At 41.0% G+C, this 144,179-nt stretch overlaps 3 protein-coding genes, 1 long non-coding RNA gene and 2 pseudogenes across 26 annotated transcripts; 3 read left to right on the top strand and 3 right to left on the bottom strand.

The window, feature by feature from the left end:
* Window positions 1-1,154: 1,154 nt before the first annotated feature.
* ZNF883 (zinc finger protein 883) lies at window positions 1,155-46,109 on the bottom strand. 5 transcript variants are annotated; one of them, XR_014265651.1, is made up of 4 exons: window positions 43,114-46,109; window positions 41,987-42,072; window positions 1,919-2,055; window positions 1,155-1,506 (listed from the first exon to the last, which is right to left on the bottom strand). XR_014265651.1 is itself a non-coding variant. In XM_082469190.1 (3 exons), the coding sequence occupies exon 3, from the start codon at window positions 29,357-29,359 to the stop codon at window positions 27,830-27,832; it is 1,530 nt and encodes a 509-aa protein (XP_082325316.1). In that variant the 5' UTR covers window positions 29,360-29,834; window positions 41,987-42,072; window positions 43,114-46,109; the 3' UTR covers window positions 22,940-27,829. The 5 variants fall into 5 exon arrangements, 3 of the variants coding, with proteins under 3 accessions (XP_082325316.1, XP_082325318.1, XP_082325317.1); XM_082469190.1 differs by lacking the exons at window positions 1,155-1,506; window positions 1,919-2,055 and adding an exon at window positions 22,940-29,834; XM_082469192.1 differs by lacking the exons at window positions 1,155-1,506; window positions 1,919-2,055; window positions 43,114-46,109 and adding exons at window positions 22,940-29,834; window positions 42,994-43,057.
* Window positions 20,228-21,158, top strand: LOC309664181 (ferritin light chain pseudogene; annotated as a pseudogene). The gene has a single exon. The product of its transcript is annotated as a ferritin light chain pseudogene (transcript).
* Window positions 46,110-59,288: 13,179 nt separating the features above from the next.
* Window positions 59,289-87,881, bottom strand: LOC309664158 (uncharacterized protein). 7 transcript variants are annotated; one of them, XM_082469197.1, is made up of 5 exons: window positions 73,960-75,012; window positions 72,872-72,933; window positions 72,050-72,108; window positions 66,536-66,662; window positions 59,289-62,110 (listed from the first exon to the last, which is right to left on the bottom strand). In XM_082469197.1, the coding sequence occupies exons 3-5, from the start codon at window positions 72,062-72,064 to the stop codon at window positions 60,870-60,872; spliced, it is 1,383 nt and encodes a 460-aa protein (XP_082325323.1). In that variant the 5' UTR covers window positions 72,065-72,108; window positions 72,872-72,933; window positions 73,960-75,012; the 3' UTR covers window positions 59,289-60,869. The 7 variants fall into 7 exon arrangements, with proteins under 7 accessions (XP_082325323.1, XP_082325322.1, XP_082325321.1 ...); XM_082469196.1 differs by having other exon boundaries at window positions 73,866-73,965; XM_082469195.1 differs by lacking the exons at window positions 72,872-72,933; window positions 73,960-75,012 and adding an exon at window positions 87,749-87,881.
* Window positions 75,023-130,715, bottom strand: ZFP37 (ZFP37 zinc finger protein). Of its 11 annotated transcripts, none has more exons than XM_082469173.1 (6): window positions 128,222-130,715; window positions 127,203-127,399; window positions 121,517-121,583; window positions 94,638-94,764; window positions 94,196-94,333; window positions 75,023-87,885 (listed from the first exon to the last, which is right to left on the bottom strand). In XM_082469173.1, the coding sequence occupies exons 3-6, from the start codon at window positions 121,541-121,543 to the stop codon at window positions 86,375-86,377; spliced, it is 1,803 nt and encodes a 600-aa protein (XP_082325299.1). In that variant the 5' UTR covers window positions 121,544-121,583; window positions 127,203-127,399; window positions 128,222-130,715; the 3' UTR covers window positions 75,023-86,374. The 11 variants fall into 11 exon arrangements, with proteins under 11 accessions (XP_082325299.1, XP_082325295.1, XP_082325296.1 ...); XM_082469169.1 differs by lacking the exon at window positions 121,517-121,583 and having other exon boundaries at window positions 128,222-128,393; window positions 129,998-130,715; XM_082469170.1 differs by lacking the exon at window positions 121,517-121,583 and having other exon boundaries at window positions 128,222-128,393; window positions 130,002-130,715.
* On the top strand, window positions 100,629-112,340 carry LOC309664198. Its single transcript, XR_014265671.1, has 2 exons — window positions 100,629-110,770; window positions 111,082-112,340. It is a non-coding gene; the product is annotated as an uncharacterized lncRNA (long non-coding RNA).
* Window positions 130,716-141,257: 10,542 nt separating the features above from the next.
* Window positions 141,258-142,532, top strand: LOC309664193 (heterogeneous nuclear ribonucleoprotein A1-like; annotated as a pseudogene). Its single transcript has 2 exons — window positions 141,258-141,703; window positions 142,039-142,532. The product of its transcript is annotated as a heterogeneous nuclear ribonucleoprotein A1-like (transcript).
* Window positions 142,533-144,179: the final 1,647 nt, after the last annotated feature.

Here is a 144,179-nt window from a genome sequence, read left to right as displayed (position 1 = left end):
GTACTGATTGGGTGCTTAGGCAGAAGTCTTGGGGATGAAAAAATAACCTGTCTTGAATTTGACATCTTTAGGATATCTTTCTGGCATGATGAGAGATTCATTATCTTCCCAACACTGAGCCTGAGAGATTTTACCAAAGGTGAGCATCTATCTTCAGAGGAGGAGAGATGTCCCAGGATAAGACTGGGAAGACCACTCTGTTTCCAGGCTTCCTTCCTTCCCCAGTCTCCCCACCCCACGATGAGTGTCAGCATGAAAATACTCTACCGTAGAGCTCCAGCAGTTGGAATGATTCATTGTTGTTGACATTCATAAGATAAAAAATAATATATTCAGTACAGTTCGTTTGAAGTGTGCGAAATTTATTGTCTTCATCATCTGCGGAGGAAACAGAACACAGCTCAGAACTCCTTTGGTCCTTGGGAAGGAAGTGAAACCCTTTCACTTCCTATTCTCTCCCACAAAACAAATTCAAGTGCATATCCTGGAAGAAATAGAGAGTGATATCTACTGCCTTCCATTTGCATCTCTCTGGGATTCATGAGGCAACTTCTAAGGAACACTGGTAGACTGACCACTAGGGGTAGAAAAATTCAGCCACAGCAGCAGCTTTCCCTCTATTATGCTCTCTGAAACTCACCTACCCTCCCTCAGCCATCTCTGCCAACTGTGTGTCTCTGTCTTCTCTATAAGCCCCATTGCATTATATACCCAGGGCTGTATCCTGAATAATGTGCTGTGGCAATGGCCATCAGACATAATCAGAAAGTGGGCAAGGAATGAGAAGCTGTCCTGCCAATTTACTTTTTTTTTTTTTTTGCCAATTTTCTTTTGTTGCAGGAGGTACATGTGACCAAACTGCCTTCTATACCTGATGGTACTGTGTGCCAGGTATTGGCTTTTACACACACATTTCTCCCAAATTCAGGATATTGGCTATTAGATGGCCCCATTGTATTACCTAAACAAGCATATCAGGAACTGATCAAGATCCTGAAGATACTGGGGTTTAGCAAATTCCTTGCAGTTGGAAGAAGAATTTAGAAAGACCTTTTCTTTTTTTGCATACTTACAGATAACACTATATACACCATCCTCTCCTGCTTTGTCAGAAAGCAAAGACATTTCAGTACTTGCTCCACTTACCCTGTGAAACAGAATGAGCTGATGCCCAAGAGACACTGATGGGGCTGGCTCCTTCACACTCTACCTGTAACTTGAGTTTACGATTCCACTGATTAACTGTTGAACATTTTTGGGTATAGTTTCCAAAGAACTTGTATTTACATTATTCACTTTATTTGCTGCTTTGAGAATGAGTCAACTACTTCTATCACTATTACTCTACCACTACTTCCCACTATTACTATTACGATAGCTACTTGTCTAGAGAATTAGCTGGGTTCTTACCATGTGCCAGCCTCTCAGATATGTGCCTTACGAACATAACCTCACTTGGTCCTCACAAAAAACCATGAGAGACAATTATTATCATCTTCTTTGACTCTAGGGAAAATTGGGGAAGAAACAGATGAATTTTCTTGGTCACACATATAGATTCAAGAATGAGATAGGCTGTTGATTCTGAATCCTACGCTCTTAACCTATGCTGTCTTGCCACACTACTTATGATTCTGATACCCCTCTACCCCTTACCTCCTCTACTCCCGTTTAAATTCATGCTTGTCACCAATTCTTATCTCTGAATCTAGAAAAGCCACAGGTTCACCAAACCCCAAATCAGTGCCAGATGATGGACCCTGATTTTAGGTACAGGCCCAGGATGTATTTATACGTGTGTGTGTTTGTGTATGTGTGTGTGTGTGTATGTGTGTGTGTGTGTGTGTGTGTGTGTGTAGAGGTCCAAGACCATATTCAGGCTTCTGTTTTTTCTTTCCCAAGCAAAAAACCCACTTACTTTGTATGAAATTTAAAGAACAAAGAAAAATTTTCCAAGGCATGGATGTGCTCCACAAAAACTCTCATGCTACCATTTTCTTCTATCTTTTCTTTGGTGTCTGAGGCCAAGAGAATGGAATATCACTCCCCTGAAATCTGCAATAAATCAATAAAATGATTGGGTGAGAAAAGAGGAAAGAGATACAACATGAACACTTGTCTCCTTGAACTCTGGCCTGTGGGCCAGGACTCATCATGGTGATGTGAAGATGAAATTAGAACTCAGGTCAATTGGCACCACACCTAGGACTCTTTCCACTGTCCCTCCAGTGAGAATGGAGGTCCCCAAGTGTTGTCGTCTTTTAACATGGCACAACTGCCCTTAGTCTAAGGTCTGAAATCACCCCTTTTGCCTAATATGTCAAGGAACTGCTGCCCTCCAGGAGGGTCACCTTGTTTCACAATCCTCCAAACCACCCCCAAAATCCAAAGTCACTATTCTCCACTGCCCCTACCTTTGAAATATCGAAGTTGCTTCTCACAACATCAGGGTTTCCTTCCTTGTGGGCACAGACTAGAGTCAGCCCCAGACACAGCAACAGCAGCTTCATCTTGGCAGGGGGCAGTGCTGTCTTCTCTGTAGTCACTGGGAGTGAGTGTTTCCCTGATGGTGGCTCCTCTCCCCAGGGCCTCTGTTTTTATATCTGTTCTGGGTCCAGTTTTTTGTCCACAAGGCACCACCTTTCCTCCAGGAAGTGGGAGAACCCAAGACTATCTGATCCCAGAGACCCTATAATTATTGACTCCACGACACAGGTTGAGGCTTGATGTCTTTGGCATGAAGGACAGATGGAAGAGGAATAAGTAATGCTTTAGACCCTCAGGTGTGTCTGGCTGGTAGTTACTACTGAAGAAGCTGCATGTAGGTTTCCCTAAAATGTGACGCTAGGGATGTAGCTGTGAGTCTGATCAAGGGAAGGGCAAGTAGCAACTCTCTCTTGGTCAAAAAATATTTGACGGATGAATGGATAATTTGAGGAGTATTGCTCTTCTAATAAGGAATTAGGAGATGCTTCCATACCAAAAAAGCAAAAACTATGCCCTCCTATTTGTGGCCTCAAGTTAAGTAGCTGGTCACCAACCACATTAAGACTTCCTTGCCCCAAACCAAAATACTGCATAGAGCATTTTATAAGTGACCCACGGGAAGGGTGACAGTCTGCCAGGAGGCTGAGAAACAACTAGCCTAAGTCATGATTCAGCATGGGTAAAGGGCTTATGGAGTCCATATATGACCAGATAACAATCCATTTATAACAGGTAACTTGATTGAAACTAACGGCTGACTGAAAACGGACTTAGTGACCTTGTCTTTAGTCACACTCTTAATTAATTGAACAAATCACTCATTGAGAAAGCCAGTAGGAACATTCAAGCCATCTTATATAATAGCAAGACATAGTCAGTGCCAAGAAGAATACCAAGAAATAAAGCTTATTTGATTCATGCGCCACAGTGGAAGTACTCCCTGGTCCCTAGCACCTGGGGTGATTATATTCTGCTGGTATCAGCTCAAATCCAGTTCTAAAATATCCATTCTCTTCACTGATGAAAGGTTGCTTGGGAGCTAACAGCATCCCATCATGTCATCTGTGTCCTTCGGAAAACAGATCCTGAGACAGATTTAGGAATATAAAAGCCTTACTGGGAGTAACACTTGTGAAAGGAAAAAGGAGGAAATGGGATTAGGGAAGGGGAGTTGCCAGACCATGACATAGATCTGACAAAGTCTTTGTCAGCCCAGCAGGGATCTCTGAGCATGTGAGAAGAGTCCTGTGTTAGGCAGAAATGGATGGGACCTTGTACCACAGTCTTGCACAGTCATTGGATGGGGCCACCCCAAGAAGACCACTACCTCAGCTCAGGAGTTGAGGCAATCTGAACCAGTTAACAGTGGAGGCTGTGAGCCAACCACACTCCTCAAGGCTGCGCAATGAGCCCGTTCGTGAAGAGGGAATCTGAGCAATACATGTCTATGTCTGGCACACCATCCTAATATCCAGAAGGAGGCAGTCCCGTCAAAAGGGATCCAGAGTTCTCTTCCCACATGGGGTAGGGGTGGAAGCAGAAACCCTTTCCTTCTTTTCTAGTTTGAAATTTCTACCACAACCTGAGGGTTCCCTGTAGGTAAGAAACCCAAGGATAACAGTGATTGTCACCTCCAGATTCACTCATCAAAATTCAGCAAGCACTTACATACACATGGGCCCAGGTTACCCAGAGGTCCATCTGGGACTCTCCTGGTAGCACATCAGTTGCTGGTCAGTAGTAGGACCAGTTTATTCCAATGGTACTGACACCACCGGGCTTGGGGAGGCAGGAACAGAGTTTGGGCAGTGGGAAGAATAATCATAAGTCTTGGATTCTGTGCCCTTCGGGAAAGGGTCAAGGAGCCCCAAAGATAAAAATCATTCGTGTAACCATTTTGCCATAGGCTGGACCTAATTTGAAAAATAAGAAAATCTGTTTCATATCATCAATGTAAGGGTCTGATGGAATTATTTATGTAAAGTGCTTGGCATATGGACGGCTACATGTAAAAGAATGAAATTAGAACACTCTCTAACACCGTACACAAAACTAAACTCAAAATGGATTAAAGACCTAAATGTAAGACCAGACGCTATAAAACTCTTAGAGGAAGACATAGGCAAAATACTCTCTGACATAAACCACAGCAAGATATTTTTGGATCCACCTCCTAGAGTAATGAAAATAAAAACAAAAATAAACAAATGGGACCAAATTAAACTTAAAAGCTTTTGCACAGCAAAGGAAACCATAAACAAGACGAAAAGACAACTTACAGAATGGGAGAAAATATTTGCAAACTATGCAACCAACAAGGGATTAATCTCCAAAATATACAAACAGCTCATGCAGCTCAATATCAAAAAAAACAAACAACCCAATCAAAAAATGGGCAGAAGATCTAAATAGATATTTCTCCAAAGAAGACATACAGATGGCCCAAAAGCACATGAAAAGATGTTCAACATCACTAATTATTAGAGAAATGCAAAGCAAAACAGCAATAAGGTATCACCTCACACCGGTCAGAATGGCCATCATCAAAAAGTCTACAAATAACAAATGAAGGAGAGGGTGTGGAGGAAATGGAACCCTCCTACACTGTTGGTGGGAATGTAAATTGGTACAGTCACTATGGAGAACAGTATGGAGGTTCCTTAAAAAACTACATATAGAACTACCATATGATGCAGCAATCCCACTCCTGGGCATATATCTGAAGAAAACCATAATTCAAAAAGATACACGCACCCCAATGTTCACTGCAGCACTATTTGCAATAGCCAGGACATGGAAGCAAGCTAAATGTCCATCGACAGATAAATGGATAAAGAAGATGTGGTATATTTATACAATGGAATATTACTCAGCCATAAAAAAGAATGGAATAATGCCATTTGCAGCAACATGGATGTACCTAGAGATTATCATACTAAGTGAAGTAGGTCAGACGGGGAAAGACAAATACCATATGATATCACTTATATATGGAATCTAAAAAAATGATACAAATGAACTTATTTACAAAACAGAAGCAGACTCACAGACATTGAAAACAAACTTACGGTTACCAGAGGGAAAAGGTGGGGCAGGGGAGGGATAAATTAGGAGGTTGGGATTAACATAGACACACTACTATATATAAAATAGATAATCAACAAGGACCTACTCTATAGCACAGGGAACTCTACTTAATATTCTGTAATAACCTATATGGAAAAAGAATCTGAAAAAGAATAGATACATGTGTATGTATAACTGAATCACTTTGCTGTACACCTGAAACTAACACAACATTGTAAATCGACTCTACTCCAATATAAAATAAAAATTTTTTCAAAAGAGCTTAGCATAGTGTCTGGCACATAGTAAGTGGTCAGTTAATGGAAGCTAATCATATTCTTTTCTTTTGATCACCTTAGTCATTCAACAAGCAGTCATCGTTGGCTTACTATGTCCAAGCTCTCAGAATATACTGTTGACAAAAATAGCTCAAATTCCTGCCCTTACTGAGCTTCTACGGTGGTCCATTTTCTTTTTAATCTTCACATTCTGGGTCCTATAAGGCCAGGAGCATGATCTGAGGAAAAAGACCAAACTAGGTGCCTCTCCTTTAATTGTAGCGTCTACAAAAACCCCTGACTTCTTTCTTCTTTTCCTCATGCTGCAACCCCTTCTGGAAAGCCTCCCTTCTCTTCCTGTTCAAATTTTACCCTTCCTTCAAGGCCCCGCTCAAGAATTCCTTTGATTCCCCAGGGCTCACTCTTCTCATCCTTTGTATGTCCCCATAGCACCTAGAGTTTCACGCTTACATTATAGCAGTCCGTCACTTATTGGATTGTGCTACTGTCAAAACATAATTCTCAAAGAGTTAAAGAACATAACTCTCATACAACTATATAGCAAGCCTGTGTCAAAGATTTAATGTTAAATCATTTTTGACGGATCCAAAAGAATGACAGCTGATTCAAAGGAGGATATGAGAAGCTGATGTATGTGTAAGTCAGTGAAAGAAAAAACTGCTGGGATAAAATTGCTAAGTTAGACACACGTGGTTAATGTCCTACAGGGCAATAAATCCACAACCTTTGCGGTTATTGTCTCCACTGGACAGAAAGCATTTACATATTTACCAGACAAAAATAATTTGCACCTTCTCAGTTTTTTATCAATTAATCTCTAACTTCACAGAGCCTGGCCCCTAAACAACAGTAAACAGTAAGTTAAACACAGTCACATTTGCCAAGAGTGTGGTGTGCTCCAAGGACAAAGAACAAGATAAACTCAAAGGGCCAACGTCACCGGAACAGAGGGTTACCAGACCCTTGTCACTCTGTCACGCAGCAACCACCCAACATCTCTGAGCTTTCCCAAGCAGCATGCCTTGCCCCTTTCCCACCCCATATACAGAAAGGTATTCATCCCATTGGAAACATGCAGACCCTACCCAATCAGCAGGTGACTCAGAAGTCCCTTTGTTCCCTGGCTATAAAAAGAGACAAGCAACCCGTGCTCATGGTTGACTTTCCCTGGCTACCGGGAAGTCGGCCCGCTGTCCTTGCAGCGAAAACTCTGTCTTCCTCACGTTCTGCCTTGTGTCTGGAAATTCTTTTCCAACCGGCGCTCGGACCACGACAAAGAGAACCAGGTGACCCTAGGACGGCTTATTAGGTAGCGCTCTTGTATGACTCTGAAAGGAGACATGGTTATCTTTTACCTTTTCTCCATTTTGGGATAACTTTATAAAACACTGGTTTCTGTGTTTACACACACACTGGAAAGGTGATTGTGAAAAGACAGGCTCTGGAGTCAGAAAAGCCTGAGTTCAAATTCTGCTTCCACACTTAATCTCTGTGCGACTCAAGTTTCCTCAGCGTCGTTGCAAAGATAACGTGAAAAGGTTTAGAAAGGGCTAGAATGCCATAGGTCCCCAATAAATATGAGTTCTTTCACGCTCTTCCCCTCCTCTTTGAGAACAGAGGTCACGTTTTGTATTTACTGTGCCCCCTCCACCTGTAAGTCTCCCTGCGTAATAGACTTTCAATAAATCTTCTCCGGCTGTTTGCTATGTGTCTTGTCTGTGACTTAGGCAAGTTCCTTCCCTTCTCTGGGCCTCAACTGATAAAATGAGAAGATTCAGTGGTTCTTAACTACGGCCAACACTAGTCCAGGGAGAGATTTTGGAAAGGGGGGTGGTGGATGTGGCATTTTTGGTTTTTACAGTAACTGGAGAGTATTACCGACATTTGGTGCCCAGGATCCAGGGATGAGAACCTTCGGCAGTGCTTAGCCAGCCCCCTACGAAGTGGAACTGTTTCATCCAACACATCAATAGCATCCCCACTGGGAAATACTGAACCGTATCTACAGGGCTTTGCAAATGTACACCTTCTGACAACAAATTAATGCTTCTCTGGTGTGTGTGTGTGTGTGTGTGTCTGTTTTCAAAGGATGGAGGATGCGTACACTACAAAGTCCTGTTTTGCTAAACAAAAAAGTATGCTTTATTTCCATACATTTTAGCAATTCCCCAGATTATTCCGTGCCTGAAACACAGCCTCATTTTGTTGACTGGATCTTGTCTGAAGACTAGGTCTTTGCTTTTTGCGGCTGCCAGCCACACTGAGCTCATCTATTTTCTGGAGAAAGAGATTGTTCCAGGGCACGCTTATTGGGAACCAACTAGTCTTTGCTGAGTGTCCAGGCCCAGTGCAAATAATAGTAGGGAAGTTGAAGACAAGGTTCTACCATCAGGAGGGAAAAAAACAAGCTTATAACATAGGCAACCCCAGTGTTCCAGGAGAAAGCTTGGGGCATCCTAGCTGCATTCTGAGTGAATCCCTTTCAAAAACACTGCTCTTCTTTTCATTCTTTTGCTTATGGCCTTGCATCAGGCAACTGTCTTGATCTCTTCCCCACCAGATACTGACTTGAGCTCCAAAGGGAAATAACTGGTCCCCGTTCTTCTGTTTCCTCCTGGGCTTAGTACACAACAGGCACTAAATTTATACTTTTTACACCAAATCTAGTTTGCCTACCAATTCTCCTTTTTGCCTGGCATCTTGAAAAGAAGCAAGTCCTTTAAGCCAAGGAACCAAATACTTTTCTTTTGGAAAAACAAAGTCTTCATAAGACCATTGAGAGTCTTTTATTAAAAACTGGCAAAGCAGGAAAATGAAGTGGCCACAAGGTGGCAGAAGAGGAGAGATTTTATTTTCCTCCAGGAGAAAGAACTAATGAGAAAGTGTCTTAGCTGTTTTCACTTAGAAAGTTGCTTGTTTGTGATGTATTGATAAGAATCATGATAGCACAGGTGAACAGTTAAAATGTGCTTATCAGTTTAAACGACTTTTTTTAAAGGAAATAATTTTTCAATTTTAATTAATTCAGTGTGAAGTGGGACAATTTTGTTTGTTGTTAGTTTCTCCAGCTTTCTGCAGCTTACTCAGAAAACTATACCAAATTCATTGGCTCATATTCAGGGGACAACTGCAGAAAACATGACATGTATTGAGTTGAACCATACAAAATTTTCATTTTATAGGTGAAAAGACAGTTGATAATTGGCAGTCTCTTATGGTTCAACTGAATAGTAGTGATGCTACTGTTGACATTAATGATTTTCTTTTCCTGACGTGTAATTATTGTTCTTAAATTATAGGATTTTATCAGAAAGATACATGCACCCCTATGTTCATAGCTGCACTATTTACAATAGCCAAGACATGGAAACAACCTAAATGTTCATCCACAGATGAATGGATAAAGAAGATGCAGTACGTATATACAATGGAATACTATGCAGTCATAAAAAAGAATGAAATAATGCCATTTGCAGCAACATGGATGGACCTAGAGATCATCATACTTAAGTGAAGTAAGTCAGAAAGAGAAAGACAAATACCATATGATATCACTTACATGTGTAATCTAAAATATGACACAAATGAACTTATCTACAAAACAGAAACAGACTCACAGACATAGGGAACAGACTTGTGGTTGCCAAGGGGGAGGCGGTTGAGGGAGGGATGGACTGGGAGTTTGGGATTAGCAGATACAAACTATTATATATAGAATGGATAAACAACAAGGTCCTACTGTATAACACAGGGAACTATATTCAATATCCTGTGGTAAACCATAATGGAAAAGAATATGAAAAAGAATGTATATATGTGTATACCTGAATCACTTTGCTATACAGTAGAAATTAACACAACATTGTAAATCAACTATACTTCAATATAAAACATAGAATTTTAAAATGTATTTTTGTCATTAATGTCAGAAACTTTTTTAAATGCCTAAAGAAATCCTTAAAACTGGACTATTAAGTGTGCCAAGATGAATTTGGAAATGACTGGCATTTCCTGATTTTTGCCTTACTTAATTCACTTAATAGACATTAATTCAGAACTTGCAGTCTGAGCTTGAGAGTCAATTTTCTGGGATGATCATAGTTTTGATGTTGGCATTTAGGTTTTATTAGAATGTAAAACAATGAAAAAGTTTTTGAATAGTATATATGGAACAGATTTTTTTAAATATATGCTTTAAAAATCTACCAGTTTCTTCAAATACATTATTTACAAGTCTAGTAACATACACTTTGTTTATTATAAAGCAAGTATATAAACAGCTTTGTACAGTGAGAACTGCCAAATTTTAAAAAAATTTTTATTGGGGTATAATTGATTTACAGTGATGTGTTAGCTTCAGGTGTACAGCAAAGTGAATCTGTTATACAAATGCATATATCCATTCTCTTTTAGATTCTGTAGAAGTGCCGATTTGTGTGATTTTCCATGTTAAACAACTGTAGTGTCCAGTCTAACCGCATGTGATGTAGTCCATCCAGTCATGTGTTTTGGAGAGGGTTCTTTATTCAATAGAGTTTTAATTTAGTATATAGAAAAATGAAGGAGGGAAGGGGCAGGTCAAATGCTGATGAAAAGCCAAGTAAAATGAGGACTGAAAAAAGGTCTGTGCAATTTAGTATTCTGAAGATAACAGGTGGCCTTAGAAAGACCTGTTACTATAAAGCTACAGGGACAGCAGCCTCTCCAAGATCTCTGTAACTGTTCATGCTTGGATCTGTCCCAGATCATCCAGAGATGAAGGGGAAAGAATTCATAACCACATTTTCCATCAGCAGCTTGGGACACAGCTGAAGCTGGTTGAAGTCAGAAGAGGAAGACGCGCAGAGCGGAGCAGAGGCGGAAAGTGCAGCAAGGTGCAGGATCGCCCCCTAGTGGCCAGCCGGAGGGATGACCTGCTCCCCACAGCCACACTGGCTGCTCCTGGCCCCGCAGGCGCAGCCTCTTCCTGCTTCCTCTCCCCCTCTGTGCATTGTGAGAAGATTTCTGAGGTCAGGAGTACTGAATGCTTATTTTTGTCATATACACACATGTAAATATAATTTGCAACTATTAGCTGAAGAGTCTCAGCAGAGAACAGAAGTGTTACCCATTATGGCGACCTTTAAAAACTGGAAAGTCTGGGGGCTTCCCTGGTGATGCAGTGGTTGAGAGTCCGCCTGCCAATGCAGGGGACACGGGTTCGAGCCCTGGTCTGGAAAGATCCCACATGCCGCGGAGAAACTAAGCCCGTGCGCCACAACTACTGAGCCTGAGCTCTAGAGCCCGCGAGCCGCAGCTACTGAGCCTGCGCACCGTAACTACTGAAGCCCGTGTGCCTAGAGCCTGTGCTCCACAAGAGGAGAAGCCACCGCAGTGAGAAGCCCGTGCACCACAACGAAGAGTAGCCCCCGCTCGCCACAACTAGAGGTAGCCCGCACACAGCAACGAAGACTCAACGCAGCCAAAAATAAATAAATAAATAAATAAATAAATTTATATTTAAAAAATTGGAATGTCTGTTATTTTAACAAATTTGAGAACTGCAGCAATGGCTATTGGCTCTAATCTTCATCTGGTTGATTTTCATTCACAAGTATAACCTATTTTCTACACAACTTCCTGAGAAAACTTATAAAAATGGAAAGGAGATCTTTTACTTTACTGCCGAAAATCTCGATCTTTCCATCACTCCTAGAAAAACCATCCAAACTGCTTCCGGTGTTGACCTCTCCAAGCCCACCCTCATGTCCTGGCTGGGTCCCTCCTTCACTGGGCTTTTTGCTGTTCCCTGAACATGTCGAGCTTGTTTCCATCCCATGACCTTTGCAATTGCTATTCCCTCTAAAACACATTTCTCCTACCCGGTGGCAAGGCTTGTTCTTCCCAAAGTCACTGCCTAGCCTGCTTAGTTCCTCCATTAGCACATCGTCCCTCCAATTTTATTATACATTTGTTTCATTTGTTTGCTTATTGTCTGTCTCTCTGAATAGAATATAATTCCTCAAGTACAGAGATTTTGTTCGCTTGTTCCCTGCTGTGTCCTTAATGCCCAAAACAGCACCTGGCACAGAGCAGGAGCTAAATGAACACACGGCAAATAAAGAATAAAGGAATAGTAAGACACTGGCTATGTGGCATGTCAAAAATCCTGCTTTGGATGTTTCATGCAAAAGTTGTTTGTTTTTTTGTTTGTTTTTTGTTGCATCTTCTCAACTGAACATTTTTCAACTTTTCTGAAAAGAGAAAAACAGCCAATCAAAGACCTCGGAAAATTGCATATCAGAAATACTCAATAAAAATGATTAATATACTCTCCCTCAGATAGTTCAAATTGGATAATTTGTGGGTATCCAGTCTTTTTTCTCCTCCCAGGGGCACATCATCACAGCCACTTTGCCCAATGCGTGTTGGGGACCAAGAAGCATAACAGGCAGGAGGCCTCTGAATTATCTCATTTCCCTGTTTTACTGGCTGCACTGACCAGCTTTCACAGGCCTCAGCTTCTCGGTGCCCATGTGGGGTGGGATGCCTCAATCACGTCCCTTGCCTTTGCTGCAGGTGGGCCTGAGGCTGTCAGCAGGGCCAGGAGTCAGAAAGAAGAGCCAGACACAGTGGGATGAGGGTAGGGAGAAAGACTACCAGCTGGAATCTGCTGGGCACCTCTGCATCCATCTGTCCATCACCACATCTGACTACCATGACCTTCGGAGAGCAATGAGCCCTGAGCTGAGACCTGAGGTCGAGAATATGCCAACCACAGGGAGAATCCAGGCAAGACCTTTCAGACAGAGGGAACGGTGTGTGTAAAGGCTTAGCTAATGTGAAGAACAGAAAACAGAGCAGGGCAGCTGGACCATAAGGAGCAGGGGAAGAATGGTATGAAACAGAGTTAAGTTATAACCAGGGAATGGTCAGATTATTGTGGGATTTATAAAGTAACGAGTTTGGACTTTATCCAAAGTGCAAGTAATTGAAGGGTTTTAAGCTGGGAAGGGAACATGATCAGATCAGATAAAGTTTTACAAAGATCACACTGGCTGCTGTGAGCTAAGATGCAGGGTTGGTGGGACAAGAGAGGAAGCACTGGTACACATCCTCACACATATATTTGTGTGCGTGTACTTCTGTAATCTGGATTCCTCGAAGTGGGAGTTCTTGGTCACGAGGTAAGCACCTTTGACCTTTAGATATGTATCCAAATTTGCTTAAATATCACCTCCTTGAAGAGCTTTCTATGACCCTGCCATCTAGGTATGCCGACCCCTGTGCTTTACTTTGCGGCACCCTATTTGTTTTCTTCTTAGCATTGATAATGATATATAAGATCTTGTATTTACTTACTTTTTTATCATTTGTCTCTCCCATGAAGGCAGGACTTGTCTTATTCCCCATTATACTCATTGCCTAGGACAGTACTTCGCGTAGTAGACAGACAGTAAGTGAGGATTTGTTGAATAGATAATTGCCCTCCAAAGGGCCTGCACAAATTTAAACTTTCAGCAATAATGTGATAAATATCAAAATGTCATTTATGTTTGCTCCCACCGAAGAAAAAAGAGTAGGAATATCGTTTTTGGTTAAGTAATTTGGAGACCAAATTGGTATTTTATTGTTTATTTACATTCTTTAATTAAAACTACAATGTGATATTGCTATGTGCTAACCAGAATGGCAAAAAAAAAAAAAAAAAGGCAAAACCAAAAACCTGACAACATCACATACTGGAGGAATGTGGAACAACCAGGATTCTCATACATTGCTGTTGGAAGGTAAAATGATACAGTGACTGATTTATATGCCGATGAATGAAAGAAATCTAAAAGCAAGGACCATCCCACTTAAATTTGAGAAAAACAAAAGAACCTAAGAGTTACAAAGAAAAAAATAAGTCACATACAAAATCAGAATGGCGTTCCTCACAGGACAATTGGAAGTAAGAAAATGGTGGAGAAATATCTTCAAAATTCTGAGAGAAAATGATTTTTCAACCTAGAGCTCTACATCCAGCCAAGCTATCCATCAAGGGTAAGAGTAGAATAAAGACAGTTTCACAGATGAAGAGTGAACATTTTTACTTCCTTGTATCCTTTATCAGGAAGTTTCTGGAGGAAGATATTCATGAAATGAGGAAGGAAACAAAGAAAAAGAAAGATGTGGGAAATGGGATGATATACAAGAGAGAAGCAAAAGGAACTCTTAGGATAATGGGAAAGGATCGTCCCAAGACCAAAGCAGCAAAGTTGGCACAAGAGCAAATATCTGACTGGAGAGGGTGAAAAGCTCCAGGAATATGTCTCCAGGTTTAAAAGAAGAAGGAGGAGGGGCAGAAGGAAAAAACCGAGAAAGAGGAAGAAGAAAAGAAATAACTAAAAGGCAATTTACACTTCTGCCAGCCACCCGAATAAGTGAGATGTACATAAAGAAACTACACCTATAAAGAAATAACAACTCCAAGGAAAACGTAAGTTTTTAGAAGAAAAGATAATGTAATATTACACTATGACGTTCCAGTGTAAATCGTATTTAAAGGGACCAAATAATGTAAAGTCTGGGTTCAAGCCACCTGTCTTGGCAGCCTGCGTGCCCAGCCTACATTCATGTTCTTCATGCACATGGGTGCACTGGGGGTAGTAGCCCTGGGCGAGCTGTCGGTTCCGGGGGCCAGCCTCCTGTGAGTGCCCATGGGTGGTGCACAGCCCACGGTCCCACAGTGCACATGGGAATTTAATTATTTTCTTTATTTTCTCCCATTCTAATTGACATCCCCTCGAGTCTAAATTCTGACTTCTTCATTCACCACCAGGCCAGAAGAAATCTCCATACTGGTCTCAGGTTCCATACTAAAATGAGGCCAAAACTCCTTTATTCATCGGAAGAATCAGCAGTTGCCGGCAAGGCAAGGCCCTGGGAAGTTGTCGTTGAGGCTAGTGGCCGCTAGGCGGCGACAAAGCTCTCAGAGTGAGGTCACTTCTGGCGCCACTGGATGCCTGGTCTAACGCCCGCTCCGCCAGACTTCCGCAGCGAGATCAGCCACCCACTCGCTCTTTTCCATCCCTGTCTCCCCACAGGGCCCTCACCAAGCCATGGCAACAGGTCAAGGAGGCCGGTCAAGAAAGCTCTGCAGGAATATTACTCAGCCATAGAAAAGAATGAAATAATGCCATTTGCAGCAACATGGATGGACCTAGAGATTATCATACGAAGTAAGTCAAAGAAAAAAAACAGATATCATATGACATCAATTATATGTGGAATCTAAAAAAATGATACAAATGAACTTCTGTATGAAACAGAAATAGACTCACAGACATAGAAAACAAACTCATGTTTATCAAAGGGGAAAGCGGGGAAGGAGGGATAAATTAGATACACACGACTACATATAAAATAGATAAACAATGAGGACCTTACTGTATAGCACAGGGAACTATATCCAATATCTTGTAATAACCTATAATGGAAAAGAACCTGAACATGTATTTCATATATATATAGCTGAATCACTTTGCTATACACCTGAAACATTGTAAATCAACTATACTTAAATTAAAAAAAAAAAAAAAGAAACCTCTGCAGGTGATGAGAAGAAAATGGAGACCATGAAAAGAAAGTGAAGGGGCAACTGTGCCCAACCAAAGGGAGAGGAAAGGACAAACCTGACCCAAACCTGAGCCGGAGAGCAGACGGCACTGCAGAGGGCCCAGGCCCCGCACTTGGCGTTTGGAGTGTGGTGGTGCAGGGTGTGTGTGTGTGTGTGTGTGTGTGCGCGCGCACACGCGAGTTGCCTCTAAGGCCAAGTGCACAGGGGCCGGATCGCAGGAAGGTGAGATTGGCTTGAATACCTAACGGGCTGAGATGAAGGCATCCAGGGCTTGGCCCAGACGCCCACTGGAGCTGGGAATGGGCAGCTAGGGCCTGGGCCAAAGAAGAGATCACAAGAAAATTAGAAAGTACTTGGGTCAGTTAAATGACAAGGAAGATGTGATATATCAAAATTTGTGGGCTGCAGCCAGTGCAGTGTTTAGAAGAAAATCTGTAGTTTTAAATACTTCCTTTTTATGAAAAAAGAAAAGTCTAAACATCAATGACCCAACGTTTCACTCCATAAGGCTTGTAGAAGAAAAGCAAAGTAAACTGGAAATAGAGGAGGTGGGCACCTCCAGCATGACCTCCACTGCTCTGCTCCTTGGGTCCCCTGGTGCCCCTCAGTGCCAGGGTCCCAGACCTGGCAGATCCTCCCTCTAGGCAGAGGGCACGTGGTGGTTTGAGAGCCTCTGTCTGTGTGCAGGCCCGAAGCAGCTAATGGTTAGAGGTGGGAGGTCTGGGTGTGCTGCGGTAGTTCATTTAAAGCCCCAGTCCCACAGGCTGGTGGTTTCTACCAATATGAATCTTCTCATCCTGGACCACTTTCACTCTGAAAAGAGGAGTAAGATCGAGGAAGCGCCCAGAGCAGGCCCTGAACCCTGCTAGCCTGGCCCTTCTGACCACTTTCTCTTAGTGCTGTCAAACACAGGTGATACAGACAAACTTTATTAAACACTTCATGAAGTGGCCAGTCTCTTTTCAGAGAACTGCAAAACGGGGCAGAAAGCATGAAGCTTTTATAGGTTGAAGAATAAAGAACAACAGAGAGACAAATAGAAAATATCTAACCGGTTGGGGTCACACAGTTTACCCAGCAATATCTCTTTTTTGTACCAGCTGATCTACTGACATGAGGGCCCTAAAGACCAGTGGTAGGTCACAGCTTCACATTCAGTGGACAGCCTGCCCCGGAAAACAGGACCTCCACTCCAGCACAGCCTAAGTTTGTGGGAAAGGAAGGACAAGTGGGACTCTGGGAGTGATGGTGACAGGAGCCAGTCCTACTTTAACCCTTGGTTCCTGGGCCTGTGTCTAACAGCCACTGGGGGCTGTGAGATAACAGAAAATGTGTATTAGTCTCTGCCCCCAGTCCTGGCACAGAACTCCCAAAACCCTTGTAATTTCCCAAGTGATAAGAGCGCTAAGAGCATCTCTTGTTTTAATGCTTGTCTTTGACCCCGTCCCTGACACAGGCCTCCTGAAACTCTCATAAATTCCTAGGTGATAAGAGCACTAAGCGCATCTGTTGTTCTAATGAGGCGACTCTGATTGGCCTCCTGGAGGGTGGCTGGTCACCAGAAAGACCAAGCCATGATTAGAAGCTTGGAATTTTCAGCCCCACCCCAATTTCTCCAGAGAGGGGAGAGGGGCTGGAAATGGAATTAATAATTGATCATGCCTGTGTGAGGAAGCTTCTATAAAGTCCTAATAGTACCGGGTTCAGAGAGCTTCTGGGTCGGTGAACCCATCCACATCGGGAGGGTGACTCACCCCAACTCCATAGGGACAGAAGCCCCTGAGCTCGGGACCCTCCCAGGCCTCACCGTATGTATCTCTTCATCTGGCTGCTCCTCTGTATCCTTTATCATCTCCTTTAATAAACTAGTAGACGTAAGTAAGTGTTTCCCTGAGTTCCGTGAGCCACTCTAGCAAATTAATTGAAACTGAGGAGGGGGCCGTGTGAACCTCTGATTTGTAGCCAAACCAGACAGAAGTTGTGGGTAACTCAGGGACCTACTACTTGTGACTGGCGTCCGATTAAGGTGGGAGCAGTCTCATGGGACCGAGCCCTCAGCCTGCGGGATCTGACGCCATTGCCAAGTAGATAGTGTTAAAGTTGAGTTAAAGTATAGGACACCAGCTGGTGCTGTGCAGAACTGCTTGTTGTGAGGCAACAAACCCACACATTTGGTGACCAGAAGTGAAGGGTTCTGTGTGAGCGTGGCAGTGGTGTGAGCATAAAAGAGTCACCCAGGAGGTGGGGGACTGGGTTTGCCCCAATCAGGAGGGAAAGAACTGAGCTTTTCTGGCCCAGGGATGGAGGACAACTTGGGGGGCATAGCTTCAATGTATGTGCCACAACTTGGACAACAGCACTTGAACCCTGAAGAGTGTCATTCCTAAACTGGTGCCTTAGCTGAGTCTTGAAGAGGCCAGCGCAAAATTCTACTAGAATGGCAGCTGGTAGGTCATACAGCATACGGGAGGACCAGTGGATTCCTTGATCATACACCCATTTTCACACATCCTTCACCAAAAATGGGTACACTGATCTGGTTTAAAGACCTAAATGTAAGACAAGATACGATAAAACTCGTAGAGGAAAACATAGGCAGAGCACTCTTTGACATAAATCGCAGCAATATTTTTGGGGATCTGTCTCCTAAAGTAAAGGAAATAAAAGCAAAAATAAACAAATGGGACCTAATTAGACTTAAAAGCTTTTGCACAGCAAAGGAAACTATGGACAAACAAAAAGACAACATACTGAATGGGAGACAATATTTGCAAATGATATGACCAAAAAGGGATTAATATCCAACATATATAAACAGCTCATACAACTCAACATCAAAAAACCAAACACCTCAATTAAAAAATGGGCAGAAGAACTTGTGAAATACAATTTATATTCTATGGCAAGACAAGAAATATTTAAACATAAATTTTTTTCTGCCCTTTAACCTCTTCTCTCCCCACACTGTGCATTGTGTATCTGCATTATGCATCAACCAAACCTCCCCCACTGGCATTAATACTTCCTCAACCATAAAAAGCAACATTCTCCTACCATCAACAAGACAACTCCTTAAAAGGTAACATTTCTTCTTGATCCTGTGAGGGTACATATGACCCACCATAATAACGCTTAGATCTGGATTATGTAAACTGTCAATAATATGTCATTTGATGTACAGCCCTCTGTCTCAAGAGACTTATATAACTCTGCCTTGATTTCTAACCAGTGGAATAGTTCTAAGAACTTTCTGAGATGCTCTTCCCCGGTTATAACCCTCAGATTTGGCTCAAATAAAATTTTCCATTTATTTCTTAGATCGACTGATTAATTTTTCATCGACAAACTAAATAGACATTTTTCCAAAGAGGAGATGCAGATGGCCAACAGGCACACAAAAAGATACTCCACATTGCTAATCATCAGGGAAATGCAAATCAAAACCACCATGAGATATCACCTCACACCTGTCAGAATGGCTATGATCAAAAAGAACACAAATAACAATGTTGGTTGGTGAGGATGTAGAGAAAAGTGAACACTTGTACACTGTGGGAATGTAAATTGATGCAGCCACTGTGGTAAACAGTATGGAAGTTTCTCAAAAAATTAAAAATAGAATTATCATATGACCCAGCATTTCCACTCCTGGGTATATATCTGATACAAACAAACAAACAAACAAACAAATACAGTAATTCAAAAAGATACATGCACCCCAATGTTCACAGCAGCATTATTTATAATTGCTAAGATATGGAAGCAATCTAAGTGTCCATCAACAGATGAATGGATAAAGAAGATGTGATATATATACATATACACACACATATACATACAATGGAATACTACCCAGCCATAAAAAAGAACAAAATTTTGCCATTTGCAGCAACATGGATGGACTTAGAGGGCATTATGCTAAGTGAAGTAAGTCAGACAAAGACAAATACTATTGATATATGGTATCACTTATATGTGGAATCTAAAAAAATACAACAAACTAGTGAATATAATCAAAAAGAAGCAGACTCACAGACAGAGAACAAACTAGTGGTTACCAGTTGAGGGGGGGGCAACATGGGGAGGTACAAACTACTGGGTGTAAGATGGGTTACACGGATGTATTGTACAACATGGGGAATATAGCTAATATTTTGTAATAACTGTAAATGGAATGTAACCTTTAAAATTGTATAAAATTTTGGGGGGACTTCCCTGGTGGCGCAGTGGTTAAGAATCCACCTGCCAATGCAGGGGACACGGGTTCAGGCCTTGCTATGGGAAGATTCCACATGCCGTGGAGCAACTAAGCCCATGTGCCACAACTACTGAGCCTGCGCTCTAGAGCCCACAAGCCACAACTACTGAGCCCAAGTGCTACAACTACTGAAGCCCACGCGCCTAGAGCCCATGCTCCGCAACAAGAGAAGCCACCGCAATGAGAAGCCCACACACCGCAACGAAGAGTAGTCCCCTCTCGACGCAATTAGAGAAAGCCCGTGCGCAGTAACGAAGACTCAATGCAGCCAAAAATAAATTTAATTAATTTTAAAAAACTTAAAATAAAATACAATTGTATAAAATTTTTTAAATAAATTTAAAAAATGGGTACATTGGTCTGAGGCAATGATTTGTAGGATCCCACATCCATAACTTAGGCATTCAGTAAGCTCTCAATTACTTATGCAACCAGAGTCACTGCACACAGCAAAGGCAAACCCACACCCAGGTTAGATGTCAATTCCATTAAGAACAAATCACCATTCCATTGCGCTCGGCGGTTCCCCGGATCTGTCTCTTGCTTCAACAGTGTTTGGACAGAACAGACCCAGGGTCGCTCTTTCCTCCAGCCTCCGACCACCCTCCAACCTTCGGAGCCAGCCACTCATCTATCCACCCTCCAACCTTCGGAGTCAGGCACTCAGCTGTCCTCGGTCACCGGGACCAGCCAACACCATTTTTTGAGCTGAACTCCTTATTACTGATCAACAATGAGCTCCCAGATTCGTCAGAATTATTCCACCGAGGTGGAGGCCGCCGTCAACCGCCTGGTCAACATGCATCTGCAGGCCTCCTACACCTACCTCTCTCTGGGCTTCTATTTCGACCGCGACGATGTGGCTCTGGAGGGCGTGGGCCACTTTTTCCGCGAATTGGCTGAAGAGAAGCACGAGAGCGCCGAGCGTCTCTTGAAAATGCAAAACCAACGCGGCGGCCGCGCCCTCTTCCAGGACGTGCAGAAGCCATCTCAAGATGAGTGGGGTAAAACTCAGGACGCTATGGAAGCCGCCATTAACATGGAGAAGAACCTGAACCAGGCCCTTCTGGATCTGCATGCCCTGGGTTGTGCCCACGCAGACCCCCACCTCTGCGACTTCCTGGAGAGCCACTTCCTAGATGAGGAGGTGAAACTCATCAAGAAGATGGGTGACCACCTGACCAACCTCCGCAGGCTGGCTGGTCCCCAGGCTGGGCTGGGCGAGTATCTCTTCGAAAGGCTCACCCTCAAGCACGACTAGGAGCCTCCGGAGCCCAGTGGCCTTTGAGGAGCCCCTCTGGTGTTAGGGCTTCTACCTGAAGCCCCTCTCTGCAGCCACTAGGCAGCTTTTTAACCACCCTGGAGCCCTCTCCCAAGCCTTGGACCAAATGGAAACAATAAAGCTTTTTGCAGCGGCAAAAAAAAAAAAAAAAAAAAAAAGAACAAATCACCATCTCTTCCAGGATGGAATGTGCCCATTGTAATCAACTTGCCACCAAGTGGCTGGCTGATCTCTTCAGAGATGTTACCACAGAGGCTTAGAGCCAGTCTCTGCTGCTGAACTTTCAGGTATTCAACAGCAACATTAGCTAGATCAGCTTTGGTGAGAAGTAGACCATACTGTTGAGTCTTTTATGTAACACTTCCATCTCTGCAGTCATGGTTTCTCAATTCATGAGCTCACTGCACAAGCACTGTGGTGGAAAAACACAAAGCCTGGCTGACATTTGCTAGTACATCCAGTTGCTGAGTGCCTCTTCTGTAGGGGGTTCTTTCTGAGACACAAAAGTCTACAGCTGGTGCACAACCCCATGCACATGCCTCTTGCCCAGACTTCCTTGTCCACAATATCCCAATCTTAATCCTTTCAGGCCTCTTGCCAACCAACCAAGCCACCTGCCACTAGTCAGGAATCCTTGTAGGCCCTTATCTCAGACCACCTGTCACTTCCTGTCAAGTGGATGACCAAATATAGTGCCGCAGACCTTTACTACTGTTGTTCAAAGATGCTTTCCTTTCCAACTAAAAACACTTAGGGATGAAGGTTGAAAACAGGTGAAAATAATTGTTTGTTTAATTACATAAAGAAGGTTGTTTTGGGAATCCCCTGGCAGTCCAATGGTTAGGACACGGAGCTTCCACTACAGGGGGCCGGGGGCACAGGTTTGACCCCTGGTCAGGGAGCTAAGATCCCGCAAGCTGCGCAGCGTGGCCAAAAACAAAACAAAACAAAACAAAAACCTAAACAAACAAAAAAAAGAAGGCTGTTTTTAGCATTAATATTTTTATGTTCTTTTTGTCTTCTCAAGGGACCCTCCCTCAAGAGCGATACATTCTTTGGCAACAGTTGGGGTAATAAAAAAAACAGTGAAGTTCTTAAAAATTTAATTACTCCTCCTCCTACTTCTACTATAAGCTCATGTTCGAAATCCTAACATTGGCCAAAGTACATCATTTCTAATCCCATAGTTCACCCTTGACAGAAGGAAGCCATAAGGCTTTATGGTGTCTTCATTTTATCACCAGAAAATGATACATTTTGTCTGGTATGCATTAGTGAAGTGTGGGATGAGTGAGGAGTATACCTTTCTTATGTAAACCTGGAGAAGAGTTGTTGTGAATACAGCTTTGCTTTCAGATAATAAACTTTAGGAAAGAGAATATGGAAATTTATTATCTCCAAACCATACCTACATGTATTTCCATGTATCTCCAGGAATTCCTGTTTGAAAATCATTGCCCTGGTCTAATTTTACATGCATGTTCTAATTTATAGACAATCATAGTCAGGATTTTTTACCTCAATATCTGCCCCACCTCTTATCCTAAAACTCAGAATGGCTTCATCTGTTTGCTTTCTGCTTCGATTATGATTCATATTTGTCCTCCAGTTTCATGTACTGTTGTGGGTTGAATTGTGGCCCCCCAAAATATATGTCTATGTTCAAACCCCTGAAACCTGTGAATATTATTTTAGTTGGAAAAAAGGTCTTTGCAGATACAAGTTAGGGTCTTGGGGTGAAATCACCCTGGACTACCCAGGTGGGCCCTAAATCCAAATGCCCTGATAAGAGACAGAAGAGGAGAAGACAAACACAGAAGAGAAGGTCACATAAAGATAGAGGCAGAGATTGGAGTGATGCAGCCAAAAGGAATGCTGACAGCCACCAGAAGTTGGAAAGGTGAGGAAGGATTCTCCTGTAGAGGCTCCAAAAAGAGGGGTTTCTGTTGTTTTAAGCCACGCAGTTTCTGGTAATTTGATTTGGAACTGATGTATCAGTCCTAGAAAATGAAAATGCATATCTTTGGCTTCTTATGTCCGTATTCTGCCCAATAATGGGCTCTACCCTATGGCATAGGCCCTTGTGTATGGTGTCATCGCAAAATTCATACAAGCTTTGTCATCAGAGCCCTACAGATTTATTTTTGTCTACCTTTTTATTGTGAGTTTTTGCATAATTTTAGATGTATTTGTTTTGTAATCCTGCTCCTGCCCTTAAAAGCTGGGTAACCATGGATGAGTTAGATAACCTTAGCACCTTAATTTCTATACTATTTAATTTAGCAACCAACAAATGTTAGTTTTCCTTCCTGTAAATCTAATCTAAAAGCTGTAACTTTTAAAAGGGATCTTCACTGATAAAATGGTTATACCCAATCTTACTTGTTCCTTTGTTTTAGGTTTATTCCTTTTCTATCGTTTTTCCATTTTTTGAAGCGATTTGAAGAGAGACATGCCATTATAATTCTATCAGTAGTTATAATAAAACTTTTCCAAAACTCTAAAATTTGTGTTTATCCAATAGTGGTTATGATCTTGGATGGCTTCGGACTGCAGCCGCTTGAAGCAGGGCTTCAGTTCCTGGCTAGAGATTGAGGTCGGGCAGCGGCACTGAGAACACTGAATCCTAGCCACTAGACCAGTGGCCAGTGACAAGGCCCTGGCCCTTCAGCTCTGCAGAATAGAATTCCCACAAAGACGGAAAGCAATGAAAGAAGTAAAGGGTTATCAGGAGGAAAAGGAGTACAGGTGGACAGACACACGGGTGGGCTTAGAGAAAGAGTCGCACCCTTGTGATAGTTTGAATCACTTTTATGGGGCATTTCTTCCTGGTTTCCTTTGGCCAATCATCTTGCTTTGCCTGGTCTGAGTCCATATTTTGTATATCTCAGGGTCCTCCCACGTGTGCACACGCATCTCTTAGCCAAGATGGATTCTAGCAAAGAGGCCTATGGGTAGGTTGACATCACCTACTATGCTATGGCGCCTGCCCCCCTTTTTGACCTTCAAGGAGTCTTTCTGCTCGTGTAGTCAGGAAGGTCTACTTGACCTTGAGAATGAGAAATATTTGGTCTTTTATCTGGGCAGGGCTTAGCTTCTCCTCCCTCCTGCTATTTTGGAGTATCTGTCCACGGGGGGGTGAACTCCACGCTGCTCAGCCTGGGGCCCATCTATCTCCTGCCTCAGTTTTGGAAGGATCTGAAGAAAACCTCAGATTTGTGTGCCCAGTTCCTGTCTTCTGGAAAACTACCACAAAACGGCATTCAATTATTCCCTTCTGGAATTTAATTTTGTGTATGTTATGAGGTATTTTTCCAAATAAATAGCCAGTTATCCCAATGTCACTTATTGAATAGTCCATTCTTTCTCTGTTTTGAGATATTATTTTTATCATATATTAAAGTATCATATATAAATATTTCTCTTTGTTTTCTATTCTATAGATAACAATTGTTTCATCTGTGGTATACCAACTATTTTTTTTCCTACAGACTACCATTTGAATAACTTGGGGAGCAAGCCCTATTTTGTTGCTTTTAATTTTTAACAGTCGTTTAGTTGTTCTAATATACTTATTTTTAGTGTGCTAAGTTTCATTTTTAAATCCCATTGAGTGACAAGGATGCCAAGACAATTAAATGTAGGAAAGAACAGTCTTTTCAACAAAGGTGCTGAGAATACTGAATATTCACATGCGAAAGAATGATGTTGGACCCATACTTCACACCATATATTAAAAAGTTACCTCAAAATGGATGGATCATAGACCTAAAAGAGCTAAAACTGTAAAACTCTTAGAAGAAAATATGTAAATCTTCACAACCTTGGGTTATAACAAGAGGACAAACAATAAAAGAAAAATAGGTAAACTGGACTACATCAAAACTGAAACTTTTTGTGCTTCAAAGAACATCATCAAGAAGTGAAAAGACAATCAACAGAATGGGAGAAAATATTTGCAAATTAGATATATAAGGGTCCAGTACCCAGAATATATAAAGAACTCTTACAATTCAACAATAAAAAGATAAATAACCTAATTTAAAATGCGTGAAGAATCCAAACAGACATTTCCCCAAAGAAAATATACATATATATTTATGTATATGTATATAAATATATATATATATAGTTATGTATATGTATATATATCTATCTCACAGAAAAAAAACAAGTATTGACAATGACAGGGGAAAATAAGGACCCTCATATGTTGCTGATGGGACTGAAAACTGGTACAGCTGCTGTAGAAAATAGTCTGGCATTTCCTCAAAAGTTTAAACACAGAGTTAACATAAGACTCAACAATTTCACTTCGTGGTATATATGTGCAAGAGAACTGAAAACATGACATTACAAAAATTTATATGTGGAAGTTCGTAGCAGCATTATTCACAATAACAAAAAAGTGGAAACCATCCAAATGTCCATCAGCTGATGAACAGATAACAAAATGTGCTCTACCCATACAATGAAATGTTATTTAGCCATAATGAGAAATGAAGTAGTGATGTGTGCCACAACATGGACAAACCTTGAAAACATAATGCTAAGTGAAAGCCAGCCACAAAAGACCACATATTCTGTGATTTTATTGAAATAAAAAAAGCCAGAAGAGACAAATCCTCAGAAAAAGAAAGTAGATGAGTAGTTCCAGGAGCTGGAGGGAGAAGAGCAATGGAGAGTCACTGCTAATAGGTATGGGTTTCTTTTTGGGGTAATGAAAATATTCTGAAATTAGATAGTGGTGGCAGTCACACAACTCTGTGAATATGCTAATATCTGAATTGTACTTTGAAAAGTTGGATTATGTGGTATGAGAACTGTATCTCAATAAAGCTGTTATTTTTTAAAACTCTATTGAGATTTTGATTTAGGCTTGCAAATCAAAGATAAATTTAAAACAAATTGACATCTTTATACAATTTTTCTAATCGTGCCTCTTCATTTATTATACTATTCTATGTTCTTTAGAAACAAATTTATCCTATAATCTCTTGGAATTTTTTTTTATTCCTGGCATTTTTAGATTTTTTTGGTCAATACTGTGACTGTCACTTTTTTCCATTACATTTTTTATTTCTTTTATTTAAGAAAGCTTTTTATTTGGGCATTGTTGATAGTATATATGTGCCCTACTGGCTGGATTTTCTAGCAACCAAATATATCATCTCATGGTGTCAGGATTTTTTCTCTTCCTTTTAAATATTACTGGCTCAGAATTTTTTCTCTTATTGAATTACCTGAGACCTGTAGAACATTGCTAAGAGTGCTGACATTAAGCATCACTTGTCTCGTTCCTGCTTCTGATAAGAACATTCTAGTTATATGCAGTGTTTGGTAGGTTTCTGGTAAACATCTCTTATCAATTTAAGGCAGTTTCCTTCTATTCCTAACTTTAAAACAATGCCAATGACTGTAGAATATTGCCAAATCCTTTTACTGCATCTAGTATAATACAGTCTTTCTTTATTAATGTGCATTTCTCCTTTTGAACTAGTCTGGAAGTGCTATGACAAATATCAGTATTAATTTTACTAAACTGCTAGATTTGACTTGTTAATGATTGAATTAAAAAAATTAACTTCCCTTTTATCTGTATTTATATTCCTTTCCTTACTCCTAGATATAGTGTTTTCTCCTTTTTTCCCATTATCCTACTTGCTAGAATTTATATATTGACTTATCAAATGTACTTTTTGTACTTAGTTTATTAATGTATTCTTTTATCTTTATTAATGCATTCCTTTTTTTTCCTTTGGGCTTATATTATTATTTGGTTTCCTATCTTTTAAAATTGAATGCTTAATTTATGTTCCAGTTTTATTATTTTCTAATAATTGCATTTTTTCTGTTTGGATTTATTCTTTAACACAAAAATTACTTAGAAAACTACTTTTAATTTCTAAATAGTTTTGTGGTGCTATTTTCAGTTGTTCTTTTCTTTTATCTCACTGTGGTAAAAATATATAAATAAACAGGGAAGGTTTGAATATTTCCCTCAGGGAGAATTTGTTGAAATTTTCTTTGTAGCCATATATATAGTCCATTAAAAAAAAAAATTCTGGGACTTTCCTGGTGGTGCAGTGGTTAAGAATCTGCCTGCCAATGCAGGGGACACGGGTTCGAGCCCTGGTCCGGGAAGATCCCACATGCCGCGGAGCAACTAAGCCCACGAGCCACAATTACTGAGCTGGCATCCACACTACTGAAGCCCACGCGCCTACAGCCAGTGCTCCGCAACAAGAGAAGCCACCACAATGAGAAGCCCTTGCACCACAATGAAGAGTAGCCCCTGCTCGCCGCAACTAGAGAAAGCCTGCAAGCAGCAACAAAGACCCAACGCAGCCAAAAATATAAATTAAAAAAAAATTTTTTTTTATTCCATGAATACTGGAAAATAATGCATCTTATCTCTGTGGGGGAAAGCATTCTTGTCTATGGCTTAATTAAACTTGTCAAAATTTAAAATTCAAACCCTCTATAAAGGTGTTACTTTAACATTTAAAAATAAGATAAGAACTACTAAAAAGATTATATATAAACAATTTTTATCATCCATCTAAAACTTCTGTGTATCTGAAAAGGCTTTAATTATAAGCAAATATATACATTGGTAATAAATTATCTCTAAAATTAATTTCCTAAATGTCTTTAAAAGACAAACTTCAGTTTTAGAGATGACTGTTTCCATTATAAGTTTTTATATCAATGATAACACATTTTTCAGATGAATTACAAGAACAGTGTTTCTTCTCAGTACAAACACTATAATATTGAGTAAATGAGTATTTTACCTCAAGTTTTTCTTGCATAACAATCTTAAGAGTTTTTTACTACTGTGAGTGCTCAGGGGTAAGGGATGACCTATGGCTGCAGGCTCTCCCACATTCATTACCCTGATAAGGTTTCTTCACTGTGTGTGTTCGCTTATGTTTAGTAAGGGCTGAGCTTAAGCTGAAGGATTTTCCACATTCATTACACTGGTAGGGTTTCGCTTCTGTATGAGTTCTCTGATGTCGAATTAATGATGTTCTATAGCAAAACAGTTTTTGACATTCATTACATTGATAGGGTTTCACACCAGAATGTATTTTTAGATGTTCAGTAAGGTGTGTACTTCGGCTGAAAGTTTTTCCACATTCCTTACAAACATAAGGTTTCTCTCCAGTGTGAGTTCTCTGGTGTTCAGTAAGATGTGCACTCCGATTAAAGGCCTTTCCACATTCATTACACTCATAGGGTTTCTCTCCAGTATGAATTCTCTGATGTTGAATGAAGGCTGGGGTATGGCTGAAGGCTTTTCCACATTCATTACATTTGTAGGGTTTTTCTCCTGTGTGAGTTCTCTGATGTCGGATTAGTGATGAGTTGTGGCAAAAAACTTTCCTACATTCCTTACACTGGTAGGATTTCTCCCCAGAATGAATGCCTTGATGTTCTATAAGATGTGTGCTCCGGCTGAAGGTTTTCCCACATTCAACACATGCATATGGTTTCTTTCCAGTGTGAACTCTGTGATGCTGAATAAGGGCTGAAATATGGCTGAAAGCCTTCCCACATTCATTACAAGTATAGGGTTTTTCTCCAGTATGTATTCTCTCATGATTTCTAAGGGATGACCTGTGACTAAAGGCTTTTTCACATTCATTACACTCATAAGGTTTTTCCCCAGTATGGACTCTTTGATGTTGAATAAGGTTAGTGCTCTGACTAAAAGCTCTTCCACATTCACTACATTCATAAGGTTTCTCTCCAGTATGAATTCTCTGATGTTGAATGAAGGCTGGGTTATGGCTGAAGGCTTTTCCACATTCATTACATTTGTACAGTTTTTCTCCTGTGTGAGTTCTCTGATGTCGGATTAGTGATGAGCTGTGGCAAAAAACTTTCTTACATTCCTTACACTGGTAGGATTTCTCCCCAGAATGAATGCCTTGATGTTCTATAAGATGTGTGCTCCGGCCGAAGGTTTTCCCACATTCAACACATGCATATGGTTTCTTTCCAGTGTGAATTCTGTGATGTTGAGTAAGGGCTGAAATATGGCTGAAAACTTTTCCACATTCATTACAAGGATAGGGTTTTCCTCCAGTATGTATTCTCTCATGATTTCTAAGGGATGACCTATGACTAAAGGCTTTTTCACATTCATTACACTTATAAGGTTTCTCCCCAGTATGGACTCTTTGATGTTGAATAAGGTTAGTGCTCTGACTAAAAGCTTTTCCACATTCATTACATTCATAAGGTTTCTCTCCAGTATGTATTCTTTGATGTTGAATAAGACTAGTGTTTCGGCTGAAGGATTTACCACATAGTTTACATTTACGTTTCTCTCTCATACAAATTTTCTCAGATTCCATTAGTACTGAATTATGGTTTTACATTTAAATTGTTTCCAGAATAAGTAAGGTTGGAGGTACAAATGCATCCTTTCTTATATTTAAAATTATTTCTCATTTATAAGTTGCCTTTAAAAAAAAATCTATTGAAACAGAATTATGTTTTAAGCTCCATTTGTGTCATAATTATGAGGTCTTTATCTTCTAGAAACTCTCAGTTGTTTAAAAGATTTGAGCTGAGATTTAATATTTCCCTCAAACTGTTATATTCATGATCTTCCTCTTGAATTATTTTTCCTTATAATTTAATTTTATTTGTGTTTCTCAAATTGGTTATTGAATTCCAATTCTTCTAATGTGTAGAACCATCATTTGAAAAATGTTCTAACATCATGCCATGACACTATTTGTTTTTCAGAAGCTTTCTGCTTTGGAATTAATGCTCTGACTTTGGATATAATATTCAGGATTAAGCAGAAGACAATATTTCTTCCCTCTGGAATATAAAGGGGAAAACAAAGCTCACTCATCAGTTACAGAAAAATATATAATAAAAATAAACCACTGCTGATAAGACAAAAGATTATACAGTATCAGTTCTGATTAATATGGAAGTTAAAAGAAGGAAAGGATTAATATAGATAAGTGTGGTAAAAGAAATGATAGCACTGAGACAAAATTCATAGTATAATTAAAAATAAAGATATAAAAAGTACATGACATGACAAAGAGTCAATGATACTAGTTCAAATATATGTCTTTGGAAAGCAGAGGAAAAAATAAGAAAGGAAAAATGAAATGGGATCATATAATAAATTCTGACAAACAGAAATGTTATGTAGTAGGAGAGAGGAAAAATTGAAGTTTTCTGTCATAGTAGCAACACGATAAATGTGTGATGTTTTAGATGAAGTGCTTGTTAATTTCATCTCAAATGGGTAATGGGGTCTTCCCTGGTGGCGCAGTGGTTAAGAATCCACCTGCTTATGCAGGGGACATGGGTTCGATCTCTGGTCCGGGAAGATCCCACGTGCCGCAGACCAACTAAGCCCATGTGTCACAACTTCTGAGCCTGTGTGCCACAACTACTGAAGTCCATGCGTCTAAAGCCCGTGCTCTGCAACAAGAGAAGCCACTGCAATGAGAAGCCCATGCACCACAACAAAGAGTAGTCCCCGCTCGCCGCAACTAGAGAAAGACCACACACAACAACAAAGACCCAACGTGGTCAAAAATAAATAAATTAATTAAAAAACAAATAAATAAAATGGATAATAGAATAAGGCTATCAAATTCAGCAAGAAAGTATAATATAAATGACATGGGCCTGCATTAGGATAATACAAAAGAATTTATTATAGGAGTAAATCTAAAACATAAAAAGGAAGAAACAAAAATATACTAACATTGATTATGAGGAATTTTTACAAAATGAGATTCATAAAGATACTTGGCTTCTAGCCAAGAAAGCTGGAAGTAATAGTGGTACTAATAGAGGAACTAATAGTAGCAATAATAGTGGTACAAATTATAGAAATACTGAAGAAGGAAAAAGAGGTTACTTAGAGAAATTTGGTGATTTCACTTTTTACCATATTGAGTTTAAAGTGATTTAAAGTGAAGTGGCACATTCAAGTAGCAATATACTCTAAGCAGGGAAACTATGGGGAATTCAAATGAGATATGTGAGCTGAAAAAATATATCAGGGAATTAATGACATGGAAGGACTATTTTTGAGGATATCAGAATGCATGATTCTTTGGGATAAAAAATAAACAAGTAAAATATAAACCTTAAAAGACATGCATTTGTGTTAGGGAGGAAGTGAAACTAATGAAAAAGCACTTGGAAAGCGATTAAAACAGAAAATAATCTAGCGTTGTCACACAAGCAAAGACAAAATAACAAATGCAGCTGAAAAGTTTGAATATGGAAAGGACTAAGAACAGATTTCTACCAAGAAAGAATTCAGGATTCAGGGGTCTCTTCAAAATAATTTTAGTAGAAAAATAGATGATAAGAGTCTAACTTCAAAGATTAAAGTTGAATAGAATTGAGGCTGTTAGGTACGAGTATGAAAAGTTTGATAATGAAAGCAGAGAATAAAATTAAAAGGTGAATAAAATTAAAAGGTAAATAAAAGAGCATCGTTACAGAAGATGTTCTTGCAAAAGTAAGAAAAACTTTTTTTTAAATAGATTTATTTATTTTATTTATTTATTTTTGGCTGTGTTGGGTCTTTGTTGCTGCATGCGGGCTTTCTCTAGTTGCGGTGAGCGGGGGCTACTCTTCGTTGTGATGCGCAGGCTACTCATTGCGGTGGCTTCTCTTGCTGTGAAGCACGGGCTCTAGGCGTGTGGGCTTCAGTAGTTGTGGCACACGGGCTCAGAAGTTGTGGCTCACAGGCTCTAGAGCACAGGCTCAGTAGTTGCGGCACATGGGCTTAGTTGCTCCGTGGCATGTGGGATCTTCCTGGACCAGGGATCGAACCCGTGTCCCCTGCATTGGCAAGCGGATTCTCAACCACTGCGCCAGCAGGGAAGCCCAGAAAAACTTCTGATGTCTAAAATTCGAAGAGGGAGACACTGAATTATGAAATAATCATTAAATCAAGGTCCTAAAACAAGTAGAAAATAATGGAGTCTGGGGTACAAATAGAGAGATTCATTAATAAATGAAAGAGGGTCATCCCTTCTGCTGAGATCACAAAGATATGTGAGAAGATGGATAAAGATATGTAGAAATGAAGTTGAATGCTGCTCCCACTAGGTGAACTCTGTTTTATACACAGATAAGAGGGGGCTCTGTACAGTGGACACTAACGAGCATTTCCAAATCTACCACCTAGTACCAATATCGTTGGTACCACCACCACAATGGACAGATGAACTATTATTTACAAGGATTTCTCGCAACTTGCTTGTTAGTTATCTGATTCTTTCTTGGCTAAGTATCTTGTGACATTTCTCTGTTTTTTCCTCAGTTATCTATTAATATGGTTCTTCCTACTTAGAAGATAATACCTGATTTGAAAAGCTGATGCTCAGAATCTTGGTGAAGGATATGGGCTTGGGTGTTTATGATGGATCTCAAAATTGTGTCCTAAGTTATCTTCAGGAACTATGAAATATAGGAATGTTGATGCTGCTAAGGTAACATAATAAAGTTATCTACGTACAGTGTTTTGAAGAAAAGAGAAATCACCTGTTTAATAATAAAAGAAATATCTTGTCTCATGCACAAATAAAATTTTAAGATCTCTGGTCCCTAAACTCAAAGCCCAGCTCAGATAAACACTTGTAAATCCCATAATCCCACACATTTTGACGTTTGAGGAAAAAGTCATGGCAGTCTCTAGTAATTACAAAGCTATACTTAACCCATGAGACAAGGCTCCTGCAGTTGTTATCACTTATAGTATCTGACAATGGTTTGATTCTTTTCATTACCACAAGGTAAAGTCCACTGGCACCCTTCAATGCCACTGGTTCCCAGAACAGCAAACAAGCACCTTCTAAGGGATCATTCGTGCAACTACTTACGAAAGAAAGAGTAAAGCTAACAACTCAAAATGACAAAGTAGAGGGCTAGGAAGTTGTTCAAATAGAGTTCAGGGTTCTAAAGTTCTAAATTCAAGAGTGGCCAAAAGTACTTATTTGGTGCCTACTATGTATCTGTTGAGAGTATACAGAAGCAATTCTGAAGTTTCCCTAAAAAAACACTGAAAATAAGAAATTATCTATCTATCTATGTATCAATCAACTATAAAAGATCAATCAAAAGTAAAGTGATGGTAACAGAACATAGAAAAAAGAGGTGTTAGAGATACAAAAAACGGTAGACTCCTTCTATTCACACAAAACCTGGAAGAAAAGAGACTAGCACCAAATACTAGCTAGATCTGTTTATCTCAGTAAGCAGGTAGAGTTTATTGTGGGGCTAGAACTAATATGATAACTTTATCTAAGAGCTTTACATATTTGCATCACACCATTAACTCCCTTTGGTATAACTGCACACTTGCCAAGCAAAATTAGGATTAGAATTTTGTTTCCTTTTTTTTTCTTTCTTGCCAGACAACATAAAAATATGAATTCCTTGGTAGTTCTGGATCTCAATGTAATATAAATCCACTTTCCATTTAACTCATCAGTCACTTGTAAACTTACATGGTTAAATCTATCTCTACACTAACTTCAAGTTTCTGAAACTGCAAATATGAGGATCAGACCATAGATGATAAGGAATTTACCAAGATAAGTGCCACAGTGAGATACCTCAGATGTCAAACAGCTAATCAACTTACCCAGAAAACGCTGATATCACTGTCTGTCATATTTCACACTGCAATATAACTTCCCTTGTGCTACCCTCTTTAGGTAATAGGACAGATAAAACAGATACAAGATTTGATATTAAAAGATATGTTCTCTATTTGGAAAGAAAAGTTTAATGGAGACTTGGGAGGAGCTTGAAAACAAAATAGGCAAAAGAAAGCTCTAGAGGAGTAATAAACTGACGCTGAGGATATACAGCCACTTTTCACCTAGAGGACCTAAATTCTTACCAATTCCGGCTGAGAATCCAAGATTGATGCCTCACAGAAGGCCACTCAAGAAGGGCAAAGGAACCAGTATAGATTTTGGTATTTACAACTGGCTAAAATAACGTTAGGGATGGAAGGGGCCTTAAACACATGACGAAATTCTTCTTCTTCTTCTTTTTTTTTTTTGCCACGGCATGTGGCATGCGAGATCTTAATTCCCCGACCAGGGATCAAACCCACGCCCCCTTCAGTGGAAGCACAGAGTCTTAACTACTGGACCGCCAGGGAAGTCCCGACATGACCAGATTCTTCCCAAAGAATCTGAATTTTTAAGCTGTATGGGGTGGGGCTCTGGAGAGCTAGGCTGAAAACCTCTGAATGTCAGAAGTAAATCTCCCACAGTTTTTCAGGACTGAGGAGACAAAGAGCTGCCACATTTTCAATTGAGTGCCCAGGAGGGCCACATCCTAGGAAAAGAAGCAACCAAGAGGTAAAATAAATCTTATCAAAACTGCAACCCAGCACTAACTCAGCTTGGCTGAGATGATCCTATCTACTTTAAAGAGAAAAAAAGAGAACTCTTCCTGGTGAAAGATGATATCAGCTTGAACCTCTATGGTACTTTTATCATGACAACAAGAACATAATCAAAACTTAGTAAACAGGGCTTCCCTGGTGGCACAGTGGTTAAGAATCTGCCTGCCAATGCAAGGGAGACGGGTTCGAGCTCTGGCCCAGGAAGATCCCACATGCCGCGGAGCAACTAAGCCCACGAGCCACAACTACTGAGCTGGCACTCCACAACTACTGAAGCCCACATGTCTAGAGCCCACGCTCCACAACAAGAGAAGCCACCACAGTGAGAAGCCCGCACACCACAACGAAGAGTAGCCCCCACTTGCCGCAACTAGAAAAAGCCCGTGCACAGCAATGAAGACCCAACACAGCCAAAAATTAATTAATTAATTAATTAATTTTTATAAAAAGAAAAGGAAACAAAGGTGGATCTATTAAAAAAAACAACAACACTTAGTAAACATACAAAGGGTTAGTACCACTGACCAATATCAAGAGAAAACAAAATAGAAGGATATACAAAGTAGAAAAAAGAATGAAAAAGTTTAACAGCAATTTGGAATCAACCAAAAGGAATCAAATAAGCATTTAGAACAGAATACCTGAAATTAAGAACTCAATTGGATGGGTAAAACAACAGATTGGGCTAAGGGAAAGATCAATAAAATAAGCAAATTGAAGAACAGAGGTTTAAAAAAAAGACTAATGATAATTTTAAAAAGGATTAGAAAATATCATAGCCAAGAGGAGTCTAAAAAGACATGATGACTAAATATAACATGGTATCTTGGACAGGATCTTAGAACTGAAAAAAGACATTAGGTTAAAAACTGAGTTAATTTGAATAAAGTACAGACTTTAGTTAATAATAATGTATCAACCTTCATTCATTAATTGTGACAATGTAACAAACTAATGTAAGATGTTAATTGGGAAAACTGGCTGTGAAATATAGGGAACACTCTGTACCATCTTTGCAACCTTTTTGTAAATCTAAAACTATTGTAAAATAAAAAGTTTATCAAAGAAAACAAAAAGTTATCCCATTGTATTTCAGTTAATCTCCTGTTTCACCACAACAATTTTCCTATAACTTATGTTTCTCTTTTGACCATTATTTAGTCTTATTTTATGTTTTATTTCCTGATGATGCAGTTTACATAGTTCTTTTCATATAAGCTTATCTCTTTTAAAAAAAAGGATTAGAGAGAATTCCCTAGCAGTCTAGTGATTAGGACTCCAGCTTTCACTCATGGGGCCCAGGTTTGATCCCTGGTAGGGGAACTAAGATCTCACAGGCACCAATAAAAAAAAGGATTGGAGCATAAGGGACCTATGAGATTTACTCAAGAGGTTTAACATGCGTATAACAGGAGTCTCAAAACAAGAGGAGAGAATAGGAATAACACAATAATTGAAGGAATAGGACGGAAGATATTCCCAACTGATGAGTTATAGATTCAAGAAGTCCCAAACCATAAGGAAGCTAAATTTAAAGAAAAGCACACCCAAGGATATCATAGCCAAATTCTAAGATCAGAGGCAGAGAACAATCTTAAAAGCAGTTTAAGAAACAGGCACAGTAACTTCAAAGCAGCAACACTGCTGACTCTCAACAGTTGAAGAGAATCAACTGAAAAATCCATGTTTTGGGGTGAGAAGCACTCAATAATTTAAAGATGCCAGTTCTCTCCTGTTATGAGTTAAATGTGTCCCCCACTCCAAAAAATTATATATATATATACACACACACACACACACACATATATATGTACACACATGTACATATATATATATATATACACACACACACATACATATATATATCTCCTTACCCCTAGTACCTCAGAATGTGACCTTATTTAGAAATGGGGTCACTGCAGATATAAGTTAAGATGAAGTCACACTGTAGTAGGGTAGTCCCCAATCTAATATGACTGGTGTCCTTATAAGAAGACGATCATGCAAAAACACAGAGACACACAGGGAGAATACCATGTGATGATAAAATTACACTGCTGTAAGCCAAGTAATGCCAAAGACTGCCTGCAAACCGCCAGAAGCTAGGAAGGATTCCCCTACAGGTTACAGAGGCAGCATGGCCTTGCCAACACCTTGATTTCAGACTTCTAGTCCCCAGAACTGTGAGACAACACATTTCCATTGTTTTAAGCCACCCAGTTTGTGGTACTTTGTTACAGCAGCCCTATGAAACTAATACGCCCCCAACTTAATATATATAACACATATTTTTGAAAAAGAAAAAATATGCGTATGAGGGGAGATTTATCCATACTAGGTAACAAAACATACAGCTACGTTAATTAAAATATTGTATTACTGAAACAAGGATAGACTGAAGGAATAATAAAACAGAACAGACTCTAGAAATAGGCCCATTATTTATAGGGACTTAATATATGCTAAACAGGGCATTTTGAATATTTGGGGAAAGATGGAAATTCAACAAATGATTTGGGACAACTGGCTTACCAATCTAGGGAAAAAAATAAACGTACCACTGCTACCTTGTAAAAATAAACTATGGACTTCCCTGGTGGCGCAGTGGTTGAGAGTCTGCCTGCCGATGCAGGGGACACCGGTTCGAGCCCTGGTCTGGGAGGATCCCACATGCCGCGGAGCAACTGGGCCCGTGAGCCACAGTTGCTGAGCCTGCGCGTCTGGAGCCTGTGCTCCGCAACAAGAGAGGCCGCGATGGTGAGAGGCCCGCGCACCGCGATGAAGAGTGGTCCCCACTTGCCGCAGCTAGAGAGGGCCCTCGCGGAGAAGCGAAGACCCAGCACAGTCATGGATAAATAAATAAATAAATAAATAAAAGAACGTAAATTTCTTTAAAAAAATAAAAAATAAAAAATAAAAAAATAAACTATAATTGCAATAGACATTAGGAATAAATCTATAAAACAACCAGAAAAATATCAGAAGAATATTTTTATAATCTTGTATGAGAAGGTCCTTAAAAATATATAAAACCTGGAGGTTATATAGGAAAAAGCTCTCAGATTTGACTACACAAATATACAAGGCAATCAACAAAATTAAAAGAGAAAAGTCATACTGGGCGTAAATATTTACAACTAATAAAACAGAAGAGATCATTAGTTATATAGAGTTCCTACAAGTCAGTTAGGAAAACATAATGCAATACAAATATGGGCAAACAATATGAACAGGAAATTTACAAAAGAAACACCAATGACCAACATATAACAAAATTTTCAACCTCACTTTTAATCATGGAAATGCAAAGTAAAATATGTTTCAAACATCAAATTGGCAAAAATGTTAAAAGCATATAATATCCAGTGCTGTTTAAGCATGTGGGGAAATAGGTGCTAAGCCAAAATAGCCTTTGTAAGGGGAGGAGATCTTTCCCGGAAAGGACACTTATTTATATGTATTAAAGTCACATTATAATCATAGCAGGTTCATAATAATTTATTCTTATTTAAATTATATATATTAATAATAATTATGTTACCTGCAAAAATTAACTCACAGCACCTTATATTTCCCCAATTACTACAGTCATTATACTTCAATGTTCTACTTCCAATGTCTTGTCTTCCTTCCTTAGACTGTAAGTTTCTTGAGGACAGTTATACTAACTTATATACTCTTTTGTCCTCAGGGTCACACACAGAACCTGGCATATATTACATAACTAATAAGTATTTCTTGAACTAGTGAATGTATAAAGTTTTCTCTTGATTCCCAATCAAGTGGTCTTTGTACTACAGCGTGCTGATAGTTACCTGCTATCTTAAAGAAGTGGGATTCAAGACTATTTTTTTCTATGTCTCAACATTGTATAAAAGTATCCAGACTGGGCTTCCCTGGTGGCGCAGTGGTTGAGAATCTGCCTGCCGATGCAGGGGACACGGGTTCGAGCCCTGGTCTGGGAAGATCCCACATGCCGCGGAGCAACTAGGCCCATGAGCCACAACTACTGAGCCTGCGCGTCTGGAGCCTGTGCTCCGCAACAAGAGAGGCCGCGACAGTGAGAGGCCCGCGCACTGCGATGAAGAGTGGCCCCCGCTTGCCGCAACTAGAGAAAGCCCTCACACAGAAACGAAGACCCAACGCAGCCAAAAATAAAAATAAAATAAAAAAATTTGAAAAAAAAAAAAAAAAAAGTATCCAGACTGCCTCACGATATTGCTATAAAGTTCAGAACTGGGTAGGCTTTAGGATCCTGAAATATCATTTAATCGGTCCCCCTTCCTCTATGTAGACCTATCTCCAGCTAAACCACTATTAGTTACATTTTTCGATTCAAGATTTTTGAATGTCTTCTAACTGCAAAGCAAAGTTAGAGTTAATGTTTCCTGTGGTCAGCTCTTACAGTTCTGGGCGAGGACTATGACCAGTTCTTTGCGTTTTTTTTTAATACCCATGTACTTAGTAGAGTGCCCCTCACACAGTAGCTGTTTTAATGTGTACTCGCTGATGAATAGTCTATAAACTGATATTTACTCCTTTATCAGTTTAGGTTCTGGAAGCCTGCCTATCAGAATTCTAAACTGTATTTCTGCTGTTGTTGCTGAATCTGTAGCTTCTGGATCTGAGTTGCCAGAGAGAACCCATGAATACCCCCCAAAATGTGATTCTAGACCCTGTCTTTCTTACTTTCTGGTATACTGGTGACCTGGCATCTGTTATTAAAAACGCCCTGTGGTTACTATGCTCTCAACTCATAACCACCCCCGCAATCAGTCAGGCAAAGATGGGTGACTGTGCTTGCTAATCCTTGCCAATCCTTCAGACCATCCAACTGTGAATTCTGTGCTTTTTCAAGGCTGACTCTGATGCTGTTAGAGCAGTAAAGACAAGAAGATGAACACAAGGACCAGATGCTAGAGGCTCCTGCTTTCCAAACCTCACAACTGATGTCATAATGTCAGAGTATTTGAGCTAGAAAGAGGCTCAGAAAATATTAAGGTTAATTTCCTTAGTTTCTCCAAGATGTGCAATTCAAGGCAACAGTCACAAGAGACTTGCTTAGGTCACACAGTTAGCCACCGGCGGGCTAGGACTACAGACTCTACCCTATTCTTGAGTTCAATATTATTTCTCTCCACTTAAAAATAATCCAAACACTATTTCTGAAAAGAAAATGAAAAGGATGGCTCAAAGAATAATTTTGAATTATTAACCAAATTCATAGAGGGAAAAAATGATTTTTAAGTCATTGGTTCAGAATTCTGTAGAGAGATTTTATTAAAAGAACAATGAGCCATTCAAATCACTCTGAGTCTTTAGAAAGACATGAATACATTATAAATTAAATGTTTAGGGACTTCCCTTTATTTACTTTAAATAAATTAAAATTTATTTAATAAATAAATTTATTTATTTATTAAAAATAATAAATGTTTAGCTAATGATTATCATGATAATGTATTAGCTTTTAATCAAATAGGTAGATAACTATAAACATTTAAAATGGAAAGCCTCGTGGTTGACAAATGCAATTAATTGTCTGTAAAGCAAATTTACATTCACTAATGACACTGGACTATGTATACAATTGAAGTGAGATCAAGATACATTTAAATGATCTAAACCCAGGTTGAACATATACATACCAGAGCTTTGAGAATTGGCTAAGATGTCTTTTCTTAACATTCTAAGTTTGAAGTACACTAAACTGAAAATGAGACAGGATCTTGGAAAGCGGTGAGGAATAGAACAATAGGAAGACATATTTATGAAAAGGAAGGAAATCCTGTGTGTTTAATTCTCTTCCAATGAGGTTATAGTTAAACGTTTAATAGAAGCTCCCTTGTAACAGAAGAATGATAAAGGTATAACATATGTGTAAAGATTTCTTTCAGAGCAAATTTGTGTTGATGGATATTAGGTCATTTATAATTTTTAAAAATCAGCACTTCATATTTGAATTTTTCTATTTTTCTGGAAAAATTAATGCTGTCCATATACCCAAATAAACAAAATATATATATAAATGACAGACCAGGAATTTTGCCCAGTGATTACCCTAGGCACTGTCCTGGGTAGGTGAGAGGAAGTGGAATCTAATGCACAAGTAACATTTAATTGGATATAAATTAGAGCACAGACCTTTTCTCTATAGTAACAGAAGAGAGGACAGACTCTACGGAAATGTTTCCAGGAAGGCTGGTGGATGTGGTGGTAACTCTGGAAGTTTTTTTCTGCTTGTTCTCTTCTCTCAGTGAAATAGAAAGCAGGATCATCACTGAGAGTGAAGGTGGGGGAGGGGTTGAAGGTCTAATGTGAGTGAAGTGTTAGATGGTTCCCTTAAACAGTAGGAGAGCGAAGGGAATGGGGAAATCATCTTTCACTTGGATTATTGCCTTAGCTTCCTAACCAGTGTCCCTAGTCTCCTCTTGATCCCCTACAGTCTGTTTTCAACAGAGCATCCAAAATGATTCCTTTAAAATATAAGTCAAATAATGTCACTTCTCTCCTCAAAATTCTCCTGTGAAAATTAGTAAATTGTATGTAAATTACACCTCGGTAGAGCTGACGAAACAATAACAACTACAACCACCTCCCTATGGCTTCCCTTCTCACTCAGAGTAAAAGCCAATCTCCTCCAAGTGGCCTGCACAGCCCTGTGTGATCTGGACCCCTCTTACCTCTGTCATCTCAACCTCTACTATGCTATGTCTTCACTCCTCTGTCCACAATGGCCTCTTTGATGCTCTCCACACAGGCTAAGGACATTTGCACCTCAGGGCCTTTGCATTTGCTGTTTCCTCTTTCTGGGAACTTCTCCCCTCCCAGATATCTGCAAGGCTCACATCCTCATTTTCTTCAAGTCTTTATTCAATGTCACGCTGTTAGAGAAGCCTTCCCTGACCCCATATATGAAAAAGCAGCTGTCCCAGGCCCTCCCTAACATCACTACTCTAGTGCAGTTGCCTCCACCAGCCACCATCTGACACACTGTATATTGTTTATTGTCTGTGTGCTCATCCTAGACTGTCAGTTCCATGTAGGCGGGGACTTTGCTTTACTCACTGGAGGTATCACCAGTGCCTCAAACATTACCTGCCTTTTGCCTTTAACTAATATTTACTCAATGAATGAAAAAAAAAATCTTTCCTCCCTCTGGGCACAGAGATATTTCAGGAAAGAAAAAATAAAGCCTAGTTGATTCACTTGTATGTTTTATGTGTACAAATATGCCAAACAGGCTCAAGAAAATATGCTACCTGGAGTTAAGTGTGAGATGGGAGATTCTGTTGTTTCCTCAGTCTCAATTCTCACAATGCTCTCATAAATGAGCATTTTGCCAGGGTAAGAGTTATCTTAATGTTTAAAGAATATATTTGGGTACATTTATACATACATTACTGCATGGTTATATACACATAACATGTACATATAAATTATAAGCAATATAAGAGAATTTCAAGGGCTATTTAACTACATGTGATTTTTCAAACTGCAGATGTTAACTTTAGAAATTAAACCCAGCAAGGTAAATACAAAAGGCTTGAAAAGTTTTGCTCACCAAAGACATGTAATCAGGGGCCAATGGTCAGGTCCTCCTTCTTAATTCCATCTTATCCAATCAAGTAGAGACTTAAGAAAACAGAGCTGCAAAAGAAAAGGGGCCCTCAGAAATCAGGATTGCTTTATGGAACCCCTATCTAACCACCTGGATGTAACCCAAACCCTCCCTAAAAATAAGGTCAGAATGAGTCTAGGAACAAACTTCTTCCCTGCAGAGTACAAAGGGAAAGGCCACTGACATTGCTGTCTGGGGCTCTGACACCGTCACTATATTCTCAGCATTGTCTAGGGGCATGGCTCCAATCTTGCGATCCAGACACAGGGTTAACTCCAAAGCTCTGGCCCTCTCAAGATGGGTGATATCTACGACATCAGTCCTCTCCCATTTATTAATAAAAATAGTAACATTTGCAAAGCATTTTAAGTTGTTGAAAGCTCATTCACAAACGCCATCTCAATGAACAACAATCAACAGCTCTTCAGTGAGCACAGAAAGTAGGGAATCATTCCCACAGCTCTTTACAGGAGAGGCTTCAGGAATTTACCAAAACAAAACAAACAAAAAACTACCTCTAGGCGAGGTGTATTTCATATAAAAGAGCAGGATGTCCGGAGCCCTAAATTCTAGGGCCACTAAGTTCCTAGATCAGTTTTCCTGCAATTTCCTGCCAAAGTCCAGGATGCCCGACCCTCCCGTCCGGGTATTTATCTGCCCGATTGATTCCATTACTGCCAAAGCCCCCAAAGCCCCCAGCTCTGTCCTAGAGATTTCCCACCCCTCAGCCCCCCACCCAGAAGTGAGAGCCCAAATTCTTGGCCCTTAAGGCGGGAAGGCACAGCTAGGGCTCTGCCTCCCTCTAACCCAGAGACAGCCCTAGACCCGCATAACCCCGATTCGGAGTACAGGTCACTACTCCGCACTCGACTCCAACGAAAACCAAACACCAACACCGATGCCCTAATCTCCGCCTTTCGCCCGCCCCCGCCCCCCAAACCAAGCCCGACCAAAGCATTCTCTCAGGCCCCTCCAGCCCCGCCTCATCTCTGGGGTGGGGACATTATTCCGAAGTGGAGTCCTCCCTAACTCCCACCCGCGTTCACAAGTCGGGTTAAAAACGAGCTCACCAGCTCCACCGAAAAATAAAGGACTCTGTCGGAACCCGCAAGCCAACAAATGCGCATGCGCCCTCAGCCGCCTAGAACTACATTTTCCAGCAGCCTCCGCAAAGGCAGGGCGTCTGCGCGCAGTGTCGCTTATTGGGCTCGGGAGTTGCCTTTCCATATCCTTGCAAGTTGCGAATGTGCGTTGCTCCTTCGTTATTTAAATGGAAAAAAGGGGGGAAAAAGCTTTTCCTTTCGCTAAAGAAAAAAAAAGGGAGTCTAAAGGGATGCAAGTTTTTCGTTAACAAACTTTTTCCCTCTTAAAAGTAACGCCTATTCATTATATCAATAGATTATTTATAAATAACCGTTTATTCAACAGGTAGGCAAAAAAGGACAGGAAAAAAAACAAAACAAAACCAACCCACCCAAACTAGATGGAATTCCATAACAGAGAGATAATCACTATTAATCCTGTGGTGCATATATATCATTCTAAAAATAAATCTCTCTGACAGCCTCATTCTTCCTTATGGAGAGAGAGACAGAGATTGATTACAACCAAGAATGAGGCCATTTGTTTATTTTTGGTTTTATTTCCATTTCTCTAGGAGGTGGGCTAATGAAACTTAAAAGCGTTTGCACAGCAAAGGAAACCATAAACAAGACAAAAAGACAACTCTCAGAATGGGAGAAAATATTTGCAAATGAAGCAACTGAAAAAGGATTAATCTCCAAAATTTACAAGTAGCTCATGCAGCTCAATATCAAAAAAAAAAAAACCAACCCAATCCAAAAATGGGCAGAAGTCATAAATAGACATTTCTCCAAAGAAGATATACAGATTGCCAACAAACACATGAAAGGATGCTCAACATCACTAATCATTAGAGAAATGCAAAGCAAAACTACAAGGAGGTATCACCTCACACCAGTCAGAATGGCCATCATCAAAAAATCTACAAACAATAAATGCTGGAGACGGTGTGGAGAAAAGGGAACCCTCTGGCACTGTTGGTGGGAATGTAAATTGATACAGCTACTATGGAGAACAGTATGGAGGTTCCTTAAAAAACTAAAAATAGAACTACCATATGACCCAGCAGTCCCACTACTAGGCATATTCCCTGAGAAAACCATAATTCAAAAAGAGTCATATACCACAATGTTCACTGCAGCTCTATTTACAATAGCCAGGACGTGGAAGCAACCTAAGTGTCCATTGACAGATGAATGGATAAAGAAGATGTGGCACATATATACAATGGAATATTACTCAGCCATAAAAAGAAATGAAATTGAATTATTTGTAGTGAGGTGGATGGACCTAGAGTTTGTCATACAGAGTGAAGTAAGTCAGAAAGAGAAAAACAAATACCATATGCTAACGCATATATGTGGAATCTAAGAAAAAAAAAAAAGGTTCTGATGAACCTAGGGGCAGGACAGGAATAAAGATGCAGAAGTAGAGAATGGACTTGAGGACACAGGGAGGAGGAAGGGTAAGCTGGGAGGAAGGGAGAGAGTAGCATTGACATATATACATTACCAAATGTAAAACAGATAGCTAGTGGGAAGCAACTGCATCTCACAGGGAGATCAGCTCGGTGCTTTGTGACCACCTAGAGGGGTGGGAGAGGGAGAGTGGGAGGGAGATGCAAGAGGGAGGGTATAAGGGGATATATGTATACATATAGCTGATTCACTTTGTTATATACCAGAAACTAACACAACATTGTAAAGCAATTATACTCCAATAAAAATGTTTAAAAAAAAAAAGAATGAGGGACTTCCCTGGTGGCACAGTGGTTAAGAATCCACCTGCCAATGCAGGGGACACAGGTTAGAGCCCTGGTCTGGGAAGATCCCACATGCCATGGAGCAACTAAGCCCATGTGCCACAACTACTGAGCCTGTGCTCTACAGCCCGTGAGCCACAACTACTGAGTCCACGTGCCACAACTACTGAAGCCCATGCGCCTAGAGCCCATGCTCCACAAGAGAAGCCCCCACAATGAGAAGCCCACGCACCACAACGACGAGTAGCCCCTGCTCTCTGAAACTAGAGAAAGCTCGTGTGAGCAACGAAGACCCAATGCAGCCATAAAGAAAGAAAGAAAGAAAGAAAGACACCCTCGTTTAAAAAAAAAAAAGAATGAGGCCACATTTTGTGAAAAAAATTTTTTCTAGCTTTTTTCGTCTTTCTGTTAGGTTATGTTCACTTTAACGCTACTGAAACTGCACTCCTTGCACTCCTTCTCGGATGGGACTCAAGTCCAGCCAAACCTCAGATTGTGACTTGAACCCACTGATCCCTATACTTAGGAGGGGACTCGAACCCACTGTCTTTTAATTAAAACCACTCACCTGGTGTCAGAATTTACTGAAGCTCAGATTCTTTTGTCTCAATGCAGAAAGAATTCAGCGAGAGACAGGCAAAGAGTGAGTTTATTAGCATAGTATGCTTGTGAGAGACAATCGGCCTGTTGAGAGGGCTCTGCTCTGAGAACAAAAAGGGCTACATTTTTATAATCAAAGAAAAGGTGGGGAGGAGAGAGGACCACCTTCTTCCGCATTTTTGGGTAGACATCAAGGCTTACATCATTAGTTCCTCCTTTGACCCTATATGGTCTAACCAGGACTGTCATAGTGCTATTTAAATCATATGTATATTAGCAAAAGTGTGGTAACATATATTAAAATATGGTAATTCATCTCAAGTTTCAGCATAATGTCCCCTTTCACCTACATTCCTGTCGTGGCTACATGCAGAAATGATACTCTTCAAGGACCATTAACTCCCTGACTTCATGTAACAAGATGTAGACCCGTATCTACTGTCTTACGTTTTAATTATCAGGACTTGTGGCTTGAGTGTGCCTGGCGCTTGAATGCACCTGGTCTTCCTTCAAGGTAGATTGTTGCTACTTTACTGGATTTTTCCTTGAGAGGTCATTAGCTTACAACAGTCTCCCAAACTCCCTTAAAATTCCCTTTCTATCTTTAATCCCCTAGTGGGTTTTTTTAAACTAACTATTTAATTATCCTACTCTATCCCTATCACTACCAAAAATAGTACTCTTTGGTGAATCCTCGTACATTAATTTGTGCCCTCCTCCACATCTATTTTTGAGAATAAGTCCAATAAATGGATTTAATTAAAAAGGAATGCACATACTTAACTTTTTCCTATACAAAGAATATATATAGACTGTAGAAAATAGAGATAAGAAAAAAGAACAAAATTAAAATCAGATAAAATCCCACTCTAAGATACCCACTATTATATTTTTACATATATAGGCTATTTCTATGCATATATGTGCAAATTATATACAATTACATATGCTTAAATATGCATTATATATGCTTTTAAAATTAAAAATAGAGCATTGTGATATATTGAAAAGTGCTTTTTAAATTTCGTTTTTTGGTAAATATTCCTTCATGTCTTTAAATATTATTCTACAGTATTATTTTAATGGTAATGATACTGACCCAAGTTCTTTGATTCTTTAATCAATAGAAATTGGTAAGAGGCCAGACGAGAAATTCAGACAAGGCTTTATTGGAACTCGTGCTGCAGCACTAGGGAGTGAAAACAAGTAACAGGTGCCCTTGCTTTCTCCCCGGGGAGGGGTAAGCTGGTTCCTTAAATAGGGTGAGAGTAGGATGTGATATGTGGGTCGGGCTGCAGGGATGACTTAGGTGGTCTGCCCACTCCCTTGGTGGTGCTATATGCAGGGATCATGCACGGTATTCTGAGTTTGCTCCAGCCACCTCAGAAGTGGCAATTGGGTTTTGGCCTTTTTGTATCTTATTGTTCATAATTTGCCCCAACTAGCATGCATGCAGTTATTTTTAGCCCCTTATAGTTTCTTGCAAGCACTCCAGTAAATGGTCCCAGGTCCAGCCTATCTCAGTAACATAGTTTTCCATCAAACTGAGTCTAAATAAAATACTTGAATAGTGTCGACCAAAAAATAATGCAGGAGTCTGCAAATAAGAAGAGTTTATTTGGGGTCTTAAGAATTGCAGTTCGGGAGACACAGATTCAGGTGACCCTGAAACAGTATTCCAGGGAAGAGAGTCAGATAAAGACTCTCTGATAAAGATATCTTAAAGATAAAGATAAAAAGCCATGAGATTGTTAAAAGTTGCCTGGCAAGAACTGTGATTGACTCTGATGTGAGTCTTTCTTTGTCCTTAAGAAATCACAAGTCATTTTAGGGTAGGTATCTTGAGTTTCGAGCAGATGTTCTGGATGACTTCATCAGGACAATAAGTGGTCAAAGGTCATATTCCATCCAGGCTGAGATGTGCCTGTTACACTTCCTTAATGGCCTCCTGGCTCCATTTTAGAGAGCCCTCTTAGCAATACTGACTCCATTTTTATTTTCCTTCCACAATAGTTAGCATATTATTTCCAATTTTTGCTATCATAGACAAATGTGAAATAAATACACTTATAGCCAGATCTTTATCCACACCCTTATTTGGTTAGGACACAATCACAGAGGACTAAATAAATTTCAGATATTGTCTAATTATCTTTCTAAAAGACTGAGATGATTCATACTCTTACCAGCAGTGCATGTCTTAGTCCATTTGGGCTGCTAGAAGAGAACACATACCATGGACTGGATGGTTCATAAACAATAGAAATTTCTCACAGTTCTGGAGGCTGGGAAGTCCAAGACCAAGGCTCTGGTGGATTTACAACTCTAATGAGGTTTGCTGGTTCATAGACAGCTATCTTATCCTGAGACCTCACTTGGTGGAAGGGGCAAGAGAGCTCTCTGAGGTCTCTTTTATAAGGACACTAATCCCATTTATTAGGGCTCCAGTCTCAAGACCTAATTACCCCCAAGGGCCCCACCTCCAAATACCTTTACATTGAGGATTATGTTTCAACATATGAATTTTGGGAGGACACAAATATTCAGTCTCTGGAAGCACAGAAATGCCTATTGGTGCTAATCTTTGGTGTGTCTCACTTTTCCCTTTTTGCATTTTTAAGGTATTCTTACACCTTTGCTACAACTTCCCTGTATTGAAGTCCCTCTATTGAACCATCTAGCATAGGTTCTATTTTCCTGACTGGAACCTAACTCATACATCAATTTTTTAAATTATTTTTGCCTATTTGATTTTTTTTTCATTTTTTTCATTTTTATTTATGTTTCTTTGACTACTAGTAAAAGTAGGTATCATTCATATGTTTCTTTGGACAATTACCTGTTTTATCATTTGAAATTTTTTATTTCAGATAGGTTATCTTTATCTGTTTTATTTATAGAAACTTTTGCTATATTCTGACTATTAATACCTTTCCTTTGTATGCATTGCAAATATTTCCTCTCAAGTCTGTCTCTCGTTTTTCTGACTTTGAATACAGTATTTTCGTTTATTTGTTCAAATCTACCTATTCCACTTTTGTGGCTTTGGATTTGAAATGCCAAGTATATATCCCTGTAAATAAATAAATATATATTGTTGACCCTTGAACAACGTGGGGGTTAGGGGCACTGACTCTCCACGCAGTCAAAAATCTGAGTATAACTTATGATTGGGGCTTCTCTGGTGGCGCAGTGGTTAAGTATCCACCTGCCAATGCATGGGACACGGGTTCGAGCCCTGGCCCCAGAAGATCCCACATGACGTGGAGCAACTAAACCCATGCACCACAACTACTGAGCCTGCACGTTAGAGCTCGTGTGCTACAACTACTGAGCCCGCATGCTACAAGTACTGAAACCCGCGCACCTAGAACCCGTGCTCCCCAACAAGAGAAGCCACTGCAACGAGGAGCCCGCGCACCACAACGAAGAGTAGCTCCCGCTCGCAGCAACCAGAGAAAGCCCGCGTGCAGCAACAAAGACCCAACGCAGCCAAATAAATAAATAAATATATTTTTTAAAAAAACAAAACTTATAATCAGCCCTCTGTATACAAGGTTGCGGTTCCTCCATATCTGCGGGTTTGCATCCACAGATTTAACAACCACATAACATGTACTATTTACTATTGAAAAAAAATCCACATATAAGTGGACCCATGCAGTTCAAATCTGCATTGTTCAAGCATCAGCTGTTATATATGTAATACATATATATGTGTATATATATATATGTGTTATATATGTAATACATATATATGTGTGTATATATATGTATTATATATACATATATAATTTTTGGACTCCCCCTTTTTTACTACTGAGCTACTCCTGTGCCAGTACTGTACTACTTTAATTATTATTGTTTTCTACATAAGTTTATCAGGTAGAGAAATTCCTCTGTGAGTGTTCTTTACAAAAAATTTAGGGCTATGTTTTGAATTTTAAATTTCAGATGAAGTTGAAAATACTTGTGACCATTCCATTCTTAAAAAACCTCTTAGGGGAATGGGGTCGGAGGTAAGAATTCCACTACCATTCATGAAGGAATAAAAGAAATTAGATTTACCCTCTTACCTTAAACAACTAGAAAACTGGACAAAACATATAAAACAATGGTTTTCAGACACTGAATAACAGCACAGAACCGTGATACTTAAGAAAAATGAATCCGGTGAGCTCTATGATTGCCCCAGTCTGCATCCCAGAGGAAGTCTCCAGGATAAATTCTCAGGGAGGAATACCTCAAAGAGAGGCCAGGGGTTCACTAACTTGGGGAGAAGAAGATCAGACAACAGGGAGGTCAAGGAGTTTAGAATATTCAAACCAGATTACTTAAGAGGAGTGAGCTGCACAGAAATATATAAAAATAACATATGAACAAGTAGGGTTTACTTCAGGAATGTAAGGTTGGATTAAAGTTTAAAAGTCAGGAAATAAAACTATTAACAGAACAAAAAGGAAAAACCATATGCTCATCTCTATAGATGTAGAAAAAAGCATTTGATAGAATTCAGTACCCATTCAGGATAAAGGGAAAAAAAACCAACAACTCTTAGACTAGGAATGAAAAGGACTTTTTCAAATTAATAACGGACATCTACAAAAAACTTACAGCTAACATTATCTTTTATGGTGAAAACTTAATGCTTTCTTCCTAAGATTGAGAAAAAAGCAATGAAGTCCACTCTTTTCACATTTATTTAATGTTGTGTTAGAGGTAATAGCCAGTGTGCTAGGACAAGAATAAAAACTTTTTAAAGGCATACACAAATTGGAAAGGAGAAAATAAAACTAGTTTTTATTTGCACATAGAAAATTTACACAGACAAAATCCTAAGAAATCTATTTTAAAAACTACTAAATCCAGTAAATAATTAAACAAGGTAACAGAATAAAAGTAATACAGTAAATAATTATATTGTGTGGGCCAAAAAGTGCCTTCGGTTTTTAAGTAAAAATAAAAGACACATTTTTCATTTTCACCAAGAACTTTATTGAACAATGTATTCACCCTTTTGTTCACTACCTTCTGCCATTTTTCAGGCAACTTCATAATTCTATCTTCCCAAAACTTTTTATCTTTTTGAGCAAAGAACTGTTCCAGGTGCCTTTTACAGTCTTCCAGGGAATTGAACTTTTTTCCATTAAGAGAATTTTGTAAAGACCAAAATCATGGAAATCTGAAGGTGCAGTGTCTGGTGAATACAGCGGATGAATCAGAACTTCCCAGCCAAGTTGTAACAGTTTCTGCCTGGTCATCAAAAAAACACGGGTCTTGCATTATCCTGATGGAAGATTACGAATTTTCTGTTCACTAATTCTGGATGTTTTTTGTCGAGTGCTGCTTTCAGTTGGTCTAATTGGGATCAGTACTTGTTGGAATTAATCGTTTAGTTTTCTGGAAGGAGCTCATAATAGATGACTCCCTTCCAATCCCACCATATACACAACATCACCTTCTTTGGATGAAGACCGGCCTTTGGTGGTGGTTCATTTCGCTTGCCCTACAGTCTCTTCCGTTCCACATTGTTGTACAGTATCCACTTTTCATCGCCTGTCACAATTTGTTTTAAAAACAGAACGTTTTCCTTATGTTTCAGTAGAGAATCGCATGCAGAAATATGGTCAAGAAGGTTTTTTTGCTTAACGTATGTGGAACCCAAACATCAAAGTGATTCACATAACCAAGCTGGTGCAAATGATTTTCAACGCTTGATTTGGATATTTTGAGTATGTCAGCTGTCTCCCGCGTGGTCTAATGTTGATTGTTCTCAATTATCGTTTCAATATGATCCTTATCAATTTCAACTTGTCTACCTGACCATGGAGCATCGTGCAGTGAGAAATCTCCAGCACGAAACTTCACAAACCACTTTTGACATGTTCAATCAGTCACAGCACCTTCTCCATACACTGCACAAATCTTTTTGTGCATTTCAATTGCGTTTTTACCTTTCTTGAAATAATAAAGCATAATATGCTGAAAACGTTGCTTTTTTCCTTTCTTCTTCAATATTAAAATGGCTATACAAAAATTCATCAATTTTGATAAGTCTTTCTTTAAATGCACACTGATATGACAGTTGTCACAAATTGTTTTGAATGAAGTTAAAGACAACTAAGTGCTACTAGAGCTATCTTACGAAAAAACCGAATGAACCCTTTGGTCCACCCAATATACAAACAATGAAAAATTTGAATTGAAATGAAAATAAAATAGCATTTACAATAGTACCCTAAACATATGAAATCTTGGGAGAAAATTTAACAAAATACGTGTAAGGTCTGTACATTGAACACTACAAAACACTGCTGAGAGAAATTAAATAAGACTTAAATAAACTGTTATATCATGCCTTGTGGAAAGGAAAATTCAAATTGCTAAGATGTCCATTATCTCCAAATTGATTTATAGGTTCAATCAAATCTCAATCAAATCCTCTCAGTTTCTTTGTAGAAACCGACATGCTGATTCTTAAATGACATGGAAATGTAACGGAACTAGAATAGGCATAATTATTCTAAAAAAAGAAGAAGAAAGTTGATTTCAAGAATTAAAAGAAAATTACAAAATACAATGTGGTAAGCATAGATGTAAATATAAGTGGAAAAAGGAAGAAAGTAAAATATATATATTTGATTTCTGACATAGGTGTCAAGGTAATTCAGTAGAGGATAATCTTTCTGACAAATGGTGCTGATCAGTTGTGTATCCATATACAAAAATATATACCTCAACTTTAATTCACAAATACATTAAAATTAACTGAAAAGAGCTCTTAAACATAAATGTAAGAGCTAAAAATACAAAATCTCTGGAAGAAACCACTGGAAAAAAATCTTTGTGACTTCAATTTAGGCAAAGATTTCTTAAAGAGGACACACAAAAAAACCATTAAAAGGAAAAATTGATAAATTGGACTTAATAAAATTAAAACTGTTCTCCTCTAAAGAAACCGCTTAGAAAATGAAAAGACAAATCATAGACTGGGAGAAAGCATTTGCAAAACATATCTTATAGAGAACTTGAATTCAGAACATAGCACTCCAAAATAAATACTAACAATTTTTTTTTAATGAGCACAAGATTTGGAAATTTTACCATAATAGATAAACAAATTGCCAATAAACACATGTAAAGATGCTCAGCATCATTAGATATTAAGAAAATGCAAATTAAAACCAAAATGAGATACCACTACACACCTAATAGAATGGCTAAAAATTTTTTTTTTCAATTAAGGGACATTTTACAAATTCCTGAAAAGTACCCCTCAAAACAGTCAAGATCATGAAAAACAAGGGAAAAGTAAGAAGTTGTCTGTTGTGTTGATTTTTGTTAAGTTAACATCTTACATATAATCCTGGGTGTTGGATGGCAAGCCAAGGTTCAACAAAGACCAAAGGGTAAAGTGAAATAGAGTTTACTATTCACAGGTCCTGCAGGCACTCCTCAAAGGGCCACTTGGCAAGGTCAAGGCAGGGAGCAAACTGCAGGAGCTGAAGCATGTGCCTTTATAAGGTTCTGAGAGTGAAGTGCTTTGGGGTTCTCAGGCTAAGGCCAGATCAGTCAATTAAAACCACAAAAGCAGGGTTTTGCTAAGTTTTGAGGAGAGTTTCTTATCTAAAGGAGACACAAGGGGAAAGAGCAGGGAGGCAGGAGAGACAGTTTATTACAAGGGGCATTGGAGGAGTCATATCAGGAACTTAACACTTTCTTGTCACTCTGTGGACTGTTATCTAGGGCATTCACTTGAGGGAGGGGCTAGTGTCAGTTCAAGGCCCTGCTGGCCACTTAGCCACACAAAATGGATGCCAAGGCAGCAATATTACGGAGGAGTTTAGCTAAACTTTCAACACTGTCACAGACCAGAGAAGACTAAAGAGATATGATAACTAAATGATATGTGATATCCTGGATTGGAATCCGGAACAGAAAAAGGATAGTGAAATTAAAATAAAACCTGGAATATGGTTAATATTAATGGGCATAGGTTGTTTTTTAAGTTTTCACTCATGTACCATAATAATGTAAGACGTGAACATTAGAGGAAACCAGGTGAGGGGCATATGGGAACTCTATTATCTTTGCAACTTTTGTAAATCAAAAATTATTCCCAAAAAGTTTTTTAAAAAAATCAATTGACCATGTATACGTGAGTGTACTTCTGGACATTCTCTTCTATCTATTTCATTGATCTAGGTCCACACTATCTTTACACTTCCACTTAGGCCAATATTTTGCTGACTTGAAATCAGATAGCGTTAAGTCCTCGAACTTTGTTCATTTTCCAAATTATTTTGGCTCTTCTAGGTCTTTACACTTCTATATACGTTAGAATCAGCTGATCAATTTCTCCCCCCTGACTACCGCTAAAAAACAAACAAACAAAAACAAACAAAAACCAAAAATCTGTTGGTCTTTTTTTTTTAACATCTTTATTGGAGTATAATTGCTTTACAATGGTGTGTTAGTTTCTGCTTTATAACAAAGTGAATCAGCTATACATATACATATATCCCCATATCTCTTCCCTCTTGCATCTCCCTCTCTCCCACCCTCCCTATCCCACCCCTCTAGGTGGTCACAAAGCACCGAACTGATTTCCCTGTGCTATGCAGCTGCTTCCCACTAGCTATCGGTCTTACATTTTTTTCCTCTTTTTTAAAAATTATTTATTTATTTATTTATTTATTTATTTATTTATTTATTTATATTTTTGGCTGTGTTGGGTCTTCGTTTCTGTGCGAGGGCTTTCTCTAGTTGCAGCAAGTGGGGGCCACTCTTCATCGCGATGCACGGGCCTCTCACTATCGCGGCCTCTCTTGTTGCAGAGCACAGGCTCCAGACGCGCAGGCTCAGTAGTTGTGGCTCACGGGCCTAGTTGCTCCGCAGCATGTGGGATCTTCCCAGACCAGGGCTCGAACCCGTGTCCCCTGCATTGGCAGGCAGATTCTCAACCACTGCACCACCAGGGAAGCCCCCCAATTTTACATTTGATAGTGTATATATGTCCATGTCACTCTCTCACTTCGTCCCAGCTTACCCTTCCCCCTCCCCGTGTCCTCAAGTCCATTCTCTAGTAGGTCTGCCTCTTTATTCCTGTCCTGCCCCTAGGTTCTTCATGATCTTTTTTTTTTTTTAGATTCCATATATATGTGTTAACATACAGTATTTGTTTTCCTCTTTCTGACTTACTTCACTCTATGACAGACTCTAGGTCCATCCACCTCACTACAAATAATTCAACTTCATTTCTTTTTATGGCTGAGTAATATTCCATTGTATATATGTGCCACATCTTCTTTATCCATTCATCTGTCGATGGACACTTAGGTTGCTTCCATGTCCTGGCTATTGTAAATAGAGCTGCAGTGAACATTGGGGTACATGACCCTTCTTGAATTATGGTTTTCTCAGGGAATATGCCTAGTAGTGGGATTGCTGGGTCACATGGTAGTTCTATTTTTAGTTTTTTAAGGAACCTCCATACTGTTCTCCATAGTAGCTGTATCAATTTACATTCCCACCAACAGTGCAAGAAGGTTCCCTTTTCTCCACACCCTCTCCAGCATTTATTGTTTCTAGATTTTTTGATGATGGCCATTCTGACTGGTGTGAGATGATATCTCATTGTAGTTTTGACTTGCATTTCTCTAATGATTAACGATGTTGAGCATTCTTTCATGTGTTTTGTTGGTCTTTTAATTGGGATAGAATAGACCAATGTGGAGACAAATGACATCTTAACATTTTTGCATATTTCAATCCAAGAAGATGATCAATCTTTCCACTTATTTGGCTTTAAAGTGTCTCTCAACAATATTTTGCAGTTTCCAATGCCTATCTTTGGTTAATTTTCTTAAACTATTTTATGGTTTATGTGCTACTGTACATGGATTCTTAAATTTATTTTGGTCGTTAATATGTAGAAGTACAATCACTTTTTGTATATTGGCCTTTTATCCTGAAACTTTATAAAATTCATTTGTAAGTTTTAATGAATCTTTGTAGATTCCTTAGGATTTTATATGTATGAGACTATGTTAATTGTTCATAAAGTTTTATTTCTTCTTTCCCTATTTGTATGCCTCTCAAATTTTTCTTCTCTTACTGCACTGGCCAGGACTTCTATTACATTGTTGAATAAGGATGAGAACAGATATTTTTGCTTTGTGTCTGATCTTATGTAGAAAGCAATAACCATAAAACTGGTAGATGTAGAGAAGTTACTACCTATTGCTCGTTTGTTGAAAGTTTTCATCACAAATGGATGTTGAATTTTGCTAAATGTGTTCTTGGTATCTACAGAGATGATACATGAGTCTTTCCCTTCATTATTTTAATATGGTAAATTACATGGAGTGATAATCAGATGTTTAAATAAAAACTTGAATTCCTGAAATAACCTCCAGAAGTTAATCAGGACATATTTCGTTTTTCATGTATTGTTGGATTCAGTACACTAATTTTTAAAAGAACTTTTACATCTATAGTCATCAGGGTATTTACTGGCTTATAACTTTCTTTACTTATGACGTCTTCATCTGGTTTCGGTTCAGGGTAATCTGATCCAATATGATGAGTTGGAAAATGTTCATCCTCCTCTACTTTCTGAAAGTTTCTGTAGGGTTAGCATTATTTATTCCTTAAATACTGATGGAATTTATCAGTGAAGCCATCTAGATCTTGAGTTTTCTTTCAGGGAAGATTTTAAATAACACATTTAATTTCTTTTATTATTATAGGGTTATTTAAGTATTCCATTTCTTCTTTACTCAGCTTTGGTAACATGTATTTCAAGGAAATCTTCCATTTCATCTAAGTCATCAAATTTTTGAAAAAAAGTTATAAGTAACTTACTTATTATCTGTTGATTCTAGGATAGTGGTGTCATCTCCTTTATTTCCTAGTCATAATTTTGGTCTTCTCTTTTTTTTTTAACACATTTATTTATTTATTTATTTATTTTTGGGCTGTGTTGGGTTTTCGTTGCTGGGCGCAGGCTTTCTCTAGTTGCGGCGAGCGGGGGCTACTCTTCATTGCAGTGCGTGGGTTTCTCATTGCAGTGGCTTCTTTGTTGCGGAGCATGGGCTCTAGGCACACGGACTTCAGTAGTTGTGGCACACAGGCTCAGTAGTTGTGGCTCGCGGGCTCTAGAGCACAGGCTCAGTAGTTGTGGCGCACGGGCTTTCTTGCTCCGCGGCATGTGGGATCTTACCGGACCACGGCTTGAACCCGTGTTCCTTGCATTGGCAGGTGGATTCTTAACCACTGTGCCATCAGGGAAGTCCCGGCCTTCTCTTTTTCTTGATCAGTTTATCCAAAGATTTATCAATTATATTGATCATTTCAATGAACCACCTTTTGTTTTTATTGACTTTTTTCTACTGTTAGTGTACGTTCCAGTTCAGGAATTGGCAAACAGTTTCTGTAAAGGGTCAGATAGTAGATATTTTAGGTTTTATGGGCCATATACGGTAACTGTTTTGTACTCTTTGTTTTATAGGTGTTTGTTTTACAACCCACTAAAAATGAAAAATGATTCTAAGTTTAAGGGTTATATGGAAATAGCCCACTAGCCAAATTTGGCCTAGTCTGACCCCAGTTCTAGTTCATTGATTTGTGCTCTTACATTTATTACTTTATTCTCCTACTTATTTGAGTTTCATTTGCTCATATCTAACTTCATAAGGTGGAAGCTTAGATAATTAATTTTAGTCATCTCTTCTTTTCTAATAAAACACTTAAAAGCTATAAATTTCTCTTTAAGCTCTGCTCTAGCGGCATCCCCAATACTTTGATAGATTGTGTTTTCATTTCAGTATTATCTAAATATTTTCTAATTTCTCTTGTGACTCACCCCTACCTACGCTACCAAATAGAAAAGGGGTTTTGAAATTCCATTTTCTTCACCTTCCCAGAAAAAAAAAAAAATCCATGGTTTGACTCCTTTCCATCTTACCTCCCACACACTTGTATAATGCCCTTTTGATCTATTATGCCCCTAAGAATGTCTGAAATAGGGTAGATTCAACTGTGAAGTATTCACCTGTGATTAGAACTTGAAGTTGAAATAAACATAATACCTAAGCATTTGAGTGACCATCAGCATATAAAAGTTTAAATACACATGACTATCTCAATGAATGGCATTCATGATTAACATTTTAATCATTTAATTTGCAAACCATTTTAAACCATATTATTATTAGGGTAGTTTCCATTTTTAACTCTGCCTGAAAACTTTGAAATATCTAAGAATTTATGTATATTGTAATGTTTCTGAGTCCTTGGGTATGAGTCATGGTTTCTTGTATAATCTCTCAAGTTCCAGTTGTTTAAAACAAGATAGTATCTGACTCATAGTGCCCAATAAATATCTATTAGTAATAGTAATACTAATGAAGTAGAAAGGAAGCAGTATGAAGTGTCCTTTTAAAGAGAATAGAAGAAACTAGGGTCAGACATCAAAAATATTAGAAGGCAATTAAAAAAGTAAAGGAATTTCATGCTTGTTCAATGTTCATGGCAATACCAGCTACAGGTAGGAAATCATGAAGTAGAAGGCCAAAATGTGAAAATAAAGATATTGAATCTTCTAAGGATCTGAGACTTGAAATGACTATAGAAAGGGTATGAGCTTTTTTCTTGCTGAAGTCAGCACAGAATTAATGGGTTGATAGTGGGGAGGGATAAGGAAGGGCTAGAAAGACAATGAATTCTAATGACTAAGGCTCTCTGAAAATATTACTTGGTTTCATATGAGGCCTAACAGGTAAGCTGGACCTGAAGGGAATTCTAAAAGATAGGGACTCCATAAATTACTGGTGACTGAACAACTTGCATTATTAAATAGGTTCCAAGATGACAACACTGAAGGGCAAGACACACATGGATATTTTAGTTGCTGATATGTTTGTTTAGAAAATTAATTGTATACATTTATATCCCAGATCTTCAAAAATGACTAATAAAAAAATTCCATGACTGCAATTTACTTCTTTTAGTTTAAAATCATTATTTGAAAGCTTAAATATTTTAAATTTTAAATTAATAATCATGATCCCACTACTGGGCGTATACCCAGAGAAAACCGTAATTCAAAAAGACACATGCACCCGAATGTTCATTGCAGCACTATTTACAATAGCCAGGTCATGGAAGCAACCTAAATGCCCATCAACAAACGAATGGATAAAGAAGATGTGGTACATATATACAATGGAATATTACTCAGCCATAAAAAGGAACGAAATTGAGTCATTTGTTGAGACGTGGATGGATCTAGAGACTGTCATACAGAGTGAAGTAAGTCAGAAAGAGAAAAACAAATATCATATATTAATGCATGTATGTGGAACCTAGAAAAATGGTACAGATGAGCCAGTTTGCAGGGCAGAAGTTGAGACACAGATGTAGAGAATGGACATATGGACACCAAGGGGGGAAAACTGCGGTGAGGTGGGGATGGTGGTGTGCTGAATTGGGCGATTGGGATTGACATGTATACACTGATATGTATAAAATTGATGCCTAATAAGAACCTGCAGTATAAAAAAACAAACAAAACAACTAATACTAAACTTTCATTGGGTTATTTGTATGGAAATATGTTAATATAAATGTTTCAGACATTACATGAAATTCCTAAAAATCTTATATTTGTATTTGTATGGAAATATGTATGGAAATATGTTAATATAAATGTTTCAGACATTACATGAAATTTCTAAAAATCTTATATTTGTATTTGTATGGAAATATGTATGGAAATATGTTAATAAAAAAAAATTAATAATCATGGTTGTTATTCACTAATTTCAATTTTAAGGAATTATTTTTCCTTTAAAAATCTAAGAAAGAAGTATTTGATATAAAAAAATTTAGGATCAAGTTCAACACGGTATATCAGCTTCATATATCAGCTTCACCTTCATTCAAGAAAAGTTTTAAAAGGTTTTTAGATATCAATCCCTCTTTTCATAATATTACTTGACAATGAATACTTATATAAGGTTAGGTTATTGTGTTTCTAAAAGGAAAGCATGCCTTGGATAATGACTGGATTTGTAAGAAAAGTTATTTGTGATAATAAAATGACAACTCAACAAAACAAAGAATTTTTTTTCAAATGAACTAGAAAATAATAGTAAAATTTTTAATGTTTAGGCTGGTCATGAGGAAATTTACAGGGCAGCAAAACAGATATCCCTGAACAAATATCTCAAAAAATATATAGTATCTTCCGACAGCTCTTACATATAAGAACACGGAATCTAATAATCCCTTTAAAATGCATGTTTCTTGTTAATTAATTCAACATAATGTAGGGACAGGATATAGGTACCCAGTCCATGGCCTGTTAGGAACGGGGGCCACACAGCAAGAGGTGAGGGGCGGGGGAGTGAGTGAAGCTTCATCTGTATTTACAGCCTCACTCCATCACCTGCATTACTGCCTGAGCTCCGCCTCCTGTCAGATCAGCAGCGGCATTAGATTCTCATAGGAGCGTCAACCCTACTGTGAACTGTGCATGCAAGGAATCTAGGTTGCGTGCTCCTTATGAGAATCTAATGCCTGATGATCTGAGGTGGAGCTGAGGCGGTGATGCTAGCACTGGGGAGCAGCTGCAAATACAGATTATCATTAGCAGAGAGGTTTGACTGCACACAGACCATAATAATCCACTGCTTGTAGACTCATATCAAAACCCTATCAGTGAGTGGCAAGTGAAAACAAGCTCAGGACTCCCACTGATTCTGCATTCTGGTGAGTTCTATAATTATTTCATTATATATTACAATGTAATAATAATAGAAATAAAGTGCACAATAAATGTAATGTGCTTGAATCATCCTGAAACCATCCCCCCCGCCCCCGGTCCATGGAAAAATTGTCTTCCACGAAACTGGCCAAAAAAATTGGGGACCCCTGTTTTAGTGTGAAAAAGCAAGGCAGGTGTAAATATCCATATTCACTTCCAACCAACAGATAATTTGGGTTTAAATGCCATTCTTAGATCACTTGCAGAATGATTACATATCATTGTCACTTTATTGTCATGATAAATCAATTTACTTACTCATTAAAAAAAATGTGTACTTCACAGTGAACAAGTCAATCATGTGTAATTGAGATTTTTCTAGTACACTTAAAAAAACTTTTAGATCTCAACCAAGATGTCCAATATATATGTTGTTTTTGGGAAACATGATTTTTCAAAGTTCTTCTTAGTATGAATCTTCTGATGCTTAATAGTTCTGGAACTATTGTTGAAGCTTCCCATGTTTAGTACATTTATAGAGTTTCTAACCTATATGAATTCTATGAAGTGTAATGAAATTTTGATCACTGAATTAAAGTTTTCTCACTCCATTAAAACTGTTTCTGTTCAATATGAATTCTCTGATGAACAATGAGAGTAGATTTCTTGCTGAAAGCTTTTCTACAATCACTGCATTCATAGGGTTTTTCTCCAGTATGTATTCTATGATGTACAGTAAGGTGTGACTTCTTGCTAAAGGCTTTTCCACACTCAGTGCATTCATATGGTTTTGTCCCAGTATGGATTCTCTGATGCACAATGAGTTGTGATTTCTGGATAAAAGCTTTTCTGCATTCACTACATTCATAAGGTTTCTCCCCAGTATGAATTCTCTGATGTTCAATGAACTGTGAACTCCGGATGAAGGCTTTCCCACATTCATTGCATTGATATCTTTTGTCCCCAGTGTGAGTTCTCTGATGTACAATGAGATCTGACTTCTGAATGAAGGCTTTTTTACATTCATTACATTCAAAGGGTTTCTCTCCAGTATGAATTCTGTGATGCACACTTAGTTCTGACTTTCTGTTGAAGGCTTTTCCACACTCATTACATCTATGGGGTTTCTCCCCAGTATGAATTCTCTGATGTACAATGAGCTGTGACCGCCAGATAAAGGCTTTTCCACATTCATATGGTTTCTCCCCCGTATGAGCTCTTTGATGAACACTAAGAGCTGACTTCTTGATGAAAGCCTTCCCACATTCATTGCATTCATAGGGTTTCTCCCCTGTGTGAATCCTCTGATGAATAATGAGGTTTGACTTCTGGATGAATGCTTTTCCACATTCACTACATTCATAGGGCTTCTCTCCTGTATGAGTTCTCTGATGTACAGTGAGCTGTGACTTCTGAATAAAGGCTTTTTCACAGTCATTACATTTGTATGGTTTTTCCCCGGTATGAATTCTCTGATGTACGATAAGTCCTGACTTTCCACTGAAGGCTTTCCCACACTGAATACATTTATATTTTTCACTTGTTAGAAATTTTGGTTGTGCAGAGAGGTGAGACTTATGTATGAAGGCTCTGATGTGTTCATCAGATGTTCTGTTCAGATGAACTACTTTCCACAGTGCATTATATTCTTGGTCTATCTCCTCAGTCAGTGACTTATTGTTAATAAATGTAACTTGATTCAAAAGCTTGTCTTGGTTTTCCTGGTAATTTATCTCATCTTCAAGTTTCCAGTCTTCAAAAATTGAGTATACTGTCATGTTATGGAGTATTACTTCTTCAGAAATGCTCTTCTGTGGAGCTAATTCTTTCATTTTGGGTCTAATTTCAAACTCTAAGAGAAAACCCAAGTGTAAATAATGTTATTTCTCTCTCGAGCTTTGAGGAACACAAAACACAAAAACAAAAAATAAAGGTCTTCATTTTAATGGAAATAGACAGAAATCTGATAATGAGTATGTTCAGCTTTGAAATTTAAGAATATGATATTAAAACCCAAAGACAGAAGAAGGAACAGACATAAAAAGAAGTGAGCAGGAGAGCAATGGAAAAAGCAGAGTTGATGAGCTCAGTGTCATGGTCCCACACAGCCCCACACACTTCTGCCCCATCTCTACTCCATCACAAGGCTCTGTGAGGAATAAAGGCAGACCAAAAAATAACTTCAGGAAGACAGAGGAAGCATGCTAGCAAAGGGGACTGAGAGTGAGTTGATGTGACCAGCAGAAAGATTAAACTCACAGTAAATATAAAAATGTTTTATATGTAACCAGGCAGATTAGAGCACAACTACAGGGAGAGGATGTCAAAGTACATGCATCTTAAAGGGTCAGATGACATTAAAAAGGCACAAGATAAGATAGGCTTTATATAAAGGGGACAGTCCTCAGAAGAATAGGCAGTTTCAAAGGGAGACAAAAAGCAAAAAAGAAGGAAGAAGTACCCTCTGGTAACTGGGTGGTGGCAATGGGGAAAAGAAAAAAAAGAGGAAATTTAGGGTCCTGGAAGACAAAAGAGAACCACAAAACCAGAAAACTCAAAACTCCTCCTTAATCACAGAAAGGAAGGAAGGAAGGGAGGGAGGGAGAGAAGAAGAAAGGACTCTGCTCAAGTCCCTGAACTTTGCTATATTAACAGAAAAGGGATCCATAAAATTAGAAATCTTATAAAAACACTGTGATATGTTAAAATGAAAAGAAAAAGTAAAGCCCATAGAGAACTATTACATAAAATCAGGAAATGAATTTGTGCAGAAATAAACAGAGGAAATTGTCCCCTTCAAAAACTTGCCATGAAACAGAAGAAAATTTTGTTTGAACTCCAGGCAGAATTAAATATACTCAAACAAGCATATCAGGACATGGAAAACCACCATGAGTCAGAACTTCAAAAGATAAAAACCAAAATGAACAAAAAACAGGGAGAAATGAAAAAGAATTGATTGAACTCAGGAAAAAAAATGGAATATTAAATTACAAGGTGTGGTCAGGAAGAAAAGAAGGGAAATACAAATTTAATAACTGGCACTGACTAAAGGAAAGAAAACAACCAAGATAATAAAAATGACATAAAGAATCAGATTAAAATGGTCATAGAGAATGCAGTGGAAAAGGAAGACAGGAAAAGAAGGAATAATATTTCTATTACTGGAGACCCTAAAGAATTTTTTTAAGAAACAAACAAAAGATTATAACTCCAAGACACTTCACACTGAAAGGTGAGAAAAACAGAAGGTAATTAGAAAGAATATGAATATCATTTGGTAAGTTACTTTGAAAGAGAGCATACCTAAGAATGCCTGAGTGCATGAGGAGAGGAGTATAAGCCCACTTTGGGAGAATGGAGTGCTAAAGATATTAGTCAAAGAGATGCTAACTAATTAAGAAGTGTCCTAAATATGTGGGCTACATAAGATTCAGAGTATAGGTAGGAGGATTACCTATTTCTCTAAAAGTCAACTAAAGGAAAAGGATTATGTGGGTGTTTGATATGTAGCAGTGTCATTTAGGTATTCCACAAACCCATATCAATTATTTTCAGCCATTTGTAAACATCTATGGCCTTCAAGAATAATTTCCTAAAAAATACTTCAAAGACAAACATATCACTAATCAATATGAATCTTCCTTCCCTGCCTCCCATTTGCCAGGTTCTCAACTTACCTGAATAGGCCCAATTTGACATTTCTCCCTCCTCCACCCATGGTTCTCCTTGCTTAAACAAGAAGATTACATCTGAATTCAGAGACTGATACCTTGTTTATGGGAAATAATATAGGACTTGGGTGTTAGTGGATAAACTAACCAACCTAGAACTCACATCCATTACATATGTACCAGAATGGCTAAAATTTAAAAGACGGACATTACTAAAGGTTGATGGAACTCTACTACATTGCTAGTATAATATAAATTGGTATAATCTCTTTGGAAAACTGGTAGTATCTACTAAAGCTAAATATACATATGCCCTATGACCCAGAAATTCCACTCCTCTGTATATACCCAATAGAAATGATATGTTTATTTCTACCAGAAGATATGTATAAAAATGTTAATAAGCACTTTATTCATAATTGCCAAAATCTGAAACAACCCAAATGACCATCAACAGTAGACTGGATAAATTGAAGAATTATTGTATACTCATTAAACAGAATACAATACAACAATAAGGAGCAACAAACTACTGTCACATGCAATAACATGAATGCATTTCACAGATATTACGTTAAATGAAATATGCTAGACAAAAAAAAAAAACCTTACATACTGTGTGATTACACTTACATGAAGGTCAAGAACAGAATTAATTTATGGTGATAGAACCACAAGTTGTTATCTCTGAGGAGGTAGGTAAATGGTAAGGGGGCGGTTCAAGGGAGCCTGCTGGGGTGCTGGAAATGTTCAGTATCTTGATCTGAGTAGTGGTCAGGTAGATGTATACATATGAAAAAATGCATCAGCTGTGTAATTAATATTTGAACACTTTATTATATACATTATATCACAATTAATTTATAAAAACCAAGAACTTCGGCCCAGCCCATTGTCTTCAGCCTCTGAAGAATGAGCAGGATGCAGTACCCATTTTCTTTCCATCCAAGTTCACTGGAGAGGTAGAAGCACAGTATTTGGTACTCAAAATTAATATTCTTTTGACCTTTATAGGTTGAAATGAAGCTCTTTAAGCATTCAGAGACCCAGTAGCTTTTAGCAAAATATAAAGGAAAGGCAGTTGATTGGGTACTATGATGCGTTTAATATATCCCCATAAATTCTTTGACACGCTTCCCTTCAGGAAGTAGAGCTTATTCTGCACCCCTTGAGTGTGGGCTGGACTTAGTAACTCACTTCTTTTTTTTTTTTTAATTTATTTTTTTAACATCTTTATTGGAGTATAATTGCTTTACAATTTGTGTTAGTTTCTGCTGTATAACAAAGTGAATCAGCTATATGTATACATATATCCCCATATCCCCTCCCTCTTGCGTCTCCCTCCCACTCTCCCTATCCCACTCCTCTAGGTGGTCACAAAGCACCGAGCTGATCTCCCTGTGTGATGCAGTTGCTTCCCACTATCTGTTTTACATTTGGTAGTGTATATATGTCCATGCCACTCTCTCACTTCATCCCAGCTTACCCTTCCCCCTCCCCGTGTCCTCAAGTCCATTCTCTATGCATCTTTATTCCTGTCCTGCCCCTAGGTTCATCAGAGCCATTTTTTTTTCTTAGATTCCACATATATGCGTTAGCATACGGTATTTGTTTTTCTCTTTCTGACTTACTTCACTCAGTATGACAAACTCTAGGTCCATCCACCTCACTACAAATAACTCAATTTCGTTTCTTTTTATGGCTGAGTAATATTCCATTGTATATATGTGCCACATCTTCTTTATCCAATCATCTGTCGATGGACACTTAAGTTGCTTCCACATTCTGGCTATTGTAAAGAGTGCTGCAATGAACATTGTGGTACATGACTCTTTTTGAATTATGGTTTTCTCAGGGTATATGCCCAGTAGTGGGATTGCTGGGTCATATGGTAGTTCTATTTTTAGTTTTTTAAGGAACCTCCATACTGTTCTCCATAGTGGCTGTATCAATTTACATTCCCACCAGCAGTGCAAGAGCGTTCCCTTTTCTCCACACCGTCTCCAGCATTTATTGTTTGTAGATTTTTTGATGATGACCATTCTGACTGGTGTGAGGTGATACCTCATTGTAGTTCTGATTTGCATTTCTCTAATGATTAGTGACGTTGAGTATCCTTTCATGTGTTTGTTGGCAATCTGTATATCTAGTAACTCACTTCTAATGAACACAAGAAGGTAGAAGTGATCATGTGTGATTTCAGAGACTTGGCCATAAAAGGCACTGTGACTTCCTCCTTGCTCTCACTCTATCTAGGGGAAATTAGTTGCCAGGTCGTGAGAACAGGCCCACATGGCAAGGAATTGAGATCTCCAGCCAATGAACAGCAAGGACCTAAGGCTCCTGTCAACAGCCACGGGAGTGAGTTACCTTAGAAATGGATCCTACAGTCCCAGTCAAGTTTTCAGATGAATGCAGCCCCTGCTAACATCTGACTACAACCACATGGGAGACCACAAGCCAGAACCATCCAGCTGAGTTGTTCCATATTCCTGACCTACAGAAATTGTTTGTAAAAAAATGTTTACTTTAAGCCACTATAATAATTGTTATACAACAACAGGTAACTAATATCAGTACCCTCTGAGGGAAGATGTCCTTACCCACTGAAACAAGGTTGCTATAGTTCTCCAGCATCACATCCTTGTACAGGTTTCTTTGAGCAGAGTCCAGCTGCTGCCACTCCTCTTGAGTAAAGTCCACAGTCACATCTTTGAATGAAACAAATCCCTGTAACAGAACATTCCTATTAAATCTAAAGTGAAAAACACTGAGTGATGTATAAAAGATGTATGAGAAATTATTGCTGTTTTCGTCATGCAGGGTTCATCACAAAAAGTTAAAGAAAATGTTTACCATGAGGCCAATTTTGGGTTCTACTACGTGGGAGAAGTCAAACTCCTATTAGAAAAACTTTGCCATTAAGAATCATCCATTCTCTCTCCATCAAGCATGTATTAAGAACCTATGTGACCAGCACTATTTGGTGCTCAGGATACAAATATGAATAAAACACAGCAGGTTTACAGACTAGTAGATGGAGGCAAACAAGTAAGTATATAAATGCTATAAGATGTTAAATAGGTTATGACAGAAATAGGAAAGAAAGAGTGATTCTATTTTGGGCTTTGTAAAGTTATACAAAATGAACAATGAAAAATGTAAAAATAAAAAATTTTAAATGTAAGGATAAAATAAAAAGGTTTTGAAACATAAAAAATGAATAGTGTATTCTCTGGTAACCTGTGGAGGAGGGAGAAAGATCATTCCAGATGAAGAGTGGAGTAGGAAAAAGGCATGTGAACATGAAGAACATGGTAAATTCAAGGACCTGTGAGCGCTTCAGTATAATGCTCTCAAACATCATTTATTCATATACAGCCTTCAGAGGTTTTACCATATCTGCATGTTACCTGCGCTATTATTGACTTAATAGTTTTAACCCAACAACTTCTTTACTTAAATAAATGTATTTTAAAAGGAAACCACTAAAGGGAAAACCAGTATCACTTGTCAGAAAACGAAGATAACAACAACAGTAATCTGCAAAGCAAGTATATACTGGCGAAATGCCATGTATGAGATTTGCTTTAAAATGTGCAACTCCAGGGAACAAATAAATAAAAGAAGAGAAAGAGGAAAGATGTCAGATTGGTAAAATATTAATTGTTGAAAATAAATGAGGAAGTACAAGGGGTTTATTATACTGTTCTCTATATTTTTATACATGTTTGAATTTTTCCATTAAAACACTTTAAAAAATTAAATAAAGCAGAAACCATTGTTTTTAAAGTTTAAATTAAAATAAAAAATGTAAGTAATATTTAATCTACTCAATTTTTTAAAATGCATATCTACACATAATGAGAAAAATGAAATAATTTTTGATCAGTTAGTAACAATAAAGTGCTAATGAACTCACTGTTCCTTACTATTCAAACCATGATTAAGTTCTCATGATTAATAGACCTCAATAAGAGCAGTCTATTTTAAAATTTGATCTTAATCAAATCCAACCGAGATACTTCTGAAAGACAGTGTATGAGGAAAGAAGAGGAATCAACTAAAACTCCTTGGTTTTTGGTGTAAGCAACTGCATCCCACTGAAGTCCAGGAGACAAGAAAGATCTGCTCTTGGTGGAGGGAGAGGTGGAATCAAGAATTCTATTTGTTCAACAATAAAAAGACAAATGATTCAATGAAAAAGTGGGCAAAGAACATGAATAGACATTTCTGCAAAGAAGATACGCAAACTGACAATAAGCACATGAGAAGATGCTCAACCTCATTAGTCATTAGAGAAACAAATCAAAACCACAATAAGGTACAACTTTACCCCAGTAGGATGGTTATCAACAACAAAACAGAAAATACAAGTGTTAGCAATGATGTGAAGAAACTGGAACCCTCATAAATTGCTGTGCAGTTCCTACAAAAGTTAAACATAGAATTACCATATGACCCAGCAATTCCACTCTTAGGTATATACCTAAAAGATTTGAAAACAGGTACTCAAACGGATACTTGTATACAAATGTTCATAGCAGCTTTATTTACAATAAAGCCAAAAGGTACAAACAACCCAAGTGTCCATCAGCAGATGAACGGATAAACAAAATGTGGTATATCCATAGAGTGGAATATTATTCAGCCATAAAAAGGAATGAAGTTCTGATACATGCTACAGCACAGATAAACCTTGAAAACATGCTAAGTGAAATAAGTTAGACACACAAGGACAAATATTGTATGATTCCACTTGCACGAAATACCTCGAATAGGCAAATTTACAGAGTCAGAAAGTAGTTTTAAGTGACCAGGGGCTGTGGGAGGAAGGGAAGAATGGGAGTTATCGCTCATTGGGCACAGAGTTTCTGTTTGGGGTGATGAAAAGGTTCTGGAAATAGTGGTGATAGATGCACAAATTGTGAATATAACTAATACAACTGACTGTACACATAAAAATGGTTAAAATGGCAAACTTTATGTTATGTATTTTTTACCACAAGAAAATCTACTTGCCCCATTAAGCTCAAGGTATCTATTATCATTGACATGTACATGGCAATAATGGGTAGGCAACTGAACTTCAGTGGGGTGACAGTTGCTCCTAACAAAAACTGAGAAGCATGGAATTCAAGCTGAGAAAAGAGAGAATTAAGAAGTGGGGAGAGGAATGTAATAAACAGTGAAAAAATGGATGGTCAATTGATCAGAGGTCTGTACAGAACTGAAGAATTGCTGGAGTCAAGGTACTAGATAATGAGCTAGAAATAGAAATAATGGCCAACGACAATGAGAAGTCCGCCCACCGCAACAAAGAGTAGCCCCCGCTCACTGCAACTAGAGAAAGCCCGCACACAGCAACGAAGGCCAACACAGCCAAAAAATGAAAGAAAGAAAAGAAAGAAAAGAAAAGGAAAGAAGGAAAGAAAGGGAAGAAAGGAAAGTAAGGGAAGGAAGGAAGGAAGGAAGGAAGGAAGGAAGGAAGGAAGGAAGGAAGGAAGAAAGAAAGAAAGAAAGAAAGAAAGAAAGAAAGAAAGAAAGAAAGAAAGAAAGAAAGAAAGAAAGAAAGAAAGAAAGAAAGAAAGGCAGGCCAGAGAGTGAAATGCTTGGAGCTATTGGTAATTATAAATCTGGACTATGACTATGGGAGTTGGTGGCTGAATAAAAGAAATGAGGAGATGCACTAGTACCAATGGTACTGTGACATTGTGATTTATAATAAAGTATATTTGGTCCTTATCCTGTTCCTGGCACAGAGCTCCTAAAAACCCTTGAATTTTCTGTGAGGAGTGGGATAAAGGTATCTTTTGTTATGTTAATGAGGTATGTTTGGAAAGCACCTAAGTATGGGGGCTAGTTGCCAGGGAAGCCAACTGTGAATAGAGGGTGCTTTTTTTTTTTAGCCCCACTCCCTGATTTCTAGGGAGGGGAGCAGGGCTAGAGGTTGAACAAATCACCAATGGCCAATGATAATCAATCACGCCTACATAATGAAGCCTCCATAAAGACCCAAGAGGAAAGGGTTCAGAAAACTTCCAGGGTGGTGGACCAGAATGCTTCCATGTGTCACATGCTGGTCCCCAAGCTCCTTTGTTCGGGACCTATGTATCTCTTCATCTGGCTCTTGATTCATATCCTTTAATATCCTTTATAACAAACTGGTAATCTAGTGAGTAAACTGGTTTCCTGGGTCCTGTGAGCCCCTGTAGCAAATAAATCAAAACAAAGGAGGGGGTGGTGGGAACCTCTGATTTACAGCCAGTGGGTCAGAAGCACAGATAATAATCTGGACTTGCAACTAGCATCCGAGGTGGAGGGCAGCCTTGTGGAACTAAGCTTGTAACCTGTAGGATCTGATGCTTTCTCCAAGTAGGTAGTGTCAAAATTAAGTTAAATGGTAGGACACCCAGCTGGTGTTGGAAGACTGCTTGGTGGTATGGAAAAACCCACATATTGAAACTGGGTACAGAATTATAGATACAAAACCCAGTAGTCCTCACAGATATAGAGAACAAATTAGTGGTTACCAGTGGGAAGAGGGGAAGGGCAATATAGGGGTAGGGGACTAAGAGGTACAAACTATTAGGTATAAAATAAGCTACAAGGATGTATTGTACAACACAGGGAATATAGCAAATATTTTATAATAACTATAAATGGAGTATAACCTTTAAAAATTGTGAATCACTATATTGTAAACCTGTAACTTATACAGTACTGTACAGCAACTATACTTCAATGAAAAAAAGAAAAAAAAACAGTAATCCCCAAACTTTTAAAATCAGAAACCATGATATTGTGATATGATAAGAAATATACATTTTAGTCTTCTCCCTGGCTCTTGGTCACAGCTCCTAAAACTTCTGTAATTTCCTAAGCAATAAAGGTACCAGGAGCATCTTTTGTTCTAATATTTGATCTTTGACTCTGATTTTTTGACAGAGCTCCTAAAATTTTTGGAATCTCCTGGTTGACAGGAGCATATTTCGTTCTAAAGAGGCGAATCTTGGTGAGACATTTTTCAGTTAAAAAAAAAAAAAGCACACACATCAATAATATACACCTTTAAAAAAACCCATAGGTTATATGTAAGTAACTCAATACTGAGATATTATGATCATAAAAAGATATATAAGTAGAATTTCTCATCTTTTCTCTCCATATCCCAGGGGATCATCTTGCACATCTCCTAAGGAATGCATGCTCCCCACTTTGAACACTACTATGCTGAAGCTATATGCTACACAGTGGGAATAAACCAATGCAACATTATAGGTAAAAATCAAACAATATATACCTTCAAATAAAAACATTTAAAACTATATGACAATCACAACCACTAAGATGCTGGCTAGTAGCTGAGTGATAAACCAACAGAAATTAGCAAATTCACTTGATCTCCACTATCCACCAAGCATGCTCACTTGATACACACTTCGAGGTTCTCAATCTATTGCATTTTAAAGGAAAAATATCTGATTATTTATTGGTCAAAAACTGCAAATTAAAATTATTTTAAATTTAATAAAATTAAAATTAGTATTACCTTTAATGACATGAATCCCCTGGACTAATTTTACAAACTCCCAGAAATGCTGCTCCCAAAATTATAGATTTTATTCATGGATCAAGCCAGACTGTTTGACAGCTGTGTACTTGGCCCTCTGATTTTACTGCCTAGAAACTGAATTCTGCCTTGTTATTATGCCCTATACTTATTTGGAGAACTGGTTTAAGAAACAGCCAGGGAGAAAACTGCTATGGAATTTATCATGTGTTGGTAAATGTCAAGGACACTGACTACTACATCATATGCATGCAGTCCCATCAGGAGAATAACTTCAAACCTAAATGCAAAAAAAATCTTTACTTTCTTCAAGAAATTATCACATTTAATGTACAATGTAAATCATATAATTGCAGATGGTATGCTCAACTTTAACTCTGAAAGATCCTACAACTTGTATGACTATGTTCCAAGTTTCCTTGGTCAGATCTTCTATTTTATTTTCCCTGATCTCTATTTCCATTTTTTCAGTTAATTGAATTAATTCTTTTAAACTGCCTCAAATACAGTGGAAAACAAAACGGGGTATAAATAGCTCACTTACCTGAGACTTGCTCATTTTCTGTTGCTCTTCAGAAGCAGTAGATATCTGTACAGACAGAGCTGGGATGAGCAGGGAGGGGAAAAAGAAGATAGCTTTGAGAGTCTGAGCCTGCTCTGTGATTCCCACAACCATGAGCCTATAAACTCCTATGATCAACTACATAAAAGACTACCCTTTAGAGACTGCTCCTTTCAAAGATTCAGAGAGACCACAAAGAATTACACCATGATAACATCAATCTACTAATTTACAGTTCTGAAAGGATCAGGACATGATGTTTTTCCTTTGCGGATGTGAATATTTGTATTCCATTATATGTTTAGAAAGTTTTTCCTCCTTTGACTCTACAAATCTACTATTAAATATTTATTCTAAAAAGAAATAGGCATGGATATACACAAAGATGTATCTGCAAGAATATTCATCACAATGCTGCTTTATCACCTAAAAAGTAGAAACCACTTAGATGTCTGACGATAGGGATTGGTTAAATCAATTACTGAAAAAACAGAATACTACACAGTCATTAAAAATGTCTTATAAAAGTATTTACATACCTGGAAAATTTTTTTCTTGTTGAATTACAAAGCAAGAAAAATAAGTCATAAAACAATAAACATGTTGAAAAGAAATATATTTGCAAGAAAAAAGTGACTAAAATGAAATACATCAAAATGTTATGGTTATCTTTGGGTGGCAGGATTAGAAGTGATTTCTATTAAGTTGCGTTTAGCATTTTCAGTTTCCAATTTTTCGAGAATAAAGTTATATTATTTTTGAAACAAAATTGATAGTTATTTTTAGCAGCTATTGTCCTATGACCTCTTAATCCAAGATCATATCAAGCAAGTTCTAAAGGGCACAATTCACTAGAGGGAGTTTGCCTGAAAGAAAATAATAAGGATTTCTGGATTTTTATTATGCCTACCTGGATGAAGAGTGATGTCATTTATAATGATGTAGAATATAGTAGGACGAGTAGGTAAAGTATGAAGAAGGAAGATAACTATTTTGATCATGCTAAGATTGAAGCGTCTGTGAGTAAACCTCACAGAGATGTGTAGGAGAGAGCTGGCTACTGTGAATCTGGAGCTTGTTAGAAAAGTCTGGACTGGAGCTATAGATTGTAAAGTCATGACTTTAAGGGTGGAAACTGATACAATGAGTGTGGTTAAAATTGTCCAGGGACAGCGCATAGATTGAAGGACAGGGAGAAGGCAAAGGAGCTGTGAGAGAGTGTTTCTGAGTAAAGGCTTTGGCTTGAAGTACTTGACTAGTTACAAGATTAGTAGCAGAGAATATAAACTGCCTGAAGTCTGTTTAGGAGATAGATCCAAGGATGGAAACAGAACCTCTGGGGGAAGGATGGGAACTCTCCCCCATCCTCAACATCCTTGCTGGCATAAACCCACACAAGGAAACCCAGCACATAATGATACGTGCAGAGCGCAGCCTGGATGCAAGCTGTTAAAATTTAAGCTGCAGCCCCAATCACTGACCACGAGCCGCCTGCTCCCTAAGCTATCACAGAGGCGCCCCGCAGGTGCACTACAGCCTCCACTCACTGACCCTAAATAACCCTAAGGGAGGGATACCCCCCTTCAGGGCCCCAACCATTGACTTCTGTCACTCCAACCCATGACCCTGAAAGACCCAGAATCACTCACACAGGCAGGGCCAATCACTAGCCCCACAAACCCCACAGTAAGCCTCGACCCTCCTCAGAGTCCACTACCAGCAGCACCACTGGGCGGCAATCACTATCTTAGGCAAGCCCCCTTAATGACTAACCACGACAGGACCAGAATATACGGACCGCTACAAACACTCAATTGCTGGTCAAACATGACGCCCTTACTCCCAACACCGCAGTCAGTGACTGAAACCTTTCTGAGAACCGGACTCCTCACCTTCCCGCCTCTCCTGCCTGGCCCTTAGCTGAAAGCTACAACCCGCCCCTTACAACGCCGGGGCTACTGGACTCTCTGCGCTATCGCGGAAGGTGGCACGGCCCATGACTTGCCTTTATCGCGAGACTTCCCCGGTTGTTAGTCTCCCTTAGCCAGGGGGTTAACATGGCCGCGCCCACTGAGCAAAAAGTGGGACAGACTGGGAGGCGCCATATTTCGAGTAGGTGTTGGTGCCGTACAGCAGAAAATTCTCAGAGCGAAGTAGGTGAGAACTGGAATACGGGAGCTACAGAAAAGGTGTACAGGAACAATGAAGGAGCAGAGACATAAACTAGGAAAGAATTCCAGGTATAGGAGGATGGAACCTATTCAGCTAAGACGTGTAGAAAATGGAAACACAGCAGGAGGGTGCAAAGCAAAGATGGGGAAGTGGAACAGCAAAGCAGGGGAAGCCCCTCCTGTTAAGGCGATGAGAAGTCTCTGAGGGCTTAAGTTGTTTGATCTATATAACTTTGCCTCACTTTGACAATCTGAGATATGGTAATAATAACAGTAAATGTTTATTGAGCATTTATTGTATGTTTACTAAAGTAGGTTTTCATTGAGTTTTAACTGAGGTGGAGAAGTTAGAGTGGTGCAGTGTTCTCCCCCGGAGACAGCCCTGGGAGAGGGAAAGTCAGGTTGCCTTTCATCTAGCAAACTCCTGATAATCATCCTGAAAAATGAAATTCAGATGTCTTCTCCCAGGGGCACTTTCCCTGATTGGGATGGGAAGACTCTGCCCCTGCTAGAGACACATCAGATAGCAGCAGAGGGAAAGTGTTTGGGGTTAAACTCTGAAGGATAATTCAGCACTCCTGGGTTCTCCTCTCAATCTGGTCTTGAACTTGCTCTGTGGCCTTGGGTCAGCCACTTTCCCTTAGTCCTTTCTATGTTGTAAAGTAGCGGAAGGTTGTGAAATACTCATTTGGGTATTTCAATGTTTGCTGACCTAAGGAAGAAAGCTACAGCGTCAGTGTCAGTGAAAAACACTTTAGAATCTACAGTTTTGTCTTTTTTAAGATTTTTTTGATGTGGACCATTTTTAGAGTCTTTATTGAATTTGTTATGATATTGCTACTGTTTTATGTTTTGGCTTTTTGGCTGCGAGGCATGTGGGATCTTAGCTCCCCGACGAGGGATCGAACCTGCACCCCCTGCACTGGAAGGAGAAGTCTTAACCACTGGTCTGCCAGGGAAGTCCCAGAATCTACAGTTTTAAAATAATAAATACCATATAATGTTATTACTGTTAAATTAATTAAACAAGGAGGCCATTAGACTGAGATGATTCTAATGCCTTAGCAGCCTTCATAAGCAAACAAAAACCTAAGCCTGTCAATGGCTCGACGTTAAGAAATCAAAAACTAAGGACAACCAATCACAAACAGCCAACAAGCTTTCCCAAATAAGGGGAACTACAAATAAGGCAACTGCTTAAACTACCAGCAATCAAATAATTTCCTTGCTTTGCTTCTGTCTTCTCTGTAAAAGTCTTGCCCCCTAGCTCCTGCCAGTGGAGTACTTCTAACCACCTCTGGTTTGGTGCTGCCCAATTCAAATCACTTTTTGCTCAAACTCTTAAAAATTTTAATATGCCTTAGTATACCTTTTTACATTACTACAGAATAGCCAGCCCTAACTAATGCTTAAAGACACTGGAGATTAATTCTCAAGGGTCACTCAGCTCTTTAAAATCAGATACAGTGTACTTCATGCTTCTGGAATATCCTTCCCAACCATATGCCAGGAGAACTACTACTCATGCTTCAAAGCTGGGCTCCAACATCCTCTTCTCTCTAGGTTTTTCCAGATCCCCCAGGCATCTGTTCCTTTTTATGGGCACAGCTGAACATGCCTTCCTCTGTCATAGCCATATTGTTGTCAAGTATTTCCAATACTTGTGTCTTTCTCCCCTTTGGTCTGACAGCTACTCAGGGCGAGACTGTGTCAGAATCAGCTTAGCTCCCCTGATTTGTTAGATATATATTTATGTCTCCCAGCTCTTTCTCCATAATGTAAAGCTCATGCCTTCCTTCAGTCACACACATTTATTATTGCCATGCTTGATGATGCAAGGGAGGAGCTCAGTCTGGTAATGCCAGTGCAGTGTGATCAGTGTTCCGACAGGGGCATGATGTGTGCTGCGGGAGCACAGAAAGAAGGGGCTGACTGTCAGGGACTGGGTGGTAGTGATGGGGGTGTGAGAAGGGCTCTCGGGAAGGCTTAGGACATGATTTTAAAAACTGAGTCTCAGAAGAGGAGCAGGAATTTGTCAGGAAAACAGAGTGAAGAAGGGATTTCTCAACAGAATAGCAGGTATAATAAACCACTTCTCACATCCCTGGATCTGACATCCTGATCGTACCTCCACATCTTGATTCAGGTGACTCTCTCCACTGGGAATGGCCACACACTCCTGTTTTGGGGGGAAATTCCTTGCCAAGGATCAGGGGAATCTCCTTTGCCTTATGAGGCCCTAAAGTAACTGTTCTTTTACATGTATAATCTAATTCAGGGATCCGCAATCTACAGCCCGTGGGCAAATCTGGCCTGCTGTCTGTTTTAATAAATAAAGTTTTATTGGCCATGCTCACTCATTTACATATTGTCTATGATTGTTTTTGTGTTATAACAGCAGAGTTGAGGAGTCGTGACAGAAACCATTTGGCCCCCCCAAATCTAAAATATTTATCAACATTATCTATCCCTTTACAGAAGAAAGTTGCTGACCTCTGATCTAATTTAATGCTGAGGGGGAAAACCATTATTATCCCTGTTTTACAGAGGAGGAATTTCAGGCACCAAAAGGTCACACAGCTTGTTAGCGGTGCAGCCAAGATATCATGATATATAGGAGATATATATAGATATATAGATATGTATGGAGAAGTATATCTGAGCAGAGCAAGGGATGGATTATGATAGACATAGAGTTGCATATCCAGGTTCTTCTGCAAGTAAGGTCTTACTGCTCAGCTGTGGGGAGTACAATTAGAAGACAATTTCTAGCTGTCAGCTACTTAAAGGTGGGCCTCAGCTACAGAGAGCTGCCTCACCCAAGGTCATGCCCTTTGCAGGGAAGACTGCATCTGGTGAATGAGCAAGGTTGGGGTCAGGGTATGAAGACCCAATACAGGACACTTGGAAGAGAAAAACACTCACCCCAGAGCTCCTCACCAGGTTGGCTTTTTTGGGCCTACAATGTATTTAAACTTCTTCCTTTGCCTAATCCTGCTTCTCCCCCTTCCTTCCATGGGTATTGATCTTTAAGAAACATCTGAAACTTCAACTCTTTCTCAGAATCTGTCTCCAGAGATCCCAACCACAATTGTATTGTGGTCAGAGAACAAACTCTGCATGATTTCAATTGTTTTAAGTGTATCAAGACTGGTGGTGTGGCCCAGCATTTTTCTATCTTTGTGTACATACCATGTGCACTTGAAAACACTGTATATTCTACAGTTGTAGAGCTAATGTTCTAGAAATATCAAGGTTTTTCATAGTGCTCTTCAGGTAGTCTATATCTTCACTAATTTTTTCTGTCTAGTTTGTTCTATCAATTGCCTAGAGGGGGATGTGAAAATCTTCAATTACGACTGTGGAATATTGATATCTCTGTTTAATTCTTTCAATTTCTGCTACATATACAGGCATACCTCATTTTATTGCGCTTTGCAGAAAAAAATGTCTTTTACAAATTGAAGGTTTGGGGCAACCTTGCATTGAGCTAGTCTCTCAGTGCCATTTTTCTAACAGCATTTGCTCACTTTGTGTCTCTGTGTCACATTTTGGGAATTCTCACAATATTTCAAACTTTGTCATTATTATTATATTTGTTGTGGTGATCTGTAATCAGTGATCTTTGATGTTATCACTGTAATTGTTTGGGGGTGCCACGAACGTTGCTGTCTTATTTTCGGAAACTGCCACAGCCATCCCAGCCTTCAGCAGCCACCACCCTGATCAGTCAGCAGCCATCAGCATCGAGGCAAGACCCTCCACCAGCAAAAAGATTACAGCTCACTGAAGGACCAGATGATGGTTAGCATTTTTTAGTAATAAAGTATTTTTAAAATTAAGGTATGTACATTTTTTTAGACATAATGCTATTGCACACCATAGGCTACAGTACGGTGTAAATATGATTTATATATGCACTGGGAAACTACAAAATTCATGTGACTTGTTTTATTGTGATACTCACTTTATTGTGGTGGTCTGGAACCGAATCTGCAATAACTCTGAAGTATGACTGTACTTTGGAACTCTTTTAGGTGCATAGACATTTATGTATGTTACGTATTCCTGATGAATTGATCCTTTTATCTTTTTTAATTGGCCTTCTTTATGTCTGATAACACTCTATCAAGAAGTCTGTTTTGATTAAAAAATGGGCAGAAGACCTGAACAGGCAGAAGGTATTTTTCCAAAGAAGACATACAGATGGGCAACACACACATGAAAAGATGCTCGACATCGCTAATCAGAGAAATGCAAATCAAAACCACAATGAGATTTCACCTCACACCTGTCAGAACGGCTATCATCAAAAATACCACAAATAGGGCTTCCCTGGTAGCGCAGTGGTTAAGAATCTGCCTGCCAATGCAGGGGACACGGGTTCGAGACCTGGTCTGGGAAGATCCCACATGCTGCGGAGCAACTAAGCCCGTGAGACACAACTACTGAGCCTGCGCATCTGGAGCCTGTGCTCCGCAATGGCGGAGGCCACGACAGTGAGAGGCCCGTGCACCGCGATGAAGAGTGGCCCCCGCTCGCCACAACTGGAGAAAGCCCTCGCACAGAATTGAAGACCCAACACAGCCAAAAATTAATTAATTAATTAATTAATTTTTAAAAAAAGAATGATTAAAAAAAAATACCACAAATAACAAATATTGGAGAGGATGTGGAGAAAAGGCAACCCTAGTGCACTGTTTGTGGGAATGTAAATTGGTGCAGCCACTGTGGAAAACAGTATGGAAGTTCCTCAAAAAACTAAAAATAGAGCTACCATATAACCCAGCAATTCCACTCCTGGGTATATATCTGAAGAAAACAGAAACACTAATTTGAAAAGATACACTCACCCCAATGTTCACAGCAGCATTATTTACAATAGCCAAGATATGGAAGCAACCTAAGTATCTATCAACAGATAAATGAATAAAGAAGATGTGGTACATATGTACAATGGAATACTCCTCAGCCATAAAAAATGAATGAAATTTTGTCACTTGCAACAACATGGATGGACTTGGAAGGTATCATGCTTAGTGAATTAAGTCAGAGACAGAAAGACAAATACTGTATGTTATCATTTACATATGTAATCTAAACAATAAAACTAATAAATATAAAAAAAAGAAACAGATTCACAGACACAGAAAACAAACCACTGGTTACCCATGGGGAGGGGGAAGGAGGAAGGGGGAAGGGGAAAGATAGGGGTAGGGGATTAAGAGGTACAAACTACTATGTATAAAATAAATAAGCTACAAGGATATATTGTACAGCACAGGGAATATAGCCAATATTTTATAATAACTATAAATGGAGTATAATCTTTAAAAATTCTGAATCACTATGCTGTACATGTGACATTTATATAATATTGTAAATCAACTATACCTCTACTTTATTTATTTTTTAAAATTAATTTTATTTATTTATTTTTTTGGCTGTGCCACGCATCTGATGGGATTTTAGTTCCCTGATCAGGGATCGAACCTGGGCTCTCGGCCATGAGAGCTGGGAGTCCTAACCATTGGACCGTCAGGGGATTCCCTATACCTCAATTTTAAAAAGTTAAAAAGCTAAAAAAAAAAAAAAAAAAAGAGAGAGAAGTCTATTTTGTCTGCTATTAATATAGCCATTCCAGGCTTTGTATGCTTACTATTTTTATGATATATCATTTTCAATCCATTTAATTTTAACTTACCTGTGACTTTTTAAAGTTTGGATCTTGTAGATAACATAAAACTGGGTCTTGCTTTTTTTTCTCCATTATGTAAAGCTCTGCCTTTTAATTGAAGCTTTTAGTCCATTAACTTTTTAATTTTTATTGGGGTATAATTGATTTACAATTTAGTCTCAGAGGTACAGCAAAATGAATCTGTTATACATATGCGCATATCCACTCTTTTTTAGAGTCTTTTCCCATATAGGCAATTACAGTGTAAGTTCCCTGTGCTATACAGCAGGTCCTTATTAGTTACCTATTTTATATATGGTAGTGTGTATGTGTCAATCCCAATCATCCAATATATAGTCCGTTAACTTTTAATGTAATTATTGCTATGGTTGGATTTAGATCCACCATATTATTTGTATTGTTTGTCCCCTTTGATTTTGTTCCTGTGTACCCCCTTTCCTGCTTCCATTAGGAATTTTAAATACTTATTAGAGGTTCATTTAACTTTATCTGTTGTGTTTCTGGCTATACTTCTTTGCTTTACTCTTTAATGGTTTCTCTAGATATTGCTCTATACATCCTTGACTTTCATTCTACTTTCAATTGCTATTATTTATAGCACATAAAATTTAGAAACTCTCTACAATATAGGTCCACCCCCCCTTTCTTTATGCTAGAGTTGTTATATGTACTGCATCTAAATACCTTACAATCCACATAAGGCAATGTTATAAGTTTTGTTTTAAACAATCCTAAGTATTTTAAAGAAATTAACAAGTTAGAATAGTCTTTTACATTTACCTATGTATTTACCATTTCTGATACTCTTTAATGCTTCCTGAAGAGCTGAGTTTCCATCTGGTATTATTTCCCTTCAACCCAAAGAACTTTATGGTCGTTGGGGATAAATTCTCTTAATTCATTTATCTAAAATGTCATTATTTCACCTCCATTCTTTTTTCTGTTTTTGTCAAAATTCATTTTTATTAATAGAAAATAAACACTTATTCCAGTTGTTATACTTGAAGTTGCTAATAAAAAAAAAGAATTTAAAATCACCACTTAATAATCCTGTTTTAACTAAGACAATGAAACTGTGGCTTAAAAAAAAAAACTATTCAGCACCATTTGCTCCACCTCCATTCTTAAAGGATATTTTTGCTGGATATAGAATTTGAGGTTGAGGTTGAAGGTTTTTTTGTTTTCTACAGCATTTTTAAGGATACCAATCCACTGTCTTCTGGCCTCCACAGTTTTTGATGATAAGTCACCAATCATTAAGATTGTTTTTATCAAATATGTGTCACTTTTTCCCCTGGATTTCAAGATTTTCTTTCTTTCTTTCTTTCTTTAAAGATATTGATTTGGAACATGCTCTTGCTTTTTAAAAAATATTTATTTATTTATTTATTTTGGCTGCGCTGGGTCTTAGTTGCAGCATGCAGGCTTCTTAGTTGCGGCATGTGGGCTTCTTTGTTGCGGCATGCAGACTTTTAGTTGCGGCATGCATGCAGGATCTAGTTCCCCGACCAGGGATCAAATCTGGGCCCCCTGCATTGGGAGCGTGGAGTCTTGGGACCACCAGGGAAGTTCCAAGATTTTATTTCTATCTTTAAGTCATAGAGCTTGTCTAGGAAGTACCTAATCATGGTTTTCTTAATTTTCATCCTGCTTGGAGTTTGCTGAGATTCTCAAATCAGTACATTTATGTCATTTACCAAACTTGGGGAAATATCAGCCATTATATCCTCAAATATTTTGTATGTCCCATTCTCTCCTCACTCTCCTTTTGGGACTTCATCTACATATATGCAAGACATGTTTTTTTGTCCCACAGGTCACCGGTTAATGTCTTTTCATCATTTTTCTCTCATTTGTTTGATCATTTCTACTGATCTATTTCAAGTCAATGACTCTTCCCCCTGTAATTTACATTTGGCAAACTTATCCTGTGAATTTTAAATTTCAGACGTATTTTTCAGTTCAAGAATTTTATTTTGGTTTTTCTTTGTAGTTTCTATTTCTTCTCTGAGTTAAAAATCTTCACATTCATTTTGAGCATATTTTATTTCATTAAGCATAGTTATAATAGCTACATTAATATCTTCATCAGCTTATTCCAATATCTGGGTTGGTTGTCTGTTTTCTTGAAATGGGGTCACATTTTCCTAATTCTTTGAATGTCAAGTAAGTTTGTCTTGTATCCTGGATATCATGAATGATAAGTTGTGGCAATTCTGGATTCCATTATATTTCTTGGAGGAGTGTTAATGTTTTTGTTCTATCAAGTAATTAACATCATTGAACTCAGACTTTAATTTCTGTCACTGAGGGAGCAGCACAAATGAAAGCTCAGTTCAAAAGACAAAGGATTAGGAGTTGTGCCATACCTGCATGATTCAGGGGTCAGCCAGAGACTTGTGCAGACTTTATTCACATAATTTGGGTTCCCCCCCTTTGAGTCTCTCTTTTCTGGGATTCTCCCCTCATTTTCCAGTAGCTGTGGTTGCTATGAACTCAGTCTTGTGGTTTTTCATGTTAAAAAAACCTGCATGTTTTCTCTCAAATTATCTCTCTCTACCACACCAACTTCTATCTTATGAGGGTGTCATACCTTATTTAATCAATTAATTGGCAACTTATGTTTTATCTAACTTCTCTGTGTTCTGTGATAATTATAGTACACCCTGATTGTGTTTCATAGAAGAGATTCCTGGAAGTAGGAGTGCAAAATATTTTCAGGCTTTGATGTATACTGTCAGATTTACATTTAAATCGGTTGTACAAACTTGACTACCAAAAGCAGTGTATGAGCAATCTTGTTTCTACCTCTCTTGCAAACCTGATTATTTTTTAAATCTTCATTTAATAGAAAAATTTCTTACTTTTTCCTCTTCTGTATGTCAGAGGAGTTCAGCATCTTTCTGTCTCTTCCCACACTCTCAGATTCTAAAAAATGTATGCCTGGAACGCTCTTCCATCATATATACATGACTTGTTTTCATATTCGTCAAGATTGTGTCACCACTAAGTAAGCTTGAGCTTGTACCACCACTACCACCATATTTAAAACTGCATTCTCTTACAACTGCATTTCCCTTCCCTGTTTTGTTTTTTGCCATACCACTTATCACCCTCTGTCATACTCTCTATTTTAATTACAGTTGACTCTTGAACAACACAGGTTGAACTGTGTGGGTCCAGTTATACATGGATTTTTTTCAATAAATATATATAGTACTACATCATCCATGGTTGGTTGAATCCTTGGATATGGAACCACAGATTTGGAGGGCCGACTATGGGACGTAAGCATTTGCAGATCTTGGTATCTGTGGCTGGTCCTGGAACCAGTCCCCTGTGGATACCGAGGGACAACTATATTTAGATTTACTGCCTGTCTCCCACTCTAGAATTAAGCTCTCTGAGGACAAGATTTCTTTTCTTCTTGTTTTGTTGACTGCTATATCTCTAAGACTTAGAATAGTGCCCAGCATATAGTAGATGATAAATATTTCTTGAATAAAGAAATGTTTTAAAACTGTTAATAATTAATTTTATGGATATATGCCTCCTCATCTTCTTTATATTGAAGAAATGTCTCAGGAACATTTTAAAATATTTTTAAATTTTACTTAAACAATTATTCAGATTAGTGATTCTCAAAGTGTGGTCCCCAGACCAGTAGCATCAGCATCTTCTGGGAACTTATTTAAAATGCAAATTCTCAGGCCCCATCACAGACCTACTGAGTCAGAAACTTTGTGGGTGAGGCCCATTTCTAAAGTCCATGTTTTAAGAAGCCCTCCAGGCCACTGTGATGCATGCCCAAGCTTGTGTATCATTGATTTAGACTCACATCTGTATGTCTATTTTCTTTCATTGTTCACTTCTAATTATTTTTAGACATCATTTCCTATTCATTGATACTAAATTTTAATTCATTTTTTACTGCACAGGATGACTTTCAGCATTCATTTTTACTGTTCAGGTATACCTATATTTTTGACTGTCCCAGGAGTGGCACTACCATGGGTTCTCCAAGAGGTGTAGGAAATTTCTAGCCATGTGTGCAACTGTTTTATTCTTCTACAAAGTGCAGATTTTCTACAGCTCTGGACAGTGATGATTCATTCTGTGCATAGTGCTAGATTTTCACCTGGTAATAAATTACTGATGGAAACGGCTTTCACATTTCATTTTCTTCCCCGACAGTAAATAAGTTACTTGGTAATGAGAGCATAATATCCGTGAGTTAGTCTTTCAATACATGTATGTGCACACGTGCACACACACATGCACACGTTCCATTCTAAATATTCATACTTTTTAATTCTCCAAAATGAGGTCAAGAAGGCAGGCATTGGAATAGGAAATATTTGCAAAGATGGCATTTAATCACATACGGTTGAGGGTCCATAATTATGCTAGGCTAGTATCTAGGTGAAATATTTATTGAGAAGTATTGACCATGACTAGACAAGTCTTTCCTACCAACTTATATGTTTATTCTGAGGAATAAATCAGGTAATGCAGTGAATGTGCTGTGAAAAATGTAAAAGGTGACATACGTATCAAATATTATTATTATCTTATATTACAAAACCATTTTTGTCCTTATGTTACTGTTTTTAGTGTAAAAACTTAAATTTTAGAACAGTTCAGCTGTATTTTTTAATCTATGACTCATGAGTAAAAATAGGAAAGTAGGTTTCCTGTGCAAACCCAAATTGATTAACAGTATCTTCTGGAATGCATGCTTAAGAATGATTCTGAGGCCGAGTCTAGATTCACTCAGAAAGAGTGCAGTGATACATTAACAAGGTCTGCTATTGGGCAAGAACATAGTGCCACTTGTTGCAATACATTTTTTTTTCCAAACCATTAACTTTTTGGAATATACCCATGGCTTGTTTTTTTTTCTTAAAGTATTTGTTTTTTATTTATTTATTTATGGCTGTGTTGGGTCTTCGTTTCTGTGTGAGGGCTTTCTCTAGTTGTGGCAAGCGGGGGCCACTCTTCATCGCTGTGTGCGGGCCTCTCACTATCGCGGCCTCTCTTGTTGCGGAGCACAGGCTCCAGACGCACAGGCTCAGTAATTGTGGCTCATGGGCCCTGCTGCTCCGCGGCACGTGGGATCTTCCCAGACCAGGGCTCGAACCCGTGTCCCCTGCATTGGCAGGCAGACTCTCAACCACTGCGCCACCAGGGAAGCCCCTGTTGCAATACCTTTGAAATCCCAGATTGAGGTATCTGCGTATAAGCACTTTGAATATGAGATAAAATGGAGTGATTGTGCAGAAAATCACTTTCATTCAGCTGCAATCACAGTTCATCTTCAGTCTTTAAAAATATGATGAATAAAAGAAACACAGTGCTGAGTTATAGTTGTAATTCATTATTTTAATGAAAGAACATGTTTGATAGGAAAAGCCTTTGTGAATTCAATATCAAATTTAATACCATATCCTCATTCATGAATAAGCATAGAAACTCTTACTTTGTCAAATAACATCGTGGAGTGGGTTCAGTGAAAATTTTCATTAGTATTCATTTATACATATTAAAAGGATTTTAATTGTGAAAATAATATATGTACATGAGTTAAAAATTTAAAGAGTATACAATAAAAAGGAGGTCTCCCTCCCATCCCAGACCCCATTCCTGTACTCCTGTGCCCAATGGCAACCACTAAGTTTCTTTTGTATTTTTTCAAACCAATCTACTCACATATAAATATACGTATATATACACACATACATACATACATACACACAGACAGACAGGAAAACACACACACCCTTTTGTACACAAGTGGGAACAAACTATATATGCAGTTGAGCAACCTGCTTTTTTCACTCAACAATATATCTTGGATAGCATTCCCTACCAGCACCTGTGTGTTCTCAGCTGATTTCCTTCATTTTCTCTTAATTTTGTGTTAACATTTTTTTTAACATAGATAATAACCCTTTTATAAAGTTTTCTGCTGACGCAGAGACTAGCAAAGACATTAAGAAAGAGCTGCATGATAGCATCAAAGATGAAACTCATACCAATGGTCACACACATTTATACATGGCAATAAACAGATATGCAAATTCAATTCTCGTATGTGGTGCTTAAGTACACAACACTCAAGCAACTCAGGAATTGTCAGAAAATGTAATTTGTTTCTCTAGTGCTCTGATTATTCAATTATTAACAATTTTAAAAGCTTTATATTCAATCTGAATATATAGATCATTTATAGTAATTATTTTTAAAACAATATTTTATCTAAAAGGTTTAGTATCAGGTTTAAACTCTCCATCCATTTCTTCCATGTGATGATTCATTTTCAAATTCTCTCATGTGTAACGAGGTGTGACTTCTTGTTAAAAGCTTTCTAACATTCTTTAAAGTTAGAATACTTCTAAGGTTAAATAAAACCTTTAGTTCAGACTTCCCCCACTAATTTCACTCATGAGATTTCTCTTCTGAATGAGTTTTCATATGTTTAGTAAGGGATGCATTTTGTTTGAAGGCTTTTCCACATTCATTACATTCATACGGTTTCTCTCCAGTGTGGGATCTCTGATGTATAACAAGTTGTGACTTTGCATTGAACGCTTTTCCACATTCATTACATTCATAGGGTTTCTCCCCAGTATGAGTTCTCTGATGTACAATGAGGTGTGACTTTTGGGTAAAGGCTTTCCCACATTCATTACATTCATAGGGCTTCTCCCCAGTATGAACTCTCTGATGTTGAGTAAGACCTTCAATTTGCTTGAAAGCCTTCCCACATTGATTGCATTCAAAAGGACTCTCACCTGTATGAGTTCTCATATGGTAAGTAAGAGATGAGCTATGTCCAAAGGCTTTTCCACATTCATTACATTTATAGGGTTTCTCTTTAGTATGAGTTCTTTGATGTATAATGAGGTGTGACTTCTTGCTGAAAGCTTTCGCACATTCACTACATTGAAAGGGTTTCTCACCTGTATGAATTCTCATATGTTTAGTAAGGGATGAGCTATACTTAAAGGCTTTTCCACATTCATTACATTCGTATGGTATTTCACCTGTATGAGTTCTCACATGTTCCGTAAGAGATGAGTTATACCTAAAGGACTTTCCACATTCCTTACATTCATAGGGCTTCTCGCCTGTATGAGATCTCACATGTTGAATAAGGTTTGAGCTATGTCTGAAGGTTTTCCCACATTCAGTACATTCATAGGGCTTTTCCCCAGTATGAACTCTCAGATGGTCAGTGAGGGCATGTTTATGACCATGGGCTTTGCCACACTGAATACACTCATATGGTTTTTCTCCAGTGTGAGTTCTCTGGTGTACAACAAGGTGTGATTTTTGGCTAAAGGCTATCCCACATTCATTACATTCATATGGTTTCTCACCTGTATGAATTCTCTGATGGTCAACGAGTCCTTGTTTGTGGCTGAGAACCTTCCCACATTCATTACATTCATATGGTTTCACTTTATTCTGAGTTTTGTCACGCTTAGTAGGAGATGAGCTACAGCTGGATGATTCCTTATGTTTTTCTCCAGTTTGAATTTTGTCCCGTTCAGTATGTTTCTTGCCAGTTTGAGTTTTGTAAGGCCTATTAGATGAGCTATGGTTGGGTAATTTCTCACATTTTTTTCCAGTTTGATTTTTGTCTTTCTTTGTATCAGATAAGCTATGGGTGAATGATTTCGTATGCTCTTTAGCTACATCAGGTTTCTTTTCTACATAATTTCTTACATGACCAGGTAAGTCTAAATTCTTTCCATGTGAATCATATTTAAGAAGCTTTTTTTTTGAAGGAACGTATTTTGTACTCACATTTTTTTTCCCCAATGAACTACATTCATGGCCCTTTTTCTTAGTCAGAGTTGTTTTCTTGAAAGCAACTTCCCCAAGGAGTTTGTTTTGAGATTCCTGGTGGTTCTCTAGCTGGTCATCATCTTGCTGGACTTCTTCTAAAGTGGAATTCAATAAGACATTCTTGTGAATCTTTGCACTCTCATATTTTGGAATACAATTTATAAAGAAATGCCTTGTTGTGGGGCTGAATCTTTATTCAAGCCTAGTATCCTAAAGTGAATGAAATATCAAGTGCAAATGTCCCTGTCTTTTTGGACTTGAGGGGGAAAGTGCTGTAGTAAAAACAGGAAAAGAAAGTTGACAATAGTGGTTAGAAAAGGCTTTGGCTGTTTATAAATATGACCTTGCAACCTGGGATAAAAGATGAAATAAACACAAGGAGCAGTGAATAAAAAACAGATGAAGTTAAAAGCTTGTAATTGTTGTTGACACTTTTTAAAGTCTCTCCTTAGCCCAAGCTGCCCAGCTTTAATAACTGCCAATCCACCAATAGTATTTGGCTCTTACAGCCCATCTATATTCATCCAACTCTCCATAGTCACAGTTGGAGACAGCTGGCTCAAGCCAAGATGTCCAATAAGAGTATGTCTTCTAAAAACTTAGATTCTGGTTAGTCTCCACTGGGTGCTAAATTTAAAAATGATATAAGACAACTACTATAAAGCCACATTTTCCCTATGTAAACAGAAAGTTCATCAGTACAAAGAATAAAGCATACATCCACAGAAAAGCAGAGATGTGAGATCATGTGTCCTCAAAGAGACCATTTGCATAATCCCAGTTCCTAATGGCTTCCCAGTACTGGTTCTAGTCCCCAGCTGAAGTATCACCCCTTAGGTTACAAGAAGCCTTATAATAAATTCCTCCATTTACTTAGGATAGCTCAAGTAAAATTTTGTTATTGCTCCCCAAAGAGCCAAAATAAGAGAAAATAAGGTAAGTCCATCAAAGAGTACTGAACAGCATATAGATGACTGAGGGATTAAGCAGGAAAGGATGTTCCACTGCTACCACCCATGATTAATATAATAATGCAATTCCTGTAGTAAAAAACATCCCACAGTTTCTATGAGTTACCTGATGTTTTTACCATATTATAAAGTTTGATATTGGCAAATAAACTTTACACCATTTGGATTTACAGTGTACACACACACTTGTTTTCCAATAGTTTGCTATGGAGCACACCTTCCTGTCAGGTCACTCTAACTGTCAGTTATAAATTGTAAGCTAATTCCCAACTCTAAGTGATTGCTCACATTCTTTCCTCCACACATTATACAATTACACATTTTGAGATATCTTCTCAATCTATGCTTCCCTTCTCTAAGACCACCACCTACACTGACAGATGTAGGCAGCCATGTTTGTAGTATATGATCCAACTTCTCCTTGAAAACAATTGATCGGACAGTGGTAAACACCAGGCTCCAGCTATTCAACAATTCTCCTAAGAACTTAGAATTGAAACTTGAAGACTTCTGTTAGCTAGATATGGACGTTACATATGTAAAAACCAAAAAATTTAGAAGTTAGGACTACCATTTTGGGGGTGGCCTTTTTCAGCTACGGACATGGAAAAACAGGAAAAGCTTCAGGATAGGAATCAAAGAGATTCAAAGAGAGAAGCAGATACAAGAGTCCCCATGACCTCAGAAAGAAAGAGGTAAAAAGTGAATAGTTGTTTTACTAGTAAAAGAACATTACATGGATAAAGTGAAAACTAAGTTCAAACAGAAAAGAGTTATGGTGTTTGAATATATAGCCGGGAAATACTATTACTTTTATGGAGAACTTTTAAGAGATTAGTTCCCATGGAGTAAATCAATTTTTATAAGTATACATAAAGTAGTGTTATACTTATAGTAGGAAGAATTGGAGTTGCCAGCTGCTTTTTCATTTAGGAAATTTTAAGTGATGCAAGCATCCTGAGAGAAAGATTATAACAAGAACTTTTATGTAGCATGACAAGGCTGCATCTTCCAATGTCCAAGGATGCTGGGGAGGATGGAGGCAAACCTCCTTCTGGGAAGAAAGGGATCAAAACTCAAACCTTTCCCCTTGAGGTGTAACATTATAAGAACCTCTTATTATGATGATTTGGGCTGGTCCCAACTGACATTGGCCAGCTGGGAAAGATATAAAGCACCACAAGAGAAATTTACCATGAGGGAGGGGAGGAGGCTCTGAACTAGTGAACTGGTATAATAATAGGGTAATACTAGGGGAGAGCTGGGTCTGGCAGAGCATGTAATTAAGGCTATAAGCTTGTCCTGAATCTGAGACAGTAACTGACATGAATTTTAAGCTAAAATGACTGTAACTTCAGAAACTGAAGCATGGAGCTCATTAGACCCAGCAAATCAATGGAGGGAATAGAATAGTCCTTCCTTGAAGAAACTTCAAGGACGATAGAAGAACCTGAGCCAAGAATAGAGTCACTGTAGCTATGACAAAGATGTATGTATTAAGTGACTCAGGATTATTTTTCAGTTGTAACACCAAGTATCAGCGAGAAATGTGAAGACAGCCAAAACTGGAGCCACTAATGGATGGATCAAAAACTCTATAAAGGACTTCGCTGGTGGCTGAGTGGTTGAGAATCCGCCTGCCAATGCAAGGGACATGGGTTGGAGCCCTGGTCCGGGAAGATCCCACATGCCGTGGAACAACTAAGCCTGTGCACCGCAACTACTGAGCCTGCGCTCTAGAGCCCGCAAGCCACAACTACTGAGCCCTCATGCCACAACTACTGAAGCCTAGGAGCCTAGAACCTGTGCTCTGCAACAAGAGAGGCCACCGCAATGAGAAGCCTGCGCACAGCAAAGAAGAGTAGCCCCTGCTCACCGCAACTAGAGACAGCCCGCGTGCAATGAAGACCCAACGCAGCCAAAAATAAATAAATAAAATAAAATAAAATAAACAAACAAAAACAAACAAACAAACAAAACTCTATGAAGTCTCTTCATTTGTCATTTGAAAGACTGGTCCCTCTGGTCTTGGGAAATTCATGGAGTCTTGAAAAATTCAATGTTACAAGAAACTTAAAAAGATATTGTGGACATTCTGCTAATTTGGGGACTGTAGTGATATATAATAACTGAATATTTTAATGTTTGGTGGCAACATCTAAGATGAATTTTTTTAAGGGGGGGATTTAATAATCTACCTAAGAATTGGAGCAATTTAGGTATGGGACAATATGAATCTAATTTGGGTGATATCAGTCAGAACTGAGGGGGGAAAAAAAAATCAGGAACTGAGGAAAGAATAGTAAGAGGGAAGGTAGAGAGCAAGGATTCATGGGAACTCCATGGCAGACAGGCCTAAAATCTGACCCTGATAAAAACAAGGAAGGTGGAAGGAAGCTCTAATTTAGAAAGAAAGATAAAGCTTTCAATTTCTGACCATCTGAGAATAAGCTATCCTGTAAGGAGGTAAAATATAAGACAAAGGAATTGAAGATTTATTTGGACAAGATAAATTTATCTTGGAAGTCACCAGTATAGAACAAATAGCTTGTATTTACACAATAGATTATTCCTTTGAGGAAAACAGAATTTAAAAAAAGAATAGATAGTAGAAGACAAAACCTTAGGGACACTTCAACAAAGAGAGAAAGAAGAGAATCTGATGGAAAAAATTGGTAAAGGAACACTTAAACGATAAAATCAGATTCAAGTGGTATAATTCAAGCTAGGTGGGCAAGAATTTCAGGCTGATCAAAACTATTAAAATATGCACTGGAAGGTTACCACTGCTGACTTTAAAGTCAGAAATTGTTAGAGTCATGGATCCTATGGAATTTGACTGCAAGGGTTAGGGAGAAAATGGAAATAATGTTGGTGGTATAGACCACAGGTCTAGAGCATTTCACAGTGAAAGGGGGAAAATGGAAAGTAATGAGGGGCAGGAGGATCACGCCAAGAGATCTGGATAGAGGACAGATTTAAGAATGCCTGAATCTCTAAGGAGAGAAATTTGATACTATGGGGTCTAAGAGTGTGGGTGGATGAAGGGAGAAAAGCTGAGGATATTAGGAAAAGGGAGGATAATTTTAAAAAGCATTGCTTTAGAGAGGTAAGCAGGAATGGGATTACTTAAGGAAACAGCTAAAAGGGTTCACTGCTCTTTCTCAAAACTGAGCAACAGAGAGCATGGATGAGGAAAGATGGCTATATGGAACGGCCAGTTAGGCATCTGATGGTCTGGTACCCAAGGTTTAGAGCCCTGTTTTTCAACTTTTTTCCTACCACAACCCCAGTGGTATGGCAGACTGTATTATTGTTCCCTGTGGATTATACCTCCCAGCCCCACTGCATGGCCATTTGAATCCTCCCTGTGAAAGGAGTATACATTCCTACCCAGTTGAACTCGGGAGTGGCCAGGTGATCTGCTTTGACTAATGAACCAATAAAATGTAAGCAGAAAGAGATATCTACCACATCCAATCAGTGATTTTAAGTCATCATATGGTTCCACTCCCTCTTCATTGCCTCTGTAATGAGACCAGAATTTGCCAAATAGGGACTGCTCTTTCAGTGTAGGTCACAAGATAATGTGGAAAAGGGCTGCAGCTTGAGCAAGAAAGAAATCTTTCTTTTTGTAGGCCACTAAGATTTTGGGGTCTTTCTTTAATGGGATGTAACTTAGCCTAAGCAGACTGATACAAATGGTATAAGCAAATCCCCATAAGTCACACTGGCTCCTGACTACAGTGAATCTCCTATGAGAACCTCTCATGTGGACAGGTCACAGAAGGAAGAGATATTAGAATCTCCAAGGTTGGAGAATCTTTGTAGTTTGAACTCTTTTTCCCCCAGGAGATTTTGATATTTTTCTACTGCTACTTCCTAGGATCTGTAAGATGAATTTAAGAATAAATTATTCAAAGAATTCCAAACCCATGCACCTATGGTCAATTAATCTATGACAAAGGAGGCAAGAATATACAATGGAGAAAAGACAGTTCTCTTCAATAAGTGGTGCTGGGAAAACTAGACAGCTACATGTAAAAGAATGAAATTAGAACATTCTCTAACACCATACACAAAAATAAACTCAAAATGGATTAAAGACCTAAATGTAAGATCAGATACTATAAAACTCCTAGAGGAAAACACAGCCAGAACAATCTTTGACATAAACTGCATCAGTATCTTTTTGGACCTTCTCTACAGTAATGGGAATAAAAGCAAAAATAAACAAATGGGACCAAATTAAACTTAAAAGCTTTTGCACAGCAAAGGAAACCATAAACAAAATGAAAAGACAATCTACAGAATGGGAGAAAATATTTGCAAACTATGCAACCAACAAGGGATTAATCTCCAAAATATACAAACAGCTCATATAGCTCAATATAAAAAAAAAAAAACCCAAAAAACAACCCAATCAAAAAATGGGCAGAAGATCTAACAGACATTTCTCCAAAGAATACATACAGATGGCCAACAGGCACATGAAAAGATGCTCAACACCGCTAATTATTAGAGAAATGCAAATCAAAACCACAATGAGGTATCACCTCACACCAGTCAGAATGGCCATCAAAAAGTCTACAAATAATAAATGCTGGAGAGGATGTGGAGAAAAAGGAACCCTCCAATACTGTTAGTGGGAATGTAAATTGGTACAGCCACTATGGAAGACAGTATGGAGGTTTCTTAAAAAACTAAGAATAGAGCTACCATATGATCCTGCAATCCCACTCTTGGGCATATATCTAGAGAAAACCATAATTCGAAAAGATACATGCACCCCAATGTTCACTGCAGCACTATTTACAATAGCCAAGACATGGAAACAACCTAAATGTCCATTGACAGATGGATAAAGAAGATGTGGTATATTTATACAATGGAATATTACTCAGCCATAAAAAAGAATGAAATAATGCCATTTGCAGCAACATGGATGGACCTAGAGATTATCATACTAAGTGAAGTAAACCAGACAGAGAAAGACAAATATCATACGATATCGCTTATATGTGGAATCTAAAAAAAAAATGATACAAATGAACTGTACAAAACAGAAATAGACCTACAGACATAGAAAACAAACTTATGGTTACCAAGGGGAAAGATGGGAGGAAGGGATAATTTAGGAATTTGGGATTAACATATACACACTACTGTATATAAAACAGAAAACCAACAAGGACCTACTGTATAGCACAGGGAAATATACTCAATATTTTGCAATAGCCTATAAGGGAAAAGAATCTTAAAATATATATATATATGTATGTACAACTGAATCACTTTGCTGTATGCCTCAAACTAACATAATATTGTAACTATACTTCAACAAAAAGAAAAATATATATTTTAAAATTAATAAATAATAAAAATGTGAAAAAAAAAGAATTCCAAAGTTACCACCAAGAAACTAGGAACTTACTTCCATTGGCTCCTATTCCCTTGGGTCTTGCTATTTCACTCAGACCACCTTGTCTGGGTCTTTTCCCCTTCCCCAGCCATGGCTCTTCTCCTTTTCCCAACTTGGATATCATGTCTGGTTTGAGAGCTTGATACCCTACTCATGAGAAAAGATAGAAATTGAGTGTTAGAACAACAAACATTCCAGAAATCAAGCCCTACCATTTAAGCTTCAGAGCTTTTAAAGCATAAAAGAACACGTGGCTTCTGAAATTTCACAGTGCAGATGTCCATGTACCCCATCTGAGTAGATCCTCCATTTTCAAGGCAGGAGCACAAGTATTCTGGCTAGTACCCAAAGGGGATTAAAACTCTTTGATTTATAAAAATTAAGGATAAACTTATCCAAGGACTTCAGAGAGAAGGCATCACAGTAGGCACACTTTGAATTACTTTGTCCTTACCCAATGAGGCTAGGTTGCTGTAATTCTCCAGCATCACATCCTTGTACAGGCTCTTTTGAGCAGGATCTAGTTGCTCCCATTCCTTCTTGGTAAAGGCCATAGTCACATCTTTGAATGTTACCGATCCCTGTAATAGCACATTCTTAGTTCAGTCCAATGTTATCCACATCAGTGAGAGATGCAAACAAGATAATAACGACTTTCTCTTACCTTGACCATTCACTGATGATCATAATGTTATACACGAGGTTTATTTTTTTACCCAGTTTTGCATTTTTGTTTTTGAGAGACAAAAATCATACTAAGAAATGTCCCTATAATGGACTCAATGTTTGTGTCCAATTCATTGTTGAAACCTTGTCCTCCAATGTGATGATATTAGGAGATAGGGCCTTTGGGAGGTAATTAGGATTCAATGAGATCATGGGAGGGGAATCTTCATGAATGGGATCAGTGCCCTTATAAGAGTCATGAGACAGCTTGCTTCCTGTCTCTGCTCTTTCTGCCAAGTAAGGATCCAACAAGAAGTCTGAAACCTGGAAGAGGGCTGTCGCCAGATCCCGACCCAATGTTGGACTTCTAGCCTCCAGAACTGTCAGAAACAAATTTCTGTTGTTTATAAGCCACTTAGTCTACGGTACTTTGAAAAAAAATCCTATGATTATTAGAGAGAAAGACAATTACAACAAACAAACCAACCAGAATCAGTCTTCATCTTTTCTTCTGTAACTAAAGACTATGGAGTAGTGTTTATAGAGTTCTGAGGTAGAAGAATTGAGACCCTTGGTTTTTATGACCAGTCAAAAAATCATTTATGTTTGTAAGCAAAAGTAAGGTATTTTAGGCATGTAAGGATGCAGAAAGTATATTACCTATGTACTTTAGAAATAAAGAGAAGGAGGGAGGGAGAAAATGGGAATGTGGTAGGAAGAGGAGAGACAGGAGGAGAAGAAGAAGAGGAATGATTTTTAAAAGAAGGAAAATTGGATCAGAATAAAGATTTCAAGATTGGGAAAGACTTAAGCATATACAAGACAAAACTATGAATAATAAAACCAGTAAAATGTCTAGTTACATCCAAGTAACTTGATAACGTAAAAAATCAAAAGGTATCAAGAGGTATGATGTAAGAAAAATAAGCAGGCATATAACTGGTTGGGGACAGGGGAGAAATTAAAGCATGTTAAACTTCTCCTCTTATTAGGCAGCTACTGGAGAATTCTGAAACTGATAAGTATACATTCAAACATGTCTGTTTAACATTTAAAGATCACCCCTGACTGCCATAAACCACCAATAAATTAGCTGCATGTGTCACCAATCTCTGACCTCACAAACGTCCAGTCACTGACTCCTATAACTCCTGTCATTAATTGTCACTGGCCTCCCAATCACTGAGCCAGCATGGCCCTTCCTAATCACTAAGCCTATAATTCCAAAATTACTGATCCCAACAAACCTCCCAATCACTAACAGCAACAGATCTCCCCACTCACTTGCCCCACAAATACTCTGATTACATATTCCCACAGGTTCCTCAACTATTGATACCAGTGGAACATATCACTCTCCATCTCTGATATCACCCCAAATCCTATCAATCTCCAGTCACTGATGCCAACAGAACTCTCAAACAGTGGCTTTTACAGAAACCGTAATCACTGCCAGTAAACTTCACTACACGCTCACCCTCTTTAGCCATTCCCTTTGCCTGCTTGCTTTAACCAAAACCTACCTGTCTCCTGAGGATTCTGCTCCCTTACAGTGATCCCCGTGGAGGTTGTTTGCCCACCTCCACCCCAACCCATGTACCTCAGGGCCTGAAAATGAAGTAAATTATACTTTCAACAGTTTTTCACTCATCCTTCAAAATCCCTATCTCGTTGAGAGTATCACCAGACTTTAACCCATTAATAGTCTGGTTCGATAATTCACTAGAAGGACTCACAGGGTTCAGCATATAGCTGTACTCATAGCTATGATTTAGCACAGCAAAAGAATTCAGTGCAAAATCAGCTAAGGAAAAAGCTGCATGAGGAGAAGTCCAGAGGAAGCCAGGAACAAGTTTCCAAGAGTCCTCTCCCAGTAGAGTCACACAGTAAATACTTAATTCTTTCAGAAATGAGTTGTGCTAACACATGTGAAATGTTGTTTACCAAACGATGCTACTAACAAGGGCTTAATTTCCAAAATATACAAACAGCTCATAGAACTCAATTAAAAAAAAAACCCAATAAAAAAATAGGCAGAAGACCTAAATGGACATTTCTCCAAAGAAGACATAAAGATGGCTAATAGGCACATGAAAAAATGTTCAACATTGCTAACTATTAGAGAAATGCAAATCAAAACTACAATGAGGTACTACCTCACACTGGTCAGAACAGCCATCATTAAAAAGTCTACAAATAATAAATTCTGGAGAGGGTGTGGAGAAAAGGGAACCCTCCTACACTATTGGTAGGAATGTAAATTGGTACAGCCACTATGGAGAACAGTATGGAGGCTCCTTAAGAAACTAAAAATAGAGTTGTCATAGGATCCAGCAATCCCACTACTCTTGGGGATATATTCAGAAAAGATGAAAACTCTAATTTGAAAAGATACATGGACCCCTATGCTCACTGCAGCAGTATTTACAATGGCCAAGACATGGAAACAGCCTATATGTCTGTTGACAGATGAATGCACAAAGAAGATGTGGTGTATATATATATATACACACACAATGGAATACCACTCAGCCATATAAAAGAATGAAATAATGCCATTTGCAGCAACATGGATGGACCTAGAGATTATCATACTAAGTGAAGTAAGTCAGACAAACACCATATGATATCACTTATATGTGGAATCTAAAATATGACACAAATGAACTTATTTACAAAACAGAAATAGACTCACAGACATTGAAAACAAACTTAGATTACCAAAGGGGAAAGGGGGTGGGGGAGGGATAAATTAGGAGTTTCGGATTCGCAGATACAAACTATTATATATAAAATAGATAAACAACAAGGTCCTACTGTATAGCACAGGGAATTATATTCAATGTCTTGTAATAAACCATAATGGAAAAGAATATGAAAAAGAATATACGTATATATATCTATATTTTCACTTTGCTGTACACCAGAAATTAACACAACATCGTAAATCAACTATACTTCAATTTAAAAACATGTTGTTTACCAATGCTTGGTAAACAACATTTTTAGGGGTTGCTCAAATAGGCACTCTCTGCCTAGCATATACAAAAGTCCCAGATTCCCAGAAGGAAATCAGGCATTCAGCATAAAACCACATGGTTTACATAGTTTAGGCACAGTGAGCCACTTTTAAAATTCCTGGGAATAGTGGGAACTCTCCTGCAATCTAAGTTCTTGGATATTGGCCAAAGGTTAACCTTGCAATCAGACCTTTCTAAGGACAGCTGTTTCAGGTCTTTTATGTCAACTTTTCTGCACGGTCATCCTCCCTCATTCACTGAAAACTTTAACACCAGATTCCTTTTCACCACAGCCCTGCACTATCTCTATATCGATGCAGAAGAGCCTTTCAACATCCTGGCCCATTGTAAACTATCATCATCATCTCTTCCCTTTAACTACTGCAATAAGCTACTAACCGACCTCCCTGCACCTCTGCACGCAGCCCGGGACAATCCAGTCTAACTACCAAAGGCACCGTAATCGCTGGCTCCCCTAGACATTCCCAGTTGCGACCCCCACAGACTCCCCAATCTTTGATACACCACAAAGCCCCCATTTCTGATCCCCATGGCCTCCCAAACTCTGACTTTCCAGGGACCGCCACAGACCCCTCCCCTCCAACCACTGTCACCGCATATCCCTCAAACACTGATTTCCTCAAACTGCAGCAGTCACGGACTCCACAGACACCTCCTGAGCACTACTCCATAGATCCCTGAGTGTGCTAACACCATCCCCCCACCCCTGCAAGAGGCCCTCCAGTACCGACTCCAATTCCCGTATCACCTATCTTCACAGACTACAGTAACCCTCCGGTCACTGACGCCCGATTCGACCGCCGCTGACCACCAGACCACCCCACCCCATCATCGCGCTCACCGCGGCGCTGCTCCCGGGCTCCGACACAGCCATCTCCGGGGGACACCCGGCCTGTTCAGCCGTCCCTACACTCCTCCTCCGGTCCGCGGTCTCTGGCTTTGTCAGGATCAGGGCGCAGGCGGAGGCCGACATGGCGGCCCCCCAGAGCGCGGCCTCTGCCAGTTCGGCAGCCGCGATGGCGCCGCCCCTGGGTATCCGCCCGGGCGCGGCCATCTTGACCGAGTCGCCGCCGTACAGGGGGGACCTGGCGCTCTCGGCGGGCTCAGAGGTGCGTGGCCCGGCTAGCTGGGATGGTCTCCCAGTGGTGAGATGCAAGCGGGCAAAACCTGGCTCGCAGACTGCTCCCTGCAGAGTGCTTCACTGTGCCTGACAACCCACCCCCGGCGCTCAAAGGGTTCAACACTTGAGGACAGAATCTGGAGTTGCTTTTCCCAGTCAGTGCAGCCAGCTGCGGGGAAACCGGGAATCGCACTGCCTACCGCAGACTCCAGAAAGCTGGGATAATGAGAGAAATTGGAGGGAAAAAGAAGAAAAAGCCCAATCGGGCAGATGCCATTGTTTTATAGAGAGAGAACGCTAATCTTTGAAATATATGTCTTTTCATTTATGGTATAAGAACAATGAGAAAACATGAAGCATCAGATTAAGTGAATACATCATCCTCAGTGAGAACCAGAGTTTGATGGTGATGTTTCAGCCAAATAATCAAGCAATTGGAGTAGAAATAGTTTCTCAATGGGCCAGTTCATGTACAAACTTCATTCATTTAACAGTTATTTGTTGAGTTTTATACTATATGCAAACTAGGTTGCTTGGGTTTGCTAGGTAATGAGAAAACTGGAGATTCAGACACAGCCTTTGTTCACCCTTGTGGAATTTACAATGAGGCAGAGGGCTGATAAAGTTATCACAAATATATTGTTCTTTTTTCCAGAGCCAAACATACCCTGTTTTGCACCTTCCACTTATATGTGCTAAAAAACCCCAAAATACAACGGAGTAAATTAGAAGATCTAATTGGCTTCATTAAATGATTCATCAATGGGGCAGCATGCTATCTAGCAAACCGAAAGGCCATCTGAGGAGCTGTACAAAATGGGGAGCTTTTAAAGGCAGAAAGGGGCTGGGACAGGGGAGTCAAAAACAAAACAAAGGATTATTTCAAGCAAGGTCACTTCCCTTTGATGAAAAGGCGGGGGGGGGGGAGGGGGGGTGTCCCCAGGCCCAGCAATGCTTTCCTATTCTTCTGACATCAACTCTAGGGCTTAGCAAAGTATGTTGTAAATATTATGATGCATAGAATCCTAATAGGGCCCCCATTAACTCTGCTCCCTAGTGTAATACCTTTGTGAGATCTCCTAACTTTCAGTGCAAGAGGAACCTGTGGTTTGATGGAATATTACTTCCATGATTAGATCCCAAATCAGTTGACTTTGACTTGATAAAAATGGAGATAATCATGGTGGGGCTGATTTAATCGGGTGAGCCCTTAAAAGTGGCTAGACCCTTGGGGCTTCCCTGGTGGTGCAGTGGTTGAGAATCCGCCTGCCAATGCAGGGGACACAGGTTCGAGCCCTGGTCCGGGAAGATCCCACATGCCGCGGAGCAACTAAGCCCGTGCGCCACAGCTACTGAGCCTGTGCTCTAGAGCCCGCGAGCCACAACTACTGAGCCTGCGAGCCACAACTACTGAAGCCCGCGTGCCTAGAGCCCGTGCTCTGCAACAAGAGAGGCCACCGCCATGAGAAGCCCGCGCACCACAACGAAGAGTAGCCCCCGCTCGCCGCAACAAGAGAAAGCCCACGTGCAGCAGCGAAGACCCAGCAACAAAGATCCAACGCAGCCAAAAATAAAATACTAAATAAAATAAATAAATTTATAAAAAAAAAAAAAAAGTGGCTAGACCCTTCCAGAAGTCAGAAATTCCAAAATTCCAAATGTGAGAAGGCCTGTGGAAGGAGCCACATGGCAAGGACCTGAGAGCAGCGGCTGAGGACTGAGAGTGCTTTTTGGTCTGCCACTAGCAAGACAACATGGACCTCAGTCCCACAACTGCAGAGCAAATGTTTCTGACAAAAACCTGAAGGAGCTTGGAAGGATATCTTTCTCTAGTGGAGCCCGAGATGAGGACACAATCACCCAACACCTTGATTTCAACTTTGTGTGCCCTTGAACAGAACCCAGCCATACAATGCTCAGACTTCTGATGTCCTGAAACACTGAGATAATAAATTTGTGTTGTTTTACTCCAGTAATTAGTGATAATTTGCTCTGCAGCAATAGAAAACTAAGGACTCAGCGAAGATTGAAGGATAATTGTGATTGAGATTCCTCTTCATCTACTGGAGACAAAGCACCTCCCCTGTGTCCCTGACAGAGCATCTTTGAGCCTCACCTTCTGGGTGTGAGCAGTTGACGCCCATCCTCCTCAGATAAAGTCCTGACTTTGTCTTACAGTACAGTCCAAAGAGGTCCATTACTTACATTTAAAAAAATAACTCTACTTTCTATCTGATCCCAGCTAGTTGTGAGAGAAAAGAGGCAGTCCAGTTTCTCCAGACTTTGCTTTAACAATATCAGTGTTTCCTCACCAATCCAAACAAATTCCAACCTATCTATAAACAAAATGCTGTCCTCTATTGTAACAGCTCTCCAAGCCCTTGATTCTAGTAATTAACTAATCATCCTCATATGGCCCTTAGGGGGCGGTATTCAGAGACAGAACTGGGTGGAAAAGCATAGGAAAGGCAGGGTATGGATATTCCCTGCACTGAAGAGGGGGAAGGGAAGCAAGGAAGAGGGGAGAGAAATGAAGAAGATGAACAAGGTTGGTGAAAACAGGTCATGGAATGGTGACGAGGAACTTTCAATCTACCAGAGAAGTTACATCATTTCTTGGCATGGCAGAGTCTGTCAGTTTCCAGGCTCAGGATAAATAGTGAAAGAGTGAATCTTCTCTTTTTCTTTTCCTTTTGGCCACGCTGCACTGCATGCTGGATCTTAGTTCCCTGACCAAGGATGGAACCTGCACCCCCTGCAGTGGAAGCGCGGAGTCTTAACCACTGGACTGCCACAGAAGTCCCAAAAGAGTGAATCTAACACTTGAATCAATTTTGTCAAGACTGTTAGGATCAGTGTGTGGGTTGTATACTTACATGTGAGTTTTTGTGTATGTGCAGACATTTTCAACTGAGTAAAACAATTGTCATATCAAAGAAACCGCAGGAAACTGTCTCTGCTTTCGATGATCTCTACTACCTCTTCTGGTCCCATGAGATTCTACCATCTGTACAATTTTAGGTACCTGACTTAGAAACTCTGTTCCCTCCATTAGCCTGTAGTCTGGCTCTTGACTATGAAGACTTTCTTACAGTAGTCTCTAGGAAATGTCCTACCAACGGACCTTGTGTGAGACTTGTCCAGAAAAGGAAAGAGAACTGTGTGATCCCACCTATCAATGTTTTCTCATGCATGCATTCAATAATTCATTTTCTACCTGTAGATATCTATTGAACATCTATAATGTGCCAGGTACTAGGCCAGGTATTGTGGATACAATAATGGGAAAAATCTTGAAACATGGGTCCCATTCAGGGAGCTTAGGATGCAGGGGAGGAGACGAGTATTATTCAAATGAGCACACACAAAATTAGGACTATGATAAGTGATTCAAAAAAGATACATGGTGCCATGAGAGCATGGATTCTAGACTTAGAATTATATAAATTACCAGGAAGAAAGGACATTTCAGCTGACATTTGAAGGATGAACAAGAATTAACTATTACAGCCTTACAGATTGAATAATTGCATGTGCAAAGCCTAGTGTCACCTCCCAACTCTAATCTTCACAAAGAAGAATTTGGAACCTTCCTTATCTCCCCTAGAGCCCTCCTGGGTCTCAAGAACCTCCTTTGCTCCATCCATGATTGGGTCCTCATTCTTCTCCTTTCTCTTTAAGGGACAGGTTCCCTTGGAGAAAATGCCTTCATATTTTCCGTGTAAAGGACGTTGACTCTCATGGTTCTTACTGCCAGGGCTCTTGCTTTGCAGCCCATACCACGTCATCCATGCATATCATTCTATATTATTCAGAGACTGAAGAAGGGCCATGCCGTGCAAGTGGACAACTTTATGGATAGGCACAATACGTCAAATCAGTGAGACACAAAGCTCCATATAATGTCCAAAGGAATTGCTTTTCAGAAAGACATGAGTTCAGATTTTCTGGTTGGTTGGTATAAAGATTGCACATGACGGAAATATTCTGTGTCTTGAGGGCGAAGTGGTGGTAACATGGGTTCGTATACATTTGTGAACATTTGCTTGATGTATGCACTTACATTGCTGTGGAATCAAGGTTTGTAAGTAAAATCTCTTTAAGGTGGATACAGTGCAGAAAGGAAACAGGAAAACGAAGGGTAAAGGAAAGATTCCGGACACTACCAGAACATTTGTAAGCACATTCACAAAGTCACACTGAAGAAGGACTGCCAGAGTAAAAAGTTTATTGCAGTACATGGAAGACACAATGGTCCATAATAAGTAAAAATGTAATTTTACTTTCAACACCAAAAATCTACAAAGTCCCTCATAGAACCCAGATTGCTCATCTGATATAAAGGTTTGTTCAAGGTAGGTTTCTAAGCATAACCTCGAAGAAACCCAATCTCTGGTAAAACGCAAAGACAGAAATTGTTCTTTGCAGTGGAACCTACCCTGGAAACGATCTATCTCTACCTCTATCTATCTATCTATCCATCTATCTATCCATCCATCTATCCATCTATCCATCTATCTATCTATCCATCTATCTAACCATCTATCTATCCATCTATCTATCTATCCATCTATCCATCTATCTATCCATCTATCCATCTATCTATCCATCCATCTCGTCCTGCTCCTCCTTCTCCTTCTCCTCATCCTCCTTTCCCCATCTCTCTCTCTCCTTTCATTTTCCACATGAAACAGGAAAAAACGGAGGGATGAAAAGGCACAAATCACATCACTAAGGTTCGCAGTCGGAACCGCAGAAGAACACAAGTGTTTTCCTCTGAATGCACATCCTGGCAGCCTGTCTTCTGGACACGGGGACACATCTCCCTGAGCTGGGATACGGCAGGAGCTGATGTCTGGTGCGTACTGAACACCGTTCCCGGGACAAGTGGATTTCTGTCCGCGGTGGGGGAAGCTCGTCGCCTCCGGGTACACGATGCTGCCGCCGAGCCTTGCACGGCGAGGCGAGGTGGCGGCGCAGAGTCCGGCTGGCTCTTGGGCGGAAGGGACCGGCCCTAGGAAGGGCGGGGAGCCGCTGGGTGCGCCCCTAAGGCGGTGGTGCCCAGGGCCGGGAGGGCTGCGGGCCGGCGGGCCCGGAGCGCGCGGCGAGCAGGGAGTCGAGCGCCGCCAGCGCCCAGTGCAGGGCCGCGCCCGCGTGCGCCAGCTGCCAGGCGAGCCAGGCGCGCTGCGAGGCCGTGGGCTCCGTGTGGCCGGTGGACAGCGGCAGGAAGGCGCCCCCCGGGGCCCGCAGCTCGCCCAGGACCACCTCCAGGGCGCCCATCTGGTTGTAGAGATTGGACGTGAGCGCCGCCAGGGGCGCGCGGGCTTCGGGCCACTGAGTTCCGCGACGGCGTTTGGGGGAGGGGGGCCCGGCCTCCGCCGGGCTGTGCTGGCAGCGTCCCCAGTTCCTGACCCACACCGGCGATCGGGACCGGGTCCTCCTGCCGCGGAGGCGCCAGGGAGTGTGGGCGGAACCTGCGTGGGAGACAGAACGGGAGGGATTCAGGTGATGCGCGCCGCCCCGTGGGTCAAGGTCACCATCGTCCTTCCCTGTCTCCACTCCCCCACCCCTACGCCCCACACCCCACCACGCCTGACTCTGGTGGCCTCTTCCAGGATCTGCTGGCAACCGGGGCCAAGTCCTGGATGCCTTGCTCTCAGCCCTTCTGCCTTTAAGGGCATCTCACCAGGGTCAGGGTGTTTCTCCGCACCCTGGGGGCTTGGCTTGCCCCTCAGGTCCTTCCCTCACATCCCCACCTCTGCCGAAGCCCAGCCCAGACACCTACCTCCTCTGCGGTAAAGTCCTGCTCTGGAGGAGTCGGGCTGCTCCTTAGCTCTCCGGTGGGCTGGGGGTGGTCGTCCCCTCAGCTTCTCTTCTCCAGGTCCGTTTCGTTGGGGGCGACTGTCAGGGGAGCCATCGGGGCTTCTCCCCCGCTCGTGTCTGGTGACCTCTATGGATGGAGAGGAGGAGAGGAGTGAGTGTTCCCTGACCTACCTCTGGAATGTGGGGGAGGGTGGATTAGAGGAGATTCCAAGTCCTACCGATCCGCCCACCTCCATTCCACCCCGTCCCCCAAACTCTGGTTTCCTCCTGCTCCCCACAGCCTCCATGGGTAGCTCCCTAGGGCCGGGCCTTTCCTGTCACTGTGGCAGTTCCTGAGCTGCCTGGCAGGCACACCCCTGGAAACCCTCCCTCAAGTGCAGCCCCCGAGGATGGCACAGCTGGTAGAGAGCCCCGGATCACAAGGAATCGGGACTTCACCTTGGGTTTCTCTCACCACTTGCAGTGGTGTGAATGTCACGTCTGGCACCTGTTCTTTTGCTCCTTAGCCCAATATCTTGTGTCTCCCAAACCCTCTCAAGCATCACTCACAACAAATGTCTGCAAAAAAGAACCTAGAATTTTACCTCCTTTGCTCTGACAGCCCTCTCGGGTCTCAATTCTTCCTATTGCTCTCCGTCTTTCTGAGGGATGTACATCTCCTCCCTTCTGTTTTAGAGACAGGTTCTCCTTGGAGGAAAGCCTTCCATTTTCCCTGTGGGAGAGACCTTTTCTCTTCTGGCCAGGCCGCCTGCCACTTGCTGCCCCTGCCATTTCATCCAAGCCTCCCGGCTGAGCCACAGGTCTGGAGGCCTGGGGAGTGGTCCAGGGAATGACTAGGCCAGCAGAGGGCGTGGCCTTTTATGGCTTCCCAGCAGCCCCCTGCCGGGTCTCAGATTGGTGTGCAGGAGACCACACCCACCAAAGAGAATTGCAGTGATGAGGTTAAGGGCTGTTTGGGGTGTCCCACTGACTTCCTTGGTCCTCAGGACTTTGTAGCTGTACATTTCAGAGCATTTCGGCTCTCTGCTGTATGTTAACTTCACAAAAGGGCACTTGTTTTCTGGTTTGTTTCACGGTGCTTTTTATCTGTTTGTTTCACCAGTTCTGTGTGTGTCTGCATGTGTTAGCATGGGTCACTCTTATGCCAGGGGTCAACAAGGTGTTGGCATAAAGGACGAGAAAACCTTTTGGTCTGTTTTACTTGCATTCCCTTTGGCCCCTACTCAGGTCTGCCATCCTGACAGGAATGCCACCATAGACACTACAAGATGAAAGAGTGTGGTTAGGCCCCAAAATAATGTTTTTACCAAACTTGGGGAAATATCAGCCGTCATATCTTCAAATATTTTGTACGACCCATTTTCTCCTCACTCTCCTTTTGGGACTTCATCTACATATATGTAAGACACTTGTTTTTTGTCCCACAGGTCACAGGTTAATGTCTTTTCATCATTTTTCTCTCACTTGTTTGATCATTTCTACTGATCTCTTTCAAGTCAATGACTCTTTCCCCTGTAATTTACATTTGGCAAATTTATCCTGTGAATTTTAAATTTCAGACATTGCATTTTTCAGTTCGAGAATTTTCTTTTGGTTTTTCAGTGACAGAGATGATTGAGCATTCTTCAGTTCCCTCCCTTGTGTTTAATTTTTGAATTTACACCTTAGGGAAGATAAGCTTAGGATACAACTTGTACAAACAAGAAAACTGACTTTTATTTCCCTAAAACCTATATTGGCATAAACACACAAAAATTATTGTATGTTGCCCTTAAAGGAAAAAAAGAGTAAAATGACCCAATCCAGACTGCTCCCTTAGGATCCTGATCACTGGCTGTAAGTGAATGACGTTCCTCCCCCACCTCTATGTGAATATCCTCCTTCAGTGCTTCTCAAACTGGAACCTGCATCAGAATCTCTTGGGGGGCCCTTGGAACACAGATCACATGGCCCCGCCCCCAGTGCTGTGACCCTCTAGGTCTGGATTGAAGCCTGATATTTACATCTGTAACAAGTTCCCAAGTGATGGTGATACTGCTGGTCCTGGGATCACACTTTATGAACCACTCACCTACTTGGTAGAATTTAAAAGACAAAGGCACATTTTCCTTGAGGTTACTCATCTCACATGGTCCTGTGAGATATGGACTGAAATGAGCCTTCCAGAATGGGGATGTGGGGCAAGGCGAGTCCTTTCCTCTCTTCACATTAGCATAGATTAGATGGTCATTTTTCTACTTAGAAATGCTGTGAGTAGAGACTATTAAAACCAACCAACCAACCAACCAACCAACCAGCCAATGCCAGATGCTCCGATATAACTGCCTTAGGGAAAGTGATCCAAAAAAAAAATTTTTTTTTTTCTGGAATGGCTTCTGTGCTCATGGCATGTGGCTGAGGGAAAGCAACAGGTCTCCCTTAGTAACAGTGATGTGGCCCAATGTTGTGGACACAAAGTAAATCAGACCTCTGAAGACAGGAGAGTCCAGAGTGAATGATGGGAAAACAATCCAATTTATACTTGCTATGGGAAGTATAGATACGTGGTAAATGAAGAGAAAGCCTCACACGAGCTCTGCTTGCTACTGTTTTGGTTTCCCTGAAGCCGACAGGACCTCCCCGGCTTGGCTGCTCTGAACCCAGAGGGGTCCTACAAATGCAGGGCCCCGCAGGCGCAGCTGGTGGTAACAGTAGCCTGGTAAGGGTGGGAAGATTCTAGTACAAGTTCCAATGTGTCTGTGCGTTTTCCCTACACCGCCAGGGAATTTCTGAGACCAATCTGGTGTCTTACAATCCTGACACTATCTACTCAGGGACAACTTCCGATTCCACACGTTCAGGGCTCAGTCTTACAAGACAGCCCCTGCCCCACTTCAGGTGCAATCACAAGTCCAGGTTGTCAGCTGTGCTTCTGGGGGATCCACTATAGTTCAGAGGTTCCAACGACCCCTCTTGGGTTCAATTAATTTGCTTACAGAACTCAGAGAAACATTTTACTTATTAGAGTATCAGTGTATTATAAAAGGCTGTCACTCAGGAACAGCCAGATGGAAGACATGCATAGGGCAAGGCATGGGGAAGGGGCATGCCTTTCCAAAAGGCATCTCCCCAAATCTCCATGTGTTCACCAACCTGGAAGCTGTCTGAACCCCAGCCTTTTCATTTTTTTCAAGGAGGCTTCGTTACAGGGACATGATTAACTCATTACACATTGGTGATGGGTTCAACCTCCAGATTCTCTCCCCTTCCGGGAACCTGGGGGTTCCGATAAAAAGTGCTAATGCCCTAATCACCACGTGGGGTCCTCTGGAAAGCAGCCCCCAACCTTTGTCGACCTGGGTGCTTTCTAAAGGTCACCTCATTAACATAACAAAACCCATTTATCACTCTCATCACTTAGGAAATTCCAGTGGGTTTAGGCACTGAGCCAGAAACCCAGGCAAGCACCAAATATATATTTCTTATTATGAATCACAACATCCAGGCCAGGAGGACAGCACCTTCCCTGAGTGAACGTGTAGCCCTTAATCATCCACTTTATACTGGTTTTATCTGTGATCTCTTCGGATCTAAATTCTGTGCCCATTAAAGGCAAACCTCTGGGATATATGAAATTTGGATATTTTGAGCAAAATTATAAAGAATACTGACTCCCCCATGGGAACCTGCTCAGGGAGCCACATTGGATTCTAACACTTCAAGAAGCCTACATTCACGTGGCCAGTCACCATGATTACAGCTGAAGGATTTATTTCCAGACATGACATACAAACCATCCCAATGGTGACCCCGGATTCAGGGGAGAGCAGGGACTTCCAGACACATGAGCACTTGGAATTAATTGCCACTCTCGTAACTCATACACTTTCTAGCAAGATGTGACACCCTATATCAATACGTGGTCCAAGATAACTGGTGCAAAAATATTACGATACGTCTCCGAATCCAAGTAAGTAACAGTTCATGAAGCCTCAGAACAGGTAAGGACTCCATAAGCCCCAGCAACCACAGGACATTCTTTTTTTTTTTTTTTCTTTTTTAACTTTTTATTTTCTATTAGAGTATAGTTAAGAATGTTGTTAGTTTCAGGTGTACAGCAGAGTGAACCTTCTCATTAATGGGACTGAGCTCCTTACTCTGAGGTCTGGGTACCTTGAGTCTAACAAGAATATATTCTGTTTGGCTTTTGCTGGTTTTATCAGCCATAGGCAGCAACAACCTGACCTACAGGTCCCACTGATGTGGCGGACGCTGTTTTTATAGAAGAGTAGCTGTGCAAACAGACAGATCGGTCTCCATACCCTCCCTCCTGCTCACTCACAGAAATTATTCCATCTACAACTACACTGCCATTAGAGCCAGCAAATACATCCATCAGGTGCTTCAAAAAAAATCATGGACCATTGCTCTCACTGGCTGAGTCCTAGGTTATTTTTGACACTCTCCTAATATGTCTTTTTGTACCCTTTGGACCAAGTTGGAAAAAAAAAGTCGATATCCAGTACAAAAGAAGAAAGAGGAGTGAAAAAAAAACACAAAAATTAAATTCAAAACTTGATATGTTGTGGAGGGCAGAGGTCCTAAGGCTGGGTGTATGCTGCTGCCTATTGGGGCCTAACCACACTCTTTCATCCTGTAGTGTCTATGGTGGCATTCCTGTCAGGATGGCAGACCTGAGTAGAGGCCAAAGGGAATGCAAGTAAAACAGACCAAAAGGTTTTCTCGTCCTTTATGCCAACACCTTGTTGACCCCTGGCATAAGAGTGACCCATGCTAACACATGCAGACACACACAGAACTGGTGAAACAAACAGATAAAAAGCACCGTGAAACAAACCAGAAAACAAGCGCCCTTTTGTGAAGTTAACATACAGCAGAGAGCCGAAATGCTCTGAAATGTACAGCTACAAAGTCCTGAGGACCAAGGAAGTCAGTGGGACACCCCAAACAGCCCTTAACCTCATCACTGCAATTCTCTTTGGTGGGTGTGGTCTCCTGCACACCAATCTGAGACCCGGCAGGGGGCTGCTGGGAAGCCATAAAAGGCCACGCCCTCTGCTGGCCTAGTCATTCCCTGGACCACTCCCCAGGCCTCCAGACCTGTGGCTCAGCTGGGAGGCTTGGATGAAATGGCAGGGGCAGCAAGTGGCAGGCGGCCTGGCCAGCAGAGAAAAGGTCTCTCCCACAGGGAAAATGGAAGGCTTTCCTCCAAGGAGAACCTGTCTCTAAAACAGAAGGGAGGAGATGCACATCCCTCAGAAAGACGGAGAGCAATAGGAAGAATTGAGACCCGAGAGGGCTGTCAGAGCAAAGGAGGTAAAATTCTAGGTTCTTTTTTGCAGACATTTGTTGTGAGTGATGCTTGAGAGGGTTTGGGAGACACAAGATATTGGGCTAAGGAGCAAAAGAACAGGTGCCAGACGTGACATTCACACCACTGCAAGTGGTGAGAGAAACCCAAGGTGAAGTCCCGATTCCTTGTGATCCGGGGCTCTCTACCAGCTGTGCCATCCTCGGGGGCTGCACTTGAGGGAGGGTTTCCAGGGGTGTGCCTGCCAGGCAGCTCAGGAACTGCCACAGTGACAGGAAAGGCCCGGCCCTAGGGAGCTACCCATGGAGGCTGTGGGGAGCAGGAGGAAACCAGAGTTTGGGGGACGGGGTGGAATGGAGGTGGGCGGATCGGTAGGACTTGGAATCTCCTCTAATCCACCCTCCCCCACATTCCAGAGGTAGGTCAGGGAACACTCACTCCTCTCCTCCTCTCCATCCATAGAGGTCACCAGGCACGAGCGGGGGAGAAGCCCCGATGGCTCCCCTGACAGTCGCCCCCAAGGAAACGGACCTGAGAAGAGAAGCTGAGGGGACGACCACCCCCAGCCCACCGGAGAGCTAAGGAGCAGCCCGACTCCTCCAGAGCAGGACTTTACCGCAGAGGAGGTAGGTGTCTGGGCTGGGCTTCGGCAGAGGTGGGGATGTGAGGGAAGGACCTGAGGGGCAAGCCAAGCCCCCAGGGTGCGGAGAAAGACCCTGACCCTGGTGAGATGCCCTTAAAGGCAGAAGGGCTGAGAGCAAGGCATCCAGGACTTGGCCCCGGTTGCCAGCAGATCCTGGAAGAGGCCACCAGAGTCGGGCGTGGTGGGGTGTGGGGCGTAGGGGTGGGGGAGTGGAGACAGGGAAGGACGATGGTGACCTTGACCCACGGGGCGGCGCGCATCACCTGAATCCCTCCCGTTCTGTCTCCCACGCAGGTTCCGCCCACACTCCCTGGCGCCTCCGCGGCAGGAGGACCCGGTCCCGATCGCCGGTGTGGGTCAGGAGCTGGGGACGCTGCCAGCACAGCCTGGCGGAGGCCGGGCCCCCCTCCCCCAAACGCCGTCGCGGAACTCAGTGGCCCGAAGCCCGCGCGCCCCTGGCGGCGCTCACGTCCAATCTCTACAACCAGATGGGCGCCCTGGAGGTGGTCCTGGGCGAGCTGCGGGCCCCGGGGGGCGCCTTCCTGCCGCTGTCCACCGGCCACACGGAGCCCACGGCCTCGCAGCGCGCCTGGCTCGCCTGGCAGCTGGCGCACGCGGGCGCGGCCCTGCACTGGGCGCTGGCGGCGCTCGACTCCCTGCTCGCCGCGCGCTCCGGGCCCGCCAGCCCGCAGCCCTCCCGGCCCTGGGCACCACCGCCTTAGGGGCGCACCCAGCGGCTCCCCGCCCTTCCTAGGGCCGGTCCCTTCCGCCCAAGAGCCAGCCGGACTCTGCGCCGCCACCTCGCCTCGCCGTGCAAGGCTCGGCGGCAGCATCGTGTACCCGGAGGCGACGAGCTTCCCCCACCGCGGACAGAAATCCACTTGTCCCGGGAACGGTGTTCAGTACGCACCAGACATCAGCTCCTGCCGTATCCCAGCTCAGGGAGATGTGTCCCCGTGTCCAGAAGACAGGCTGCCAGGATGTGCATTCAGAGGAAAACACTTGTGTTCTTCTGCGGTTCCGACTGCGAACCTTAGTGATGTGATTTGTGCCTTTTCATCCCTCCGTTTTTTCCTGTTTCATGTGGAAAATGAAAGGAGAGAGAGAGATGGGGAAAGGAGGATGAGGAGAAGGAGAAGGAGGAGCAGGACGAGATGGAGGGATAGATAGATGGATAGATAGATGGATAGATAGATGGATAGATGGTTAGATAGATGGATAGATAGATGGTTAGATAGATGGATAGATAGATAGATAGATGGATAGATGGATGGATAGATAGATGGATAGATAGATAGATAGAGGTAGAGATAGATCGTTTCCAGGGTAGGTTCCACTGCAAAGAACAATTTCTGTCTTTGCGTTTTACCAGAGATTCGGTTTCTTCGAGGTTATGCTTAGAAACCTACCTTGAACAAACCTTTATATCAGATGAGCAATCTGGGTTCTATGAGGGACTTTGTAGATTTTTGGTGTTGAAAGTAAAATTACATTTTTACTTATTATGGACCATTGTGTTTTCCATGTACTGCAATAAACTTTTTACTCTGGCAGTCCTTCTTCAGTGTGACTTTGTGAATGTGCTTACAAGTGTTCTGGTAGTGTCCGGAATCTTTCCTTTACCCTTCATTTTCCTGTTTCCTTTCTCCACTGTGTCCACATTAAACCTGATTCCACAGCATGTAAGTGCATACATCAAGCAAATGTTCACAAATGTATTCGAACCCGTGTTACCACCACTTCACCCTCAAGACACAGAATATTTCCGTCATGTGCAATCTTTATACCAACCAACCTGAAAATTTGAACTCATGTCTTTCCTAAAAGCAATTCCTTTGGACATTATATGGAGCTTTGTGTCTCACTGATTTGATGTATTGTGCCTATCCATAAAGTTGTCCACTTGCATGGCATGGCCCTTCTTCAGTCTCACTTCATCACTTACTCTTAATAATACAGAACGATGCGCATGGATGATGTGGTATGGGCTGCAAGGCTAGAGCTCTGGCAATGTCCTGTGATCAAGGTCAGTGGTTGGGAGAGAGTTAGTAGAATTTGTCTACATGTAGTAAACGTTGCTTCTAGGGATCCATGCCTGGAGGCATGGGAGGGAGGGTGATTTCTGATTGATGATGGAAAACCTCCCAAACTCATGAGGCAAAGTTGGGGTAGCCAGGGACCTGGTGGCCAAGGTCCATTGCTCACAGAGGCAGCTCTGATCTCTCGGGGTCTGGGCTCTGCACACAGCCTGACATGTCTTGGTTTGGACCATGGCTTTTTTTGATTTCCCCTCTTTTCAGTAAATGAAGACCCTGAAGAAACCACCTCATTTCTTTTTAATTTTACCCTTGGACAGAACCTGTGGTAGAACCAGGGCTTTGTGTCCCCAGGAGTCTCTGCTTATTCTGGGTCTGGTCCCATAGCCTCTTCTCTCAGAGACAGGAGACCCCTGGGGAGCAGGAGGTGGTTCCCTCAGACACAGGTGCTGCTCCTGGAGCCTCACAGTTCCTGGCATCATGACTCTGACTTTGACCTTCCTGTTGCTTGTTAAGAGCACTGTGACCTCGAGACTGCTCCAGTCTGCAGATGTGGATTTGATGTCCTTCCCTGTGTAGGGAAAGAGGGAGTCTTGTAATCATAAGGACTTTGCTTATTTGGTCCCCTCCTGGGCTGTGAGTACATCTTTGGGAGGACTTTTCTCATTACATTAGCTCCACAGGCTACCCCTGTTTTGTAATTTAGGAACTGGTCCATGACTGACTTGTTCTTCAGAGTTTTAACATCCACCTTGTCCTGGAAACACCTCTGGTTTCTGGTGGGCCTGGGCTCTCTCTGCACAGAGCCGAACACACTCTTGCCTCTGTGACATGCATCTTCTGGACCCTCCCCTGCTTTCCAGTGGTGAAGCCCCTGAACAAATGCCTCATTGTATTTGGAAGGTGCCCTTCCGTGGAGCAGGTGACAGGCATGGGGATGCCTGGGGTGTATTTTGATATTTCGATTATTTACTATTATCTTGTGTATTTTTGTGACATTTAGGAGGTTCTGACATATAGCAATGACAATCCATCTTACTCTTCCCCTACATGCTTTTTTTAAAAAATAAATTTATTTATTTATTTATTTTTGGCTGCGTTGGGTCTTTGTTGCTGGGCAGGCTTTCTCTAGTTGCGGCGAGCGGAGGCTACTATTCGTTGCGGTGGCGGGCTTGTCATTGCGGTGGCTTCTCTTTGTCGCAGAGCCCAGGCTCTAGGTGCGCGGGATTCAGTAGTTGTGGCATGCAGGCCCTAGAGCGCAGGGTTCAGTAGTTCTGGCGCTTGGGCTTAGTTGCTCCGTGGCATGTGGGATCTTCCCGGACCAGGCTCAAACTGGCATTCCCTGTACTGGCAGGCGGATTCTTAACAACTGCATCGCCAGAGAAGTCCCACCCTTCCCCTACAATCTTAAAGATTCTTTTTAATATTTGCTTTTTGGCCTTTAAAATGATATCTCATTCTGATTTGCATTTATTTAGATTCCAAATACACTAAAACGTTTATTAGGCATTTATGTGTCTGCTATTGTGTATTATATTATTTCTTCATATATTTCCACATCTATTCACATTACATTTATCCTAGATCACAGTAGATATGCCTTATTGAGCTGGAAAACTATAGGGTACACACTGAGCCTTATGACCATGCACTATTATTATCCATATATCAGCAACATGAGGTATAGAGAGATTAAATAACTTGTAGTTTTCCTCTGCTACCTGATGCTGAAGACAAATTATCTTTGTCACAGAGATAAGAGAAGTTCTGACTAGAAAGAGTTCTTTTCAGCTTTGCTAGGAAAGCCGGAGGAGCTCTACTTAGGTCACACATGCGCTTGTCTGCCTTCTGCCCACAGGGATGAATGGTCTTTGTCTCTGGTGGCCAGTAGAGGGCGTGAATTCCCCCCTGTGATTTCCACCTCCCTACAAAGTCACTAGCGCCTGGATTTTGTTTCTTAGTAGATGCTGCCTTACTTTGGGCAGCCCTGGACTGCTCTCATGTCCAAGTTGGCTTTTCTTTTTCTTTTTCTTTTTCTTTTCTTAGATATAGTTGACATAATATAAGCTGGGCATATTTAAACAATACAATGTGATAAACATTGACAAGTGTATACGCCCATGAAACTATCACCACAATCAAGGTAATGAAGATATCTATCATCTCCAAAAGTTTCCCTGTTATAGTCCCTTCCTTCTGCTACCTGCCTGTCTCTTACTCTCTCCCCACCAGACAACTACTGAGCTACTTTTTATCCCTATAGATTAGTTTACATTTCCCAGAATTTTATGTAAATGGAATCATGCAGTATAAATGATTTTGGGGGGGGTCTGGCTTTTTTCATTCAGCTTCATTATTTGAGATGCACCCCTGTCTGGTTCCTTTTCGTGGGTGAATAGTACTCCACCGCATGGATGTGCACATTACTTGTTTACCTAATGATAGGCATTTGGGTTGCTTCCAGTTTCTGGCAATACAAATAAAGCTGCTATGGATTTTCCTGTATAAGTCCTGTGAGGACATATACTCTCATTTCTCTAAGCAAATATCTAGGAGTGAAATAGATGACTCATATAGAAGAGATAAATTTCACTTTTTAAGAAACTACCAAAGTGTTTTCCAAAGTGGCCATGCCACCACTGTACATTCCCACCAGCAGTGAAGGAGAGTTCCATTCACTCCACATCCTCTAACACTTACCAGAGTCAGATTTTAAAACTGTACCCATTTCATAGTTATGTAGCAGTATTCAACTGTGGTTTTAATCTGTATTTCCCTAATGACTAAGATACTAAGCATCTTTTCATGTTTTTATCTGCCATCCACACATCTTTTTTGGTGAAGTGTCTCCAAACAAATCAAATCTGTCAAAAATATTTAAAGGAAAAATTTTTTCAATTTAAAGAACATCCGTTCTCCAGCCCCATCTTTTTTATGGGTTGTGATCTGGCTCAGGCCATTATCTGGGCAAAGGGGACATCTTCATGTTCCTCCACCAAAAAGTGAGTGTTTTATGTCTGCCAATCCGGGAGGACAGACCTGACTTCAGGCTCCCCAAGATGCAGGGACCAGCTCTGGGAGCCAGCTCCAGGGAGCCCTCACCATGGCTGCCTTCCCTGAGATGTCTCTGTGGAGTCAGTCAGTCCTCAAAACATGTGTGGATGAGGAATAAAGGTGTACTGGGGAAGAGGCTGGGATTGGGTCTCACTCATCTTAAACTGTGTTTCGTGTTCAAGGACATTAAAGAGTGGGCCCCACCCTGGTGCACCCCAAACTGCATAATAAGGGCTTCTAGAAACTGTCAAGGACCTGAATAAAGAAAGGATAACTCTTGAGATGTTCACTTAACTGATCACACATGAACTGAAGGACAGTAAAATGAAAGCACATGAAAGAGTGAGTCCCATTGCCAACCTCTCTGTATGCTGAGTGAAAGACCACATACATCATCCTGGACATGTGAGTATCTGTCATAGTCACTGACTGATGGCCCCAGTGTCAATCTCTATCTAAGTATTACTAAGTCTATTAACTACCTTCTTTCTTATTTTGAGACAACAATAGTCTAGGCTCTTTTTCAACTTTAATCTATGCTCTTGAAACAGTGTGAATCCTCCTTTTTAAAAAGAACTGATGATTCTGTGAACCTTATGATTGACATCCTTGAGTGTATTTCCTGGGTTTAATATATGGAATTAGATTGTGAGTCACAGTTTTATTGGGTAAATTGTATTCAAGCAAGAAAAGTGGATGTTAATTCTAAAAACCAAATTAGTGTTTATAATGTAAAAATCAACAGTGCACTTATTCACCAATCTCGTCTCTCAGTTACAGAGTCCAAGCTCATACTGCTCGCCCCATGCCTGGCCAATAAATCAAGAGACAAGTTGCTGGGGCAAGGAATAGCAACTTTATTCAGAAAGCCAGCAGACCAAGAAGATGGTGGACTCGTGTCCCAAAGAACCATCTTGCCTGAGTTAGAATTCAGGCTTCCTTTATACTAAAAGGGGAGGGAGTAAAATCAAACATTTCCTGGTTCTGGTCAGCCTCCAGAGGGGATGTGTTAATTTCTTCCTTCCTACAGTCATTCACAGGTGGACGTGGTCAGGATGTCTCCGGTGAGTTAAACTAAGGTATTTTGGCTTAATGCTCATTACCTGGGAGGCAGAGTTCCCAAAGATGGGCCATTATGTAAAATTTAAGTTTATAGGCAACACCCCTTTGGTAATTAACTTGTAATAAAATACAAAGGTTCTTCCCTATTACATCCCCTTCTCCTCAGTCACAAAATTAGACTGTCTCACAGCCTCTTTATTGTTAGGTGCGGCCATAAGACTGAGTCCTGGCCAAGTTTATGTGGCTAGAAGTGATATTTGGCCCACACAGGCCTGGCCTATGAAAACACTCCCCTAAGAGAGGTAACATGCTCTTTCACCCTCTACAATGAGTGGGATAGACCCAAGCACTGGAGCCAGATTTGAAGCCATATGTTGACAATGGCAAATCCATAAAAAAGATGGTCCTGGGGTCCTGAATCATTGTTGGGAGAAAAGCCATAAGCAGAGTCACTTGATTTTGAAAGCCTACGTTTAGGTGTTATATGAAGCAAAGATAAGCTTGTATGGTGTTCAAACAATATTCACGTGTTTTTCTGTTGCAGAAGCTAACTTCACCTTAACTGACAGAAGTCTGTACACCAAAGAAAGTTTTCCATAAAAAAAAAAAAAATATATATATATATATATATATATATATATATATATATATATATATATATTTCAAATTGGGGAAATATCAAAGACTCCCTGAAAATTTGCAAAACTAAATGATAAATGTAAATCATAAAGGTAATTATTTAAGGAACATAAATCATGTTCTTCTCTCTAAACTTTTTTTTTTTTGTGGAAATTGAAGATGTACAAGCATGATTTTGGTTTCTGGTATTTTAGATCTGATACAGAAATACAAGGGTAGATTGCCTTCTTGTACTTAGCAAACAATAATAAAATTAAGAGTGTTCCAATTTCACTTTCTTCTTTATTTCCTGATTTTTCGTAGGGATTTGTTAAATGGGAGAAAAGCTCACTTCAATTTCCCCTCTGATAAGCCCCAAGGCACACTGGCTGAATGACCCCTGCTTCAGAGAGCTACTGAGTTCTTGGAAGTTCCTCTGGACAATTCCAAAACAGGTACAAGCCTGAAGAGATTCTACCTTTATCTTCTGCTCCAGTTGTTCCTGATTGTGATCAAAGTTAGAGAGAGATTTATCAAGGAGGCTCTTATCTCAGGCTGCACTGTAGTCCTCTGTCAAGCAGGTTGAAAAGCGGCGGATGGTCAAAACAGGTGCTTCGGTGCCTTTGGGGTTTTGATAATCCCCTGTTCTTCTCCTGAAACTTTAAGTCGGTCCTGACATTATGGCGTGACTTAGAAGAGATCCTTTCCAGATATCTTAAAGCCATGAAGATTTCCTTGCTCTCCAAGCTATGGCACGAAGGCTTGTCCCAGGAAAGAGAACAGGTATGGCTAGAGCAGAGCATCTCCAGGGCCATCAACGAAAACCAGGGCCTCGAAAATTTCCGAGATGGCCGCGAGGAGGCGCTTGGCTTTGTTCGCCACTCATCAACGGCCTGCAGAGGGCGCCCGACTCGCCCCCGGACCGATAGGCTCCTTAGTGGGTGCGGGATCCACGTCCTGAGTCCGGGAGATGTGGCGCCTTTTCCCGGACGAGAAACCCACTTACATTTATCGCAGGTCCGCCTGCGTAACCCCTGGAGGCTGCGGAAATAGTGAATAAAAAGTTGCTTTTCCCAGGCCCTGACTGCCAGGAGGAGCTCGGCCACGCAGATCTCTCGAGATTATTTTCTGAAAAAATGAGCACAGAACCTCCCGTTTTCCGCGCTTTCCCCATCTTTTTATTCTCGACTTTCTCGTATAACATTTTAGCGAGACTTATTTTACAAAAGTATCTATTTATTGAGGCATTTGGAGTATCCGTTTGTTGAGGCATTTGGAGGCTGGAAATCATCACGCGCTGTACTAATTTGTCCATATTCAGGGTTGTTTCTTGGGAGAGATCCCGACACAAATCCAGAGAAAGGGAAAACATATCCATGATCGAGGCAAAATATACAAATATTGGGGCTTCCAGCTGAAAAAGCTGGGGCCAGTGCCCGCAGAGTCATGTGACATAATCACTTTTTTGGTGGAAATAATGGATTTTACAACCTTGCGTGTACCTGTCACCACTGTTCCTTATATAGCTGACCACTAGCATTATGTCAATATCATCTTTTTCCGTAGTATCAAAAATTTCCTAAGCTAGATAATATCTAAATTTCTCTTTCATTTCAATAAAGTTAATAAATCTTTCTTCTGTTGTTATGACAGTATTCTCAATGTGAACATGCCTTATAATCTGACATTCCTGCAGCAAGGAATGCATTTGTCATACAATTAAAAAATAAGTTAAGTATAATATTTTGTGTCTTACTTTCTCCATGGTATTTCAGATCAAACGTGATTTCTTAGCATTATAAAATCGTTTGGAATTTTATTACACAAATAAGGTGGGGGAAAGAAAGCAATACTAATGGAGAAACACATGTAATGGTCATAGCCTCCCAAAACAGGCTCATTCTAAGACTGAGATTTTATCAAAGGATTATAGAATGCTCCCCCTCCCCCACAGTTTACCACCATACTAAAAGGAATTCAGTATAACAAGAGCAGATAACAGCTGAAAGAGCTATGAGACACAAACTCTCTCTGAGGAGGAGAATTTATGGAAGCCCAGAGTCCCAAGGGAATGAAAAGGACACTAGAGGTGTTTGAAGGCTCTAGAACCTAGAGTTACAGCAAACATTAAGAACAGCTCAACTCCTAGCCCAGTTAACATAAATCTTCACACAAAAGGCCTATTTACCTCAGTTCATATGATCCAATACAACATGTCTGGCTTTCAACAAAAAAAATTACAAGGCCTGCCAAAGGGATATTTATTTTTTAAAAAAAGTCAATATCAGTAAGAACAGCGAGCTTTGTGGCATTTTAAATTGCCCTCTTCCATCCTTCTCTTCCCAGTTCCATGGTAGCTTGAAAATCAGCAGGTTCTCAACCAAGGTAGCTGTGAAAAACAGCAGCCTACCAGCCACAGGAAGGGACAATTGGTTCAGGAGCTCCCCAAAGCCCCATCTCCAGAGCACTGTCACTATTTGAACTATTTTTCAGCTCCCCGAAAAGGCCTCATTCACAGGGCTTGTCTTTATTTGATCCAACTCGGAACTCACTCCATGGGAGAAGCCCCTGTCCCCAGAGAGAGGATCTAAAACAGTCAGTGGCAGTTGTTTAACACCACAGCTGCCTGAAGCATTGATACTGTTTGGGGCAAACAGAGGCCAGCCAAAAACATAAGGAAAACCTAAGGAATGAGATGCCCATAGGGGGATTGAAAAGCTCTCACACATTCTTGGGGATCTAAAAGGTTACATGTGCGTGCAGGACTGTGCACACACCCAGGAAAGACCTAGGAAGGCCTAATCACTCACCTCTGGCTAACCTTGAGATTGTGCACAAAGAGCAAAGGCTAAGAGAGAATTATAAATTGCTGGAGTATTGAAGACGTGCCCAGAAACACACAACAGACCCTCAGCAAAGACTGTGAGACTTATTGGTTCAGTTAATTTAAGGAAATCTCTATCTAATCATTGGCAGACTACTAGGCTAACTGAGTACACACTTCAGTAGCCAACATGATATAAAATACGAATGTTCAGCAGTAGCCCCAGAAAGTCACAAATCAAACAACAACAACAGCATCAATAACAAACCCTAAGGAGGTCAAGTTCTGATTTCCAGACTTGTCACATTTTATTGTTTAAAATGCCCAGTTTTCAACAAAATAGTAAAAGACATGCAAAGAACCAGGAAAGTATGGCCCATACATAAGAAAAAAGCAGTCAAGGGACTTCCCTGGTGGTCCAGTGGTTAAGAATCCACCTTCCAATGCAGGGGACGTGGGTTCGATCCCCGGTCGGGGAACTAAGATCCCACATGCCGCGGGGCAACTAAGCCCACACGCCACAACTACTGAGCATGCGAGCCACAACTAGAGAGCCCACATGCCACCCACGCACTCTGGAGCCCGCATGCCACAGCTACTGAGCCCACACGCTCTGGAGCCTGTGCACCAGAACTAGAGAGAAGCCCACGCCCCACAACGAAAGATCCCACATGCCGTAACTAAGACCCGGCACAGCCAAAAATAAATAAATAAATAAATAAATACTAAAAAAAGAAAAGAAAAAGCAGTCGAAGAACTACCCCTACGGAAGCCCACACATTGGACTTATTAGACAAAGACTTTAAATCAGCTATTTTATATGATTAAGAACTCAGGAAAACCGTGAATAACTAACTAAAGCAAAGTATGAGAATACTATCTCATAAAATAGAAAATATCAATAAAGAGATAGAAATTACATTTTTAAAAAAGATCCAAATAGAAATTCTAGATCAGCCACACTGGTGATCATTCATGTTGACATGACTGATCTCCAGTAAAAACCTTTGACACCAAGGCTTAGGTGAGCTTTCCTCGTTGGAAATACTCCATGCATATTGCCAGACCCTGTTGCTGGGAGAGGTAAGCACAAGCCACACAATCCCACTGGGAATGGACAACTGGAAGCTCATACCTGGAACTCTCCTGGACCATTCCCCATGCTTCTCTTCCTTTTGCTGATTTTAGTCTGTATCCTTTCACTGTAATAAACCATAACTGTGAGTATAACAACTTTTCATCAGGGTTCTCAATAATTGCTCTTAATTCTTTAAAAAAATTAACAATATATTTTTCCTAATTTAAACATGATGCTTGTTATACTAGATGTTCATTGTAGTGTTATTTAAGGTCTTGACAAATTGGAACCAACCTAACTATCCAACAACACAGAAATGGTGTCTCTCATAGATACAGAAAAAACATGGGTAGTTGCCAGAGGAAAGGGGGTGGGAGGAGTTGAAACACGTGAAGGGCATTGAGAGGTACAAACCTCCAGTTAAAAAATAAATTAACCATGGGGATGTAATCTACAGCATAAGGACTATGGTCAATAATATTGTAGTAACTTTGTATGGGGACAGATAGTTACTAGACTTTTTTTTTTTTTTGGCTGCGTTGGGTCTTTGTTGCTGCGCACGGGCTTTCTCTAGTTACGGCGAGTGGAGGCTACTCTTCATTGAGGTGTGCGGGCTTCTCATTGCGGTGGCTTCTCTTGCTGTGGAGCACAGGCTCTAGGCGTGAAGGCTTCAGTAGTTGTGGCTCACGAACTCTAGAGCGCAGGCTCAGTAGCTGTGGCGCACGGGCTTAGTTGCTTCGCGGCATATGGGATCTTCCCAGACCAGGGCTCAAACCTGTGTCCCCTGCACTGGCAGGCGGATTCTTAACCACTGCGCCACCAGGGAAGTCCACTAGACTTATTATGGTGATCATTTCATAATGTATGCAAGTGTCAAATCACAATGGAGTACACCTGAAACTAACATAATATTGTACGTCAACTACATTTCAATTAATTAATTAAGAAATGCTGTCTGTAACAGGCAGCCTCTAACATGCCCTACAGTGATCTCCACTTCCTGGTAGTCACACCCTTGTGTAGTCCCCTCCCACACTGCCCCAGGGAGGAGGAGAAGACTGTGGACAAGAGAGGTGAGCATTATAGTAAGTCCCCTACATACGAACCTTCAAGTTGCGAACTTTCAAAGATGTGAACATGTGTTTGCATGTCCAATCACGTAAGTTAGTTCATGTGTCTGGCATACATTGTCATGTGCGTGCATGCTCTACAAGTGGTTGTGCTTTTGTATACTTTACTATACAGTACTGTGTAGAGTACATTAGCACAGTATCTTTATTTCAAACCCAGGATGTCCGGAAGCAAGCATAAAAGCAGCGGTATATAGCCGATTGTGTTAGTTGGGTACCTAAGCTAACTGTGTTGGACTTACGAACAAATTGGACTTACGAATGTGCTCTCAGAATGGAACTCGTTCATATGTAGGGGACTTACTGTACATGTGGGAGGGTCAGGGGAAAGGGCAGAAAGCAGTGAGGAAGGAAGAAGAGGCCAGATGGCACAGCTGAGGCAAAGGATCCCTTCCAATTCTAAGGCTGCGTTTGGCCAGGCTTGATCCCACGGCTTTCCTTTCTCCTTTCAGCTCTGTTTTCCCTGGTCTGTTCTTTCCCAAGAAGAGAAGAAAATACCCAAATTAGAGGTGAGTCACGGCTGCCTTTTTCCTGAAATACCATCTCCAGTTTTAAAGATCTTTCTCTATCTCTCTTTTCAAGAATAGAATAATGGTATAACATATTCAAGAACAGAAGAATAATATAACAAATATCCATGCTGCTTCCACTGAGAATTGTCACCTCTTCCCTTCCACGGGGGTAGGGAGATCAACCATCATTAATTATCCATGTCAGGTTCTCTGTTAAACAGTTTACATCAATTACTCATTGAAGAGTATATGTATATGAGATGCAAGAGGGAGGAGATATGGGGATATATGTTTATGTATAGCTGATTCACTTTGTTATACAGCAGAAACTAACACACCATTGTAAAGCAATTATACTCCAATAAAGATGTTAAAAAAATAAATAAAGTAAAACTACAGATTAAAAAAAAAAGAGTATATGTATATGTAGTGGATAGTATTATCCCCATTTTCAAGATGATGTGAAAGACACAGACCCAAAGAAACTTCCAGGATCATAGAGATAGTAAGTGGCAGACCAAAACCGGAATGCAGCTCTCTCTGACCCTGCCACTGCGCCATGCTGTCTCCTAGATCTGTGTCCAATTTACAATCCTATCATCACTGATTTCCCTCAGTGATGATAGGATTATAAATCCTACTGTTGACAGTGAGACTTTTTTTTTAACTCCTGATGTAAGAAGCAGAACATAAAGCCTTTTGTTTTGAATGACATATCTTTAAGTTACCGGGAGTAATTTTATCCGTGTGTGTTAACTAGTTTTCAGTGTGTTTTTTCCTTTGTAAATTATATAGCCCATTTATTTTAAATCTTAGTGTTTATTTTCATCATCTATATGAAGCCTTGCCTTTCGATGTCTTAAAAAATTTTTAAAAATACAACAGTTGGGCTTCCCTGGTGGCACGTGGTTAAGAATCCACCTGCCAATTCAGGGGACACGGGTTCGAGCCCTGGTCCAGGAAGATCCCACATGCCATGGAGCAACTAAGCCTATGAGCCACAACTACTGAGCCTGCGCTCTAGAGCTTGCGAGCCACAACTACTAAGCCCGTGCGCCTAGAGCCTGTGCTCCACGACAAGAGAAGCCACTGCAACGAGAAGCCCGCGCACTGCACCGAAGAGTAGCCCTTGCTTGCCGCAACTAGAGAAAGCCCGCGCGCAACAACGAAGACCCAACACAGCCAAAAATAAATAAATTTATATATATAAAAAAAAATACAACAGTTATGTGTGCCCTTTGGATAAAAGTTGTAATTACTCAAAAGTGTTTACCTGGAAGTCCAATACCCTCAGGCACTCTCAGGGTTTAAACTGTTTCTTCCATCCCTCCCTGTCCCCAGTGCTTGACTCTCAGAAATGCCAAGTCCAAGTGGCAGGAAGATCTCTGGGTCTGATAATAAGTAAAGACTCACCAAAGCAAAGGGCCTTCTAGCCTTAGGAGTGATCGCTAATGATAGGGAGTCTCTTTCCACTAGGAATGGTGGAGGGTCGTCCAAAGACTGCAGGGTCTGAGCAGGGCCCTTAGCTTGCCTTCACGTGGCTTAGAAATAGATGCTTCCCTGGGGAAGACCCAGCTTTTTAGGGGGTGGCACATCTGAACACAACCTTACACTGAGCCAAGAATCTGGTGATAAATGAGATCAATTCCTCAGTCAACCAAGAGAGCTTGTTCTCCTTAGACTGAAGTGATGCTTGACAGGTCTTGGAGAGCAGTGTCCAACCTCAAAGATTGATCAGACCCTTTCCAAAGTTTGAACTTCTTGCCTTATAAAGATGCTCAGGGACAAATTCTGCTGTTTCTTTCCTCCTTAAGGATTTTCTTCTCCAATCTTGAAAACATTGAAAATTCAATAACCTGAATCTGTTAACACTGTCTAGTAACTTTCATTTTTTCTTTTTCATTTGTTGTCCTAACAGCAGTGTGACCAACTTGGAAAATAATGAGTCAGTAATCTTTGTTTTCCACATTTGCCAAAATCATCACTTTGGTTTCATTCTTTAAGACTATAGAAAAGAGTTCAGAATCAGGAATTAGAGAACTCTCCTCTTGCTGATCTGCCTATTATGGATTTGGTCATGGGAGAATGTCCCCATAATTGATTCATGTAGCTCCTCTGAATCTATTTATTCAATGACATTTATTAAATGTCTACTGTGTGTCAGGCAGCACCATGTTATTAATTGGGGATATTCGACTTGGCCTTAAGGAAGTCTACAGTATAGCAGGGGAAGATGTAGAGACAAGTGCAACAAAGTATTATAGAGGCTGTGAAGTGTTTACAAGGTACGGTGTCAGGGGGTGGGGGGCAGAGGAGGGAGTGGTCAATTCCATTGGGAATAGAGTTTCTGGAAGTTCTTCATGGAAGATGTGATGCTTAAGCTTTGCTTGGGGGAGGCATTTGGGAAAGAGCAGACTTTGAAGCCAGTATCCTCAGTCCAACTGTGAAGCCTGAGATTTTCTAGCTGTGTAACACTGAGCAAGGGAAACTCTGAGCCTGCTTTCAGTTTCTGTAACATTAGGATCATAGTAGCAATCTCATAGTGCAGTGGTGAAGGTTACCTTAAACATATATATTGAACATTGTTGGTGGAGGAGATCAGCAGGGAAAGGGTATTCAGATCCAAACTACCAGGGCTGGAAGGAACTCCTCTGGGTCAATCTAGTGCCTGAAAACTGTCTGCCCTGGGAGCTGTCTGTGGTGCTGATTTCACCAGGGCTTCACACTCATTATCTTGGGAAGACCTGCTCAGCACTCTGCCTGTGTCGTTCTTCAGGGGTCTGAACTGCTGTCTCCATCTCAGCAGAAGCCTGGGCTCCAACGAGTGTGCAGACCCCACCCCCTCCCTGCCCATTCCCAGCCTGCCAGCTCAGCCCTTCTGTGAGCCTTGTGGAAGAAGGGCTGACTCAGAACCATATGATGGGATAGGGGTTCTCAGTATCCATACTCCTGGTTCTGTAGAGGTAGAATGGGGCAACTGTATGGGTTTGTCCACATCCTCCACCTGTCTGAGAAGAGTGCCAGGCTCCAACTCTAAACTTCTGCAGAGGAAACTCACCACTCCCCGCCAAAGCCTAGGAAGTGTTTACCTCCTGCTAGAGCAACTGGGGAAAATTTTGTCCCCCGGGGGACACTTGGCAATGTCTAGAGATATTTTCAGTTGTCACTACTCAGGGGTGGGGGCATTCATTACTGGCTTCTAGAGGACAGAAGCCAGGGATGCTGCTAAACATTCTACAATGCACAGGACAGGCCCCTACAACCAAGAATTATCTGGCCAATTACGCCCAAAAACTAGTGCTGAGGTTGAGAAACCCTGCTCCAGGGTTTGAGGCAATCTGGTGTGGTGTCTAGAACCTTACCGGACATCAAGGTCTAGCTCAATGTTCTTTATTTACCAGCTATGACCTTAGATAAATCACTGAACTGCTCTGAGCCTCATCTTCTACATATGTATGTTTAGGTTCCTGGACTAGAAAGCCTCAAAGCCCCTTCAAGTTCAAACTCAACATGTCTGCATAAATACTTGCTGAGTACACCGCTAGGAACCAACATTCTGTGGTACTATGTACATCAAATATCAGGAAATGCATAAAATATCAAAAGGAAAGGAACATAATGGGGGGCAGGTGAGAGCTGATAAAAGGTTACTACCCAAATATGCACAGAATTTATGTGAATATAAGTGTTCAGATAAAATACAGGCTCTTAAACTTCAGGTGGTGACAAAAAATGACATCTTCACTAGCAATTAAAGAGACACAAAATAAAATAACTAAGCCATGTTTGCTTGTCTTTTGAAAAAAACAACTCAAAGTGCTTAGGAATGCAAGGTAGTATATGTACTTAGATATTCTTCTGTTTCCCTCTGAACAAACCCTCAGCCTGGGACTATGAAACAGTAGCTACAGAACTGGTTATGCTGCACAATCAAATCATTCCATCATGAAGAGGATACTTAAAGTTTCTTTCTGTATCTATAAAAATTTGTGCCAGCCTTTGGACACTAACTGAAACATCAGTTCTCCTGGATTTCATACCTTGAGACTCAGACTAGAACTACACCATCAGCCCTCCTGGGTCTCCAGCTTGCTGACTCACCTGCAGATCTTGGTACTTGTCAGTCTCCAAAATCACGTGAGCCAGTTCCATATAATAAATATCTTTCTGTATATATAAAAAATTAATGAGGGACTTCTCTGGCAGTCCAGTGGTTAAGACTCTGCGCTTCCACTGCAAGGGACACGGGTTCCATCCCTGGTCGGGGGAACTAAGATCCTGCACGCTACACGGCGTGGCTAAAAAAAATAAAAATTAATTAATAGGAACTTAGCATTCTAAAGTAAAGAACAAGGTATTAGATTACCCTCCCCTCTCCTTATTCACCAAACAATAAGGCACTGGATTTAAAGAATTAATTTTCAGAATTAGGAATAAACCGCCTTATCACACCTTCCTTTCGCCTCTTAATTATCTTGAATACCACCTTCAGAGTTAATGGGAGCCGCAAAGGGTGTAGAGACCCCAGAAGGAAAGGACTGTGAGTGTACTCTTTAGGAGAGGAAGATGTAAAGCTGCTGGTGTATCTCTTTCCATGTGGAAGTCCCTGTCTGAGGCAGTCAACGTGGATCTTCCTCATTTGTTCCCATACAAGAGGCTCTTTTATAAGAAAGACCAGAAAGAGGTCGCTTCCAGAAATGGCACTTTCAAGCTGATGTAATTTGGAGATGGAGACCTCTATCACACTGGTTTCAGTCATTTGACAAGGACGGGCCACCCTAGCTGTGCCAAGAGGGAGAGGGCACACAGCACAGGAAACATCTTTAATTACCCTTCTTAAAACCATCTGTTCATGATCTTCCATTGCATGACTCTGAGTGTGAGGAAACAGACCTCTTCACTCTGCCTGTAGGTCAAGAAGAGAGAAGTAGCCGACACCTCCGAGGAAAAGGTACTACCAGAGGAATGAGCCTAGGAAGTACTCCTCTGCTGGATACAGAGTGAAGGTGCAAAAGGTGCACACATTTGGGCCTCAGAGAGACAATGCAGTCCTTTATGTGGTACCGATGACACCGCGTGACTTGGGAAGTGTCAGCTGGGAAGAGGCAGAAAAGCCTTACCAGCCAGCAAGGTGATGTGGCTTCCCAGTGAACTGTCAAAACCCACCAGGGCTTAGGGCTTCACTCTCTGCCAGGCTGTGAATTCATGTAGACAGGGAGCCATGAACGACTTGTTCACCACTGCCTCCTAAGCACAGCTCTGTGCTTGGCACATAGGTACACTCCACAGATGCTTTAAAAAAAAAAAAAAAAAGGTTAAATATTTAATGGAATCTTTTAGGTGAACGTTCACATGATACTGGAAAGCATGAACAGGAAGAGGAAATTCTGTTTCTGGAATAGCTATGGTATGATAATGGAATCTGGCCCTTTTAAAATCAACAAATGTGTCTTAAAATTGGGTGAAACTCTCTTATTAGGAAATTCAACTACTTTCTGCAGGAGCACAATTGTTGCACTTCTCATCAAAGTGCTTTCTTTGGTCCCTTACTTCAGTTATTTGATTTTTTTTTTTTTAATGATGTAATAGTTTGAAGGTTGACCGAAAAAAAAAAAGGCTGAGTAAAACCCGGGACCTGGATACAATGTCATAATTAAACTGAGAAGTAAAATGTAGTAAAGGAATATGCTTTTATCACTTCACCTAATAGTCCAAAGAATAATTCTTAAGAATAAGGGAACTCTACTTAAACCAAACATAGTCTAGCTCAATTTACCAACCACCACCAAGCAACATAGGTAAAGTACTATAAAGGACTCACCCAACTCAACAAATCCACCTGCCAGTTTCTACTACATAATTCACTTAGGCTTTATACCCCTTAAATGCAAATGTTTCTGGAAGATGAAATACTAAAAACGCAATAATTAAAATCAAGCCCCGTGGACTTCCCTGGTGGCGCAGTGGTTAAGAATCTGCCTGCCAATGCAGGGCACACGGGTTCGAGCCCTGGTCCAGGAAGATCACACATGCCGCGGAGCAACTAAGCCCGTGTGCCACAACCACTGAGCCCGCGTGCTGCAACTACCGAAGCTCGCAAGCCTAGAGCCCGTGCTCCGCAACAGGAGAAGCCACCGCAGTGAGAAACCGGAGCACCACAACGAAGAGTAGCCCCCGCTCGCTGCAACCAGAGAAAGCCCACTCGCAGCAACGAAGACCCAACGCAGCCAAAAATAAATTCAAAAAAAAAATAAATTTATTAAAAAAAAAAATCAAGCCCCATGATGTTCCCTCGCCTTTTTTTTAGCTCCTTGATATTGTCCCCACCAGGAGCCTGTGATTTACTGGTAACTCCAACATTCTGGAAAACTATTAGATAATAAACACTGTGCAAGTCAATACTTAAAGGATATCAAATTCATAAATCATCATGTGGCAGTCTCAGAATGAAGTTCACAAACAGAAATTCCTAAAATGCAACAGACTCTAGAGAACTACAGGACAGGAGTAAAACTGACGATGCACCAATACCCCAGCTGACTTCGGGCACTGACCTTCACCCTCTGATTCCAAGACCAGTACAGAATCCTAATGCACACTGCAGACAGAAAAACACAGTCATGGCTTTACCTACCCCTCCTCTGAGAATCTGGAGAAATGTTCCTCTTCAGAAAAACAAAAACAAAAACCAAACAAACAAACAAAAATCCCCCCTACATTTCCAAATTAAATCAACCGGATAACCTGGCAGCAACCCCAGGCTAATTGCAGAGCTCCAAAACAACCCTCTCTCTGACGCCTGTCAACTTCACTGGGCAAAGGTAATCGGCAATCCCTGACTCTGCGGCTAGGTCGGGCCCCATCCAGGGAGGCTAAGCGCAGGGGAAGCTTCATACCAACCCGTCGGTGATAGTAGACTGTGTGCCATTCATTGGGGCCCTTGGCGAGAGGTCCTCCTTTTATCCAACTTGCATCTTACAGCTGACGCCACCCCACCCCCAGCGCTCCAGGACCAGGCTCAACTCTGTAAGGGACACAAGAGTCCAACTCAAAACTCCATTCAGTCACCTAGAACGTCCGACTGGAAGAGGTCAAGGAAAGGAGATGTGGGTGGGAGCGAAGCAAGTTACCTCCCAAAGCAAACCAAGCAAGTCCGCCAGAAGGCGAGTCCTAGAGCGAGAGAGCGATCCTCCCCGGGAGGGCACAGGAGAAAACTTCGTCACGGAGGGAAGTGGGCGAGCCGCGGGGAAGGGCGCCCGGGAGTCCCTCCGGGGTCGAGGAGGGATTGGCTCAGGGCTGGGTGTCGGCTCCTCCGCCGGGTCTCGGGGGCCTGCGAGTCCCCGCCGCCGGGCCGGGCCCGCTAGGCTCCGCTCTCCGTCTGGGGCTGCCGGCCGGTCGTGGCCGCAGCCTCGGCCCCGTCTCAGGCCGGACTCCTCGCCGTCCCCGCCAGGTTCCGGGCGCCGGAACTAGCGCGGCTGCCGGGGACGGGGTTCCGACAGGCGGAAGTGACCGGAACCTGTTCTCGCAGCGCGGCGGGATGTTGCCCATGTCTCGGGGCCCCGGACTCTTCCGCGGTCTGCACTGGCGGCGGCGGCGGCTCCTTCCACACACGCGGGTAGGCGGCGGTTGCCTCGAGGGGCGGGAGGTGCCCGTCCAGCCCGGCCTCGAAGCGCCGGCCCCGAAGGCCGGCGGCTACGGCGGCGACTCGGAGCGCGCAGCCGGCTCGCCGGGTTCCTGGGCCCTCGCGGGAGCGCGCGCGGCGGGAGGAGGAGGCCGGCGGCGAAGGGGACCGCGCGACAATCCCATAGATGCTTTTCAAATATATGAACCTATCATGTGAACTCTAAAGTAGTGTTGTAGAAATAAAAGACATTTTTACGCATAAAACTGAAAGTAGGTTCAGCTTAAACCATGATCTTACTTTGTCTTTTTATTTTCATCGGTGATATTCTTGAACCTCAGAGGTTCCTCAATATTAAATCCACCCAAGGTAGTGCGGTTGGACAGAAGATGAGCACCGTGGTTATCCTTCCAATCACTCACTGGGCTTGCTCAACTGGTTTGGGGTAGATGCACCAGAGGAGTGGTTTAGTGGGAGGGAAAATTAGGTGGCCTGGGAGTTAGGAAACCTGTTTTCCAGGTGGCACCAGGAGCTGTGTGCGCTGTAGCAGGCCCAGCCCCAGGGCACAGGATCCCTTTCCACCTTTCCCTCCCCACAGTGCCCATCCCCCTCCAGGAGCTCACACGCAATGACATCCCTGTACCAGGGCCACTTGCAACCCCTCTCCACGTACATGGGCGAGAATTGCTCAAAGAGAAAGCTGCCATGCTGGGCACTTTCAGGATCTGGCCCAGTGTGTTTCTGAACTCAGGGGTTCCAGATTTGTCAGCAGCAAGACTCTGGCGGAGGCAAGTCACTTCTTGGTATCTCTCGGTGGAAAGAAGAGCTGATTCAGCTCCAGAGTCTGGACAGAGAGGGCCAGCCACAGCACCAGGTAGGTCGGGGAGCCTGGATCTCGGAGTTGGAGTTGAAAGAGCACTGAGCAGGCGTCGGGAGACCCAGAAACTGGTCGATAAAAGCTGTGAGACCCGGACAAGCTGTTTAGTATCTCTGGACTGTCAGCTTTGGGAAAGTTGGTGAGATGATGTATATAAAAAGCACATTCCTGCATGGCAAGGAAACAATCACCAAAATGGAAACGCAGCCTATGGAATAGGAGAAAATATCTGCAAACCCTATATCTTATAAAGGATTAATATCCAAAATATATAAGGAACTCCTACAACTCAATAGCAAAAATCCAAATAACCTGATTTTTTAAATGGGCAAAGGATCTGAGGAGACATTTCTACAAAGAAGTCATACAAATGGCCAACAGGTATATGAAAAGGTGCTCAACATCACTAATCATCAGGGAAATGCAAATCAAAACCACACTGAGCTATCATCTCACACCTGTTAAGATGGTTATTATTTTTTAAAAAAAGGGAGGGGTAAGTGTTGGTGAAGGTCTGGAGAAAAGGGAACCCTTGTACACTGTTGATGAGAATGTAAATTGGTGCAGCCATTATAGAAAGGAGTATGGAAGTTCCTCAAAAAATTAAAGTTAGAACTACCGTATGATCCAGCAATCCTACTCCTGGGTATATATCCAAAGGAACTGAAATCATGATCTTGAAGAGATATCTGCATTCTCATGTTCATTGCAGCATTATTCACAATTATTATAGCCAAGATATAAAAAGAACTTAAGTGTCCATCAGTGGGTGAATCAATAAAGAAAATGTGGTATCTACATACAATGGAATATTATTCAGCCTTAAAAGAGAAGGAAATCCTGACATTTGCGACATCATGGATGAACCTGGAGGACATTATGTTAAGTAATCTAAATCAGGCACAGAAGGACAAATACTACATGATATGAGAAATCTAAAATAATCAAATATACAGAAACGGAGTAGAATGGTGGTTGCCAGGGGCCATGGGGAGAGGGAAACAGGAAGGTGTTGGTTAGAGGACACAAAGTTTCAGTTATACACCATGAATAAGTCCTAGAGATCTGCCGTACAGCTTAGTGTCCACAATACTGTATTGTACACTTAATATTTTGCTAAGAGGGTAGATCTTAAGTTATATTCATATCACAAAAAGTAATAACAAAGAGGACAGGAGGAAACTTTTGGAGGTGATGGATGTGTTTACGGCATAGATTGTGGTGATGGTTTAATGGCTGTATACTTATCCCCAAACTCACCAAGTTGTATACATTAAATATGGTCAGCCTTTTGTATGTCAATCATACCTGAATATGGTATTGGTTGTTTTTTTTAAAAGCATGTTCCTTTACTAAACAGTTGTCAAATCTTAAATATGCATTGTCTTGCCATGAAGCCTATTTTTCCAATAAGTTCTACCAAGAACTTTATTCTTCCAAAGTTATTCTTTTCACAACCCCCTGAGTTCATTTATCCCCTTTGCACAGAGAACTTTAATGCAGGAATTGTTAACATTTTCTTTTTTGTGAGTCTGATGGACTATGGCTTCTCTCTCCATAGAAATGCCCTGTGTGCTTGCATGCACAGACACACACACACACACACACACAAACACACACTGTTTTGCATATAATTCCTGTGGCTTTTTGACACCCAGAGGTCCATGGATCTGGGTTTTAAAATTCCAGAAAAGGAATGTCTGAGTCCTAAAGTATCTCAGAATCCAGGATTATGATTCTTTTTTCATACTGGCCAAGCCAGTCTAGATAGTGTCAATATCCTGCTCTGCTTCTCAAGCCTGCTCCATCTCCAGGGAAAGTTCACTTCAGACCTACTGAAGTTGACTGTCCTGCCAGAGGTCATACCTTCAAATATCTCTTCCCTCACCCTCCTTGTTCCTCAAACGTCCTCAGCTGGCCTCGGCTCATTGCACTAGTGTGCAATGGAGAAGCAGCTGGGGGCAGGTGGAAGCTTTCTCATGGTAAATCAGGGCTGGGCTCCAGCTCATTTCTGCCTCCAGTGCTCCTGGGTCCTTGACAAGCCTGCTTCCTAGATCCCTGGCCAGCATTCCTCCCTTCCTCTGCTCTACCCCTGCCCTGGGTCCACCTGCAGGGCCACACCTAGAGAGTCACGCTTGAGGAAATAGACTGCCTTCTAACAGTGAACTCAACTTGATCAGGCGCTCCCAGCAAACACAAGAAGCTCAGAGAAGGGTCACAGTGCAAATGGTAGGAACTCACACTGAGCTCTTTCACAGGTGGTGGCAGGTGTTCTACATGACCCGTAAGTGGGAGAGGAATGGAAGTGATCCCCCCCCTCAGCCTTCCAAAAGTTGAGATCCAGAGTATTGCCCCCACGGTGGTGTCTTTTTGGTGTTTCAGATCTCATGCTAGATCAGTGTCTGAAAGGTAAGAAACTTAGAAGGACAGTGTTCCCAATAGATCAGAATGCAGACGCAGTACCGAGGCTGTGTGTGCTTCAACCCTTCAATTCACACTTTTCGTGCTGCCTCTAAAATGGGTAGGGATACCCAGACTCATGACCCATTCATTCACTGGACTGTCTCAGCCTGAGAATAATGAAATTCCCATGGACTACTCTGTCTTAGGGTGAAACTAGGCAAACTCGATTTGTAGGCTTAGTCTTCTTGGATGCAAAGTACATTTGTAATGAGTTTCTGTACTCCTCACCAGAGAGCAAAGAAAATATTAAAGCTTGTTTGCAAAGTTTGCACAAGAAAGAGACTAGTGGCTAAAATTCCAAAGACCTCGTGGTTAGCTAGAACTTCCTATCAGATTATTTAGCTTCTTTCCAAATGATTTTTCTTAAGAAATGGGTCACAGGTGTATATTCTGCCTTTTCCTAATAAAGCTTTGATAACATCGACTTGGATATCCAAACTCCTTTGTAAAATTCTGCACAAGTTTCCTGTAAGACAGCACCTCTCCTTGTGTAACCTGGAAGCCTGACAGGACTAGAGGGCATTTGGCTCCAACTGGCATCCCTACCCACCACCTGGCTCTGCTGAACTGCCCCGACGCCCCAGGCGCGTGTGAGAGCTCACCTACTGCGCTCCGGGAAGTCTGTGCCTAAGCTAAGCAGCAGTTCTTTGTAAGTGGGTCTTCTGAAGTAGGGGGAGGGGCAGGGGAAGGTAAGGACAGGGTAATAAGTTACCTTGCTTTGGCCTTACTCCTGTGTCTGAGTCTTTTCTCAAGTGCGGATCAGAATGGATGACATCGCCACCCAGTGGCCAATCCCTAATAAAACAGCATCACATCTCAAGCTGCAATTATCTAGTATGACAGCCACTAGCCACACGTGACTATTAATTACTTGAAATGTGGCTAGACAGGAAGCAAACCCAGGCAGAGGGTGGGGCCCAGGGAGTGATACAGCATTCTCTTCTGCAGGTGAGCATCTTGATGCTCCAGGAAGAACTCACCCGGCATCAGCGAGCCAGGGCTGCAAATTCCAGCTCTTCCCTTGCTCTCTAAGTGTCCTTGGAGAAAGCACTACCCTTGCTGGCATCAGTTTTCTCTTCTATCAAATGAAAAGTATTTAACAAGCTGATCTCAAGATCCTGTCAGGGCAAAATGTCCCATAATCTCTGTTGTTTCTTCTGTCCACTCCTGACCAAGTGAACGGGGAACCTGTAAGGAAGTGCCTGGTTTCCTGCTCATCATGGGTTCCCACCATTTCCTAGGAGCTCAGGGGCCCTGAGGAGACACACACTCAGTATCTCAGCACAGTTCCCTCTTCACAGGACGCTGTCACAGCAACACCTAGCCAGGTGGTGATGGTTCTGCCCATTCTACAGATGAGAAAACAGTTTCAGAGGGGCTATTTGACTCATCCAGAGTCAGAAACGGACTCACAGGATGTTGATGCTGGAAAAGATGTCTAAAATTAAAGGGAGGTAGTCCTCACTGTCGTTTTACTGGGAGGGAGACTGAGGCTCTCTTGAGTCTCTCATGTGACCTGGCAGCAGCCTTGGTAGTGACAACAGTGGAATCCTCAGTTTCTAAGACTCCTAGTCCTACCTCATGCTCCTCATCTGTAAACTAAGGGTAATAATAGTGCCCAACTCATAAAATGGTTATGAGCACTTAGCACTCAGAGGTAAGTTCTCAATAAACACAGCTGGTATGTGATGTTGCCTGCATTCACCTTTTATCTCCAGTTGAGATCTCTTCCTGAGGTCCTTGGCTAGAACTACCCCAGACAGATTTTCCATAAAATAGTCACCTTAGGTCATCTGCAGTGGTGGACCGAGAATGAGTTGGGTGATAAAGATCAGCGAGGGACAAAATTGTTGAAGACATACTGTGTGGAGGGTGGGGAGGTGGCTGTGATTTGGGGAACGATTCTCCTGCAGGTGTAAAGGAATAAAGAGCCTGACAGTCCCCCATTGCAGAGATGAACACAATGGAGAGAGGTATCGGGGTCCAGCTGGCAACTCACAAAGAGTTATCGTCACTGTGTGTCTGACCTTGCCCGAAGTCCCCTGAAATAAGGGCAGCTGAGTCCTCATGGCAATAAGTGCCAGTCATCGGAGCACAAAACCAGCTCTGTGTGTGTTCCCACTTCTCTCCACACGGTGCTATCTCACATTGCACAGCACTTTACAGTTTATCAAGGTGAGACTTAGGTAGTTTTTATCTTAGCTCATCCTTACAGCATCCCTGTGCAGGGGGCAGAGAATGTCTGTCTTTGTTTCACAAGGTTTTCCTCTCATTTTACAAGCTAGAAACAGATGCAGAGGTAGTTGTGCAACTTTGTATAAGGTTACACAGGTAGGACATGGCTTAGCCAACACCCAACATGTGGTCTGAGTCCCTCTTAATCCTGTCGAAGTCTTTACTCCAAAGGTCTGCAATGACCAAGTGATTTTAGCATCTTCCATTGCTCTGCTCAAACCATAAATGCTCTGAGAAACTTCATACAGTTCTGTGAACAGGTCATACTCTTTCTTTGTTCTCTTTTTTCTGTGCCTACTCGGAGCCCTGAATATACTGCCTAGTGTGCCAGTTAAAGGAACACAAAGCATTCATGTTCCAGGAAATCTCCAGGCCTTATGATGATGATGATGTGCCATTTTAAGTGGTCACATTTCTGAAAAATAATTTGTTTCTAACAATTACAAAGGACTCTGGGTATCAAAGAAAATAGCCTGACACAGCAATTCCACTTCTAGGTATTTACCCAAGAAAAATGAAATCATAAGCCTACAAAATCACTTGTACATGATAGTTCATGTACAACCCAAATTTATATTGACAGGAAATAATACATCCACACAGTGAATACTATTCAGCAATGAAAGGAATGAACTACAGACAACATCATGGATGAACTCAGAGACATTAGGTTTACGAAAAGAGCCACATACAAAAGAGTATATACTGTATGATTCATTTAGATGATGTTCTAGGACAGACAAACTAAACTATAGTGATAAAAATCAGAACAATTTTTGCAGAGGGCAAAGGGTGGGAAGAATTATCTAGAAAGGGACACAAAGTAACTTTTTAGGATGTTGGAAGAGTTTATATCTTCTTTGGGGTGATGGTTTTACAGGTGTATATATTTGTCAAAACTCATCAAAGTGTACATTATACCTCATTGAGTAAATTAATAATACCTTATTAAATTAGGCATTATTTCTGAAAGTCAAAATTGAGGAAAGACTGAGAGTTGCTTTAGGAAAAATGTGTTTTCCCCATAACTCTACTTACACATTTTGTTCTACATGTATGATTCCATAGGTCAGTGGTTTTATATATGTTAATTATGTGGTCACTTTGGGGAAATTTTCAGAAATCATCCTTGGCTTTTTGCTAGTCGGTCAGCCCAGCATCAACTGAGCACCTACCATATGCCTAGAAACATCTAGGTAGTGGATTGGGGATAGAGAAGTAGGTAAGACACAGGTCCATCCTGGAGGAGCCCACAAAGGCATATAGGAAATAAGTCAGAGATCGCTAAGGTAAGAATAAGGAAAAAGCACCAAAAATTGTTTAAAAAAAGGTATCCACAAGACAGTACTGTGTCCTCATTATGAGTCAGGGAAACTGAGCCCTGAAAAGGGATTTGGCAGACTGGGAAGGGGAGGGCATTCAACTGCAGGGAACAGCTTCTTTCACTCAAACAATATTTAATCCTCGTTTATTGAGCACCTTGATATGCCTCCTAAGGAAGATGATTTTGTTTATGCCTAAGAAAGGGGCCTCTGGAATCAGACTGCTTGGGGTCTTCCCTTTACCAGCTGGGTGACCTGAGCAAGCTATTTGGCCTCTCTGAAAAGATGGGGATCATCATGGCATCCACATCATCAGTTATTGTGCTGATTAGAAAAGATAGTCTGTGTGAAGTGATCAGCATAGAACCAGGTACAGGAAATGTACAATAACTCTTAGATCCCATTACTGCTATTGCCATCCTTAATATATGCCAGAAACTTAGGCAAGCCCTGGAAATACTGAAGAAAACTCCACGTTTGCATTAGTCAGCTTGGGCTGCTATAACAGAATACCATAGACTGGGTGACTTAACAACAGACTTTTATTTCTCGCAGTTCTGGAGACTGGGAAGTCCAAGATCAAGCCAGCAGATTTGGGTCCTGGTGAGAATCCTCTTCCTGGTTTGCAGACAGCTGCCTTCTAGCTGTGTCCTCACATGGCAGAGAGAGAGAGAGCGAGAGAGAGTGCGTGCAAGAGAGCTCCGGTCTCTCTTTCTCTTCTTATAATTACACTAATCCCATCATAGGGGCCTTACCCCATGACTTCATCTAAACCTAATTATCTCCCAAGGGCCCCATCTCCAAATACCATCACGTTGGGGGCTAAGGCTTCAACGTATGAATGGGGGTCCGGGGGACAGGAACAGTCCATTAGGTTCTAGTGGGGGAGACAGATAAGTTTACAGATCATTAAAATACCATGTGCTAACCACTTAGAAAAGAAGAAAATTTAGAGATTCTGTGTTGTAGATTATCTTTATTCCTACAGAGGCCCAGAGGAGGGAAATGACTTTCCTGAACTTCTAGGGCAATAGCACAGTCTGGAGTCAGGCCTCCTGAGTCTCAGTTCAAGGGGGACGTCCCCTCTGAAAGAAAAAGATGTATCCTTGCTCCTTCAAATTCCCTGGAGCTCTGATTATAGTTTTCTAGAACCAGGTATCTCTCTGTGACTGGAGAGACAGGCCAGGTGACCTCTTTACCTGGTTCTTGTGCTCAATCCATTTATACAGAAGCAACGCTAGGCTGCTTTCTGGAAGGTGACAACCCCATCTCCCCCTCTGCAAATGAGGCAGGGGCCTGCAGATAGAGACAGTCTATCGAGGAGGGGTCTCAGGGCACAAAAAAATAAGAGGAGGCTTTCAAATGCTGGTCTGAGAGTAGGAACCTGGACAGACTGGCCTTGGGTCTAGAGAGGCACATTGTAATCAACCCTGGCTCCAGCTGGAAGCAGTGCCAGCCCTAGGGCTTTCCAAGTCAGGGACCAGGGAGGTGGTTTCCCATCAACCCTGCAGCATTCGTGTCCCTGGTTTACTTCCTGGGGGCTTTCTCAGGCCAACCGTGAGCATCCAGCCCTTCCTCCTTTCCCCCATCATTTGAAGTGCCTACATGTTCTCACACACACACACACACACACACACACACACACACAAACACACATCATTCCAACATTTCCCCACATTCTCAACTCACACACATTAGCTCACACAAACTCAGACTTGCCACTTACACTGACTCACAAGTACAGAATCATAAATCTACCCAATGCACGTGCACAGTTACACACGTGCTCAATCATGCGTACTCTGACATATACACGCACTCACCATACGCACATCCACGTCCTGATCCACGTACAGGTGGCCCCTCATCCACAATGCTCTGCTGACCTCTCCCTGCCAATCACTTGTGATTTCTCAGAAGGGGACATTCAGGCATGTTTGAGAAAGCTGCCTGGATGTCTGTGTACTCACAGCAAAAAATCTCCCTGAACTGTAAACTTCCATGTGGTTCTTTGTTTTGCAATACCAAACCGAACAGTACAAGATGTCTGAGCAAACAAAGTACCAACTGCTTATTATCTGATTTTTAGATTTGCCTCTGAGTCACTGTTGGGACATGACATCATGGGCTAACTTCAACTTGATGGAAAGTCTTCGGGGCCCCTCAGTCTTCCTGCAGGAGGCAGGTGTGCAGGGCCTGGGAGCCCTTGGCAGTTGGAGTGGACAACCTCATAGAGGTGTCAAAGGAGCCCATCAAGACAAGTCCAGGGTCCCTGTGAAGTTGGGCAGAGAGCCTGTGCCTAAGAATTCTTAGAGGGGTTACCTCCTCAACCCTGGCTTCAAGAATGAACACATCGGGACTTCCCTGGTGGCACAGCAGTTAAGAATCCGCCTGCCAATGCAGGGGACATGTGTTCGAGTCCTGGTCCGGGAACATCCCACATGCCGCGGAGCAACTAAGCCCGTGTGCCACAACTACTGAGCCTGCGCTCTAGAGCCCGTGATCCACAACTACTGAGCCCACGTGCCACAACTACTGAAGCCCGCGTGCCTAGAACCCGTGCTCCACAACAAGAGAAGCCACTGCAATAAGAAGCCTGCGCACCGCAACAGAGTAGCCCCCGCTCGCCGCGACTAGAGAAAGCCCGCGCGCATCTATGAAGACCCAACGCAGCCAAAAATAAATAAATTAATAAATAAAAATTTAAAAAATATATATGTGGTCTTTTGTGACTGGCTTCCTTCATTTAGCATAACGTTTTCATGGTTCATCCACATTGTAGCGTGTATCAATACTTCATTCCTTTTTATTGCCAAATAATATGTCATCATATGAAAGGTGCCTGATTTTTTTAAATGGTAGTAAAATACACATAACATAAAACTTACCATCTTAACCATTTTTAAGTATACAGTTTCGTAGTGTGAAGCATATTTATTGTGTGCAACCAATCTCCAAAACTCTTTCCATCTTGTAAAACTGCATTTTATGACCTAGCCTCAGAAGCTATATAACATCACTTCTGCTGTATTCTATTGCTAGTAAGTGCATCACTAAGGTTGGCCCAGAGGGAACAGAGACCTCCACCTCTCAATGGGAGGAATGTCAAAGAATTTGCAGCTTTTTTTTTACTTAGGAATTTGTTTGTTTACTTAGGATTTTTTTTTTTCTTTGTTTGTTTGTGTTGGGTCTTTTTGTTGCTGCTCACGGGCTTTCTCTAGTTGCGGCCAGCGGGGGGCTACTCTTCGTTGCGGTGCGCGGGCTTCTCGTTGTGGTGGCTCCTCTTGTTGCGGAGCATGGGCTCTGGGGGCGTGCGGGCTTCGGTAGTTGTGGCACGTGGGCTCAGTAGTTGTGGCTTGCCGGCTCTAGAGCGCAGGCTCAGTAGTTGTGGTGCACGGGTTTAGTTGCTCCGTGGCATGTGGGATCTTCCCACACCAGGGCTCGAACCCGTGTCCCCTGCAGGCAGGAGGATTCTTAACCACTGCACCCCCAGGGAAGTCCCAAGAATTTGCAGTTGTAAAACCACCATACAATAGAGATACATTCATTAGATTACTCCTTTCTGCCCGTGAATGCCGCCAAGCAAGCATCATTAAATTCTCCCCCCCTCTACTGCCATCACGTCTAAGTCAGAGCCTCCCAAAGAGCTGTGGGACTCTTCATTGGAGGTTTGAGCTTTGAAACAACCGATGAGAGCCTGAGGAGCCATTTTGAGCAATGGGGAACACTCACAGACTGCGTGGTAATGAGGGATCCAAACACCAAGCGCTCCAGAGGCTTCAGGTTTATCACATATGCCACTGTGGAGGAGGTGGATGCAGCCGTGAATGCAAGGCCACACAAGGTGGATGGAAGAATTGTGGAACCAAAGAAGGCCGTCTCAAGAGAAGATTCTTAAAGACCTGGTGCCCACTTAACTGTGAAGAAGATTTTTGTTGGTGGCATTAAAGAAGACACTGAAGAACATCACCTAAGAGATTATTTTGAACAGTATGGGAAAATTTAAGTGATTGAAATCATGACTGACTGAGACAGTGGCAAAAACAGAGACTTTGCTTGCATAACCTTTGATGACCACAACTCCGTAGACAGACAAGACTGTCATTCAGAAATATCACACAGGGGGCTTCCCTGGTGGTGCAGTGGTTGAGAGTCCGCCTGCCAATGCAGAGGACATGGGTTCGAGCCCTGGTCTGGGAGGATCCCACATGCCGCGGAGCAACTAAGCCCGTGCGCTACAACTACTGAGCCTGTGCTCTAGAGCCCGTGAGCCACAACTACTGAGCCCGCGTGCCTAGAGCCCGTGCTCCGCAACAAGAGAAGCCACCACAGTGAGAAGCCTGCGCACCACAACGAACAGTAGCCCCTGCTCGTTGCAACCAGAGAAAACCCACGCACAGCAACGAAGACCCAATGCAGCCAAAAAAAAAAAAAAAGAAATACCACACAGTGAAGGGTCACAACTGTGAAGAAAGGAAAGCCCTATCTAAGCAAGAGATGGCTAGTGCTTCATCCAGCCAAAGAGGTCGAAGTGGTTCTGGAAACTTTGGTGGTGGTCACGGAGGTGGTTTTGGAGGGAATGACAACTTTGGTCGTGGAGGAAACTTCAGTGGTCGAGGTGGCTTTGGTGGCAGCCATGGTGGTAGTGGATATGGTGGCAGTGGGGTTGGCTATAATGGATTCAGTAATGATGGAAGCAATTTTGGAGGTGGCGGAAGCTACAATCATTTTGGCAATTACAACAATCAATCTTCAAATTTTGGACCCATGAAAGGAGGAAACTTTGGAGGCCGAAGTTCTGGCCCCTATGGTAGTGGAGGCCGATACTTTGCCAAACCACGAAACCAAGGTGGCTATGGTGGTTCCAGCAGCAGCAATAGCTATGGCAATGGCAGAAGGTTTTAATTGCAAAGCTTAGCAGGAGAGGAGAGCCAGACAAGTGACAGGGAAGCTACAGGTTACAACAGATTTGTGAACTCAGCCAAGCACAGTGGCGGCAGGGCCTAGCTGCTACAAAGAAGACATGTTCTAGACCATACTCATGTGTATGGACAAAAAAAACCCTCAAAGACTGTATTTGTGACTAATTGTATAACAGGTGATTTTAGTTTCTGTTCTGTGGAAAGTGCCAAGCATTCCAACAAAGGGTTTTAATGTAGATTTTTTTTTTTTTTGCACCCATGCTGTTGATTGCTAAGTGTAATAGTCTGATCATGACACTGAATAAATGTGTCTTTTTTTTTTAATGTGCTGCGTAAAGTTAGTCTACTCTGAGGCCATTTTGGTAAACTACCCCAACAGTGTGAACTAAGAATTCCTTCAGGGTGATGCCAGGTTCTATTACAACCTGCTTGGATGGAGAAGCCATTGTCTTCAGAAACCTTGGTGTAGTTAAACTGACAGTTACTGTGCTGTAACCTGGAGTTCACCATTAAAAGGGTCACCCAAGCAAAGTCATGGAGTTTTTTTGTTATTAATATGATTGTTGGCACATCCCATGCAAACTATCTAAATTGAATTATGGTACCAGATAAAGTTATAGATGGGAATGAAGCTTGTGTATCATCCATTATCATGTGTAATCAATAAACGATTTAGTACCCTCAAAAAACAAAACAAACAAACAAAAAAACACTGTGCAAGTAAAGCATGAGATCTCAAGGCCCTGTTCGGGGTTATCTCGGGAAGCATCTCAGGTACATTTGGGTAAAATGTGTGCACCTCCCCAGGGCCCCTTTTCCCACTGTAGTTGCGGGGAGGTCTCATCCCACATCTTGCACATGCTCGTCTGAGGTTGTAACAGCTGCTCACAGCCTTCCACAGTGGACACAGTGCTGGGACAGGTGCAAGTTGGGAGGCTTTTGTCTGCCACTGACTCACTGTAGACCCTACCCTCTCTCTGTGTGGCCATGTCTGGCCTTCTGGCCCTTGGATTGCTGCAAGAATCCAGGTTAACAGCGATAGCCTTTGCAAACAGAGAGAAAGTGATTGCAGGGGGACTTGCTCCATGTTTACCCAGGAGGAATCAGGCTGATCTAAATGCCTGAGGTGATCAGTGAAAGGGAGTCACAGCCCAGACATGAGCAAAGGAGAGGGCTGAAAGGTAGGGTGCCCTCCAGGGATCTGTCTCCCACCTGCCTGTCCTCTGTTTAAGTTTTCCTAAGACTTCACAACTCAAGACCAGGGCTTCCTAAAGAAGCGCTCATCTTTTTTTAACCCCCTCTAAACAGGTTGTATGTTTATTTGTATGATTGGTGGTCTCTCTACCCCTGGTCCATGATTTTGCGAGGCAGGGCCACATTTGGGTTTGCTATCATTGTCCCAACTGCAAGGCCTCTTGACCTCTCAGTTGCTCCTTCCCCAAGCTGGGGCATGACCCTCTGTCCTGTCTGTCGCCATTCCCCCCAGGGCCTTCCCCTGGTGATCCAGAGGCCCCTTGCTCCAGGCTCCCTCTTCTAGGCTGAGGTATTCTGTGGGTTGGGGAAGGGAACCCCGCTTTACCTCATGCTGCTGCACAAATTATTTTCTAACTTCTCCCACAAACCGCCCCAAACCTGCCA

Source organism: Balaenoptera physalus (assembly GCF_965194825.1).
Source record: "Balaenoptera physalus genome assembly, chromosome: 7".
In the NCBI taxonomy this organism is placed as follows: Eukaryota; Metazoa; Chordata; class Mammalia; order Artiodactyla; family Balaenopteridae; genus Balaenoptera; species Balaenoptera physalus.
This window is presented reverse-complemented; position numbering and strand designations above follow the sequence as displayed.

Coding starts and splice junctions, on each gene's coding strand:
- ZNF883 (XM_082469190.1), bottom strand. CDS start 29,359: ATGGAATCTGAGAAAATTTGTATGAGAGAGAAACGTAAATGTAAACTA.
- LOC309664158 (XM_082469193.1), bottom strand. CDS start 73,896: ATGTTTGACCAGCAATTGAGTGTTTGTAGCG. Junction 72,109..73,865: donor GCAATTGAGTGTTTGTAGCG/GTCCGTATATTC, acceptor TGCTCATCCCAG/CTCTGTCTGTACAGATATCT. Junction 62,111..66,535: donor TAGCAACCTTGTTTCAGTGG/GTAAGGACATCT, acceptor GTTTTCTCTTAG/AGTTTGAAATTAGACCCAAA.
- ZFP37 (XM_082469164.1), bottom strand. CDS start 130,029: ATGGCACACAGTCTACTATCACCGACGG. Junction 127,400..130,001: donor CAGTCTACTATCACCGACGG/GTTGGTATGAAG, acceptor TATTTTTTTTAG/CCACGCCGTGTAGCGTGCAG. Junction 94,765..127,202: donor ACAAGTACCAAGATCTGCAG/GTGAGTCAGCAA, acceptor GTGCTATTACAG/GGATCGGTAACATTCAAAGA.